The sequence below is a fragment of the Sorex fumeus genome, unplaced genomic scaffold, assembly GCF_029834395.1.
Source record: "Sorex fumeus unplaced genomic scaffold, SorFum_2.1 ptg000166l, whole genome shotgun sequence".
Taxonomy (NCBI): Eukaryota; Metazoa; Chordata; class Mammalia; order Eulipotyphla; family Soricidae; genus Sorex; species Sorex fumeus.
The window spans coordinates 4,783,279-4,902,839 of NW_026606223.1; the positions used below are offsets into that span (position 1 = coordinate 4,783,279).

Consider the following 119,561-nt stretch of genomic DNA (forward strand, 5'->3'; position numbering starts at 1 on the left):
AGAATTCACAGTGCTGGCCAGGAGGTAGGGGTACATTGAAGGTGGGAATGTTGGCTGGTCCCACACTGTGGAAGGCAAAATGGAGCTTTCTCCTAGAAATTAGAACTAGAATTACCAGGGGATCCAGTAGTCCCTCATCTGGTTACGTCTCTGAATGAATTCAAAGTCAGTCTCACATCTGCAATTGTTTGTTCATTGCAGCACTCTTTACAATAGCCAGAATCTGGAAAAAACCTGAGTGCACAAGAACAGATGACTGGTTAAAGAAACTCTGGTACATTTACACAATGGAGTACTATGTAGCTGTTAGAAAAGATGAAGTCATGAAATTTATATACAAATGGTACAACATGGAAAGTATCATGCTAAGCGAAATGAGTCAGAAAGAGCGGGATAGACACAGAAAGATTGCAGTCATCTGGGGAACATAAAGCAACAAAACGGGAGACTAACACCCAGGAATGGCTGAGATTAGTACCAGGAATTTTGCTCCATGATTTGAAGGCCAGCCACATGTGCTAGGTGAAAAGGAAGCTCAGATAGAGAAGAGAGCACCAAATAAAGGGTGTTGTGAAGACCCTCCCAGGGTGGGAGAGACATGCTAAAAGTAGTCTATAGACCAAACATGATTGCCACTCAATGCCTCTCTTGCAAAACACAGTACCCAAAAGAAGAGAGAGAGAACAAGGGGGAATGCCCTGCCACAGCAGCAGGGTGAGACGGGGGGTGGGGGGGGAGGATAGGGGGTGGGAGGGATGCTAGGACCCATGGTGGGGGAGAATGGGCACTGGTGGAGGGATGGGTACTTGATCATTGTATAACTGAAACCCAAGCACAAAAATTTATAAGTCTATAACTGTACCTCATGGTGTTTCACTAATAAAAAAAATGATTAAAAAAAAGCCAGTCTCAAAGTTTCTACAGCACTGTATTCATCGCAGCATAATACATAATAGTTGAGAGATAGGAGAAACCAAATATCCATCAATTGATGAGGAAATAACCAAAACCCACACCAAGAGTATAGACACAACATAGAATATTATGTGACCTTGAAAAAGAAGAAAATTCTGACAGCATGAGTGAACCTTATGGGTTAATCATGCTGAGCCAAATCAACCACCAAAGGACAAATACTTTACGCTGCCAACCAGGGTTCAATTCCTGGCACCCTCTATGTTCCCTGAGCACTACAGGAGTAATTCCTGAGTGCAGAGAGAGGAGCCAGCCCTGAGCACCATCAGGTGTGGCCCCAAAGCCAAAAAATACAAAAATGAAATTATAAAAAATTTTTCATCTTTTAATTTTTTTTAAATTAGCTAAGATGATCACTGTAAGAATTTTGGCACCCTCACAAAAAAAAAAAAAATGAACATACCATCAGGACTGCCTCTGAAATCTCTGTGAGCCTTCCAATAGAGACTCCCTTTGAAGAGACAGTGATGGTGTTTGCTTTTGTCTGGGAGGGCAAATTTTATCAATTTTTTAATGCAATGATACTGATCATACTTTCATATCAACTGATTTGAATCTAGATTAAGTGCCAATGGCTAATAAGAAGGTGGTGTGTCTTCCTGTGCCTCCCTGGGCGATGATGCTAGTTCTTTGATGTCTAGCTTCAGTGATTTCTTTGTGCACACACCCTTGAGAAAATTACACACCCTTGTTGGTTGGATCTATTGGGCCACTGTCCTCTATTCCACCTATTGCAGTATGAAAAAGGAAGAACCATGAGACTCTATCCACAGTGAAATATTATTCAGCCAAGATCAAGAAAAAAAGGGGCCAGAGAGAAAGTACAGTGGGTAGGTTTCGTGCCTGTCCCGTGGCCAACCCAGGTTCAATCTCCAGCATCCATTGGTCCCCTTAGCCAAGGGGACCAATAGAAGTGATCCCTGAGCACGGAGCCAGGAGTAAACCCTGAACACTGCCAGGTATGACCCAAAAACAAGAGAAAGGGAGAAAAAGAAGGAAATCCTAACATTTGCAATATAATGGCTTAACCATCAATCAGATGGATTAATCCTTTTATTTGTGATAAGACATAAGACATACAATCACTGAGGGTAGCCAGGCAGAAAAAGTCATTTATATGTGCAATTGAAAAAAAGTCAGACTCTTTAAAAGAGCCCTATTGAATTATCATGCTATTACATGATAGAGGTATTTAATATCTCTACAGCAGTTATCATATTATATTATACTGTATATAAATGATCACAACACACTGCACACCTAAATATATATAAGATACATGCCAACTACATTTAATAAAACGCAAATGAGAAGTAAATTTTTTTATACTTCATCCAAATGATATAAGGAAATAAACCTAAAAGGTGAGCTTCCTGAATAAGCAAACAGTACAATTAATTCAGAAGACCCCCTATTTCAGTGGATTTGTTGGACAAGAAAGGAATAAAGTAGAGGGAGAAAAAACTAGGAGAGATGGAAAATGCAAAGAAAATAAAAAGAAACACAAATTTCTATTGCTAAAAAACAACTTCCTAACACAAAAATTTTTAACAACTTCCTAACACAAAAAGTTTTATTTAATTAGGTTGCAAATATTTAACCCCAACTGTAGTAAAGATTTTTTTTTCTGGTGTATGATTGACACTGTTTGAATAACCCATTTAAACACCAGGTGAATTTCAAATGCAGCATTGCTGAGACAACCATGAAAGATGGACTTGGAATTTTAAATGATGTGATATGTTACTATCAGTATAAGTGTATCCAACATGTGTCTAATTTCGCCTACACAGCCTGAAAATAATAGGTAACAAAAGCTTTTAAGAAATACACATTTGTATAAGTTCCATTTTCTTTCCTCATTATCTATTGATACCGTATCTCACATCCTAATACAATGGTTGTTTGGATGACACAAATTACACAGAAATGTACTGTTTTCCCTCAATCTTACCCATCACTCAAATTCCAAAGTAAAGAAAAAGTTCCTCTAAATGAATTTTAGAACCTCCTTTCCCATCTATTAATTTTAAAAAAATAAATTAGGGCCCTAAAAGAGAAAAATGCACTCAATCTATTCCATGGTTATTTGCAAATATTATATTCCTGGGGAAAAGCCGTACAGTACTGCTTTTTAACTCAAAATCAATAAACATCATCCAGCATAAACACACAAACACACCACACACACACACACACACACACACACACACACACACACATCCCACTGTGCTTTATCTGCAATGCTGGGACTTGAAGAACTAGAGCAAGATTTGTGGAGTAAAATCTTCACAAAGCATATTACTCTGGGTAAGATTTGGTGTCTATGAGTTAATAAATTTTTTTGTCTGGCTGGCCCTTAGGATTACTCTTCTGCCTGAATTTTGGTTTTGTTTTCTCTCTGTCCCTCCCTCGCGGTCTTGAACCTGGAAATGGCATCATTCTTGGGCTCGTTAGTTTGATAAACTGGCCTAAGACTGCAGCCACAATGGGTACCTCCAGCACAGAAGCATTTATGGGTACCCAGGGATTTCTGAAAAACACCAGAAAGTGTTTAGGTACTGAATCACAGCCAAGTATTCTGAATCTTTAATTTGTTTTTCCTACGAGGATGTCAGCATTAAAATATAGAGCGTGCTTCCCCCACTTGGTTTCTATTACTTGGAAAGAGCTTCTGGGCTAGAATTACCTGCATCCCAAGCAAAAGAACAGGCAAAAATTCCAAGGAACGTGAACAGTGTTTCTGTTGTTCTTCTGCTACCTGTTTGACTCGACATTAGAAGAAAAGTGACTAAATTCACAGCTTGAGCTCCAAGTTTCTAAAGTCATTTTCTTTTTTTGCTTTTTTTGGGGTCACACCCAGCGATGTACAGGGGTTACTCCTGGCTCATGCACCCAGAAATTACTCCTGGCGGTGCTAGGGGGACGATATGGGCTGCTGGGAATCGAACCCAGGTCGGCCGCATGCATGTAAGGCAAGCACCCTACCCGCTGTGCTATCACTCCAGCCCTAAAGTCATTTTCTTTCTTTCTCTTTCTTCCTTCCTTCCCTTCTTCCTTCCTTTTTAATGATATTGCTCCCTGCCATGATCTCATCTTGGGTGGTTTAGATAATGCTTCTTGAAATGTTTCCAAAGATAACGAGTTTCTTTTCTGGGGTGACATATCTACCCTCCAAATAATCAGGCAATTATGACATTGAGAACCTTTCCCATAAACGGTTTGCTTTGAAAAGGTGGTCTAGGTTACAGATACAAATTAGAGTTCGCAGCAGCGGCAGAAAAACAGACACAATCAATGTTTTGTAAATAAGAATTTACAATTGAATTTGGGCGGAGCGGCTGCCTTTGTTTGGTGAGTCTTTGTTTTTAATTAAACACATTTATTATTTATGTTGGGATTCTTCACACAAGCACTGGGGACAGAGAGATTACAACTCTATTGTCTGAAATCTCCCTCTGTTTTGTTTTCCGGCTGCACCAGTATATATTTTTTTTAACAAAATCACCCTCCAGTTTAAACACTGAGCCATGTATTAAATACAAATAAAGGAAAATGTAGGTACCAAGGTGTCAGGTGCACCGTTATAATATTAACTCATTGGAGACAGTTTCCCACGGCTGGGGAATGATGAGTAGATTTTGATTCCAGCCAGATAGCGAAAATATCAAGACTTTGCAACCATGGCTATGTCTTGGATGGGGGGGGGAGGGGGGGCGGGGGCTGGAGAGAGAGCTCAGTGGGTTTTGCATGTGGGAGGCCTGGATTTGATCCTCAGCACCACAGGATTCCCTAAGCAGCGCCAGAAATCACCCCCAAGCACTGAGCTGGGGTCAGCCTGAGGACTGCCAGGCGCCGCCCAAAAATAACAGTGAAAAGAGTTTTTTTGCACATGGGCTGCTGGAATTTTATCCAGGATCTAGAGGCACATTCAGACAGCTCCGGGCCTGCAGGATGTACTAGGAAGAGGCGCACAGGGACTGGGAAACACGGTTTGCATTTTGCACTGTTATCTGTAAATACGGTAGCAGGGCTGGGGGCAGGGGGGAGGGGCAAGCCAAGCGCCCAGGGCTATTTGCTGGCTCTACTCAAGAGTGACCCCTGGTGGTGCTCAGGGACACCAGCATCACAACCAGAGCTTCCACCTGCGAAGAAAGTGCCTTCCTTCCTGTACGATTTGTGTGGTTTTTTTTAAATTATTAGTGAAACACCATGAGGTACAGCTGTAGACTTACAAATTTTTGTGCTTGGGTTTCAGTTATACAATGATCCAGTACCCATCCCTCCACCAGTGCCCATTCTCCATCATTTACATTTTTTTTTTAATTTTTGTTAGTGAAACACCATGAGATACAGTTGTAAATTTACAAAATTTTGTGCTTGGGTTTCATGATCAAACACCCATCCCTCCACCAGTGCCCATTTATATTTTTTAAATAATTTTTTTTTTAAATTTAGGGGTTGGGGGCTGGAGCAATAGCACAGCAGGTAGGGCGTTTGCCTTGCACGCAGCCAACATGGCCAACACAGGTTCGATTCCCAGCATCCCACATGGTCCCCCGAGCACCACCAGGAGCAATTCCTGAGTGCGTGAGCCAGGAGTAACCCCTGAGCATCGCCGGGTGTGACCCAAAAAGCAAAAAAAAAAAAAAAAATTTAGGGGCTGGAGCGATAGCACAGTGGGTACGGCATCTCCCTTGCACGCAGCAGACCTGGGTTCGATTCCCAGCATCCCATATGGTCCCGTCCTCCACGCCCCCACCCCACCCCACCCCTGTGTCCTTCCCCCCCAACCCCTACCCCGCACCCCAGAACTGCCAGGAGTAATTCCTGAGTGCATGAGCCAGGAGTAACCCCTGTACATCACTGGGTGTGACCCAAAAATCACTGTCACTGTCACTGTTCTCCTGTTGTTCATCGATTTGCTTGAGCGGGCCCAGTAACACTGTGTCTCCATTGTGACACTTGTTACCGTGTTCAACATATCGAATACGTCACAGGGAGCTTGCCAGGCTTTGCTGTGCAGGCAAGTTTCTCTCCGTAGCAATAAAAAAAAAAATTAAAGAATCATAGTGTGTGTGTGTGTGTGTGTGTGTGTGTGTGTGTGTGTGTGCTTTCGGGCTCCAAAAGATTCTCAGGGCCTACTCCTGGCTCTGTGCTCAGGGATCACTCCTGGCAGCTTCCAAGGATGTATGTGGTACCAGGAATCCAACCTGGGTCAGCCACCGTGCAAGAAACAACCCTACCCACTGTTTTATATCTCTGGCCCCTCAAATTGTTTTTTCTAATGATTTTCTAAAGCGTTCAGAAGGTTCCAGATGAGCCTGGCTATGGTGCGGCCTGAAAGTGCTCTCAGTGCCGGGAACATACAGACAGTAAGGATGTCAGCATCTTGCTCGGCATATGTGAGACCCTGGGGGTTAGAACTCACAATGGTGACTTGCAAAGCAGGTGCTTGAAACCTCTGTATTTTTCCTCCATTATTTATATGTTGGTTGTTTGGTTTGTTTTTTTGGTGGTTTTTTTTTTTTAATGGAGGTGATTTTTTTTTTTCTTTTCGGGTCACATCTAGCAATGCTCAGGGTTACTCCTGGCTCTGCACTCAGGAATTACTCCTGGTGGTGTTCAGGGGACCATGTGGGATGCCAGCGATCGAACCCAGGTTGGCCGTGTGCAAGGCAAACGCCCTACCCGCTGTGCTATTGCTCCAGACAAAAAAAAAAAGAGTTTTTGTTTTTGTTTGTTTTGGGTTCACTAGGGACAGGGTCACCTAGTGGTGCTCAGGGGCAGGCTGTTTGCTGTGCTCAGAAATCATTTCCAGCCACTCTCGGGGAATCCCCTGATGCCAGGGATCCAGCCAGGAGCTCCCACATGCAAAGCCTGTGCGCCAGCCCTGTGAAGCATCTCCCCGGCCCCATTATTAAGAGAATTATTAAGAGAATTCTTAATAACAGCTCCGGAGTAACTATGGAGAACTAGAGAGAGCCCAGCGGAAAGAAGCCACAGAGTGAGGGAGCGTCGACAGACAGGAACAAGCTGGAAGGGGGTCCCCTCTCAAACAGGGGGGGAGACTGTGGAGGGACCGAAGCAAAGAAGGGACCATTGCAGTCCACTGAGTGCTGAAGAAATTGGCTGGTTTCCTAGACCAGCTCTGCGCCCTGTCCTGGGACCAGCAGGACACAGGAGAGGTCAAGCTGGCAGCTTGGGCAGTGAGAGGAGGTGGTGAGGGGTGGGAAGGCCTGTGTGAGTCAGGAGAGCTGCCTGTGGGCCTGGCAGCTATTCTCTGGTGTGGAGCAAGAGGCGCAACCCCCCCACCCCGCAGTTCGACCCCCGCCTCCCTTGGTCTGGCTGGAGAAAGAAGCAAAATCAAGAGTCAAACTCATCCCAATAAAAATATCAAATGCGGGGCTGGAGCAATAGCACAGCGGGGAGGGCGTTTGCCTTGCACGCGGCTGACCTGAGTTCAATTCCCAGAATCCCATATGGCCCCCTGAGCACCGCCAGGAGTAATTCCTGAGTGCATGAGCCAGGAGGAACCCCTGTGCATCGCTGGGTGTGATCCGAAAAGAAAAAAAAAAAAAACGAATGCCCTGAACAAACAGCATGACCTCTTAGCATCTGTATTGCAAATCATGATGCATAAAAGAAAAAGGAGAGAGAGAGAGAGAGAGAGAGAGAGAGAGAGAGAGAGAGAGAGAGCAAGAAGGAAAGTGTCTCCCATAGAGGGAGTCTGGGGGTAGGGTTGGGGGTTGGAGGATGGTGGTGGAGAAACGGCAGACACTGGTGGTGGGAAATGCGCACTGGTGGAGGGATGGGTGCTAGATCATTGTACGACTGAAACCCAATCATAAGCAGCTTTGTAAGGGTCTATCTCATAGATATTCGATTCAAAAAATTAAAAAAGTCATGTGGAGTTCATGCTCAATTCAATCAGTTTAATCAATGGCTGAATAAATAGTACTCCTACATTTAAAAAAAAAAAGACCCACAGGGAGAAGCATTTCCTGGCCCTCTCTTACACTCTAACGACGAGTCCTTTTGATAAACACAGTGCCAGCTGCCCCAGCAGTCTGTCCTGCGGGGCCCGTTAGCTGCTGACTTTGATCACTGCCAACATCAAGAACTGCTCCTCTAGGCTTTCCCAAGCTCCCCTGATTTTGAGCCGGCCGCAGAACGTCAATTTCTCGATATTTCCCAGTAAGTTTCCTCCCACCTAAGTTGTCCGGACCTCGTTTCCATTCCCTATCCCCAAAAGCAGCCCTTGAACAGTTCAGCAGGGACAGCATATCAGCTGCATGAATTGTTCTGTCGAGTTTTCTGGAGGGGACCTCCGAGCACACATATATCAGTCTCTAGATGGAGCACTACTGCAGGGGGTAAAACTAAATGTATAATCCAAGTGATAAACTGGTTTCCGTGGCTGTGCTTCATTTTTGTGAAAATAGAGCCACTAGAGATTAGAACAACAGGGGAGAGGGCGCAGAGAGATAGTACAGGGGGTAGGACGTTGGTCTTGCATATGGCAGACCCCAGTTCCATCCCCACCACCACATACGGTCCCACAAGCACCGCCAAGAGTCATCCCTGAGCACAACTGGGTGTGGCCCACAAACAAGCCAAAACCTACAATAAAATTTCAATAAAACAAGATAGGGAAAGGACATTAACTCTCCACCAGCCTCAGTTGCATCATACCTTTGCTTCTATCAGTTGAGGCATTTCTAGTTCTGCAGGACAGATGGGGTCACCGTGCCACGTGGCCACAGCAGCTTTCGGTGAAGAAAGAACAGCAGGTGTTGGAGAAAGAGGACGCCTGGGTCCTTGTGGGGGATCGTGGGATGGGCGTTCTGAGGGTGGGGGGACCCAGTGTCACCTGCGTCATCTGAGTAATACTCTTTGCATGATTTGGTTTTGTTTTTATTTATAAGAACAAAGTCTTATACATATGTATGCATTTGGGGGACACACCCAACAAGGTTCAGGGCTTACGCCAAGGCTCTGCACTCAGGGGTCACTCCTGGGGGCCTCAGGGACCATTTGAGGTGCCCAGGATAGAACCTGGGTTGGCCGTATGTAAGGCAAGCTTCCTACTGTGCTATCTCTCTGGCCCCGACAAACTCTTTGTTTTGTTTTTCATTTTTGGGCCACACCGGCCAGGCTGAGAGATTACTCCTGACTCTGCACTCAGAAATTACTCCTGGCAGTGCTCAAGACCCCATATAGGATGCCGGAAGTCGAACCCAGGTCAGTCTCATGCAAGGCAAATACCCTCTTCTCTGTATTACCGCTCCCCCATGCCCCCTACAAAGTCTTTTATTTGAAGAACAAATTTTATTATTAAGAAAACGTCTAAGGCTTGATGTGCTGGTGGGTGGTGTTTCTAAGATGCATAATGATAACCCAAGAGATCTCATTTTCTTCCTGGCCCATCAGGGGTGCACGTTCTGGAACATTCTGGCAAAAGGTTGGTTACTGCTCAGCAAAGACATTTTTCATGTGACTAGCTCGTCTTTCGAAGAGTGATTATGATTTCCTTCTCTCCGATTTGATGAAGCCATTTGAAGTCCTCCAATGCGTTACTTTGACACTTCCTGCGATGTTTATGCAACAATCATAAAAATTAATTGTCTTCCTTCCCGAAACTATTTAAAACCCCCATCTCCAGCCTGCCTATTGGCATGTGCACGTTAAAGTATGGCTGTGTGACAATAATAATTTTACCACAATGAGTAAATGTCAAATTAATTATATTAAAATAGCAATTTGTCTACTTCCTTTCTCCGATGTGTAATTATTAATTGGGGGGACATGTGCAGAAAATATTAAGCATTTTGTCAGAAACGAGGTCCCACCTCTGAAGAGAGATTCACTTTTCACTTCTGGAATGTATTGTTTGGGAGTTTCCTTCTTGTCGGGATCTACACCGACAGTAAGTATCGGGGAAACTCCAGGCCATGGTGAAGATTTCAAACCAGACCCAGTGCCCACCTCCCCCACCACTCTGACTCACCCACGGGCTGTGTTCTACCGACTCAGGAGATGCAAGCTAAACAGCTAACAGTCACAAAAACGCCAGTGCCCACCCCCCACCCCTGCTGAAAATTCTGGAGCATCCTTGGGAGGAGGCAGGCTCTGCCATACCCACACCTCACCATTGCAGCCATGCCAAGAACTCAACTACAGTTTCACTAACATTCTCTGCAGAGACACCAAACTGCGAACAATTCCAGGTACCCCGGTGCTCTGGCTGAGAACGCTTGGGTCTTCTTGGAGTCAAGGTGGGTAGTCTCCTCCCCAGCCCCCTGGACTTCTGAAAGCCCCAGCAAGCACACTCACCTGTTACAACCATGCCCATGTTAACCCATTGGCCCAGACCAGAGATCCTAAAGTCTGCAGACCACAAAGCCTATCACTGAGCTGTGAGACACCTCTAAAGTCATCGATACTGAAATGCCAGTAGGAGCACACCAAATTAGATCACTGTCACTGTCCTCCTGTTGTTCATCGATTTGCTCGAGCAGACCCAGTAATGTCTCCATTGGAGACTTTGTTGTTACTATGTTTGGCATATCGAATACGTCACGGGGAGCTTGCCAGGCTCTGCCCTGCGGGCGAGATCCTCTCGGTAGCTTGCCGGGCTCTCCGAGAGGGGCGGAGGAATCGAACTCGGGTCGGCCATGTTGGCTGCGTGCAAGGCAAACGCCCTACCACTGTGCTATTGCTCCAGCCCACCAAATTAGATGGGAAAGTAATAAAGAAGCCAACGAAACTCAACAAACAAAAACAATAACACAGAAGGCTTATCTAGCAACAAACTGCTTAGTAAATTCTTAGACAAGGACTGAATAACTCTGTGGTGAGATATAACAGCTTTTATATTTAGAAAATTGATTTTTAAACTCATCAATTTTAATATTGGAGCTCTGTTATCTAATCAGTTTCAACTCTAGAATTGTATCAATGGTTGTGGATTTTATCTACATTTTAAAAAAATAATAAAATAGAATTCTAAGCCAGTGACTAGGAGATTCCACTGACTATATTAACAGGACTTTCTGTTCATGAAAACTTTGAAGTTTTGTTTGAAGGGAAAATCTTTCTTTTCTCATGGTGCAAATAGTCTACCTTGAACATCTTTTGTTTGCCCAAAGAGGATAGTCTTGACCAAATTCTGAGTAATGGATAGATGGACATCATATTTTCTGTGCATGCTCGAATTTTTCTAGAAAAAAAAATTATGTCACTTAGAGAGTTTTGCTCTATTATTTTTATATGTGCATATATGGAGATATATATACTATCCTCCCCATTCATTTTTTTAATTTTTAATTGATTTTTCTTCATCACTGATTTTTCTATTTTCTACATAGTACAAGATCGCTGCAATAATAATGCATTTTCTAAGGCTGTCTCTAGACAATTCGTTCATATTTTATTCCAGCTTTCTATTTAACTTTTGCATAAAATTATCTTATGTTATTTTTATCACTTCTGTTTCCATTTATTACATTGTGGCATTATTATTTCTACTATAATTATTACTTCTACTACCATTTTTCCCACCAGAGTTTTCTTTCCCTCCCAAGTCCATAGGATTCATTCTTCACCATATGGCCCCCAGATCCATTCCAGGAATAACCCCTGAGCTCTGCGTGTGCGTGATTGGGTTTCAGTCCTGCAATGTTGCAACACTCGTCCCTTCAATAGTGTACATTTCCCACTACCAATGTCGCAGTTCTGCACCCCCATCCCACCACCCACCCCCAGCCTGCCTCTATGGCAGGTACTATTTTTCTTCTCCCTCTCTTTGCCTCTCTCCCTCTCTCTGTGTGTGTGTCTCTCTGTCTCTCTCTGTCTCTCTGTCTCTCTGTCTCTTTCTCTCTCTCTCTCTCTCTCCTCTCTCTCCCCACACCCTCTCCTTCTGGGAATTATGGTTTGCAACACAGGTACCAAGAGGCTATCATAGGGGCTGGAGCAATAGCACAGCGGGTAGGGCATTTGCCTTGCACGCAGCCGACCCGGTTTCGATTCCCAGCATCCCATATGGTCCCCTGAGCACCGCCAGGGGTAATTCCTGAGTGCAGAGCCAGGAGTAACCCCTGTGCATCGCCAGGTGTGACCCAAAAATAAAAAAAAAGGCTATCTCATATATATATATATATTCCTTTACCTGTTTTCTGCATGCAGTTCTTGTCCAGAGTGATCATTTAAGTAAGATTGTCATTGTCTTACTGGTCCCTTCTCTATCTTAACTGCCCTCCCCTCACCCTTGCACTCATGGTGAGCTTCCATCAGTAGACCAGTCCTTCTAGCCCTTGTATTTACTGCTGTACTAGTCTCATATTACCTATTGCAAACCATGTATGATTTCACTTATTTATTTGGGTTTGGGGCCACACCCAGTGGTGCTCCAATGTTACTCCCAGCTCTGCACTCAGGGCTCAGAAGACCAAATGGGGTGCCAAGGATTAACCCTGGGGCAAAGTAAACATCTGATCAACTGTACTATCTTTATGGCCCAACACTTCTGTGTTATTTATTTTTGAGCAAGCACAATCAAAATATAGAAACATCTTTATCATCTCCCTCATTTCCCAAACATTGCCCTTGGTAGTCAGACCTTCCCCTGCCCCATGAAGGATGGCTTCCCCTGATCTGTGCTCTGTCATTCTCATTTTGCCCTGTAGAGAATCCCCTACATATGGCATCCATACAGAAGGTCGCCTTTGGAGATGGGCATCCCTCATTGCACAACCTTTGGGAATCATCCACATTTTTGTATCCACAATTTTTATGAGTCGATCATTTATTAGTGAGCAACAACCTATCAGTTTAGAATTGAAAACTTGGGGCTAAAGTCATAGTATAGTAGGTAGGGAGTTTGCTTTCACCCGGGCAACCCAGGTTCTATCCCAGGACTCCATCAGGTCCCCTGAGCCCACCAGGAGTGATCCCTGAGCCAGGAGCCATCCCTAAGCACAACCAGGTGTGGTCCCAAAACAAATAAAAGACTAGAATTTTAAACTTAATTTATCAGATCCCCCATCTTCCAGTAGCTAGGCGTTACACCCAACTGCCCCCAGCGCCGTGTTATCCCATCAACAGCCAAGACCCAGGAACTATAAAACCCAGCTCCCAGAAGAGAATAGCACAGAGTCTCCTGCCCCCGCGCCTGGCTGTCCTCCAGGGCCCCTTGAAGGGGGGGGGGGGGGGGCGGGTTGAGTTTCCCTCCCCACCACGAGCAGAGCCCCAGCAGCTGAAGACCTCCAGAACCAACCACAGCCATGCTAAAGACCACTCTCCACACGTTCGACGAGCCTCACGTATGAAGGAATCAATAGAGGGACCCAGTGTGAGGGACCCAGGGCTGAGATCTCCAAGCCTGCTCAGATTGGGACTGGGCCTCCTCCATCCAGATCCCCCATCTTCCAGTACCTAGGCATTACACCTACCAATTGCCCCAGCGCCATGTTAGCCCATCAACAGCCAAGACCCAGGGACTATAAAACCCAGCTCCCGGAAGCAGGCAGCCGCATTCGCAGCCATGCAATCTCTTACTGTCTAATTCTCACTCTTGGAGAACCTGACAGGCTACCAAGAGTATCCTGCCTGTACAGCAGAGTCTGGCAAGCTCCCCGTGGCATATTCGATATGCCAAAACCCAGTAACAATGATGGGTCTCATTCCCCTGACCCTGAAGGAGCCTCCAATGTGGCACTGGCTAAAATCTCAGGGCTAGGCCGAATGGAGACATTATTGGCACCTGCTGGAGGAAATTGATGAACAATGGGATGACAGTGATACAGTGATTATCAATAAAATATAAGGATACATGAATTAAGTAGTCAAAGTTACCTTACTGTCCTTAGTTACAGTAATGTAATACACACACACACACACACACACACACATGTAAGCCAGGGGTCAGAGAGCTACTATAGAGGATATGGCAAACTGGCTTGTACATGCTAACCCCAGTTCAATCCCTGCACCCCATATGGTCACCCCACCAGGAGTAATCCCTGAACACAGAGCCAGGAGTAAACCCTAAACACCACTGGTGATCGACACCCCTTTTTAAAAAAAAATAAGCCAATAGGGGGCTGGAGCAATAGCACAGCGGATAGGGCATCTGCCTTGCATGCGGCCGACCCGGGTTCGATTCCCAGCATCCCATATGGTTCCTTGAGCGCCGCCAGGAGTTATTCCTGACTGCAGAGCCAGGAGTAGCCTCTGTGCATCTCCAGGTGTGACCCAAAAAGAATAAAAAAAGAATAAGCCAAGAAGATAAAGATAGGAGAGCCATTGAATGAGAGGCAAAGGTCCTCTACCATGAGGATGTAAGATCATAAACCCCGGAGGACAGGAAGGGAAATATCCTAAGACAATAGGTGCTGGCTGCCCCAGGCCAGATTGAAGTATCTTCTTCCTAAGATGAAATCAATAGAATCTGTAATGTGTTGGAATACTGTGAGGAAAGATTTATACAACTGGTAGTTGACCAATTCAGATGAATTAGTACACCGAAAAAGTCTGCAGACAAACCGGAAAGGACATTTTTTAAGTCTAATGAAAACAAAAAGTTGTGCAGAACAGAAAAAGTCATCAGAAAATACAACAGCTCAGCTGGGACTGGTATTTACATAATGTAAACATTGCATATTCGTCTAAACATAATTATGCTATAATTCCTTTGGGGCCCGAGAAATAGGCATGGGGAGATCATTCTTTTTCATAACAAGCCTTGGAAGATGATTTAACTCTTTAAACTAGGTGCCTCAATAATGTAGATCAAAGTCAAAATGCGACTTCAAAATTTAAGATGCTAAAAATCCTCCTTCCTCGGTTGGCGCTAAGAGACAGAGAGACCGTTGCTGATGACACACGAAGACACAGTCCCAGATCTCTTCTTGGAGGAAAGCCAGTTCCAGCTGGGATGTCTGTCATTCACAAAAAGACACAATGGGTAAATGCCAGAGAGGTGGACCTCGGTGTTCCCTTGGGTGCTCTACTTGCCTGCCTCTGTGGAGTCTGTCAGGTAGAACATAGCCAAGAAGTCATGGCCGAAGCTGCTGGAGGATTTCTCTTCCAGATGTTTGAAAAACATGACACCAAAACACACCAGCATGTGAAATAGTTGGGACCTGAAACTTCTGATTATTCCTGTTTTTTTTTTAATTTAGCTTTTTGGGTCACACCTGGCAATGCTCAGGGGTTACTCCTGGCTCTGCACTCAGGAATTACTCCTGGCGGTGCTCAGGGAATTGAATGGGATGTCAGAGATCAAACCTGGTCGGCCACATGCAAGGCAAACACCCTCCCTGCTAGACTGTCATTCTGGTCCCTAGTAATAATGTTTGGCCTGACATGATTGGGTCCCCTTTATGCTTTCTCAAGGTCTGCCTCTTTCATTCATTCAGGTGAGCTGCTGGGGTTGCCGGCACCCATGTCTAAATGTTCTGTAAACAGGAACCACACCGTTTGTGCAAAATACTGCTAGCCTTCATTTTAGGGTCCTTCGCTTTATAACATCTTCCACCAGACTCTCCACCAGTAAAAACAATTTGGACGACGGTTTGTATATTGTATTTTGAAATAAAGTGCCATTTTGTTTTGCTCTGTTTTTTTTTTTAAGGAAGCTATGTCCATTTTTTTTAAGACACGCTATTATGGCCACAGCAGAGAGGAAACACAATTTGTACGAGCACCAGGAAACCGAGATACACACGGGACTCCTGTTGTTGCAATATTTGCTTTGTTGTGTTTTTCTGGAACAGGATGGGCAATATCTCTGGGGTAAACCTGCTTATAGTATTTCATCTGTAAATCTGATTGGATTAGAGAGCATCTGCATTATCAGGAGAAAGTCCGACATCTGTCAAGGAGATGAGGCAGGCAGCAGCTAAGGGACCCCAGCGATGACTTTCAGGGAGAAATAAAACCAAGTTGTGATGGGAAGAAGAGCATTTCCGCCAGCCTGAGATTAGTAGTGCTTTGGAGATGCAGGATTGGGAGCTGATGAAACCCTAAATGAAGCCTGCGCCAGCCCAGAGAAGGCTGCCCGCCCCCCAAGAGAAGGCAAAATCCAGAAGGACCACTGTTATGTGAGCATGAGGGCAGACCACCAAAAGTTCAGTCGTTCCTGTTTAGTGCACCCTAGCACCAGACTCTTACCTACACAGAATGGCGAAAAATGGAGCAATTGGGGGAAAATCTATAAACCAACTTCAAAAGACAAGAGGTGCCCGTTCCCTTTCTGGGTTCCGCAGCATCCTCATTTAGGATACGTAACTCCTTTTAGTTTATAAGGTTCTCTGTCTTCCTCTCCTTTCTCTCCCTCTCCCTCTCCCGTTCCCTCTCCCTCTCCTCCCTCTCCCTCTCTCTCCTCTCTCTCCCTCTCCCCATCCACTTCTTCCCCCTCGCTCCCCCACTGCTCTTATTTCCTAACAAAAGCAGCAACAGTATTTTTGCTTCTTTCTTTGTCTCCTGAAATTCTTTCCTAGCAGGATAGAGGACAGACCAGCCAGAGTTCAGGACTGAGCTTCCTGCAAAGAGCAATCCCTCACCCCACTCTGAGCCCCGAGAAGTTGGGTATTGGGGATCCTGTTCCATGCCAGGCAGGTTGAATAACCCTCGGATGCAGGGGCTGCAGAGCTAGGACAGTGGGTAGAGTGCTTGCCTTGTATGTAGCCAGCTGCCCCGGGTTTGATTCCCAGTATCGTCCCCCAAGCACTGCCAGGAGCAGTTCCTGAGGGCAGAGCCAGGAGTAACCCCTGAGCATCATCAGGTGTGGCCCAAATAAATAAATTAAAAAAAAAACTTAGGTGCAGCTGAGAAATAGAGCATAGAGCTCTGAGCACTGCCTGGTATAGGAAGGAAGGAAGGAAGGAAGGAAGGAAGGAAGGAAGGAAGGAAGGAAGGAAGGAAGGAAGGAAGGAAGGAAGGAAGGAAGGAAGGAAGGGAGGGAGGGAGGGAGGGAGGGAGGGAGGGAGGGAGGGAGGGAGGGAAGGAAGGGGGGAAGGAGGGAAGGAGTGATTATGAATTTGAATGGCCACAGAGCATTTAAAAGTTTTCCACATTTCCAGACTTTTTGTAAATCAAAAAATGTATAAGTCAACTTTGAGGGAGCTCCATGAAGGAAAGGCATATGAGGATTTTCTTTCCTTCCTTTTTCTTGGATGGGGGCAACTTTCTGAGTCTTAATTATTTCCCTCCCCCCAAAAAATACAAATATTTTATTTTTTATTTCACAAAGAGGATGGGCTTTGAATTCCACAGAAGGGATGGCCTCAGTTTCCCCGCTGTGAAATGAGAACAAGATCGGTTTATCAAACCGCAGAGTGACTGTGAGTGTTCCCAAAAACAAATGTGTCCCGTCCACTAAGGGTCAACATTAACCCACGAGTGGAAAAGGCTGCAAACGCACGACGATTACCTTCCAGCCCCAAACACCTGGGGAACCCCAGCCAGCTGAGGGCAACACTTTTAGATGAGCTCATTCAGATCCTGAGCCTTTGCCACCTGGGAATTATATTTGAGCCTCTTCGAGTCAATAATTACAAAGATGGTGACGATCTCGTTCGGTTTGGTTGGAGATCACTGAGTGTTGTTGTTTGCTGCAATTCAGACCTGTGTCCTAATTAGAGGAATAATCTGCTGACATATCATGCCCCCGCCCGCCCCCAGGAGTTTGACAAAGAGCAGAACATTTTTTTTAATTTTTATTAGTGAAATACCGTGAGATACAGTTGTAGACTTACAAATTTTTGTGCTTGGGTTTCAGTTATACAATGATCAAGTACCTATCCCTCCACCAGTGCCCATTTCCCACCACCACAGGTCCCAGTATCCCTCCCACTACCCATCCCCCCCATCCCACCCTGCCTCTGTGGCAGGGCATTCCCTTTTGTTCTCTCTCTCCTTTTGGGTGTTGTGGTTTGCAAAAGAGGCATTGAGTGGCAACCATGTTTGGTCTATATGCACACTTTCAGCATGCATCTCCCATCCTGGGAGGATCCTCCCAACACTGTTTACTTGGTGCTCCCTTCTCTATCTGAGCTGCCTTTCCCCCTAATATGTGTGGCTGGCCTCCAAGCCATGGAGCAAAATTTCTCGTACTAAATCTCGGCCACTCTTGGGTGTTAGTCAAAGAGCAGAACTTTAATGCTACAAGATGAAGACATATGGCATAGGGTTTGAGCCGGAGTTCTGAGTGGCAGAACTAGTGCTCACTTAATGTGGGCTTCCAGGACCCCAAAAACTATGACATTAAGAAAAACAGTAACAAAAGCAGAGCTTCAAGTTACGCAAAAAAGCATGATCTGAGGACACCTTCTGTAAAACTCTATTGGATAGTTTTAAAATTGTAAATGCCTTTATCTGAAAAAATTTTGAGGTGGGGGGCCTTGGGTTTTGGGACCAAACCCGGTAATTCTTAGCAGTCACTTCTGGCCATGTTCCAGGGACCAAACTAGGTTTGGGGGATCAAATAGGGCTCCACTGCATGTCAATCAAGTGCTTTAACCCCTGGACTAGCTCTCGGGCACCTTCCCAGATATTCCACTTTAGCTAATTATTTTACCAATGCATTCTCTCGTGTACAGATCTAGATACAACTTGCAGATTTCACTGCAATAGCTACACACCGTAAGCAGGCTGACCATCCATAAACATGGATGGCTTTGTCCAGTAGACGTGTACATACAATGGAAAACAAAACTCTTTTCAAGAAGCTACAAGGCCAGCGTGCATCCACGTATTTCCCAAGGTGACATGCCAAACCATAGCCGAAAGGTAAAATGTAAAATTAAAAATGTAAAATGTAAAATTAAAAACCAGCTCCCGGAAGAAGAACAGTGCAGTCTCCTGCCCCCGTGCCTGGCTGTTCCTCGCCGGGGTCCCTTGGAGGGGAGCGGGTTGAGCTTTCCTCCCCGCCCCGACCAGGGCTCCAGCAGCCGAAGACCTCCAGGACCAGCCACCACCATGCTGAGACCACTCTCCGCACACATGAAGGTACTGGCAGAGGGACAAAGTCATGCGGGTTCCGGGGCCGAGACCTCCAAGCCTACTCGAATTGGAGTCGAGCATCTTCCACCCAGATCCTCCAAATTCCAGTAGGCGGGGGTCACACCCACCACCTGGCCCCCTGGCGCCGTGTAATCCCATCAGCGGCCAAGACTCAAGAGACTATAAAATCCAGATCCCGGACGAGAACAGTGCAGTCTCTGCCCCCGCGCCTGGGTGTTCCTTCCCGGAGTCCCTTGGAGGGGAGCGGGTTGAGCTTTCCTCCCCGCCCCGACCAGGGCTACGGCAGCCGAAGACCTCCAGGACCAGCCACCACCATGCTGAGACCACTCTCCGCACACATGAAGGTACTGGCAGAGGGACAAAGCCACGCGGGTTCCGGGGCCGAGACCTCCAAGCCTACTCGGATTGGAGTCCAGCATCTTCCACCCAGATCCTCCAAATTCCAGTAGGCGGGGGTCACACCCACCACCTGGCCCCCTGGCGCCGTGTAATCCCATCAGCGGCCAAGACTCAAGAGACTATAAAATCCAGATCCTGGACGAGAACAGTGCAGTCTCTGCCCCCGCGCCTGGGTGTTCCTTCCCGGAGTCCCTTGGAGGGGAGCGGGTTGAGCTTTCCTCCCCACCCCGACCAGGGCTCCGGCAGCCGAAGACCTCCAGGACCAGCCACCACCATGCTGAGACCACTCTCCGCACACATGAAGGTACTGGCAGAGGGACAAAGTCATGCGGGTTCCGGGGCCGAGATCTCCAAGCCTACTTTGGACAACCTGGCAGGCTACCGAATGTAGCCTGCCCACACGGCAGAGTCTGGCAAACTCCCCGTGGCGTACCCAATATGCCAAATACCAGTAACAATGATGGGTCTCATTCTCCTACAGAGCCTTGAATATAATCTCAGGACTAGGGTGAAGGAGACGTTACTGGGGCCTGCTCGAGGCAATCGATGATTAACAGGATGATTTGTGATTGTGTGATTTGTAGGATGTAGAATGCAGTCTACAATAAGATAGCAACATGGACAAAGAGAAAGGAGGGAACATACACAGACCGTTTTTTTCTCGAAGCATTCTAAAGAACACTCAGTAGATCAGCCGTGGTAATGACATCTTGGAAGGGAAATGGGGAGAGAATTTGAAGGGCACCCATTTTTTCACTGTTGACCCTTTCATACTGTTGGAGTATTTTCGTGTTCTTTCATTAATTATATAAAAGAGTGAGAAAAACAGGCCTGTGCGTGCTTGCTCATTTGAAATGATCTAAGTGAAAACTCCATTAAACACAGGTGTGCCACCCTCAGTTGGATGCCAGGCGAACCTCCAAGCCAGTGCTCATCAAAATAATTGGTTGTGTAATCAACACTTAATGCCGGGACAGGTTGAGTCTTGATGGTCTCCCATTACACAGGGTTCTCAGACTTATTTTAACTTGCAGTGTTTCTTCATTGACTTTTATGTTTATGTAAGGATTGCAGGCAATTGTTAAATATTGTCAACAAATCCACTCTGTGATAAATTTGCCCCTAAACGCTTGCCAAGATTTTGGATCCGATTTCAGTGATGATGTCAGGGGGCACGGGTTCAAGTCATCTGAGGTGTGTCTCCATGTGAGGGCCTGGACCACACGTCAGCCTGAGATTCTATTCCAGTGCAGGGAGTGGTGCCCGAACCTGTGTGTCCCCAGCGAGTTGCCCTGGAGAGGAAGAGGCACGCTCTAGCTATAAATCACCTACATGTTCCAGAAAGGTAAGGATAAAAGTATAGGTCCCATGGATCTTAATCTAGCCATGTCACTCAGGGTCCAACCAGAAAAATAGATTTAGGAAAATTCATGGCATGTGTCAGTGATAAAAGAGGCCAGAAGTCAAGTAGGAATGGATGAATGGATGGTGGATGAGTGGATGGGTGGGTGGATGGACGGATAGATGAATGGGTGGATGGGTGGGTGGATGGATATGTGGATGGGTGGTGGATTGGTGGGTATATGGATAAATGGATAAGTAGATGGGTGGATGGATGGATGGATGGATGGATTGGTAGGTATATGGATGGATGATGGATGGATGGATGGATGGATGAATGAGTAGGTAGATAGGCGGATTGATGGATGGATGGGTAGGTGGAGTGGTGGGTATATGTATGGATAGATGAGTGGATGGATGGATGGATGATGGATGGATGGATGGATGGATGAATGGATGGATGGTTGAATGGATGAGTGGATGTGTTGATAGGTGTCCATCATCAAGGTTTGTGTATGTTCTCCCTGACATTTACCCAATGACAAAATTGCTAAAAAAAACTTCCCAGAATGTATCACATTGTTAAGTGAAACAGTTGACACTTTAAGTCACAATGTCTTAGTACTTTCCAGAAAAGTGGGGAATTTGCTGCTACAATGGCATTGTTGTCCCTGCTGTGCTTGGTGGGACTTTGAGGGCCACTGAGCGCTGGGGATCAGAGCCTCCCAGGGGCGAGGAAGGTGCTCCACCACCAAGGCTGCAATCCAAGCCCACAAATACTTTTGAGGATGTGACACCCTACATTTGTCATTCTTGGTAACCTTTCTTTAGAAAATGAAGGAAGGTTTGAGATAGTGCAAGGGTGAAGGCCCGCACCCATCCCACCCAGATTCCATCTCCAGCACTAAGCCCCTTCAAGAGTGATCCCTGAGCACAAAGCTATAAGTAAGCCCTAAGCACTGCTGAGTGTGACCCCAAAACAAAAAAGAACGAGAGGGGCTGGAGTGATACTACAGCGGGTAGGGCACATGCCTTGATTGCGGCCAACCTGGGTTCAATCCCCAGTACCACATATGGTCCCCTAAGCCCCACCAGAAATAATTCCTGAGCACAGATCCAGGAGTCATCCCTGAACATCACTGGGTGTGGCCCAAACACCAAAAAAAAATAGGGGAGAGGAAACAAAATGAAAGGGTTCACTCTTCAAGCCTATGTTCTCCCTCAAGTGCGTATCTCACTGTGGGTCATCACTATGCCTCTGCTTTTTTGGGGGGGAAGGGGGCGGGGAGTCACACCCAGCGATGCTCAGGGGTTACTCCTGGTTTTGCACTCATGAATTACTCCTGGTGGTGCTTGGGGGACCCTATGGGATGCTGGGAATCGAACCCGGGTTGGCTGAGTGCAAGGCAAACACCCTCCCCGCTGTACTATTGCTCCAGGCCCTAGGCCTCTGCTTAATCCCTCCAGAGAAGCCTGTTATTCTTTCGTGAACACACGCTCCCTCTCTTCCCCTCTATTCACATCTTTCCAAATAGGTTTCATACAGTAAAAACTATCTTACCCTTTGGCCTCGCTGCCTCCGGAAAGCAAGATGGGTCACCAGCAGTTCTATTAGAGCCATCCAAGAAAATCTGGCCAAGAATGGCGCTCTTGCAGTGTCTCCTCCAACCAGCAGGGCCTGATCTGGAAATTCGACCTCAATATATGCCACCACGGTTTCCGCCAGCACGCAAAGAACACTGGCTTCATCAAGCTGGACCAAGTGAACTTCTATGGTTGGTCATCAGAGACATCTACCCGGCAGCAGAAACAATAGCTCTTTGTACATCAAAATAAAGTGACTTCAGGGACTGGAGCGATAGTAGAGCTGGTAGGGCATTCGCCTTGCACGCAGCCAACCCAGGTTCAATTCCCAGGATCCCATATGGTCCCCCGAGTACTTCCAGGAGTAATTCCTGAGTGCATGGGCCAGGAGTAACCCCTGTGCAATGCCAGATGTGACCCAATAAGCAAAAAAAAAAAGTGACTTCAATTATAAAAAAAAAAACTATCTTGTTTCACTTTTTTTTAATTAAAAAAAAACTATGGAAGATTTGAAAAGATGTGCATAGCAGTCACCTTAGAATTTAAACAGAACTTACCGTTTTTTTCTAGCTCTATCTCACCAGGTGTGTATGTTGACTAAAAGTGTGGAAACATTTTCCTGTAATGACCGAAGTTTGGGCTAGAGCGATAGTACAGCAGTAGGGCGTTTGCCTTGCAAGTGGCCAACATGGCTAACCCGACCAACCTGAGTTCAATTCCTCCACCTCTCTTGGAGAGCCCAGCAAGCTACCAAGAGTATCTTGCCCGCACGGCAAAGCCACGAGCAAATTGATGAACAACGGGAGGACAGTGACAGTTATAGTGGCTGAAGGTTTGCTTTAATAGTTATCTTTCAAAATAAACTTGTACCTTCATTCAACCATCCACTCACCTACATGCGCCCACACATCCATCATTGCTACCCTCAAATCTGCCCATCCATCCATTTCTCCATCCATCAATCCCTTCTTATATCCTAGGCCCTGCATATACACAAAGGTACACCAAGAAGGAAAGTAAACAAGAGTTCCTATCCTGAGAACTAACCCTTAATTGAACTATAAGTGATTACTAGAAGAAATCACATTTGTTAAAATTCTCACTGTGGGGAAATTTTTGATCACTAAAAATTAGGTACTATTCTGTTCAAAGGCAGATATCTTTGCTTACAACCTATAACAATGACTAACATCGTCCAGTGACTATGACTTTATTAATCTTGCAATAATTAATATTACAAAAAAATTTCTTTAAAGAGTGTATCAGGGGGACTGGAGTGATAGCACAGCAGGTAGGGCATTTGCCTTGCACGCAGCCAGCCAGGGTTCAATTCCCAGCATCCCATATGGTCCCCTGAGCACCACCAGGAGTAACTCCTGAGTGCAGAGCCAGGAGGAACCCCTGAGCATCACCGGGTGTGACCCAAAAAGAAAAAAAATGTATCAGGGGCCAAAGAGATAGAAGTTAAGAGACTTGATTTGCAAATAGTCAGTGTCTGTTCGATCCCCCAGCACTGCATATGGTCCCCAGAGCACCATCAGGAGTGATTCATGAGCAAAGAGCCAGAGTAAGCTCTGAGCACCGCTAGATGTGGTCCAACCTTCCAGACCCCCAAAACAGAAAGCATCTAAGAAATTCCTGCCAGAAATGATTTAAGCAAGGAAAATCATTCTAACAGATTGGTTCTGAAACCTATGCAAATCTCTGTTCTCCAACTTCTGTCTTTTTTTCTCTATTTTTGTTAAGGATCTTCGGTTAAGAGTCTTCAAACATTCTTGATGGAAATAGACTTCAACTCCCTTTTGTGAAACTTGGTTTCTACATCCATACATGCTCCAATGACATAGTCTTGGCAATATAGGTAAGTTTAGGGATATTTAATTCTTAAAAAAATATTTATAGGGGGCCAGAATGATAGTACAGTGGATAGGGCATTTGCCTTGCACGTGGCCAAGCTGGGTTCGATCCCCGGCATCCCGTGTGGTCCCCCAAGCACCGCCAGAAATAATTCCTGAGTGCAGAGCCAGTAATAGCCCCTGAGCATCGCTTGGTGTGACCCAAAAAGAAAAAAACAAGAAATATTTATAGGGGCCAGAGAGGTAGTATAGAGGGGTGCACCCTTGTCCTGCACACAGCCAACCCAGGTTCAGTCCCCAGCATCCCATATGGTCCCTGAGCACTGCCAGGATTGATTTCTGAGTGAAAAACTAGGAGTAACCCCTGAGCATTGCTGGGTATGGCCACAAAGCAAAACCAAAAAAGAGAGATTAATGTCAGAGGAAGGGATAAACTCCTCTCAGAAACATCACGGAAATGTGGGGAAAATTCAAAGGTGTGCAGTATAAGGGCAGTGACCTTGGGGAGTGACACCCAATCTTGATATCAGGAAGTCATGGGCAGAGTGAGAACTGGGGTAACCTGGAGAGGCCAAACTCCATCCACACAGGCCCAGAGTTGCCACTAAGGTATAACCCAGACTCATCAAAGAGGGACAGACATAGAAGGACTGCACTCATTTGTGGAATATAAAATAACAGAATGGGAGACTGACACCCAAGGACAATAGAGACAAAGGCCAGGAACATTGCCCCGTAGTTGGAAGCCTGCCTCATGAACTGGGGGAGAAGGCAGCTGGAATAGAGAAGGGATCACTAAGTCAGTGATGTTGGAGGGATCGCTCAGGATGGGAGATATGTGCTGAAAGTAGATATAGGACCAAACATATCGATAGCCTCTCAGTATCTGTATTGCAAACCATAATGCCCAAAAGTAGAGAGAGAGTATTGTCTGCCACAGAGGCAGGGGAAGGGCTGGGATGGGGGAGATACTGGGGACATTGGTGGTGAATGTGCTCTGGTGGAGGGAGGGGTGTTCGATCATTGTATGACTGAAACTCAAACAGGAAATCTTTGTAACGGTATCTCATGGCAATTCAATTTAAAAAAATTTTAATAAATAAATAAATAATCCACACTCATTTTCGCCAGATCTTTTCATTTCCTTCCCCTCCCCCACCCCCGCAAATGCTCTCCATACAATTTTTTACAAGAAATCTACCATGTTTCAAACATTTTTGTCAACAGCTGCAAACTTCCTTGAGAATCTAGATTTAGGATTTGGAGTAGAATGACCAATCTGTACCCATAGCAAGTTTGCAATTTCTGTTATATTGAATCTCTTCCATCACAAATGGGCTAAAACTTAAGAACAGGAGAGACTGTGGGCTTGATGTCAAACAACCATGAGTAATTTTTTTTTTTTTAAGAAATGGCATCCTTTAAAAAGCTACTCTAGCCTTACCTTCCCGATAAAAATACTGAACACCTGTATTGCAAACCATAATGCACAAAAGGAGATAGATAAAGAAGGAAAATGCCCGCCATAGAGGCAGGCTGGAGACCAGGGGATGGTGGAAGGGAAACTGGAGACATTGGTGGCGGGACATGTACACTGATGGAAGGATGGGTGTTGTATCATTGTATGACAGAAACTCAATTATGAACAGCTTTGTAATGGTCTATCTCATGGTGGGTCACTCTAGCACCGTAGCACTGTCCTCCCGTTGTTCATCGATTTGCTCGAGCGGGCCCAGTAATGTCTCCATTGTGAGACTTGTTGTTACTGTGTTTGGCATATCGAATTCGCCACAAGGAGCTTGACAGGTTCTGCCATGCAGTTGGGATACTCTCGGTAGCTTGCCAGGCTCTCCGAGAGGGACAGAGGAATCGAACCTGGGTCGGCCGAGTTGGCCACGTGCAAGGCAAACGCCCTACCGCTGGAGCTATCACTCCAGCCCAGTTTTATTTATTTATTTATTTATTTATTTATTTATTTTGCTTTTTGGGTCACACCGGGAAATGCACAGAGGTTACTCCTGGCGCTGTGCTCAGGAATTACCCCTGGCGGTGCTCAGGGGACCATATGGGATGCTGGGAATCGAACTCGGGTCGGCCGCGTGCAAGGCAAACGCCCTTCCCGCTGTGCTATTGCTCCAGCCCCACCAGCCCAGTTTTTAAAAAAAAATTTTTTTTTAATAAGAAGAAATGTCATCCTCACTGAAATATTCACCTGAAAAAACTCTACTGAGAAAACAGTTTTGAAAGGGAAGGTGCGGGGGAGGGGCAGGGGGATGCTAAGGGGATGGTACAGCAAGGCGGGCACTTGCTTCTCCAATCCGGCATCCCATATGGGCCCCCGAATCCCACCAGGAGTGATCCCTGAGCACTGCTGGCGGTGGCTCACAAACCTAAAACAATAAACTTTTAAAAAATAAAAAACAAAAAGGAAGGCAAGGGGGAAAAAATCTTTTCGTGGGACTGAAATCAGTGATCTCAGGGGTTCTGTCAGGACAGCCACCAAAGAATGTATTGCATGGTCCATTTTTATTTATTTATTTCTTATTGCTTTTTGGGTCACACCCAGCGATGCTCAGGGGTTACTCCTGGTTCTGCACTCAGGAATTATTCCTGGCAGTGTTTGGGGGACCCTATGGGATGCTGGGAATCGAACCCGGGTTGGCTGAGTGCAAGGCAAATGCCCTACCCGCTGTGCCCTGTATTGCATGGTCTAATTTAAAAAAAAAAAGTCACTGCAGGCTGGAGCAATAGCACAAAGGTAGGGTGTTTGCGTTGTGCGCAGCCAGCCGGACCGAGTCAGGTTCGATTCCTCCACCCCTCTTGGAGAGCCCAGCAATCTACTGAGAGTATCTCGCCCCCACAGCAAAGCCTGGCAAGCTACACGTGACAGATTCAATATGCCAAACACAGTAACAAGAAGTCTCAAAATGGAGACGTTACTGGGCCCGCTTGATCAAATCGATGAACAACGGGAGGACAGTGACAGTGACAAAATTTATATACTAATTATCACTGATTGCTGGAATCTCAGATAGCCATGCATTATTTGTACATATTTTGTTGATGATCATTATAAGGACTGCGAGTGAGTACAGGGGTCAAGGTGCTTGACTTACATGTTCCAACCTCAGTGCAATCCCTGGCATCACACATATGGTCCCCCAAGGTGACCCCTGAGCAGAGTCAGACAGAGCCAACGAGCACTGGTGGTAGCCCCTAAACCCACAAAAAAATCATGATAATAGTAAGCCAAAAGTAACTTAAAATAGCATATCAATTGTAATCCGTTTCCTAAAATATTTTTATAACACTGTGATTTACCAAGTTAGTCATCTAACAGTTGTTTCCGGCATTCAGTGTTCCAACACCAATCCCACCACCTTCCCTTGTGACCTTCCTCCATCAATATTCCCAGTTTCCCACCCACCACCCCAGCCTACCCCTTGCAGGCACAAACAAATTGACTTCATATTCAACACAAAGACAAATGAAATGATCAAAATGTAGATTAGTAATAGTCCACTTGTGGTAAGTGTTCTATCTCACAATGGTGACACTAACGTCACTGAGGGTCTGCCGTGTTGGCTCATGCTAGTTCAGCCTTCAGTGTGAAAACAATAGTTTTCACTCGCTGGTGGGCTTCTCTGCGACTTTCCCATCCGATTGCCTGTGATCCTACTGGGCTGACAGCACTAGGGAACTTAGTGGACCGCCACAAAGTCCAGGCGCTGTTGATTTGGAACGATTCGGCAACTTGGCCATTTGATAAGGTTCAGTGGTGTAACTGGGCTGTTGCTAAGTCAGAGGGTTTCAGGTGTGGCTGCAGGCCACTGGGCCTTTGGGTAGAAGGGGAAATCCATCACCCCCATCCCAAGAAAGCCCCAAAGTTGTCAGCTGCTACCTAGGAAGGTTCAACGGCATCACATTCTGTTGGAGATTAGCTGAGGTTGTAATCATTTTTATAAAATATTCGAGCCCTATGTGTGGGCTCTATGCATCTCTCCTGACACAGTTCCACAAAAAAAGAAACTTAGGTATATTAGCCAATCAAACTTTCTTTTGGAGTCGTTGATTATAAATAAGTTCTATATTTTCCTTATGTTTTTCTGTAATACATTTTACAATTTCTAAAAACTCCTGATATAATAAGTATTCTTTTTTAATACATTTTTTTGTTTGTTTTGTTTGAAGGGCCTCACCTGACAGTGCTCTGGGATGACTCCTGGCTCTGTGTTCAGGTGGTGCCCAGGGGACCATGCATTGCTGGGGATCAAACCTGCCAAACCTGCACTCAGCCCATTGAGCAATCTCTCCAATCCTTAAAAAAAACATTTACAGGGGCCAGAGAGATAGTACAACGGGTAGGGTGTTTACCTTGCATGTGGCTGACCTGAGACAGGAGTAAGCTTCTGGATCACCAGAAGTGCCCCCCCAAAAAAAGAAACTAAAAATTTACCATTTTCAAAAGAGAGGACTTTTTTTCATTGATTTTTTTTTTCATTGAGAAGCAACAGAGACACACAAAGACACATTCCCCCATACCAGTTCATTAAACAACAGCAAAAGGTACAGAAAGCCCCTGGGTGCCAGACCCCCCTCCCGGGTCCTGGAGGCACCCAGGTCAGCTCTCCCTGGATTTTGAGTTTGGCTTGGCCTATTTATTGCATGAATAAAACTGCTCAAGCCAGCTGTTCTGGGGCTTCCAGTTTGGTTTAGAAGCAGACACTAACCAAGAATAAATTTACAAAAAATAAAAATAAGAGTTTTGAGTGATTCAAAAATAATAGCACGAAATTTTTTTAAAATAATAGCACAAATCCATTACCCGGGTATATCAATCAGACACGGTTCTCAGCATTTGGTCCAAATGGATGGATTTTCTTTGCCAAACTCTATGAGCAGATACCAGGTACCTAATCTGAATGAACAGATACTGGGGTACCTAATCTGTAGGAATAGACACTAGGGTACCTAATCTGTATTAATAGACACTAGGGTACCTAATCTGTAGGAACAGAGACTAGAGTACTTAATCTGTAGAGACAGAGACTAGGGTACCTAATCTGTATTAATAGACACGAGGGTACCTAGGGTACCTACCTAATCTGTAGGAACAGATACTAGGGTACCTAATTTGTATTAATAGACACTAGGGTATCTAATCTATAGAAACAGAGACTAGAGTACCTAATCTGTAGGAACAGATACTAGAGTACCTAACCTGTAGGAACAGATACTAGAGTACCTAATCTGTAGGAAGATACCAGAGTACCTAATCTGCAGGAAAGAGAGGCCAAGATTGTGGGGGGCAGAGCTGCCTGGCTCCAGCAGTGGGGCACTTCACCCCCATTTGACCAGGCCCAGATTGATAGCAGGACATGAATGTCAAAGGCCCTTGGGAAACAGCTGCAAATCAGGCCTAGGCCTAGAAAATTCTTTTTTTTTTTAGTTGAAGTTTTTTTTTTTATTTTTATTAGTGAAACACAATGAGGTACAGTTGTAGACTTACAAATTTTTGTGCTTGGGTTTCAGTTATACAATGATCCAGTACCCATCCCTCCACCAGTACCCATTCTCCATCAGTTACATTTTTTTTTAAATTTTTTGTTAGTGAAACACCTAGGAAATTCTGATGCAGTGGATTCAGACTCAGGCATTTCTTCTTCAACAAAGCCTCTCGGGCTGCCTCTCTTGGAGGAAAGAGGATAAAAACTGCTCTATTGACCAGAGGTCTCTGGGCCAATAGACTTCAGAAGATGATCCATTCTCTGGGCCGCGGCAGCCTTGAGGGAGGGGCTGAACTTGAAGGGTCTCTTGATTCAAGGAAACACAGAGAAGCACTTCACAAAAAATACTACCTGAAAAAAGAGTCTCTGTCTCTCTGTCTCTGTCTCTGTCTCTGTCTGTCTGTCTGCTGTCTGTCTGCCTGTCTGCCCCTCTCTCTCTCTCTCTCTCTCTCTCTCTCTCTCTCTCTCTCTCTCTCTCTCTCTCTCTCTCTCTCTCCAGGTTGAAAAGGATGTACTCTAGAGGATGATGTACTCTGTAGACCAAAGGAAGGGACATGCTCTAGGCAAGAGACAGGAAAAGTTCTTTTGGCCCTTTAGCCCTGGATGTTAGCAACCAGTACAACAAAGATGAGGGGAAAGCAATCCAGGAGGCCCAGGGAAGCACAAGTGCAAAGGACCTGGGGCAGGAAGAGTTGGGCTGCTTTGCACAACAGTAATGATACATCTAAGGCACAGGGAGAGCCTAGAGGTAGCTCAAGAGACTACAGCACTTGGTCTGCATGCAGGAAGTTCAGGTTCAATGCCAGCGCCACATTGGGTCACCCAGGCAAGAGTAACCCCCTAGCAACAAGCAAGGAATAGCCCTAAATAGCACCTGCAGCACCAACCCCAAATAAAGGCCGGCACTGGGGCCTGGGGGCCGTGACAAGTCCCACCCAGCTCTTTCTGCCTCAGGTTTCTCTCCCACACCTTCCACACATCACAATTTCGGTTTACGATCTTCCAAGATCTGCTCAGTACCAAGAAATCCTACCGTGAGGTGGATAGGCCCTGGACCATTTTTCTAGCTACTGAGCATGTTTCTTGAGAGCAGATACTGTACCTTGGGATGCCATCCTTCCATCGGAAGGCAGCCCGCGGCCTGGCACCTTGCAAGGCCTAGATGTAAATAGCGCTGGAGGAATGAGCCCTGAAAGGGGGCAGGAGGGAGACACTAGTACCAGCCCCGTTTCCTGAGAGCCTGCTTTGGGCCACCACGAAGCCTGGTTGACTGGGAAGATTCATCAGTGAAGCAAAGAGATTTCCAAAAACACGACGCTCTCTGGGACGCTTCTAATTTGAGGGAAGACCAACTTCTTTCTGTGTGTGTGTGTGTGTGTGTGTGTGTGTGTGTGTGTGTTGGGGGAGTGGGGGGGGGGGGGGTACCGTTTCAGCTAGAGGGAAAGAAAGACATGTGCTCAAGAGAGAACAGGAGTTTCTCCAGAGCAGACCCCAAGTCCCCATCCCAAGCAAGGGAACGTGTGGACCATCTCCCCAGGATGGGGAAGCCACGCTCAAAAAAAAAGAAAGCTTGCGTCTTAGTGAGAGGAAGGTCCTGAGGGAAAGAAACTCCTCCTCTCCTCAGGGGGATCTATGTGAAGGGCGGCCTTTTCCTCAGCCAAGTTTCTTTCCAGAGTTTTCCCAAACAACTGCCCCCCACCATCTCCGTTGCTAGGGTGGTTGCCAAGAGGGAGAACTTGGGGTAATGGGTGGTCTTTTGATATTCTTAGTGTGGGCTTTGTCTCTGCCTCCGGGAGCTGCCCACCCTAGGGGGTCCAGCCCCCCTGCAGGGTCTTTTGCATCTCAATGGGATCCTTCCTGGGCTCCCCACCCGCTCTGAGGCCTTCATACCTTTGGGGTGATTAAGGTTACAGAGTTTTTCTCCCAATATGTATTCTGGGCCCCCCAATCTATCTGCCTGCAGTAGATGATGGCTGGAAGGATGGATGGTGGGTGGGTGGGTAGGTGGGTGGGTAGGTGGGATGGATGGATGGATGGATGGATGGATGGATGGATGGAGCGGAAGACGGACAGACAGATATGGGTAGATGAACGCGCAGAGATATGCCAAAGTTAGAGCAGTAAGTTCTGAGAAGTAAAGGCCAGCTGACCGACCAGGGAGGGATCCGGCGCGGTGGGACGAGGAAGCCGCGGTGCTAGATCAGATAAGCCGGGACTGGCCTGGAGGGTGTCAGGTGGCCTGGAGGGAAGCGCCAACACTAACGCCTCGGGACAGCTGGGATGAAGAGGAGGAAAAAGAGGAGAGGAGCGAGGAAGAGGAGAGGAGCGAGGAAGAGGAGAGGAGAGAGGAAGAGAGCGGAGTAGGAAAGGCCGGGACGGTGAAGAGCGCCCGGCGCCCGGCTTCCTCTCGCCCGGGGAACTTGCCCTGCAGCGCCCTCCGGGCCGCCAGAAACGGGTCAGAAACCGAGAGGGGCTTCGGGGGAGAAGAGAGTGGGTCGAGATCGTGGGACCAGGCGGCCACCGTGATGCGACGATCCAGCCGGCCTGCAGCAGCGGGGCCCAGCGAGCGCCCCCCGCCCCGCCACCGCCTCCCTCCCCTGCTGGCTGCGCGGTGGCCCCCCGGGGCTCCAGCGAGGCCCCGGGGACCCGATGCCCCAGGGAGGCGGCGGCGGCAGGTGCAGGGGTGCAGGGGTGCCGGGGCCCGGCGAGGAGCGCGCGCCCCGGGGACCCGACGCCCCAGGGCGGCGGCGGCAGGTGCAGGGGTGCGGGCGGGGTGCGCGCGCGCGCGCGGCTCGGCCCAGGCCGCCGCGATCCCGGGGCGGGGGGGCTGCGTGGGCGCCCCGGGGTGCCCCGGGGTGCGGGCGCGGGGCGCGGGCGCGGGCCCCGGGGAGCCGGGTCGCGGCGTGCGGGCCCGGGCAGCGCCCTCTAGGCAGCGGAAGTGGCGCGGGCCCGACATCCGTCGTCCCCGGCGCGCGGAGTCGGGGGAAGGCCGGCCGGGGTGGGGGGGCGGTGCGCAGGATCCCGGGGCCGGCGCGGGGACCATGTAGCCCCCCGCCCCGCGCCCCCCGCGGACATGAACGCCGCCGGCGACGCCGAGAGCTTCCCGGGCTCGGTGCAGAGTAAGTGCGCGCGGCGCGGGGTGCGGGGTGCGGGGTGCAGGGTGCGCGCTCCGGGGCCCGGGCCCGAGCACGTCTGCGACGCAGCCCGCAGGCCCGGGACCGGCGATCGGGGTGACGCCAGCGACGCGGCGGCCGGGGCGGGGGACCCGGCGGCCGGGGAGGGGGCTCGCTCGGGGGGCGCCCGGGCACCCGGGCCCGGTGCAGGGGAGCGGCGGGAGGCGCTGACGGCGCAGGCGATCGCCCGCCTATACCCCCCCCAACGCGCGCACACACACACACACACACACACACACACACACACACACCACCTCCACCGGCGGAGTTTGGGGGAGCGGGGCCTTGGGGGGGTCACCCGGGCAACGGCACCCGGAAAACTTCGGCTCGGGGGGTCTGGGGGTCCCGCGGGAGCGGTTTCCAGCCGCACGGGGCCCGCCCGCCTAGGCTTGGGGGCTCCCCGGAATGCGGGGGGCTTGGGTAAGGGGAGGAGCCACGGGCTTTCCCAAGCGCCCCCCTCCCCCACCGCTCCCGGCGTGGTCCCGGGGGGCCCCCGCCCGCGCGCACCCCGGCCGGAGCGAGGGCGCCCGAGGAGTTTGAAAGGAAAAGGCGCTCGCGGCCCCACCCCGCAGGGGCGGCATCTGCAGCCGCGCCCCCCACCCCCGTTACGTCCCGAGCGGTCCTGGAGGCGTCACCCCCCCCCCCCCCCGCCACTCTGCCCCGGGCAGAGCACGGATTAACCCCCCCACTGAGCCCTGGGACCCCAGCCCCGCCGTCTGGAGCTTGGGGGTGGGGTCGTCTCGGCTGTGGGCGTGGCTAACCACTGCACACACGCACACCCCCCTTTCCTGATGCTGGGGGGCTTTGGAGAACTTTGCAAAGATAAAGGGATTCTTTGGGGGCTTCGCACAGGGTCCCTGGACCCGCTCTCCACCCCCCCACCCCCCGTCCCCACCCAGTGGGTTTCATTGGGTCACAGTTTCTTCTCACTGCGTGTCCGTTTTTCATTTCAAACTTGGGCGGGGGTGGCGGGGTGATTTTTTTTTTCTTTTTTCTTTTTTTTTTACTTTTTGGGGTCACACCCGGGGATGCACAGGGGTTACTCCTGGCGGTGCTCGGGGGACCATAGGGGATGCTGGGAATCGAACCCGGGTCGGTCGCGTGCAAAGCAAACGCCCTACCCGCTGTGCTATTGCTCCAGCCCCGTGGCGGGGTGATTTAAATAGGGTCTCTCGAGGCTCAGCCCAGTACCACAATTGGGACCCCGCTCTGTGCTGGCGGTTGCTTTTTATTTGGGGGGCGGGGAGCGTTTGGGGCCACACCTGGTGGTGCCAAGGGGCTATTTCTGACTCTGCTGATGCAGGGACCAGGTGTGGTGCCCGGGATTCAAACAGGGGTGGATTGGGGGACCCTATGGCATGTTGGGGGTCTAACTGGAGTGGGCGGTGTGAAAGGCGAACGTGCTGTGGCTCACTGGGGGACCCCCCCCCCACACCCTGTGCTGGACTTTTAATCCCAAGCCCCGCTCACTGCTGCGGGGTGGTGAGGAGACTAAGAGAACCTGCACCCATGACATTCCTTGTTATTAAAGTCCTTGGGACCCGGAGAGGTTTTTTTTTTTAAGTGTGTGGATTTTTTTTTCTTTTTGGGTCACACCTGGTGATGCACAGGGGTTCCTCCTGGCTCTGCACTCAGGAGTTACTCCTGGCGGTGCTCAGGGGACCATATGGGATGCTGGGAATCGAACCCGGGTCGGCTGCGTGCAAGGCAAACACCCTACCCGCTGTGCTATCTCTCCAGCCCCTAATTTGATTTTTTTTTTTATTGAAGAACTGTGATTTACAAAGTTATTGATAGTTGAGTTTTAGGCATATAAGATTTCGACACCAATGCCACCACCGTGTCAACCTCCCTCCATCAGATTCCCCCACCCCCCACCCTATCCCCACCTGCCCATCTGACAGGCACATTACAAAGTTTCAATGATGGCAGCACAGATCGGATGTGTTTCAGTTTTATTGAGTCTGTGTTTTCGATACATGGCTGTACCACTCACTCATATCACTAGTAGAACTTGCCCATTTCACCGGTCTGACTTGCTGGCTGTACCTGGAGACATGTGCCACAGGACTGGGAACTATAGGACCATGAACCTAAAATAAAAATTAAGATAGTCGCACTAGAGACATATGCGTTATATTTACTTTTTTTTTAAGAAATTCTAATCTGAATGCAAATGTGATATCATAGTCTCTTGCAGCCCTGTTGTAAAGGCCCTCCCGTTGATCATCGATTTGCTCGAGCGGGCCCAGTAACGTCTCCATTGGAGACTTCGTTGTTACTGTGTCTGGCATCTCGAATACGTCATGGGGAGCTTGCCAGGCTCTGCGGTGCGGGCGAGATACTCTTGGTAGCTTGCCGGACTCTCCGAGATGGGCGGAGGAATCGAACTCGGGTTGTCCATGTTGGCTGCGTGCAAGGCAAATGCCCTACCGCTGTGCTGTCGCTCCAGCCGTCAGGATGGCCGAGTGGTCTAAGGCGCTGCGTTCAGCCCTGTTGTAACTATGAGGAAAATACTAGGTCCCGTATTTTAATAAGAGGATTTATTTAAATATTATTATTTAAATAAGAGGATTTGGCCTCTTTATGTGGCTTGGAATCAACCAGCTCTAGATTTCTGCTTGTTCAGTTTTTGCTGTTCATTTTAGTTTGGGGGCCACACCTAGTGTTTGGGGCCACACTTAGGGATTACTCCTGACTGTACTCAGGGATCACTCCTGGTAGGACTCGAGGGGCCGTCTGGGGTGCCAGGGATCTAACCCACGTCCACCATGAGCAAGGCAAGTGCCTTCCCCGCTGTACTATCTCTTCAGCCCCCAGTGCAGCTGCATTCAAAACCAGAAAAAGAGGCGGGGGGGATGGGGGGGATGGGGGGTGGGAGGAATACTGGGATCCGTGGCGGTGGGAAATGGGCACTGGTGGAGGGATGGGTATTTGATCATTGCATAATTGAAACCCAAGCACAAAAATTTGTAAGTCTACAACTGGACCTCATGGTGTCTCACTAATAAAAATGAAAGAAAGAAAGAAAGGAAGAAAGAAAGAAAAAAGAAAGAAAGAAAGAAAGAAAGGGACCAGGCCAGTCACCGCTGTTTTCTTTTCAGCACAAAAGCCAGACTTTTTCCATGAGCAACTCCAGCTTCATTCTGGAAACGTTTCAAGATATATGGGGGTCCCAGCTCATTCCAACCCTTGGTTCTTAGATTTGGCCAGGCCTCGTGGAAATCTGTCCTGGGGAAGGAAGCGGCTTGTCTTAGTAACTGGGAAGCACAGCTCTCTTTAGGTTGGGGGGAGAGATCCAGGCAGCCCGCCAGCCGCCTCCTATCAAAGGACTTCAGGATCCTGAGAGGTAGTCCGGTGGGTAGGGCAATTGCCTTGCCCACCCCGGGTTCAATCCCTGGCACTAGGCATACTGAGCACAGAGCCAGGAGTAGTCTCTGAGCACTGCTGGGTGTGGTTAAAAAAATAGGTCTGTAGTGCCACAGAATTGGGTCCAGGTCACAGAACTGGGTCCAGTGACATTGCTGCTAGGACAACCGGAAGTGGGGTCTTCCTGAAGGAAGACAGGAGTGGACAGGAGCCCCTGAGTACCCCCCTCCGCCACCCCATCTGCCACCCCACCCTCCTTCCCTCCCTCCCTTGCGCTGTCCTTTCCCAGTGTTGAGAATTAACCGGTGACTTTCCCTTGGCCCGTGGAGTTCCAGGGGGCACGACGGTGCTGGTGGAGCTGACCCCCGACATCCACATCTGCGGCATCTGCAAGCAGCAGTTTAACAACCTGGACGCCTTCGTGTCGCACAAGCAGAGCGGCTGTCAGCTGGGCAGTGCCACGGGCGCGGCCGCCAGCACCGTGCACTTCGTGTCGGAGGAAACGGTGCCAGCCGCGCAGGCCCAGACCCCCAGCAGGACCATCACCTCGGAGACGCAGACCATCACAGGTGCGGTGGGGCGGAGTGGGGGCTGGGCTGGGCTGGGCTGGGCTGGGTCTGTCCTTTTACACACACACACATACACACACACACACTTAAAAATAGCGAGTCTTGGGGCTGGAGCGATAGCACAGCGGGTAGGGCCTTTGCCTTGCACACGGCGGACCCAAGTTCGATTCCCAGCATCATCCCATATGGTCCCCTGAGTACCGACAGGAGTAATTCCTGAGTGCTGAGTCAGCAGTAAGCCTTGTGCATTGCCAGGTGTGACCCAAAAAGCAAATAAATAAATAAATAAAAATTAAAATAGCGAGTCTGGCCTGGAGCGCTAGTACAGTAGGCAGGGCGTTCGACTTGCACGCGGCCGACCAGGGTTCAATTCCCAGCATCCCATTGGGTCCCCCAAGCACCGCCAGGAGTAATTCCTGAGTGCAGAGCCTGGAGTAACTTCTGAGCATCACGGAAGTGGGGCTCTTCCTGAAGAAAGGAAGAATGGAGTGGAGTACTCAGGTGTGACCCCCCCCCCCAAAAAATAGTGAGTCCCTCGGTCCAGCTTCTACCATCGCTAATTCATCATTTTTTAACAAGCTCCCTTGGGACAGCTGCCAGCCAGACTTGGGATCTGCCGGGTTCTAACCAGAAGTCTTAGCAGACTTCATTGTCATCATGCGCTAAACAAAACAGGCAAAAAAAAAAAAAAAAAACAGGATTCTAGAACAAAATTCTAGACACATCGGTCTGTATAGATTTTGCTTCCTGCAAGTTTTTTTTTCTTGCTATATATGTGTACGTGTAATTTTTTTCCTTAAGAGAGATGTAGATAGAGTATTGGGAAAGACAGTGGATATCCCCGAATTGGCATTATTTAGGTAAAGGAACAAAGAACGGGGCCGGAGCGATAGCACAGAGGGTAGGGCGTTTGCCTTGCACACGGTCGAACTGGGTTTGATCCCCGGCATCCCATATGGTTCCCCGAGCACTGCTAGGATTTATTCCTGAGTGCAGAGCCAGGAGTAACCCCTGACATCACTGGGTGTGACCCAAAAAACAAAAACAAAAGCACATGGGGCTTTGTTTTAAATCTAAATAGACAGTCCCTCCCCTCCACTACCTGGGCGGGTCTGCTCACTCTGCCAACAGGACATTTCAATAAAACCATCCAATAAAACCATCAAAAATTCCAGGAGGTCAGGGCTGGAGAGAGAGTACAGCAGGGAGGGCGCTTGCCTTGCCCGTGGCCAGCCTAGGTTCGATTCCCAGCATCGCAGATGGTCCCCTGAGGAATAATCCCTGAGTACAGAGCCAAGAGTAACCCTAAGTGTGTACAGGGGTTCACACAGGAAGGAAAGCACTTGCTTTGAAGGTAACCCCAGTTGAATCCTAGTGCCACATCGGGTTCCCTGAGCACTTCTGGGGTCACCCCGAGCACAGAGCCAGGAGTAGCCCCTGAGCACTGCTGACTGAGCCCAAACCCATAATAACTGAAGGAAATATGATATATCTATAAGTACATACCTGCACATGCATGCTCACCTGTGTGCACATAATTACACTATATGTTGTCAGTCTAATTTGACTTAGGGACGCAGATAGCTGATTTTTTTTAGTAGATTTTTTTAATGATACTTTTAATTTTCATTTTATTTATTTATTTATTTTGCTTTTTGGGTCACACCCGGCGATGCTCAGGGGTTACTCCTGGCTCTGCACTCAGGAATCACTCCTGGCGGTGCTCAGGGGACCACATGGGATGCTGGGAATCGAACCCAGTTTGGCTGCGTTCAAGGCAACTGCCCTACCCACTGTGCTATCGCTCCAGCCCCCAGGCAGTTGATTTTAAAAATATGAAGTAACTCATTTATCAGGTCCCTCAGCTCCTCCAGAGACCCCGGGGGAAATGGAGAGGTCCTTAAATGAAGGCATTCAAATAACTTCCTAATTTGAAAACTCTCTGTTACTCCTGCAATGACCAGGGGAGACTGTGACATGCCCTTCCCCCCCAAAAAAAAAGGTGGGGGGGCATTTACCTTGCAGCTTACCCGGGTTCGATCCCCTGCATCCCATAGTGTCCCCTGAGCACCGCCAGGAGTGATTCCTGAGTGCAGAGCCAGGAGGAACCCCTGTGCATCGCTGGGTGTGACCCAAAAAGAATAAATAAATAAATACATAAATAAATAGATATTTTCAAAAAGGGGTGAAGAAAGAATCAGGTTTGTGGATGCAAGAGGAAGTTACAGGTTTTCCCCCAAGTAAAAACAATAATTATTTTAAAAGTATGAAGATCTGAGTCCAGTCTGGTCCCTGTGGGAAAAAAATATTTTAAATATAAAAATATTTTAAAGCATAAAAACAAATGAGAGGTCCGAGTCCCAGCATCCTCACTGTGGCACTGCCCCTCCGCGGTCAGGGGCTCTGCCTGCCAGCAGGTTCGGGAGTCTCGTGGCAGGGCACAGCCTCACCTGCTAGACTCTGAATTCCATCCCGAGCACGTGTCCACTTGCTAGCTGCATTGACTGTCACACCTGTTGTTCATCGATTGCCCCAAGCAGGCACCAGTAACGTCTCCTTCGTCCTAGCCCTGAAATTCTAAAAAGTGCCACATTCAAGGCTCTTTCAGGGTTAGGAGAATGAGACCCATCATTGTTACTGGTATTTGGCATATTGGGTACACCACGGGGAGTTTGCCAGACTCTGCCAGGTGGGAAGGTTACTTTCGGTAGCTTGCCAGATTGTCCAAAAGTAAGAATGAGAGCTTCCGGGAGCCGGGTTTTATAGTCTCTAGGTCTTGGCTGTTGATGGGATTACACAGCACCAGGGGATCAGGTGGTGGGTGTGACCCCTGCCTACTGGAAGATGGAGGATCTGGGTGGAGGATGCTCAGCCCCGATCTGAGCAGGCTTGGAGATCTCAGCCCCGGGACTCGCATGCCTTTATTCCTCTCCCGGTACCTTCATGCATGTGTAGAGTGGTCTCGGCACTCTCTCGGTTGTGGCTGGTTCTGGAGGTCTTCGGCTGCCAGAGCTCTGCTGGTGCACCTATTTTTAAAAAAGAGAGCCAGAACTATAGTACAGCTTGACTTGCATGCCGCTGACCCCAGCATCCCATAGGGTCCCCCAAGCACTGCACAGGAGTGATTCCTGACAGCAGAGCCAGGAGTAATCCCTGAGCATCACTGGGTGTGGCTGGAGCAATAGTAGAGGGTGGGGTGTTTGCCTTGCACGTGACTGACCCGGGTTTGATCCCCAGCATCTTATTGGGTCCCCTGAGCTCACGAACCCAGAGTAAGCCCTCCAGCTGTGACCCCCCCCCCCAAACTAACAAACAGAAAGAATGATTGCCCTGCCATCAACCTGTTAGGATGGCCCACTGCAGGTGAACAAAAGGACGACCTGGAAAACATGTTAAGAATATAGCTGTAGGGACTGGAATGATAGCACAGAGGGTAGGGCGTTTGCCTTGCATGTGGCTGACCTGGGTTCGAGTCCCAGCATCCCATATGGTCCCCTGAGCACCGCCAAGAGTAATCCTGAGTGCATGAGCCAGGAGTGACCCCTGTGCATTGCTGGGTGTGACCCAAAAAACAACCAAACAAAAATAAAGAATATAGCTGTAGGAGGGCCGGAGTGATAGGACAGCGGGGAGGGCGTTTGCCTTGCACGCAGCTGACCCTGGTTCGATACCCGGCATCCCATAGGGTCCCCCGAGCACTGCCAGGAGAAGGGGAAGCAGGAAGCCACAAGCTACGTGTGTGGCTCCTTCTCGGTGCTCACAATGCTGAAGGAAGCATCGTACCCCAGGGCTTTGGGGCTCCTTTCTGTGTGTGAATTCCCAGAGGGTGCTGGTTGGTTTCCTTCGACTCAGAACTCTGATTCACTTTAACTGGCTTCTCTGAGGCAGTAAGTTTTTATTTTTAGTTTGTTTGTTTGTTTCTTTGTTTGCTTTTGGCTTTTGGGTCATACCTGGCAATGCTCAGGGGTTACTCTTAGCTCTGCACTCAGGAATCACTCCTGGCTGTGCTCGGGGGACCCTGTGGGATGCCGGAGATTGAACCTGGTTCAGCTGCGTCCTGGGCAAACATCCTCCCCGCTGTACTAGGGCTCCGGCCTCGTGATTTTTGTCTTAATTGAATCACCATGAGATAGAGCATTACAAAGCAGCTCCAACTTGGGTTTCAGTCGTACAATGTTCCAACAACCATCCCTCCACCAGTGTACATTTCCCAGCACCAGTGTCCCCAGGTCCCCTCCCACCAACCCCCAAATTCCCCCGCACCAGCCTGCCTTTATGTAGGTACCTCCCCAGCCCCCCTCGCCTGTTGGGCATTATGGTTTGCGGTACAGATACTGAAAGGCTATCACGTAGCTCCCTTGCCGATTTTCAACAGTTCTTGTCCAGAGTGATCATTTCCACCCATTATCATCATCCTGGGGCTGGAGCAATAGCACAGCGGGTAGGGCGTTTGCCTTGCAGCCGGCCGACCCGGGTTCGATTCCTCCATCCCTCTCGGAGAGCCCAGCAAGCTACAGAGAGTATCTCGCCCACACAGCAGACCCTGGCAAGCTACCCATGATGTATTCGATATGCCAAACACAGTAACAAGTTTCACAGTGGAGACGTTACTGGATCCACTCGAGCAAATGGATGAACAACGGGAGGACAGTGCTACCGTGCTGTTATCATCCCGACCCTTTCTCTATCCTAACTGTCCTCTGCCCCATACACACTTGCGGTAACTTCCGATCACTGACCAGTCCTCCTGGCTCCAGGGCTGTAATTTAAGCCGAGCGGGAGATGGATAATTCGAAAGAGATGGGAAATAACGGAATTGAGGGCCGGTTGCCACTGGAGCTAAGATCTACCCAGAAACTACACATACCTGAGGGAGCTCTAGCTTCTCCCCGCTCGAGGTGTGGCTCCAGGGATCAGCCCCAGGCATGGGCACGCTGCCCTCAGGCCCTGCGGGGTTGGCAATTCCCTGGGCCGCCTCAGCAGTGCTGGGAAGGCTCCAGGACCATACTGGGTGACGCCGGGGGGACTTTGTGGTGTTCCAGATTGAACTGGGGAACCCGAGAGATAGGACAGCAGGGAGGGCGCTTGCCTTGCAGGCAGCCAAATTGGGTTCGATCCTCAGCATCCCATATGGTGCCCCAAGCATCACCAGGAGTGATTCCTGAGTGCAGAGCCAGGAGTAATCCCTGAGTGTATCCAAGTGTAGCCCCCCCCAAAACAAACAAAAACCAAACTGAACTGCGTTGGCCGCATTCAAGGCTTGACCTCTCGCTCTGATTGCATCAACTTTATGTTGTAGCACTGCAGTACAGTCCTCCCATTGTTCATCAACTTGCTCGCGCGGGCACCAGTAACGTCTCCATGGTGAGACTTGTGACTGTGTTTAGCATATCGAATACGCCACAGGGAGCTTGCCAGGCTCTGCCGTGCGGGCAGATACTCTCAGTAGCTTGCCAGGCTCTCTGAGAGGGACAGAAGAATCGAACCTGGGTCAGCTGCGTGCAAGGCAAACGCCCTACCCGCTGTGCTATTGCTCCAGCCCCAACTTAATGTTAACAGGACAAATGTTTGTAATTGGAAGAACGGCTGCAGTTCTTGCAAAGTCCTAACCCAGAAGAGAGTCTCAGTCGCACACTCAGGAACGGGCTGACACTGGCGGGATGTGAGCTTTGTCCTGGGTGGCACCGTAGACCAGCCTGCAGGGGCCAGAGATGGCAGAGCAGGGGTGAAGGCCCTTGCACTGCATGCTACAGAGTCCAGCTGGCTCCCGAGCACTGCCAAGTGAGAGCCCTTGGCACCACTGGGCCTGGCCCCAAGCCCTCCCTTCCTCCAAAATTAAAATAAGCTGTGGCCAGATACAATCAGTATCTTCATAATCTTTACCACAAAGGTCTCACTATTGAAAATAGAGGAATTCTGGAGAAAACCAAAAAAAAGTACTCTCTGAAAACTCAAATCATCTTCAACATAGCACTCTGAACAAAACATGTTCTTGAACTCTTACTGAAGTTTTGAGGAAAAAAGAAAAAAATAGGCCATTGTCGTTTTGGTTACCATTGACGTTATCCAAGATCAAATAGGCAGATTCACTATTTCAGATTCGCTCCATTGAGTTTATTAAAGTTTGGGGGGCCAAGAGGGAGTATAGCAGTTAGGGTTCATGACTAATACGTGCCTGACACGGGTCCGATTCCCAGAACCACATGGTTCCCTGATTGAGCTGGGTGCAGCCCTAGGGGTAGGGGTGGGAGTGGGGGGTCCTTTCACTGAACCAAAGGCCTGATTGCCTGAGACTGGCCAAGTGGGGCCCATGGACCTCATGAGCACACTTAGGAAATGCCACCCACCATCACCACCACAAAAACTTTTGATTAGAATTTCATGATGACTGTGTGTGTTATGTGTTTGGGGGTCTCACCTGCAGTACTCAGGACTCTGTGTTCAGGGGTGATTTCTGGCCTGGGGGTAAAAAGGAATATGGAAATCCACTTGATATAAATGATAAGGACATTTCTTACTTGTTTGATGAGTCTAAATTTGGATGGTTTCAGAGCTCTAGTTTAGCGTCTGATTTTTGGGTTTTTTTCTTTTCTTTTATTTTTTTTTTTAATTTTTTTGCTTTTTGGGTCACACCCAGCGATTCACAGGGGTTACTCCTGGCTCTGCACTCGGGAGTTACTCCTGGCGGTGCTCGGGGGACCATATGGGATGCTGGGAATCGAACCCGGGTCGGCCGCGTGTAAGGCAAACGCCCTACCTGCTGTGCTATCTCTCCAGACCCCTAGCGTCTGATTTTTGCCTTATGATTATAAAAAAGCTCCCAGGGCTCCAGGCCTCACATCCTCATCCCAGTATGTCCAGGAACCCCAGTACCATAAAACCTTGGCTGCTTCCTGCCCTCTAAAGCCCTGTCCCCAGTATAGAATAACTGCATTTATATGTGGGATCACGATCACAATCACGACCATCCTGTTGTTCGTCGATTGCCTCGAGCAGGCCCCAGTGACATCTCCTTCATCATAGCCCTGAGATTTTTTAAAAAGTGCCATATTCAAGGCTCTTTCAGGGTTAGGAGAATATGTGGGATGTTAAAAAAAAAAGTATGAAACTAAAATCCAAGGCCCGGGGAAACGGGCCAGGAGGACTGGTCAATGGCTGGTCACTGGTGTGAGGGATGGAGGGTGGTTGAGATAGAGGAGGGTCCATTATGACAATATTAGTTGGCAATGATCACTTTGGACAGGAAGTGAGTGTTGAAAGCAGGTCAAGGGATCTACTTGATAACCTTTCAGCGCCTGTATCACAAGGCATAATGCCTAAAATGAGAGAGAGAAAGAGAAAGAGAGAAAGGGAGGGGGAAGAGAGGCGCCTGCCATAAAGGCAGGCTGGGGTGGAGTAGCTTGAAGGGGTGGGAGGGAATCTGGGGACACTGGTGCTGGGAGATTACACTGAAGGGGTGAGTGTTATCACAGTGTATGACTGAAACGCAATCATGAACAACTTTTTAATGCTCTATCTCATTGTGAGTCAATAGAAAAAGAGAGAAAGAAAAAAAGAAAGAGAGAGAAGGGAGGAAGAAGGGAGGGAAGAAAGAAAGAAAGAAAGAAAGAAAGAAAGAAAGAAAGAAAGAAAGGGAGAAGGGAGGGAAGAAAGGAAAAAGGAAGGAAGGAAGGAAGGAAGGAAGGAAGGAAGGAAGGAAGGAAGGAAGAGAAAGAAGGAAGGAAGAGAAGGAAGGAAGGAGAAGGGAAGAAAGAGAAGGGAGGGAGGGAAGAAAGAAAGAGAGAAGGGAGGGAGGAAGGAAGAGAAAGAAGGGAGGGAGGGAGGAGGGAAGGAAATCAGTCCTATCCCCAACCCCCTCCTCATCCCCCCCACATTCTCTCTGTTAGAAGGGGGGGGTCGTGTGGCCATTCCTGAGCTCAGTGGGAGCTGGAACATTCTGCCGTGTCTTTCCTCAAAAAGCAAGGGCGGCCTGTGGGAGGTGGGTTGAGTTTTTCATGAAATGACGGTGAGGAAACCTCCCTCGCAGTCTCAGCCCCCGAGTTCGTGTTCGAGCATGGCTATCAGACCTACCTGCCGGCCGAGACCAGCGAGAGCCCCGCGGCCACCGTGATCTCGCCGCCCGCCAAGTCCCGGGCCAAGAAGCCCGCGGCCCCGCCCGCCCAGAAGAAGCTCAACTGCTGCTATCCAGGTAAAGTCCACCGCTGTCCGTCTGTCCTTCTGTCCTGCCAGGGAGGGGCTGATACTTGCAGGTTTGGGGACTTTGACCCAAGTCTTTTTTGGGGGGGTCACACCCAGCGATGCTCAGGGGTTCCTCCTGGCTCTGCACTCAGGAATTACTCCTGACAGTGCTCGGGGGACCCTATGGGATGCTGGGGATCGAACCCGGGTCAGCCACGTGCAAGGCAAGCCCCCTTCCCACTGTACTATTGCTCCAGTCCCCTCCCCAAGTACTTTTTTTTAAATTTTTTATTAGTGAATCACCATGGGGTACAGTGACAAATTTACTTTCGTGTTTGCATTACGGTCATACAATGATCACTTACCCATCCCTCCCACCACCCCCACCCCATTCCCCACCACCCCTCCCCACCTCATCGGCAGGGCATTCCCTTTAATTCTCTCTCCTTTTGGCTGTTGCGGTTTGCAATAGAGGTATTGAGCGACCATCGTGTTCGGTCTATAGTCGACTTCCGGCACGCATCTTTCAACCCAAGTGGGTCCTCCCAACATCCTTTACCTGCTGTTCCCTTCTCTGTCTGAGCTGCGTTTTCCCCCAGCATGTGAGGCCAGTCTCCAAGCTATGGAGCAGACCTCCTGGTCCTTATCTCTACTACTCTCCCCAGGTACTTCTGACCCTGGCCAAAAGCTGGCTTCCAACCCGGGGCCCATCCCCGGCACTCCATAGGATCCCCCAACAGTGCCAGGAGGTTTCCCCAAGTGCAGAGCCAGGAGGAAGCCCTGAGCAGTGCTGGGTGTGGCCCCCCAACAAGATTTTTTAAATTTTTTTTCAAAACAACCTGTCGTATGGGGCCAGAGAGATAGTACAGCGGTAGAACACTTGCCTTGCTTGTGGCCGACCCGGGTTCGATCTTTAGCACCCCATATGGTCCCCCAAGCATGGCCAGGAGTAATTCCTAAGCACAGAGGCAAGAATGAGCCCTGAGCACTGCCGGGTGTAGCCCCAAAACCAAAGAAAAGTAAATTCAATTAAAACTGCCTGAATTGGGGCTGGAGCAATAGCACATCGGGGAGGGCGTTTGCCTTGCACGTGGCCAACCCAGGTTCGATTCCCAGCGTCCCATATGGTCCCCTGAGCACCGCCAGGGTTAATTCCCGAGTGCAGAGCCAGGAGTAACCCCTGTGTATCGCCAGGTGTGACCCCCCCAAAAAAACACTGCCTGAATTAGAGCCCCTCTAAGGGCTAGAGGGGAAGCCCTGGGTTCAAACATTGGCAACACATGTTCCCACTGCCAGGCGTGGCCCCCAAACAGCCACCACCGCAAAAATCGAAGTGTCACACATTTGCACCATCAAGTCCGAGACTATAAGGCACAAGTTCAAGTGGTTGCGAATTTTCCTCCTTGTACTCAAGTTTAGAAGCATCTGGAAAGGTTTCCTCTCCTTCCTTTTTAAAAACACTCTTTACTTTCTGGCTGGGGTGTGGCCCTGTGGTTGAATGCTTGCCTTACGTGTGTGTTCAGTTGCTAGCAACACCAAAACTAATAATGATTTTTTTTGTTGCGTTGGCTTTGGGGACACACGTGGCAATGCTCAGGGGTCACTCCTGGCTCTGCACTCAGGAATGACTCCTGGCAGTGTGCCCAGGGGACCATGTGGGGTGCCAGGGATTAAACCCAGGTCTGCCACATGCAAGGCAAATGCCCTACCCACTATACTATCCCTCTAGCCTCTTTTTTTTGGGGGGGGGGTTGGGGGCTTTTGGGGTCACACCCGGTGATGCTCACATCCTGGCTCATGCACTCAGGAATTACTCCTGATGGTGCTTGGGGGACCCTATGGGATGCTGGGGATTGAACCTGGGTCGACCACGTGCAAGGCAAACACCCTACCCACTGTGCTATTGCTCCAGCCTCATTTTAAATATATATTATTATATTAAAATAATATATATTATATATATTAAATAATAATATATATTATTTTATTTGAAACTAATTGTGATGTTATTGAAAAGTTACAGCCAGCATACGTGAAACCTCTGGCTTTCATGTAGCTTCCCCGAAGGCTGTATATTGCCACACTTACTATTCTCTCTGTAGATATGTGACATTTGGGGGGAGGACCACACCTGGCGGTGCTTAGAGCTTCCTCCTGGCTCTGCACTGAAGGGCTCAGGGGACCATTCGGGGTGCCGGGGTTTGAACCCAGGTCGGCTGTGTGCAAGGCAAGAGCCCTACCTACTTCACCATCTCTCTGGCCGGCCCCCATATACATAGACCATTTTTTTCCAGGCTAGATTTTCCAGCTACTTGCTTGACCCTTGACCCCATCTCCATATTTTCTGGAAACAAGGAATTCCGTTTAGAGAAGCACGGCACAGTAGCCAAAGTCAGGCCGTCAGCATCCGCGCTCTCTGACACCAGGTCCCCGCCCTTAGAACGGTCTGGCTGAATGGCCTGCAGAGGCCGGGGCTGGCTGAAGAGCTTTTTTCCTGTCCGAGGAGCAGAGTCCCTTGACCACATTCCGCACTTCCTTTTCAGGTGCCCTCCATTCCCTCTCATCCTCAGTTTTCCTCCTTTCTGAGCTCCATGTCGTAGAAAAGCAGCAACGGTTCTGTAGGAAACGGGCCCCTGTGTGCGTTGGCTGGCCTCTTTCCCAGGGCTCCACTTAACCGTGGATGGGTTGGACGAGAAACAGGCGTCATGTTTGTCCATCTTGGTGCTGATGCCAGCCAGCCTGAGCTACGGGGGAAACGATTCCCCGGGGAACGCACTTCCCCAGAGCACAGACCCTGTTTCCCTTCCTAATCCATCTCAATCCTTGCATGCTCAAGGTTGCCAGTTCAAGACCGCCTACGGCATGAAGGACATGGAACGTCACCTGAAGATCCACACAGGTGAGTCGCCTCCCCCGCAAGTCCTAGACCTGATGTCCCAACCACCAGTTGTCCACATAATGTCCCTATGACCTCTATCTCCATATTTTCTGGAAACAGGAATTTTTTTTTCCTTTTTGGGTCACACCTGGCCGATGCACAGGGGTTACTGCTGGCTCATGCACTCAGGAATTCCTCCTGGCAGTGCTCAGGAGACCGTATGGTATGCTGGGAATTGAACCCAGGTCAGCCGCGTACAAGGCAAACACCCTAGCTGCTGTGCTATTGCTCCAGCCCCAAGGAATTTCTTTTACAGAAGCATGATGTATTCATTCATAGCACCAGATCTAGATGAAGACCAAACAGATTGCATGATGTATGATTACTGTAACTTTTCAATAAATCCAAAATTAATTTCAAATAAAATCTTTGGAAAACTTGGGGCTGGAGAGATAGTACAGTGGGTCGGGCACTTGACTGGCACTTGGTTGACCCAGGGGCCACTGAACTCAGCTGGTTGTCATGGAAACACAAAGGCCAACCAAAGGGAAGTCAGGTGTGACCGCTGTCCATGATTTTGGTGGAGAAGGTTGAAAGCAAAGAAAAGCAGTGTGGCCATACAGGAGAGCAAGTTTCGCTGGTGGAAATTGGGAGCTTCTATGGTCAGTTGGAATGTTAGTCTACAAAGATTAAGAGTGAGTTGAGGGGCCGGAGCGATAGTGCAGTGGGGAGGGTGTTTGCCTTGCACGCGGTCAACTTGGGTTCGAGCCCCAGCATCCCATATGGTCCCCTGAGCACCTCCAGGAGTGATTCCTGAGTGCAGAGCCAGGAGTAACCCTTGAGCATCGCCAGGTGTGACCCAAAAAGAATAATAATAATAATAAAAAGAGTGAATTGAGCCTGTTGTCATTTTGAGGTGAGATCCTATAGCCTGTGTGTGTGTGTGTGTGTGTGTGTGTAAAATCAGGGGAGGAAGAAATCTTTGTATCTTTACATGTACTCTGGATGTGGTGACTCTTGGCTATTCTGAAGAAAGAATTGTAAATATACTTTGTGTGTGTGTGTGTGCTTTTTGGGTCATAACTGGCGATTCTCAGGGGTTACTCCTGGCTCATGCGCTCAGAAATTACTCCTAGCGGTGCTCGGGGGATCATATGGGATGCTGGGAATTGAACCCGGGTGGGCCGCGTGCAAGGCAAACGTCCTACCTGCTGTGCTATTGTCCCAGCCCAAATATGCATATTTTAAAAGGAGAAGTGATGCATGGAAAGATAAAACATGACTACTATAATTTGTATGCTTCCCAGCTTTTCTGCTTGGAGAAGGAGTTGCTTTTAGACAGTTTTCAGGGACCTGTGAGAGCCAGTGTTTTAAAAGTGGCCAGTAGCGCCCCCTACCGTGAGGTGGTGGGATAACAGGCCAGTCTTCTACCCACTGTCCCCCAGAGCTCAGATCCAGGTGACTCTGGCCCCTTCTGTGTCATGCCCAGGCGTCTTTTCCCTGGCCACTTTCAGAAGGATTCCGGGTCCCGGTCTCAGGTCAGTGTTCCAGCAGGACCGTTCACCAGCAAAACTGGCCAAAACCCACCATGTCCCCTCCACCCCCGTCTGCTCCTAGTGGAAAAGTCACAGATTGGCGACCACACGCGCTATTGAGCAGTGACAGTACTGAGAAGTGGTTGGTCCTGGCTGGGGACATCTCAGGCTGGACGGATGGAGGGCCATACCCCGGGTGCTCAGGGGCCCAGCTGCCAGGGATCAAACCCACGCCTCCTGCGTGCAGAGCACATGCCTGGCCCTTTGAGTCATCTCACAGGCCCCAAATAGTTTCCATTATAAAATCAGCATCAGGAGCTGGAGCAGTAGCACAGAGGGTAGGGCCTTGCATGCGGCCGACCAGAGTTCGATTCCCAGCATCCCATTGGGTCCCCTCAGCATCGCCAGGTGTCCTGTCACTGTCACTGTTCTCCCGTTGTTTATCGATTTGCTCGAGCAGGCCCAGTAACGTCTCCATTGGAGACTTTTGTTGTTACTGTGTTTTGCATATCGAATACATCACAGGGAGCTTGCCAGGCTCTGCCATGCGGGCGAGATACTCTCAGTAGGATCTCCGAGAGGGACGGAGGAATCGAACTCGGGTCGGCCACGTTGGCTGAGTGCAAGGCAAACGCCCTACCGCTGTGCTATCGCTCCAGCCCATCGCCGGGTGTGACCCAAAAAAAAGCAAAAGAAATAATAATAAATAAATAAATAAAATCAGCATCATCAAAACGCTTTCTGGGGCCTTCTTAAACCTCAGCTATTCAGGCTGGTGGCAGGCACGCTGCTTGGATGAATCAATTGACAGCAGTCAGTCTCACCTGGGCCAAGTATGTCTTTGATAAATAAAATTAGAAGTGAAAATCCTGGGCCAGGGAGCTGGGTCAGTGGGATCTCAGCCCTGAGCATGGTTGGGTGTGACCACAAACCTGACCCTGACCTCCCAAAACACACAGCGTCTGTGGAGCCGGAGAGATTGGACAGTGGGGAGGGCGCTTGCCATACACATGGGTTTGGTTCCTTGAGTGTCAGAAGGTGTGATTCCTAAATGCAGAGCCAGGAGTAACCCCTGAGCATCACTGGGTGTGATCCAAAAAGTAAAAAAAAAAAAAAAAAACTCCCAAATAAACAGAGGTACATTGGGCAGAGAGATAAGATGGTGTGTGTGTGTGTGTGGGGGGGGGGGGGTGGTGGTGGTGGTGGGCTGGAGCGATAGCACAGCGGTAGGGCGTTTGTCTTGCGCGTAGCCAGCCCGGCTGAGCCGGGTTCGATTCCTCCACCCTTCTCGAGAGCCTGGCAAGCTACCCGTGACGTATTCGAGATGCCAGACACAGTAACAACAAGTCTCACAATGGAGACGTTACTGGGCCCGCTCGAGCAAATGGATGAACAACGGGAGGACAGTGCAGTGCAGTGTGCGGTGGTAGTGGTAGTGATGGGCAACGGTATTACTTTCTTCATAGATCAGGAGGAAAGAGACTATTTTTTTTTCCTGGTTGCAATCGTGTTTTGTTTTGTTTCGGGGCCACTCCCGGCGATGCTCAGGGCTTAACTCCTGGCTCTGCACTCAGGAATGATTCCTATTGATGCTCAGGGAACCTTCTGTGATGCCGAGGATCGAACCTGGGTTGGCAAGTGCCTTCCCCGCGATACTAGGGCTCCGGGCACTCTGATTGAATCTTGCCTTTTAATCTGTACGCGTGCGTGTGTGTGTGTGTGTGTGTGTGTTCGAAGGAGACAAACCCCACAAGTGCGAAATCTGCGGCAAGTGCTTCAGCCGGAAGGACAAGCTGAAGACGCACATGCGCTGCCACACGGGCCTGAAGCCGTACAAGTGCAAGGAGTGCGCTTACGCCGCGGCCGACAGCAGCAGCCTCAACAAGCACCTCCGAATCCACTCGGACGAGCGGCCCTTCAAGTGCCAGCTGTGCCCCTACGCCAGCCGCAACTCCAGCCAGCTCACCGTGCACCTGCGCTCCCACACAGGTGAGCCCGCGCCCGCCTCCCAGGTAGCCCTCGGCCCCCGAGCCAGGGCACTGAGGCCTCACACAGGGGGGTGCTGGCTGCCAGCCTCGGCGTCAGCTACCCGGGAGGGGACACAGGCTGCAACCTCCGTAGATGAACGTGATGCGTTTATACAGACCCCTGTGCGACAGGAGCACTGATGGGTGACATTTAGTGACTCAAGTAGATGTTGGGAAAAATAGATTCAGGGACCAGAGCCATAGTACTAGCTGGAGGGTATTTGCTTGCACACTGCAGATCTGAGTTTGATTCCCCGGCATCCCATATGGTCCCCCCGAACATCGTCAGGAGTGATCTCTGAGCACAGAAACCCTGAGCACAGCCCGGCCCCCCAAACAATCAAACAAAATAGAAAGTATACTCAAAGAAACGGGCTTGAGCTTGTTAGAAAAGTGTGTGCCATAGGGCTGGAGCGATAGCACGGTGGGTAGGGCGTTTGCCTTGCACGCGGCCGACCCGGGTTCAATCCCCAGCATCCCATAGGGTCCCCTGAGCACTGCCAGGAGTGATTCCTGAGTGCAGAGCCAGGAGGAACCCCTGAGCAACATCGTGGGTGGCCCCAAAACCAACAGAAAAAAAAGAAAGGAATGTCTGTACTGCGTGTGACTGGGCAGGGTGATTGGTCGGCTTCCTCCTCTGATCACTTTTATCAGCACAGGCTGGTACTGTGGGCTTTTCCCTGAGCCACAGTATCGGTTCCGAGTTGCTGCCTGGGTTAGACCGGGTACAGCTCCCCAGGGCTTGCTCTGGCCATGGAACTTCTCCCGTCCCACTCCATCAGCTCCTCCTGAGATGCCAAAGTGCCTTTGAGAGATGCTCCGGGCTGCTCTCCACGCTGATGATTGGGGCACTGCCCTACTTTTTCCCTATAGGCTAGTGATGGCTTTGCGTTAAAACGGTGTGCGTTTCCTGTCTCCGTATGCACCAACCCAGATGGGAGACTTGGGAGGCTCTCCTCAACCCACAGGAGCTCACGTGGTCCCCACCTGCTTCTTCTGAAGACTTTCACGACCATCATGATCACGACCATCCTGTTGTCCGTCGATTGCCTCAAGCAGGCCCCAGTAACATCTCCTTCGTCCTAGCCCTGAGATTTTTTTTAAAAGTGCCATATTCAAGGCTCTTTCAGGGTTAAGAGAATGAGACCCATCATTGTTACTAGTATTTGGCATATTGGGTACATCACGGGGAGTTTGCCAGACTCTGCCATGTGCGCAGGTTACATTCGGTAGCCTGCCAGTTCATCCAAAGTAGGAATGAGATAATAAGGTGTCTCTTGCGGCTGCGCGCGCTTCCAGGAGCTGGGTTATAGTCTCTGGATCTTGGCCATTGATGGGATTACACGGCGCCAGGGGGCCAGTTGGTGGGTGTGACCCCTGCCTCCTGGAATTTGGAGGATCTGAGTGGAGGATGCTCATCCCCAATCCGAGCAGGCTTGGAGATCTCAGCCCTGGGACCCGCATGCCTTTGTTCCTCTGCTGGTACCTTCATGCGTGTGGAGTGTGGTCTCAGCATGGTGGTGGCCGGTTCTGGAGGTCTTCGGCTGAAGACTTTAGGGGAGTCATTTCTCTTTTCCTCTTTCTGAGATCCCTTCCCGCCATCTGATCTTTGACCCCTGCTTTCTGTCTTTCTCCAAAAAACTTTTTACAACGCCGGCTCTGAGTCTTCCGCTGATCTAGCCCATCTTTGGTTGTTGCATCCTCTGTATAAATTCTGTTTCAAAAGTAGACCCTCCTTTCATTTTGGTTCTTACATTCTTCGAGTGCCTTATCGTAACTGTGCTGCTTCTAAAACGTTTTCACGCCTCTGCCTGGGAAGGATTTCTTTGCTCAAGTCCAAAACTGTATTTGATACATTTCCTATCTTCTAATTTCCTGCCAGTGACGGTTTTGCTAAGCGTTTGCTGTGAAATCGGGTGCGTTGCTGTGTTTCTGGTCTCTGGTCTCTGCCTGTTCCCAGTCCCCAAGCCAAGTTCCACCCTGCTTCAGATAACGTCTCTGTTTCAATTTCTATTCAATTTCTATTGTCATAATAATAATGTAGCTTAGCGCAAGTGACATCAATACAGGCCAGAAATAGTACAGCCGGTGAGGTGCTTGCCTTGCTTGTGGTCGATCCAGGTTTGATCCCTGACACTATGTGGTCTCCTGAGCACAGAGTCAGGAGTACGTCCTGACCACCACCGACTGAACTATCAAAGCTAATTAGGTTGGGCCAGAGCCATAGTACAGCAGGGAGGGTGCTTGCCTTACACATGGCCAACCCGGGTTCTATCTCCAGCACCCCGTAGGATTTCCCAAGTTCCGCCAGGAGTGTTTCCTGAGCACAGAGCCAGAAGTGAGCCCTGAGCACTGCTGGGTATGGTCCCAAAACCAAAACCCAGAAGATGCCACACAACCTTGGCAGATCCAATAAACCTTTTCACCTGCCGGGGATGAGTGAAGCCGTCTGGCGGCTTTGTCCGAATGTCAGCATTTCCTCCCACTTACAGACGGTGCGGGTGCAGGCTGCTGGTGCTCTGGCTTCAGCTGGAATCATCCAGCTCAGCTCCCACCCATCTGTCCTCTTCCTCCTCCTCCTCTGGGGACCAGCGGGCCAGGCTGGGCTTGTCCTCCTCTGGAAACGGGTGAGCAAAGCTCGAGCAAACCCCGGCACGTGAGCTCCTGTCAGACCCATACTGGCATCATTTTCCCTTCCCGTCCCTTGAGCCCGTCCGATGACAGGACTGAGCCTGCTGTGAGGTTCCAGGCAGGTCATTTTGCCCCTGTCAGGAGAGCGGGCGTAATTGCCAACACAGCAGACACCGCAGCTCCGGGGAAGGTGGGAGTCGAGAGATTCAGGGACGATTCTGTCAGCTGCTACGGTGAGGAAAGACACTGGTGGGCAGAGGCCCAGCTGATTTCCTGCAGAACTCTCGGGCCGCTGACTGAAGCATTGACGGAAGCGTTTTCAAATCACTTGGACATAAGGAAGAACTCGCGCTTTGAAATCAGCCTAAACAAGGCAGATTTTCTCGCCCTCCAAACGCGAGCCATACATGCTTTCTTCTCCCAGGCCCACTTTGATCCATCTGTGGTACATGTAGGTGTTTTTAATGAACAGGAATTGGCTGCCGCCTTTCCCTGCTGTTTGACACAGTTTCGTGTCATCCGTGTGGCTTCGTGGAACCAGAACTCAGGACGGTTTGTTAGCGGACGTATGCTGGTCGCTTTCCTCAACACAGAGTTTTCTCTCTGTCAGGACACCGGAATGAGACAGTGGGTGGGAACCTACAGGCCATTAGCTTAGGAAACTTTCCTTTCCCTGAAGCTGCTCCTGGCTCACATGTCACCTTTGAGAACAACCTGCCTAGTTAAAGAAAAATGATGCTTAGGGACTGAGATCCTTTACTTTCATCTCAAAATGGGGGTTCGGTTCAGCAACTGTAAGATTTGACAATCTTAGTGCATGTATATGGGCAGGACAGATAACAGGGTTGCCTTCTTAGGACAGGACAAAAAGAATCAGGATGTAACTGGAAAACGTCCGAGAACATTCTGGAACAATTTTTTTTTTCTTTTTGGGTCACACCTGCAGTGCTCAGGGGTTACTCCTGGCTCTGCACTCAGGAATTTACTCCTGGTGGTGCTCAGGGGACCACACGGGATGCCGGGGATTGGACCCAAGTCAGCTGTGTACATGGTAAATGCTATCCCCACTGTCCATCACTCTGACCCTAAGATTTATTATTCCTTTTGCACGATTCCTTCAACCAGGGGTCCATAAATATAACTCTGGACGTCCGGGCCTGAGTGATAGTACAGTGGGGAGGGCATTTGATTTTCACACAGCCAACCCAGGTTCAGTCCCCAGCACCCCATATAGTCCCTTGAGCACTGCTAGGAGTATTCCCTGAGCTCAGAACTAGAAGTCAGCCCTGCGCACTGCTGAGTGTGGCCCAAACACACACACACACACACACACACACACACAGAGGAAAAAAATGACATCTTCCTTTCCATTAACCTGCACTGGGACCTGGCGTGAGTCTCAGTGATGGAAAGAGGCCACCAGTCTGCTGACAGGGCGCGGGGACTTGTCACCAGTTCTCTATCTTCCTACAACAACCACTTCAGGGAGGTCCAAACACCCCCACACGTCTCCGCTTAGAAAAAAACAGAGATTCAGGTCTGTTGCTAGAATGTTCTGTAATGCTTTCATAAAACGGGCTGCTGGAACACACCACTTTTTTTTTCTTCTCATATTTTATTAAATGTTTAAATGAACATTTTAATAACTTTCAACATAATGGATTTCTTTCGTATTCCTTATAGATTTTCAGTTTCTTTTGTGCGTTTAAACATGATTCTAAAGAAGTGTATGTGGCTTTTGCTAACCTGTCCAAAGGGGTAAAAGGTTTTGGTTTTTTGTTTTTTTTTGTTTTTTTTTTTTTTGAAGCTGGAGCGATAGCACAGCGGTAGGGCGTTCGCCTTACGAGCGGCCAACATGGCCGACCCGAGTTCGATTCCTCCGTCCCTCTCGGAGAGCCCGGCAAGCTACCGAGAGTATTCGATATGCCAGACACAGTAACAACCAAGTCTCCAATGGAGACGTTACTGGGCCCGCTCGAGCAAATCGACGATCAACGGGAGGGCCTTTACCTTTACCTTTACCTTTTTTTTGAAGCTAAGAACCAGAGAAATAGTACAGGACTTAAGGCACTTGCCTTGCATGCGGCCCACCCAGGTCCAATCCGCACAGAACCGTCTGTGGTCCTCCAAGTGATTCCCTGGGCTCAGAACCAGGAGTCAGCCCTGAATGCCCCTGGGGGTGGCCCAAAATATAAAAATGACTGAGAAGAACATTCTAGGCAAGGGTCCACTTGTTCTGTAACAGACCAGATAACATTTTAAGCTTTGGGGACCATAGAGTGTCACCATCGTCACCTCAACTCTGTCATTGTTTCCATCGGTATCTGTTGTTTTTCGACATTTAACAAAACATTCGATAATTATTTTTCTGCTAGAACACCAGGCACTGCCGTGAGTGCTCAGCAAATGCTGACACCTTGTAGTTTGGGGTCCCGTTACTCCTGGGAACTAATGCCCCTATCAGCTAGGAATAGAACGGGACCGTAAGTAATCACATTGAAGTATCTAGGCCTGATGAGAAGTCTGGAGTAGGTGGGTTCCAGGGTTATGCAGAATATCAATAAATGTGTGAGCCTCTACTGGGCTCAGAGCACTTTCCTCATAGTTCCGAAAGGGCTGCAGCCACCTCTGGCATCACACCTGCATCCATCAACATAAACAAATGGGAGTGGCTGTGCCCCAAGAAAACCTTCTTAAGAAAATGAGAAGGTGGGCCAGGTTCTTCCCGTGACCCCTTACCGGTTTCAGCCTGCATGGTCTTGACAGTAGTCACCCAAAGTATTGTGTAAATTTGGGGCTCTCTGTTTTCTAGATGCTTGTGAAAACTTCCCCGGGTCATTTTCAATCGTATTATCAAACCGCTTCTTGGTGATGTTTAAGACCTGTTGCTAGAAAGTCCCATTCGTATGCGCACGTGGCCTAAAAATCTATCGCACATCAGTCACACGTGCAGATAATTTCAGAGCACCTGACGATAAGGCTTTGGAGACAGCCTGAACTGGAATCCCAGCCCGGCCAGGTACCTTTGGGCAAATAAACTGGGCCTAAGTCCATCTGCTCACTCGCACGGTCGTGCTGAGACCCCAGGGCCAGGGAGAGAGCGCCAAGGGCTGGAGCACGGGGCGCGCGTGCCTGCGGGCGGCCCCAGCGCCATCCTCAGCACCACACAGTTCCCCAAGCCCTGCCAGAAGCAACCCAGCCGCTTTGCTGGGAGTAGCCCTCCGAGCTCTGGCAGGTCTGGCCCCCAAAGGAAGGAGAATTAGTGCCACTCCTGGCGATGTCGGGAGCCCGAGAGGGAACAGGAGCCTTCACACCGATGCCGCCGGTGCTTCGCGCGTGGATGGGGTTCCATTAGCACAAATCGCCTCCCTGGCGCCAACGTGCTAGACCCTATTGAAACAGGAAGCTCAGCCGCGTGTGTAAACTTGGACTTGACTTTCCTTGAGGACATTCCCTTGGACTCTCCTTGTCTGTCTGTCCTGGGCCAGCTCACTCACCCCGCTCACCTTGCAGCAAATGCGATTTTTTTTTTTAAATTTTAAATCAAGCAGCTGGATCTTAAAACTTCACGAGTAAAGAACACAGCTGGTGCGCGGTGGGATAAGTCCATTTTGCACAACAAACACGTCTTTGTTAACCAGAATCTGCTTGACCCGTAAGCCCAGCAACCCCATCATTAGGGGGAAAAAAAAAAAAAAGAATATCCTGATGAGTTGACTAGCCTGGAGCAAATGGACTCACTCAGGTGCCCCCCGAATCCGTGGCAACATCACCACCAATGGATTGTACAAACGTGCCCAGCCGGGAACCGTTAACTAGTGGGTGCGTGGACTCCGAGAACGGGTGCAAGGATTTTGGCCAAGGATATCTGATACCTTGTCGGAGCTCTCGTTTCACTTGGGAAGATTCAGTAGCCCAGTGCTGTCTCCAGCTTGATTTCTGGCTAGAGAACCGGGGTGGGGGGGGGGGGGGAGATTCGGGAAAAGAAGCCCTCAATCAGGGCTGGAGCGATAGCACAACTGGTAGGACGTTTGGCTTGCACGCGGCCAATCCGGGTTCAATTCCCAGCATCCCATAGGGTCCCCCGAGCACCGCCAGGAGTAATTCCTGAGTGCAGAGCCAAGAGGAACCCCTGTGCATCGCCGGATGTGACCCAAAAAGCAAAAAAAAATAAAATAAAAAAAGAAGCCCTCGGGGCTGGAGAGATAGCACAGCAAGTAGGGCGTTTGCCTTGCACGCGGCCGACCCGGGTTCGATTCCCAGCATCCCATAGGATCCCCCGAGCACCGCCAGGGATAATTCCTGAGTGCAGAGCCAGGAGTAACCCCTGTGCATCACCGGATGTGACCCAAAAAGCAAAAAAAAATAAAATAAAATAAGAAGCCCTTAATCCCCCACCCCCCTTTTTTTTTCTCTCTCTCTCTCTCTCCCTCCCCCAGGGGCTCCTAGGAGCCCCGTTCCGAGGTCTCCACCCACCCGCGGCGGTCTTAGCGATTTTTCTGGTGTGGCTGCGGGGGGCTGCCGTGGGGTTGTTGCCTGTTCTTACGGAAAACTCCCCTTGTGTTGACAGGCGACGCCCCCTTCCAGTGCTGGCTCTGTAGCGCCAAGTTCAAAATCAGCTCGGACCTGAAGCGCCACATGCGCGTGCACTCGGGGGAGAAGCCGTTCAAGTGCGAGTTCTGCAACGTGCGCTGCACCATGAAGGGCAACCTCAAGTCGCACGTGCGCATCAAGCACAGCGGCAATAACTTCAAGTGCCCGCACTGTGACTTCCTGGGGGACAGCAAGGCCACGCTGCGCAAGCACAGCCGCACGCACCAGTCGGAGCACCCGGAGAAGTGCTCCGAGTGCAGCTACTCGTGCGCCAGCAAGGCGGCCCTGCGCGTGCACCAGCGCATCCACGGGCCCGAGCGCCCGTTCAAGTGCGCCTACTGCAGCTTCGACACCAAGCAGCCCAGCAACCTGAGCAAGCACGTCAAGAAGTTCCACGGGGACGCGGCCAAGGCCGAGGCGGCCGCCGAGCGCAAGGACGCGGGCCGCCAGGGCGGCCGGCAGCTGGCCAAGCTGGACGCCAAGAAGACGTTCCACTGCGACCTGTGCGACGCGTCCTTCATGCGGGAGGACTCGCTCCGCAGCCACAAGCGGCAGCACAGCGAGTACCAGGAGGGCAAGAACCCCGAGGTCACCGTGCTGCAGTTCCAGATCGACCCCGGCAAGCCACCGGCCGCCGCCGCCGCCGCCGCCGCTGCGCCCCTCGCCGTGGGCCACCTGCAGGTGCCCCTGCAGCCCGGCCAGGGACCCGCGTTCAGCGAGGGGAGGGTCAAGATCATCGTGGGCCACCAGGTCCCGCCGGCCGGCGGCCTCGTGCAGGCGGCGACGGCGGCGGCGGCGGCGGCCACCACGGTGAACATCGTGCCCCCCGCGTTGGTGACCCCCCGGCGCCGACGAGCTCCCCGGGAACGCGCGGCTGCAGATCCTGCGCCAGGTGAGCCTGATCGCGCCACCTCCTCCACCGCCGCCCCCCGCCGCCGCCGCCGCCACCGCCACCGTCCTCCGCGGGGTGCCCGGGCGAGCCTGGCACCCTGGCACCGCCCGCCGCAGTGCTCCTGAGCGCGCACGAGCCGCCGGACGCGGGCGCACTGCACCCCGCGCTCCTGCCCGCCGCGCCCGCCGCGCCCCCCGGGCAGCGCCGCCAACCAGACTTTCATCACCAGCTCGGGCATCACCTGCACGGACTTCGAGGGCCTCAACGCGCTGATCCAGGAGGAGGCGGCCGAAGTGACGGTAGTGAGCGACGGGGTCCAGAACATCACCGTGGCCAGCACGGCGCCCCCAATCTTCTCCTCCTCCTCCTCCTCCTCCTCTTCTTCCTCCGCCTCTTCCTCCCAGCAGGAGCTACCCAAGCAGACTTACTCCATCATTCAGGGTGCGACCCACCCAGCGCTGCTCTGCCCTGCGGATTCCATACCTGACTAGCTCTGCCATGGGCCAGGAGGTGGGGGGCGTACCTCTGCCCCCCCCCACACACACACATGAAAGCCCTAATTGGACACTTCTATGGGGTTTTTGCTAAAGGTAGTTTGTTTTTTTTTTCAGGCTTGTTTTGTGGGAAGCCGTCCCTCTCCATCCCCATAATAAATTGTAATTTTATACTCCTCAGATCCTTTTTTTAACACTGTAATGATTTTGAGAATACCTCCGACCTCTCTCCCTCCCCCCCACCCCCGTAATGTTGTAGAATCTTCTTGGGCATCAAGATGATGCTGATGGTGGGTTGGAATTACATGCATTAAGACGTGAAGGCGTTTGTTTGTTTCCAACGCGATTTCCCAACTCTAATAAAGGGTTTTTCCCGACTCATTAAATGTGTGTAGGAGATGGTACTTTCCAGCCCCTCTGAATTCCCCTTTCTGGAATAGGCCCCCGGAGGGGGCGTTCACATTCTAGAACGTGGGTACAGATTTGCAGGCATGGAGGAGCGTTTTCTACAGAATGATTTCCCCGGGTAATTCATTCATTCCATCACAAATGGTTAAAGCTGATGAGCAGACAAGGAATGGTTTTCTAATAAATTGATCCATGATTTAAAATATACTGAATGTTAATGATTCTTGAGGCTCATGGTCTTATGGGGGGATTAGCATGTAATTAAAGAGCATTTGTAATGAATCTTAGACAAACATCTTACCTCCTTCATAGTCCAATTAAATATGTGTGATTCCCCCAAATACTCCAACTATCTTTTTTTTTTTTTTGCTTTTCGGGTCACACCTGGCGATGCACAAGGGTTCCTCCTGGTTCTGCACTCAGGAGTTACTCCTGGCGGTGCTCAGGGGACCATATGGGATGCTGGGAATCGAACTCGGGTCGGCCGCGTGCAAGGCAAACGCCCTCCCCGCTGTGCTATCTCTCCAGCCCCCTTTTTTAAAATCTTTATTAGTGAAACACCATGAGGTACAGTTGTAGACTTAAAATTTTTTGTGCTTGGGTTTCAACTGTACAGTGATCAAACACCCATCCCTCCACCAGTGCCCATTTTCCACCACCACGGGTCCCAGTATCCCTCCCACCCCGCCTCTGTGCAGGGCATTCCCTTTTGTTCTCTCTCTCCTTTTGGGTGTTGTGGTTTGCAAAAGAGGGGTCCATTATCATTTTCATCCTGAAACTCATGGAACCTAATATTTCTCTTCAGAGGCAAAAAGGATGCAAGTGTTTTTAATCTTCCAGGGTTTTCTAAATACCTTATTTTATATATTAACATCTGCGCAGTCCTAGTTGGGGACAGCGCAGGGGGACAGCGGGATTGAAAAAGCTCCTTATTCCAAGGAGAGGCTCCTTGGAAAAGAGAAGTCAAATTTGTGTCGCTTTGAACTGCAATACTATGTGGACGGCAGGTGGCGCCAGAGAGCGCGCTAGAATGACCCTCGCTTCTACCCGTAGAGCTGGAGCAGGAGTTTGAATGCCTAGAAATGCTCTAAGTTTACTACCGGCATCAAGGACTGGACAGGTGCAAAGGTGAGAGGAGCAGATTGATGAGAGCAGGACAAAGCTTAGCTCCTCCTGTAATCCTGTTCACCCCAGATGCTCCATCAGAACTGGCATGCATACTCTCATCTTGCATGAAAGATACTCTAGCATCTCTTGGCCAGACTTAGCAAATGTTGGGGCTGGAGCAGTAGTACTGTGGGTTGGGTGTTTACTTTGCACGCGGCCGACCCGGATTCGATCTCTGGTATCCCATTGATGGTCAATGCCAGGAGTGATTCCTGAGTGCATAGCCAGGAGTAGCTCCTGAACGTCACAGGCTATGAGACAACCCCCCCAAAAAAAACCAAATATTTGCCTGTGGGCGGTGCATTGTTGGTGTCCCTTTAATTTAGCAAGTTTGAATTAGCCGGCTTAAATTGGCAAGTTTGAATTTGAATCTTCAAATCCTTGAAGATTTGAACACAATTCTCATCATTCACCTTTTTTTTTTCATTGCCAGAATGTGTCTTATTTTCATGTTAGCAATAATAATGAATTGATAAGAATGGTATGGCAAGAAAGAGAAAAGGCTGGCATGTGCAAGGATCATTTTAATAACTTGTTGAGTTTATATAAATGTCACATAGGATATATGGTGATTATTATAAAATTAAGGTAATGCTTTGAGACTTTTTTTTTAAATGTTCCCAGTGTTGATTGAATCTTAGCTGGGAAACTTCCAGTGTTATGATGTTCACAAAAGCCCTTTTTCCCCAAAGTGTCTCTGGTTTTGGTTTTTGGTTTGTTTGTTTTTTTTTAACTTTTAAAGGATTATCTCGGAGCCAGAGCAATAATACAGTGGGTAGGGTGTTTGCCTTGCATGTGACTGATCAGATTCAATCCCCGGCATTTCATATGGTTCCCCAAGCTCTGCCAAGAGTGATTCCTGAGTGCAGAGTCAGAAGTAACCCCTGAACCTCACTGGTATGACCCAAAAGGGAAAAAAAGAGGATTATCCCTCAATTATTATAAATGAAATGTGCATTTAAGGTAGAAAATAAGGAAAATGCATCAAATTAAGAAAAACAATGACTAAAAATCTTACTATCCAGAGGCAAATATTGTGAATATTTGAGGGGGGCTTTGTTTGTTTTGGTTTTGGGGTTTGGGGACACCCTTGCTGGTGCTAGGGGCTATTTCTGACTCTGTGATCAGGAGTGACCCTGGGTGGTACTTGGGACACCATATGTGGTGCTGGAGATTAAAACTAGTGTGGGGGTGGGCTGGAGCAAGAGCACAGCGGGTAGGGCATTTGCCTTGCCTGCGGCCAACCCAGGTTCGATTCCCAGCATCCCATATGGTCCCCTGAGCACTGCCAGGAGTAATTCCTGAGCGCAGAGCCAGGAGTAACCCCTGTGCATTGCCGGGTGTGACTCAAAAAGCAAAAAAAAAAAAAACCTAGTGCGGGGGGTTGTAGTGATAGTACAGCAGGTAGGCGCTGGCTTTGCATGCAGCAGACCCAGATTTGATTCCCTCGGCATCCTATATGGTCCTCCGAGCCCACCAGGCGTGATTCCTGAGTGCAGAGCCAGAAACATCACCAGATGTGGCCCAAAAACCAATAATAAAATCATAAAAGCAAAACAAATAGTCAATCCAGGGTCAGTCTCACTCAAGGCAAGAGTCTTATCTCCCTTACTCTCCCTCCAGCACAAAGTGTGATTATTTTGATGAACTTGCTTCTCGTCTTTTTTCTCGTGTGCTTCTGTATATAAGTATTTTGTCCCAGTGAGAGTTGGAATTGAGTCATGAAGACGATTTCATTGTTACTCTATTTCTTGGTTTTTTTTTTTTTTTTGCTTTTTGGGTCAACCCACCCAGCAATACTCAGGGGTTCCTCCTGACTCTGCACTCAGGAATCACATCTGGCGGTGCTCAGGGGACCCTATGGGATGCTGGGAATTGAACCCGGGATGGCCGTGTGCAAGGCAAACGCCCTCCCCGCTGTGCTATGGCTCCAGCCCCTACTCTATTTCTTTATCTTTCTGTCTCCGCCATCCTGCTGCCTTTTCTACATACAGAGACACACAGGTATCTGGATTTTTTGAAAACAAATTCCTAGAGCAATAGTGACTTGCTGAAAATGGAATTTTCTAGAGATTGTTCCAGAACCCCCAAGCCCAGACTCCTTGGCTCCAGTGCGCCCTCCCCTACCCCACTGCTCACAGGGTTACCTTTCCTCTCTTCCTACCAACAGACAAATTTGCAAAAGACCATCGAGGAAAACTGCTTCTGAAGCCTTAGTGCCACCTAGAACGTGTTTCCCAGCCGCTTGCTCTACCGTTCGCTTTATCAGCTAGACTCTGCAGCTGTTTCTAGCAGAAGCATCTCTGAAACTCTGAACTCTGGAAGGCAGTAGGGGATTTCTCCCCTGCTGGCTTGAATCCACTCCCAGGGCACTGCCAGGAGTGATACCTGAGAGCAAGCTAGGAGGAAGCCCAGAGCATCAACGGGTACGGCTATGGCCTCCGGCAAAGAGATGGTCCTGAGGTCTGGGGTGTGGGCACCCACCCCCATCACCCTACCCAGGGGCTCAGCGCTCTGAAGCTGAGATGTGATGCAGGAACCAACCCTCTGCTCCAGGGCAGGGGGACCCTTCTCCCAGCTCTGTTGTCCACCTCTCTGCACACATTTTTTTTCTTTTTGGGTCACACCTGGCGATGCACAGCGATTACTCCTAGCTCTGCACTCAGGAGTTACTCCTGGCGGTGCTCAGGGGACCCTATGGGATGCTGGGAATCGAACTCAGGTCGGCCGCGTGCAAGGCAAACTCCCTACCCGCTGTGCTATCTCTCCAGCCCCCTCTGCACACATTTTTTTAATTTTTTTTTCCTTTTGGGTCACACCCAGTGATGCTCAGGGGTTACTCCTGGCTCTGCACTCAGAAATTATTCCTGGCAGTGCTCGAGGGACCATATGGGACCATATGGACCATATGGACCATTGAACCCGAGTCGGCTGCGTGCAAGGCAAACTCCCTACCCGCTGTGCTATCGCTCTGGCCCTCTCTGCACAGATTTTCCGAGCATCGTTTGTCTTTTGTGCTGCTGTGAGCTTTCAGCGGACACACCCCCATGTTCTCCTTCAGCCGGTTGGGAGCTTGGGGTATCCGCCTGTTCCTGCGTTTTCTACCTGCTGTACTTTTGCTTTCAGCCTCTCTGGGGCTGCCAGAATGAAGAATCCTTCTTCGGTTCCACTTGAGTCATTTGTAGCTTCTAGTTTTACTTTTTTATTTATTTATTTATTTATTTTGCTTTCTGTTTTGTTTGGGGGCCATGCCTGGTGGTGCTGGGGGCTGCCTCCTGGCTCCGCACTCAGAGCTCACACCTGGTGGGGTTGCGGGACCATACATGGGTGCTGAGAATCACAAATAGGATTTTTTTCTGTTTTTGAATATTTGCTGCAAGTAAATAAAGATTATCTATATTATCTTTGGCTCTACTGACTAGCAAAAATCATTAACAGGCAGATTTTATTAGAAACTCTTAGTCTCTGTCACTGTCACTGTCCTCCCATTGTTCATCGATTTGCTCGAGCGGGCCCAGTAACGTCTCCGTTGTGACCCTTGTTACTGTGTTTGGCATATCAAATACGCCATGGGTAGCTTGCCAGGCTCTGCCGTGCAGGTGAGATACTCTCAGTAGCTTGACTGGGCTGAGAGGGGCAGAGGAATCGAACCTGGGTCGACCAGGTCAGCCGCATGCAAGGCAAACGCCTTACCCGCTGTGCTATCACTCCAGCCCCTTAGTCTCTTATAGAGCTGATTTATGATGATTATGGTAGACATCTCATTTATGGTTGTTTTATTTCTTTGCTCCTAATGCTATTTTCACTTACAAGAAAGTCCTAAACAGTCTTGATACAGCTGGCATCTCTTCTGTGTCTCTAATCGGTTTTCTTATTGAGTTTGTTTTTTGTTGTTGTTTTTTGTGTTTGGTTTTTCCTTTTTCTTTTTGGGTCACACCGGGAGATGCACAGGGGTCCCTCCTGGCTCTGCACTCAGGAATTACTCCTGGCAGTGCTTGGGGGACCCTATGGGATGCTGGGAATTGAACTCGGGTCCGTCTCATGCTAGGCAAACGCACTGTCCACAGTGCTATCACTCCACTGAGTTTTGAGGCCACACCTGGCAGTATTCTGGCTCCCCCTGGCTCTAGGATCTCAGGTCACTCCTGGTGAGCAGGAACCAGGCGGTGCTGGGTATTGAATCAGGCTGAGCCACATGTGAGCCAGATTTCTGTCACTGTCCTCCCATTGTTCATCAATTTGCTCGAGCGGGCCCAGTAACGTCTCCATTGTGAGACTTGTTACTGTGTTTGGCATATTGAATACGCCACAGGGAGCTTGCCAGGCTTGGCCGTCCGGGCAAGCACCAGTAGAAAAAATCCTGTTTGTGAGTATAATAAGATTGCAGTGCAGTAAAATACATAAGCCTCATATAATAATAAATCATTCTCTATAATGAAAGCTATATAATTTGGGGGTTCAGGGCCACACCCAGGGCTGACTCCGGGCTCTGTGCTCAGGGGTCACTCCTGGTCACTCCTGGTGGGTTCAGTGGTGCTGGGTATTGAACTGGGGCTGGCTGCATGAAAGGTAGCCCCTGGCCCTGGACTGGACCATCGCTCCGGACCTGTCTAATCTGGGGGCAGCCAGCAGGTCCAGGACTCCATTGGTGATTCTCAGCCCACTGGGCCCATGGTTCCATGTAAAGGCCATGGGATGTGGCCGACTCGGACCCCCCTGCAGCGCGGGGTCACCCACTGATTATCCCTCCAGCTGGCGCCTCTAGTCGTAATTTGCATGAGCGTAGGAGTCCCCAAGTTAGTGGAATGAAAACTCCGCCAAAGAGGTGATTTCTATAGCTAAGTGATTTTGTCTTATTCTATAGGGGCCAGAGGGTTGGGCCTCATGGGAAGTTGGGAGGTGCTCAGGGTTTACTCCTGGCTCTGTGCTCAGGCCTGACTCCTGGCGGTGCTCCGGAGACCCTGTGAGATAGATCAAATCTAAGGCAAGAGTCCTCCCCACTGTGAGCTCTCTCTCTCTCTCTCTCTCTCTCTCTCTCTCTCTCTCTCTCTCTCTCTCTCTCTCTCTCCCAGTCTTCTCTAATTTACTTAGAGTTTTTTTTTTTGTTTCTTTGTTTTTTTTGCTTTTTGGGGTTTTTTTTTTTTGTTTTTTTTTGTTTTTTTTGTTTTTGCTTTTTGGGTCACACCCGGCGATGCACAGGGGTTACTCCCAGCTCTGCACTCAGGAATTATTCCTGGTGGTGTTCCAGGGGACCGGATCGAAACTGCGTGCATAGCAAGTGCCCTACCTGCTGTGCTATTTCTCCAGCCCCTTCTTAGAGTTTTTCATCCACTGAGAGGCGGAAAAGTTTCTTTTGACAGGAGAGCTTGGGGGCTTTGTTCTTCGATTGGCGGGGTAGCTTCCTGAGGCCCCATCCTGACTCCTCTGCGCTTCTGAAATGAGTCCTCTTGGCCTTCTAAGATCATTCTTCTCCTGCGTGGCCTGGTTTCATTTCCTGATACCTCACCTGAAGTTTCAAACAGCTCTGTGTGGGCAGGCGGGAAGTGGTCTCTAGGTGGTCTTTGTTCTGACCTCATCCTTGAGTCTCTGTTTCTTTTAGGTTGCTGTTTTGAAAAAAATGGGTATTCTTCCCTTCTTGTTCAGTGGTTGGCAATCATTTGGCTGTGTATGAAACTGTCTGTTTATGATCAGGATGACGATCTATCTTTGTCCATCCTCACACTTCCCCTTTGGTTTTTTCTGTATTTACTGGTTTGTTAAGCTTTCACAGCTCATCCAAATCAGTTTTTTTAATTGTTATCAAGAATATCTTTAATCTATTCCTAGGCAGGAGATAGGGGAGTAGGAAGAGATAAGACCTTCACAAATAAAGCAATTTCTTTTTTGTTTTTAATTTTTTATGAGGTAATTCACAATATTTAATTACATTTAATGTTCAAATACCAATCCCCCCACCATTACACCTTCCCATCACCATATTTGGGATGTTTCCATCCCAAGCCCCAAGCCTGTCCCAAATCACTGTAGCACTGTAGCACTGGCCTGCCGTTGTTCATCAGTTTGCTCAAGCGGTCCCAGTCACATCTCCATTGTGAGACTTGTTGTTACTGCGTTTGGCATATCAAATACATCATGGGGAGCTTGCCAGGCTTTGCCGTGCAGACGAGATACTCTCGGTAGCTTGCTGGGCTCTCCAGGAGGGGCGGAGGAATCGAACCTGGGCCAACCAGGTCAGCCGTATGCAAGACAAATGCCCTACCCGCTGTGCTATCGCTCCAGCCCCATCCCAAATCACAACTGCAGTAATAAATTTAGTATTGTCTGTTATGAAAAACCGCTGAAAATGCTACAAAAGAAATATCCATAGAGGAAATAGCATGAAGATTGTTCTATTTTGGCAGGGGCCATTAAAACATTGTTTTTTTTTAAACATTTTAATAAAGCAATTTCTAAGTGGGAAGAGAGGCAGCTTTCTGCCCTGGAGTGGCTGCCAGGCCCTGACTGAGTTGCCTGTGAAAAATGTGAGAGACTCGTTTCACAGTGGAGTGGCTGAATCCTTTGCTGGTAGGTGCCGTAAACACTTACTAATCCGGCAGAAAGATAAAAAAAAAAACTATGTGTGATGAAGTCCTCACAGGAAAATCTGATTTCCCGCAATTCCTACCAAAGGCTATATCCCAGAATCAAATTATCCGGGACGAGGTGTAATGTTGAGGTAAATGGCCCAGGCTTCAGCTGACTACCACTTTATGAAATTATTTTATTCCCCACAGATGAGGAACCATGAGGGACGGAGGTAACCCTAAGTATGCCTGCACCCCCAAATCAATTTTGGTCATTTATATTTCAAATTAAAAGAAAGTATTCCCGGGACTGGAGCAATTGCACAGCGTGTAGGGCATTTGCCTTGCACGAAGCCAACCCGGGTTCGATTCCCAGCATCCCATAGGGTCCCTCAAGCACTTCCAGGAGTAATTCCTGAGTGCAGAGCCAGGAATAACCCCTGAGCATCGCCGGGTATGACCCAAAAAGTGCCAAAAAAAAAAAAGGTATTTTCTTTATTGTAAATGTCCAAACTGTGGCCCTATAATGCCTTTTCTCATGCTCCTAAAGTTAGGTTTTCAATGTTGTGATTTTCTTTTTCTTTTTTTTTTTTTTTTTTTGCTTTTTTGGGTCACACCCACCATTGCATAGGGGTTCCTCCTGGCTCTGCACTCAGGAATTACTCCTGGCAGTGCTGGGGTGACCATATGGGATGCTTGGAATCGAACCTGGGTTGGCCGTGTGCAAGGCAAACACCCTACCCACTGTGCTATAGCTCCAGCCCCAAATGTTGCAATTTTCTTGGCAGTTGGATTCCACCCCCATCACACCAAGCTTCCTGAGAACCACCTGAAGTGACCAAAAGAAAACCTTCACCAAGTTTTGGTCTTACTAGCAGTGGATTGTTGGTTTTTTTTGGGGGGGTGGTTGTTTGTTTTTTTGTTTTGTTTTTTTGTTTTTGTTTTTGCTTTTGTTTTTCAGTATTTTCAAAGTCTTAGTTTGCCAACAGTCGATCTATTTTGCCATTCATATTTGTAGGAGCTTGGGAGGAAATTCTCCCCATGCTTCTGGCTTCTTCTCCCCCTGGTGAAGCAAACAAATTAATTTCAGCAGATCAGTGGGAGGGAAAAGGCCAAATTTAATGACACACATACGTAGAATGAATGTACAGGCTACGGATTATAGCATAAATGAGATGGACTGAAGGTTCATTCTAGAGCTGAGGGTAACGACAGGCCTGGGGACCCAGGAGAGAGGAGCGGTGACATCAGATGGCGAGAGTAGAGACTCTGAACTTCCTGCATAATTAGTCTTTTTTTTTTCTTTCTCTCTTTTTCAGTTTTTGGTTTGGGGGCCCACCCAGAAATACTCAGGGGTTGCTCCTGGCTCTGCACTCAGGAATTACTCCTGGCAGCGCTAGGGGAGGCAAGGACCCATATGGGATGCCAGGGGTTGAACCTGAGTCGGCCACATGCAAGGCAAGTGCCTTACCAACCGCATTTTCTCTCCAACCCCAGCAAAATTCACCTGTCGGCTGGGGCCATGGTACACAGGTAGGGAGCTGGCCCTGCACACAGCCAACTCGGGTTCCGGCCCAAGCACCATCTGTGGTCCCCCGAGCCCCACCAGGAGTGATCCCTGAGCTCAAAGCCAGGAGTAAACTCTGATCACTGCTGGTGTAGCCCAAAGTTTGTTCGTTTGTTTGTTTTTTGTTTTTTGGGTTTGTTTTGTTTTGTTTTGCTTTTTGGGTCACACCCGACAATGTACAGGGATTACTCCTGGCTCATGCACTCAGGAATTACTCCTGGCGGTGCTCAGAGGACCATATGGGATGCTGGGAATCGAACCCGGGTCAGCTGCATGCAAGGCAAACGCCCTACCTGCTGTGCTATTGCTCCAGCCCCAGTTTGTTTTTTTTTTTAATTTAAGTCAAAATCAACTGCTTATTATTATTAATCAAGTGTTACAAATTGTGAAACCCCGTGCTGCTTTTCGGTTTCTGATATTAATGGGTTTTGGTCTGAGAATGTGACCTACAAACTATGTGCTTTTAGTAACTTATTAGTTTTTTTTAATGACCGTGTACTCGGCCAATCATTGGCCATAGCTGATGGCTATCTAGCCATAAATCAATCCTATTCATTGCCTTTCAGTTCTAAGCCTCTTGGAGTTTTTTGTCCATTTGATGAATTTTGAAAGAGGAATTTTTAAAACCCTCAATGTGGGTTTAAGTGTTTTGTTTTGTTTTTTAATCAAACTTCTCTTACATTATAGGTAAGAAACATTTCATCCGGGGCCGGAGCGATAGTACAGCGTGTAGGGTATTTGCCTTGCATGCAGCCAACCTGGGTTCGATCCTCAGCATCCCATGTGGTCCCCCAAGCACCGCCAGGAGTAATTCCTGAGTGCAGAGCCATGAGTAACCCCTGAGCATCACTGGGTGTGACCCAAAAAGAAAAAAAGAGAAGGAAGGAAGGAAGGAAGGAAGGAAGGAAGGAAGGAAGGAAGGAAGGAAGGGAGGAAAAAAAGAAATGTTTTATCCATCACAGATACTCTTTCACTATGGCCTCTTATTATTTACTAAGACACATTATTTACTTAGAAAGTAAATTATTTACTTAGAAAGTCTGTCTGCTCTGATCTGGTCTTCGTTAATTTCACCTTTTAGTCCTTCCCAGCCAGTCCTTTCACTTTCTCAGAAATATCTCCTACACCCACTTTCTACTCGCCTGGTCTGTCTTTGGCTTCTGCCTTTGGTTCCCCTGCTATGTGGTCCCTTTATCGGTTTATCTTTGGGAGAAGAATCCAAGCCTTTTGCATGTTTCATAGTTAACCATATACTTGGAATTATTTACTCAGACTGCTTCATACAATTTCCATTTTCTCTTCAAAGTTCATACGTACACAGCCATTCTGCCAATTTTTGCTCTCCAAATTTGACGATGATTTTGAAATTTCTTACTCTCTTCCTGGAAGACACCTCCAGCCTCTCTCTACACCCCACCTCTGAAATCCTGCGTTTTCCTGGACCAACTTTCTGAGTCGATATCCAAGATTTCGTTGATTTCTTCTGCCCATTCATATCTTTTATATTTTAATTCCCAAACTTGCATCATCCACTGGGGGGTAGCCAAGGGGATCACATCCACTGTTCGCCACCATTTCTTACTCTCCTCTTCCCGTCTTGTACATCGTTACTCAGATTTCGAGTTCGAGTCCTTCCTTGGGGTTTCCCTGAAGCAAGGGACCCCATTGGAAATAATGCTTTCCTTCCTCTCTGCCTAGCATTCTCTTCTTTTGTTTGTTTGTTTGTTTGTTTTGGGGGCCACACCTGGTGAGACTCAGGCTGACTCCTGACTGTGCTCAGGGATCACTTCTGGCGGTGTTTGGGATACCATATGGGATGCCTGGAATTAAACTCTGGTCAACTGCCTGCAAGGCAACCTCTATGCCCGCTGTGCCATCACGTTGGCCCCTGAGCTTTCAGTTCTGCAGATGAGGCCATGAAATGTTGATGCCCATTTGACAGTTCCCCAGATGTCCCCAAACCAACCAAGAGGAGATAAAAGGCCAACTTTTCCTAAGAAGACAGTGGGTGATGGGGATGTGGGGCCCTCTCTTTCCAGCCAGTATGGGAGAACCAGTCTCTGAAGCGTCCAGATTGGAGGGAGAGACTTGAAAGAGAGAAACAGGGTTTATCTGGACCTTTTTGTGTGGTCCCATTGTTTCAGCAACAAAATCATGATTCTTGGGGCTGGAGAGATGGGACAGCAGGTAGGGTACTTGCCTTGCACACGGCCGACCCAAGTTCAATCCCTGGCATCCCTTTGATTCCCGAGCCAACCAGGAGTGTGGAGCCAGGAATACCCCTGAGTTCCACCAGGTACAGACCTGCTCCAACCTGACCAAACAGGACTCGCTTGTAGGAATTTTCTCTCTGGAAGCATCTGTGGGGTCTCTGGGGAACACTCCGGGGGACCCAACAGGCCTCCCAGTGCCCACTGGGTGTGCCTAGATGCCAATGACAGGTCTCGTTTGTTCCACCTCGGTGGGCAGAGGCAGTTGTGGGAATTCCAAGATAACATCTTTGCTGGGAGCCTCGTCCACAGACCAAAATGCTTCCGTCTTTCTCCACATTCTTCAGCTTGCCTTGCTCCGAAGGAGGCGAGATAAGCCTGCCCGTGTCGGGGGCTTTTCGGGGGGGGGGCCCAGAATTCAAGGTTGCGTCTGGAATGTGGCATTGCAGCTACTTCTGCCTTGCTTCCCTTTTTTATGCGGCCTTTATGAGGCTTTTGCTCTGAGCCATGGACAACTGAATATTTGCAACTGGAATTTCTCTTGACTTCTCTATCCAGAAATGGATCTGAGGACAGAGTGTGAATTTCAAGTGATTCTCCCTGGCCCTTCGTGGTTTTGACTGCTGTGACCCCGTCCTGGCTTTGGGGGCTGGAGTGATCTGAGGTTGTCCCAGGAGCGGGGGGGAGTCTACCCAGGGGGTTTTCCACTCTGGAACTCCCTGACCTCAATCTGAAACAGCAAAAATTATAGAAGTCTGGGGACTGGAGCGATAGTCCAGCAGGTTGAGCATTTGCCTTGCACACGGCCCACCCGGGTTCAATCCCCAGCGCCCCAGATGATCCCCCAAACCTGCCAGGAGTGATCCCTGAGCATAGAACCTGGAGTAAACCCTGAGCATCACTGGTGTGGCCCAGAAACAAGACAAAAAAGCACTGTAGCACTGTCCTCCCATTGTTCACCAATTTGCTCAAGCGAGCCCAGTAACGTCTCCATTTTGAGACTTGTTGTTACCGTGTTTTGGCATATTGAATACATCACGGGTAGCTTGCCAGGCTTTGCCATGTGGGCGAGATACTCTCGGGGTCACAGCAGTAAAAACCGTGAAGGACTCTCCGAGAGGGGCGAAGGAATCGAACCTGGCTCGGCCGGGAGAGAGGGGAAGGTTCATGCTTAGGGCAGCCCACTCAGGCCAGAGAGATAGTCGATGGGTTAAGGCACTTGCCTTGCTCACAGCCAAGCCCAGTTGGATCCCTGGGCAATGCAGAATGTCCCCTATCACCATTAGGAGTGATCCCAGAGCACAGAGCCAGGAATAAACCCTGAGTGCCACCAGATGTGGCCTAACCCACTTCACCACCCCCTAAACATGGGTGGTCTGTTATCTTGGATTCTCTCTTTCCAGCATTCTCTCTCTTGTGCTGAATCTTGAAGCTGGAATTGGGGTGACTTAGTACTGGGAAACGAGACTGCAGGGTGGACACCACCAACTGTGAGGATCTCGAGGCTTCCTCAAGAGACCTCCAGGAACCTGGTGGAATTTGGAGCAGGACATGGGACCCACAAGGTCACATGAGCATAGAGCTCAGCGCTAGCCTGATGCAACTGGCCCTTCCTCAGTGTCGCTGCTTCTGGTCATTTCTCTGCAAAACCCTGGATCTTGAGGGACAGGACCACCCCATGAACTCCTCCCTCAGGAAAACGCTCAGGAAATGCTCCTGGAACTCCCCGTTCTCCTGTTCAAAGAGTTTCTTGTGCACCTACTTCGTTGCACGCGCCTTCCCGATCCGCGGCAGAATCGGGGCACAGAGTGGCCCGCAACTTGTGGGCAGGACCAATTTTGCGGGCGCCTTTCCTGGCCGTGCTTGTCCGCCTGTCTCTGCTGCCGGAGCTGGGGGAGATTCGGGGATAGTTGCCAATAGACGCGTCCACCCCGGCGCTGCATCAGAACCCTCTCCACCCAGCGCACAGGTATCCCGCAGTGAGCTGCCCTGCCCCGCCAACCCGCGGAAAGATGGGAGGTTTGCACAACTCAGGGGCCTGGGGTGGGCCTGCTGGGCACAGGAGGGCTTGCACTATGGCCCGTCATGTGACCTTCCTGTCCCCAGCAGGAGCAAGAGTGAACCCTGAGCACGCGCGGAACTGAGCTCACACCCCAGCACAATTCCCGGAAAGTCAGAGCCTGGTGCGCAGGCCAGAGAGATGGACCAGGCTGGGCGCTTGCCTCGCTCGGGGCCCACTCTGGTCTGATTCCTGCATGGGGTCCCCCAAGCACCACCAGGAGTGACTCCTGAGCACCCCCGCGGGTGCAGTCTCACAAGCCCAGACAAAACAAACAGCACACGTGTTTGGAATTGTGGATTTGTTTTTTTCTTCTTTTGGTTTTGGGCCACACCTGACTTAACTCCCGGTGGGGGCTGAGGGGACCATATGCAGGGCCAGGGGTCGAACCCAAGTCAGACACATGCAAGGCGAGCTCCCTACTTTCTGTACTATCTCACTCTGGCCCTGCCACTGAGATTTTGTGTTACACTGGGAAAACTGGCCAAATGGGGGTCACCACAGAGTGGCCAGACCTCACGCTCAGCATCGGTTGGAATAGATGAAGTCACATTTTTTTTTTTTGCTTTTTTTGTTGTTTTGTTGTTGTTTTATTGGATTACATCCGTCAATGCACAGGAGTTACTCCTGGCTCATGGACTCAGAAATTACTCCCAGAAGTGCTCAGGGGACCATATGGGATGCTGGGAATCAAACCCAGGTCGGCCGTGTGCAAGACAAACGCCCTACCCATTGCTCCAGCCCCTGAAGTCACATTTTTTTAACAACAATTTTCTCCTCTGCAAGCCGCAGAGATACCGGCCACTTGCAATTTCCCATGCTACAATTATTGATTTCATCACAGGGCTTTTAAAATAATAATAATAAAATGATCCTAGGGGGCTGGAGCGATAGTACAATGGATAAGGCACTAGCCTTGCATGATGCTGACCCGGGTTCAATCCCCGGCATCCCATATGGTCTCCCGAGCATGACCAGGAGGAACCCCTGAGCATAGTCGAGAGTGACCCCCCAAAAATGTCATGACTGGGTGGCAGCAAGACACACGCCTTGCTTGCAGAAGATGCAGGTCCATTCTCAATACGGCAAAAATAAGCAAAACAAAAAGAAATTGTAGTCGCTGAGGGGAACACAAGACAAAGCCTTCACCTCGGAGTTCATTGGCCTTTCCTAGAGCACTTGACTGTCATCCTATTTCTCCCCCGCGCTGCTGTCTCAGTCTTACCATGTGAGACAGCCGCCAGGGACCTTGTTAAATGCAGATTCTGAGCCCCGAGTGTCTCTGCGTTTCACCTAGATACAGATCACCCGGGACCTTGTTAAGGCGCAGAATCTGACTTCAGCTCTTTTCAGACCTGGGAACTCGTTAAATGCAGGTTCTGGGCGGAGGCCTGCCTGCAGGAGATCTACGGAGTCTGCTCTGGCTCCGTGGCTCATAATTACCAAGTGAGAGGCTACGGGGAAGGTGCGGATAAAACACGGCACATTCACGCCGTGGAATCGCAGGGGGTGGAAGGGAATGAATCGTAGCCACCTAAAGCCACAGGTTAAATCTCTCCGGGCAGAAACGCGCACAGGGAAATTGCTCCAGCAGCTCAAAACGCATCAGGTAGCAGCCACATAGTACTTAGTAATAATTGCGCAGAGTTAGAACTGATGGGAGCGGTTGGGATGCTGAGAGGTGAGGGGCGTTGGAAGACAGAGGCGTGACTGGGTTTCTTTAGTCCCAAGGATGTTCTCGGCCAGACCACAGTCACAGGGGTGTTGATTGTGGTACTAACCTTGCATGTATATAAGTCGTCTTTGGGCTCTGGGGGCGTTGGATAGTGCAGGGGACAGAATTCAGGGCCTCATGCTTGCAAGGTGAACTCTTTCCTGCCCAGAAACATCCCTAGGGCTATGTGTCTGTATGTTCTATATACTCTTTTTTTTTTCTTTTTGGGTTACATCCAGCGATGCACAGGGGTTACTCCTGGTTCATGCACTCAGGAATTACTCCTGGCGGTGCTCAGGGGACCCTATGGGATGCTGGGAATCGAACCCGAGTCAGGCCGCATGCAAGGTAAACGCCCTACCCGCTGTGCTGTCACTCCAGCCCCTCTTTTTTATTTTTTCTTTTTGAGTCACACCCAACGATGCACAGGGATTACTCCTGACTCTGTAGTCAAAAATTACTCCTGGCGGTGCTCAGGGGACTATATGGGATGCTGGGAATCGAACCCAGGTCAGCCGTGTGCAAGGCAAACACCCTACCCGCTAGGCTATCACTCCAGCCCCTGTTCTTTCATCCATGTGCCAGATTTTTAAGATTTCAAAAGCTTCAACTTAGGGGCTGGAGAAATAATACAGCAGGCAGGCTATGGGCTCAAAACCAAAACAAAATGTAAAAAAAAAAAAAAGTAATCAAACATTACCACCTGGCAGATTCATCCTCCTGTTGTTCATTGATTTGCTCAAGCAGGCCCAGTAACATCTCCATTTTGAGACTTGTTGTTACTGTGTTTGGCATATTGAATACTTCACGGGTAGCTTGCCAGGCTTTGCCGTGCAGGCGAGATACTCTCAGTAGCTTGCCAGGCTCTCTGAGAGGGGCGGAGGATTCAAATCCGGCTCAGCTGGGCTGGCTGCATGCAAGGCAAATGCCCTACCGCGAGAAAAAAAAGATCTAATTTAATTACATCCTCAAGAAGAATTTCTGTGGCTGTTGATCACAGAGCAGATGAAACTAAGCAGGCTTTATACCTTGAGCTCAGGACCTGGGCCAGGAAAGATGAGGGTACTCACATGGAGAGGAGGGGTGACTTCTGGGCCCAGACCCTGCCTCTGGGGTTGGCCCTACCTGGTTTTGTTTTTCGTTTGGGGCCACACCTGGCTATGCTCAGGCTTCCTCCTGGCTCTGCACTCAGGGGCATTCCTGGCAGGGCTCTGGGGACCATTTGGGATGCCAGGGTAGGTCCGTTGCATGCAAAGCAAGTGCCCTACTCACTGTACTATCGCTCTAGCCTCTGAAGGCAGAGTTACCTTTACATAATGTTCTCTGGATCAAGGTTCTTTCTGTTTGTCTTTGGGTCACACCTGGCAATGCTCAGGGGTTCCTCCTGGCTCTGTACTCAGTAATTACTCCTGGCGGTGCGTGGGGGGACCATATGGGATGCCGGGGCTTGAACCTGGGTCAGCCACATGCAAGGCAAATGCTCTCCCCGCTGGACTATTGCTCTGGCCCTTCAAGGTTCTTTCTGGGCTGGCCGGGATCACTCTTCTGTGCAGCTCTGATAACATTTCTCCCAGGGTCAGCTCATAGCTTCGCCTCAATGCTCCCAGCCCCTAGACTGAATTCTAGTCACTCTCAGCACTGGGGGGAGGCCGATGAAGAAGTGGTTCCACTGAGGAACGGCCCCGCTATCTAATTGGTAGGAATTGGGGTTTTGAGCCATGCTTAGAAATACTCAGCGCTTGCTCCTGGCTCTGTGTTCAGGGCTTCACTCCTGGCGGTGCTCATTGTCTCTTTGGGGTGCTGGGGACCAAACTGGGGTCAGTCTCATGCAAGGCCAGTGTCTTATTTGACCCCTATATTACCTCATGAATGATCTAATTTATTTTTTTTTTTTATTATTATATATTTTTTTAATTTATTTATTGAATCACTGTGGGAAAGGTTACAAAGCTTTCAGGTTTATGTCTCAGTCATGCAAATATCAAACACATTTCCCTTTACCAATACTTATTTTTTACCATGAAGAACCCCAATAAAACCCCACCCCCCACCCCTCCCCGTCCCTGTGAAGCAGATGAATTCTAGTTAACACTCTATCTGCTTTGATTAGATTCATTGTTTCAATAAAAGATTCACCACTATTATTTAGAGTTTACCCCCCCCCCCAAATCAGACATGCTGAAAAAGCATTGTGAAGTGATTTGCTTTCTACGGCTGGGTTCAAGAATTAAATGTTGGTTTTGGATTTCTGCTCTTTTACCTATTGACCCTGGAAGTATTTCTACTGAAAGTCAGATAGTTAAGATATTGGTTTCTGTGTTCGGAGTCCTGGCCATGCTGGAGAGCCGCTCGCGGGGGGCAACCGGTGGCCTCGGTAGGGCGTGAAGGGCGGACCGAAACGCCCCCCTTCCCATGAGGTTTTAGTCGCCCCCACACTCCCGGCTCATACCTGCTGTCCACAAGGCTCCCATGTGGCCGCCATCTTTCTTTCCAGAGAGGAGAGGGCGAATGGGGCAACACCCTTTCCCCTCCGGCAGACTTGATGGCCTGGATCAATGCAGAGTCTGTTCACTTTTCTGCTCCAAGCTGCTGGGTTCTGCATTAAGTCCTTGTGCTTCTGGGGCTGTGGCCGTGCTGGAGAGCCGCTCGTGGGGGGCAACTGGTGACCTCGGTAGGGCGTGAAGGACGGACCAGAACGCCCCCCTTCCCATGAGGTTTTAGTCGCCCCCACACCCCCGGCTCATACCTGCTGTCCACAAGGCTCCCATGTGGCCGCCATCTTTCTTTCCAGAGGGAGGAGGGCGGAAGGGAGCAACACCCTTTCCCCTCTGGGCAGAAATGATTGCCTGGATTAACGCATAGTCCTTTCACTTTTCTGCTCCAAGCTGCTGGGTTCTGCATTAGGTCATTGTGCTTCTGGGGCTGTGGCCGTGCTGGAGAGCCGCTCGTGGGGGCAACTGGTGGCCTCGGTAGGGCGTGAAGGGCGGACCGAAACCCCCCCTTCCCATGAGGTTTTAGTTGCCCCCACACTCCCGGCTCATACCTGCTGTCCACAAGGCTCCCATGTGGCCGCCATCTTTCTTTCCAGAGAGGAGAGGGCGAATGGGGCAACACCCTTTCCCCTCCGGCAGACTTGATGGCCTGGATCAATGCATAGTCCTTTCACTTTTCTGCTCCAAGCTGCTGGGTTCTGCATTAAGCCCTTGTGCTTCTGGGGCTGTGGCCGTGCTGGAGAGCCGCTCGTGGGGGGCAACTGGTGACCTCGGTAGGGCGTGAAGGACGGACCGGAACGCCCCCCTTCCCATGAGGTTTTAGTCGCCCCCACACTCCCGGCTCATACCTGCTGTCCACAAGGCTCCCATGTGGCCGCCATCTTTCTTTCCAGAGAGGAGAGGGCGAATGGGGCAACACCCTTTCCCCTCCGGCAGACTTGATGGCCTGGATCAATGCATAGTCCGTTCACTTTTCTGCTCCAAGCTGCTGGGTTCTGCATTAAGTCCTTGTGCTTCTGGGGCCGTGGCTGTGCTGGAGAGCCGCTCGTGGGGGGCAACTGGTGACCTCGGTAGGGCGTGAAGGACGGACCAGAACGCCTCCCTTCCCATGAGGTTTTAGTCGCCCCCACACCCCCGGCTCATACCTGCTGTCCACAAGGCCCCCATGTGGCCGCCATCTTTCTTTCCAGAGGGAGGAGTGCGGAAGGGAGCAACACCCTTTCCCCTCTGGGCAGAAATGATTGCCTGGATTAACGCATAGTCCTTTCACTTTTCTGCTCCAAGCTGCTGGGTTCTGCATTAAGCCCTTGTGCTTCTGGGGCTGTGGCCGTGCTGGAGAGCCGCTCGTGGGGGGCAACTGGTGACCTCGGTAGGGCGTGAAGGACGGACCGGAACGCCCCCCTTCCCATGAGGTTCTAGTCGCCCCCACACCCCCGGCTCATACCTGCTGTCCACAAGGCTCCCATGCGGCCGCCATCCTTCTTTCCAGAGAAGAGAGGGCGAATGGGGCAACACCCTTTCCCCTCTGGGCAGAAATGATGGCCTGGGTTAACTCATCGTCCGTTCACTTTTCCGCTCTAAGCTGCTGGTTTCTGCATTAAGTCCTTGTGTTTCTGGGGCTGTGGCCATGCTCCAAACTTAACTCTGATTTTCAGGGAGAAAGATTGGGTGGTTTACTTCTCATTGATCACTTTGTATATAGAGAGATGTCGCGCGGCCGCGTAAGCGGCCGCGCGGTTTTGAGAAAAAGTCCTCGTTCCCGCATACTCGAGCTGTGTTTGTAGAGGCTTCTGGTCACCAGGGTTCCATCTGGGGGAGGCGGGATGCGGCGCCTACTCCATCTGGAACTTGCCGGTGCTCTCGGCTCTTTTTCGAACCTGTTTTTTCTTTTTTCTTTTCCTCCGGGATCCCGCACCCTCCATGTGTTCCTTCTCTTATTCTGGGATCTAATTTAATTACGTCCTCAAGAAGAATTTCTGTGGCTGTTGATCACAGAGCAGATGAAACTAAGCAGGCTTTATACCTTGAGCTCAGGACCTGGGCCAGGAAAGATGAGGATACTCACATGGAGAGGAGGGGTGACTTCTGGGCTTGAGGCTCTTCGTGTTCCTAGAACGAACAGACGCCATGGGGCTACACTAGCACGCGACAGGGACAAATGGAGACGTTACTGGTGCTCGCTCGAGCAAATTGACAATTAACAGGAAGTCAAGTGATCAAGTGATTACCTCTCCAGCCTAATCATTACTTTTTAATTAAAAGCCGGTAATGAAATACATATGAAATACATTCCCTAGCCATTTTTTTTTGCTGGGGGGTAACACCCAGTGATGCTTAGGGGTTACTCCTGGCTCTGCACTCAGGACAGTGCTCAGGGGACCCTATGGGATACCAGGGATCGAACCTGGGCCAGCCTTGTGTAAGGCAAACGCCCTCCTGCTGTGCTATCACTCTGACCCCATTCCTTATCTTTAAAAAAGAACATCTTACTAAAACTACTTTCTCTTTCACACTCGTGGAAACTTGGGCTCGTCTAATCCTGCCTCCAAGGCCTCCCACCTTGCTTTAACATAGAAGCAAGTGAGTGACCCCAGGACCACATGCTCATTTGGCTATGTGGACCGTGTCTCGCTCACTGCTGCCACCATCCACATATCCAAATGAGCATGAAACTCCGAGTCTCCACGGAACTGACTGCTTCTCTGTGCAGTGTGCTGCCGTAGCGGCTTTACTTCTGCAGAGAAAACTGGATTCTTCCTTTCCTTTGTTCCTCCAGCGTTTCAGACTGTGTTAAACTTCAGAGCCATTGAACCCCTTCCCTACTTTAAAGTGTTGGGCCTTGACACTTTAAAAAAAAAAATTTTTTTTTTTCTTTCCTGCAACAACTGGTATTACCATAACCAGCCATGGGCAAGCCTTGCCCGGCTGTCTCTGGAGAACAGATGAAATCAATCAGGTCATTGGCAGAGCACGTTAAACTATTTTCGCCGGATTGCCCTCCAAAGTGGCTACTAACAGATCACCTGCACGCTTGTCCCCAGGGATGGGTTCAGTGGCTCGGGTGCAAGAGGGGAATTTGTGAGGATTTCAATACTCATTCCTTACGAGGAGCCAGGCCAAATGCTTCTTTGAGGTGATTGTTGCCCAGAACCTGCATTTAATGAGCTCCCAGGTCGTTTGCGGGCACGGGAAGGGCTGAGAAGTGCTGAAGTCAGATTCTGCGCCTTAACAAGGTCCCAGGTGATCTGTATCCAGGTGAACCACGGAGACACTCGGGGCTCAGAATCTGCATTTAACAAGGTCCCCGGTGACTCTCACGCCCGGTGACTCTGAGACACTGATACAGGAAGCATAACTGGGTCATGCAATGCTCGCCTTTAATCACTCAAGTCAGATGGGAGACACAGACAGGGCCCCAATTTCTTTTAACTTCCACATAGTTAAGCTTGGATTTTTTTTTTTAGAGAAGGGGACACACCTGGCAGTGCGGAGGGCTTACTTCCGGCTCTGTGCACAGGGATTACTCCTGGTGCAGCTTCAGGGGGACCGGATGGGGTACTGGGGATCAAACCCGGTCAGCCTCATGCAAATCAAGGGCTCTACCCACTGTACTATCTCTCCAGCCCCAGCTTGGACTCTTTGGAGGGGTTTTGGTTCCCAGATTTTTTGTGGGTTTTGGTTTTGTTTACACATTCAACTACACAAAGGGCACTAGCTTTCCGTTCTGCTGAATTAAATGGTCTGCATCTCAACACCACCTGGATGTTCTTGCCCTTCTCATCCTTCTTCTTGGCCGAGGAATTGAGCTGGGACGCCATGACGGTGCCTCCGGGAGGCTGAGGCCCAGGAGGGCGCGGGGGGCTCGGCGGGGGCCGGCGGGCGGCGGCGGCGGCGCCCGAGCAAGCCTTCGGGGCAGTACCCGGCCTGGGCTTTTGTCCGACACCGGCCCGAGACCCGAGTCCCCTCCCCGCCGCTGTTCCTGCTTCCACGCCTAGCGCCTGAGAAGAAATCCCATCAACGGCCAAGACTCAGAGACTATAAAATCCAGCCCCCCGACGAGACCAGTGCAGTCTCCTGCCCCCGCGCCTGGCTGTTCCTCGCCGGGGTCCCTTGGAGGGGAGCGGGTTGAGCTTTCCTCCCCGCCCCGACCAGGACTACGGCAGCCGAAGACCTCCAGGACCAGCCACCACCATGCTGAGACCACTCTCCGCACACATGAAGGTACTGGCAGAGGGACAAAGCCACGCGGGTCCCGGGGCCGAGATCTCCAAGCCTACTCGGATTGGAGTCGAGCATCCTCCACCCAGATCCTCCAAATTCCAGTAGGCGGGGGTCACACCCACCACTTGGCCCCCTGGCGTCGTGTAATCCCATCAGCGGCCAAGACTCAGAGACTATAAAATCCAGCTCCCGGACGAGACCAGTGCAGTCTCCTGCCCCCGCGCCTGGCTGTTCCTCACCGGGGCCCCTTGGAGGGGAGCGGGTTGAGCTTTCCTCCCCACCCCGACCAGGGCTCCGGCAGCCGAAGACCTCCAGGACCAGCCACCACCATGCTGAGACCACTCTCCGCACACATGAAGGTACTGGCAGAGGGACAAAGCCACGCGGGTTCCGGGGCCGCGACCTCCAAGCCTACTCGAATCGGAGTCGAGCATCTTCCACCCAGATCCTTCAAATTCCAGTAGGCGGGGGTCACACCCACCACCTGGCCCCCTGGCGCCATGTAATCCCATCAGCGGCCAAGACTCAGAGACTATAAAATCCAGCCCCCGGACGAGACCAGTGCAGTCTCCTGCCCCCGCGCCTGGCTATTCCTCACCGGGCCCCTTGGAGGGGAGCGGGTTGAGCTTTCCTCCCCACCCCGACCAGGGCTCCGGCAGCTGTGCTATCGCTCCAGCCCCCCTTTTTTTTTAAGTTGTTAAATGCACTCTTTTATTTACTCCCACCACTCCTTATTTTATCTTGATTCCAAATAAATGCGTTTGTTCATTTTTCCTTTCCTGTGGAAACACCTCTGTCATTCTGTATCTCACGTAGAACAAAGCCAGGCAATGGTGTGTACTCAGAAATGCTTCATCAAGGGGTCAGAGAGAGAGAGAGAGAGAGGTGAGTAGGGCGTTTGCCTTGCATGCAGCCAACCTAAGTTTGATCTCCGGCACATATAGGAGCCTGCCAGGAATGAGCTTGAGTGCAGAACCAGGAGTAAGCCCTGCGTGTCGCCAGGTGTGATCCCCCTCCCCCAACACACACACACACACACACACACACACACACACACACACACACACACACAGGAGAAAGGTGGTAAATCAGGGCCTAAGAGGCACGACCCAAGCGAGATGCTCCATTGCCATGAGGCCCCGGATCATCGGGGCTAATTAGGACGCGGTTTCATCTCTCTCAAAAAAAAAAAAAAAAAAAAAAACAAGACAATTTACTCAGGTACTACTGAGTGAGTAATATTAAATTATAGGGGGAAATGGGTCTGCCGGCCTGAGAAGCTGAGTAACGTCAGCCTCTGCTTGTTGATTCCACCCTGTTTTCACGCAAAGCACAACAGCGGGGCCGCCGCCCCCGGGAGTCCGATCCTCCGTGTGCTGTGATTAAGATGGTCGGGACTCTGACCCTGTTATTATAAATAATGATCACTCGCCCTTGGAGAGGCCGGCCCGTGTGGGGGCCCGAAAAGTCATTCCTTCTCTGTCAGCTCTGCCAGTGTGTGGCTGGGAAAACCGGGCTGCAGGGCAGTTTCCTTGGTGGGGAGAGGGTCCCACTGGCATACAGGCAGGATTTTACTCTAGCTGTGCTCTTTTTTTTTTTTCCTTTCTTTTGGGTCACACCCGGTGATGCTCAGGGGTTCCTCCTGGCTCTGCACTCAGGAATCACTCCTGGTGGTGCTTCGGGGACCCTATGGGATGATGGGAATCGAACCCGGATTGGCCGCATGCAAAGCAAACGCCCTACCCGCTGTGCTATTGCTCCAGCCCTGCTCTTAATTATTACAGTTGGGGGGGGGGGGGCTTGCTTGTTTTTGAGCTACACCTGGCGATGCTCTGGGTTTACTCCTGGACCATATGAAGTGCCGGGGGTTGGCTGCGTGCAAAGCAAGTGCCCTTCCCTCTTAATTATTATATTGTACCGACTCTTTGTGGTTTTGTCTTTTTGAATGGTGATGTGCAAGGCTACACCTGGCTCGGTGCGGGGGGTCACTCCGGGTGATGTTGGGCCAGCAGGGCTGGCTGCATTCAAGACAAACCCCTGAATGCCTATCATATCTCTCGGGCCCTGAGCTCTTTTTTTTTAATAGTTAAATACACTCTTTTACCTCACTTTCCCTTCCATGTTGCTGCAGTTGTTGTAACCAGGCTCGTCTGTGTTTGCCCACGGATACTCAGCATAGTGAACACGTCCCGAGGTGTTTGCACACACTGGACACAGCAATCACACACTTCTTTGCAGCCAAGCTACCGGGACCGTGCTCAGAACACAAACTCACGGCCTCACATCTGCCAGGCAGATGCTTCTAGCCACTGAACCGGCCCTGGGCCCTCCCCTGGAATCTTGACATTGTTTCATAAAGAAAAGTGACCACGGGGCTGGAGCGATAGCACAGCGGGGAGGGTGTTTGCCATGCATGTAGCCAACCTGGGTTCAATCACCGGCATCCCATAAGGTCCCCAGAGCACCCGCCAGGAGTAATTCCTGAGTTCATGAGCCAGGAGTAATCCCTGAGTATCGCCGGGTGTGACCCAAAAAGCAAAAAAAAAAAAAAAAAGTGACTAGGGGCTGGAGCAATAGTCCAAGTGGGTAGAGTGCTAGCCTTGTATGCAGCTGACCTAGGTTCAAACTCTGGCATCCCATAAGGCCCCCAGAGCACCTGCCAGGAGTGATTCCTGAGGGCAGAGCCAGAAGTAGACCCTGAGCATCACCAGGTGTGACCCAGTAACAAAAAAGAAAAAGTGACCAGAAAGTCTATTGTGCAATTCAGGGCTGAGCTACATTTTTTTTCTTTTTGGGTCACACCTGGCGGTGCTCAGGGGACCCTATGGGATGCTGGGAATCAAACCTGGGTCGGCCGCGTAAAAGACAAATGCCCTACCGGCTATGCTATCGCTCCAGCCTCAGGGCTACTCGTTTCTTGACAAGCATTTACGACTATGAAGTGGTACCTAATACGACTATTATTCACGATCACGACCACGACCATCCTGTTGTTCGTCGATTGCCTCGAGCAGGCCCCAGTAACGTCTCCTTCATCCTAGCCCTGAGATTTTTTTTAAAAAGTGCCATATTCAAGGCTCTTTCAGGGTTAGGAGAAGGAGACCCATCATTGTTACTGGTGTTTGGCATGTTGAGTACACCACGGGGAGTTTGCCAGACTCTGCCGTGCGGGCAGGTTACATTCGGTAGCCTATTATTGAAATGTGTTATTTGGGCCAGAGAGAGAGAGCACAGGTGGTAAGACACTTGCCTTGCATGCGGCCAGTCCAATTCCATCCCTGGCACCACCAGGAGCGATCCTAGAGCAAAGTCAGGAGCCAGCTCTGAGCACTGGCGGGTGTGGGCCCCGAAACCAACCCAAACAAAATAACAAAAAGCAATGTTTGGAATGAAGGCGATAGGTGTGCAGTGAGCGAGGTCACTGCCCATCCAGTGAACAGCCTGCATGCATGACCAGGAGCGGACATGAGTCCATGACGCCCTTGCTGTGTGATTCAGTTGCTGAAAACAGTGACAAGCTGTCATCTACAAATTCCTCTATGGAGCCAGAGCAGTGTCACAGCAAGTAAGGCGTTCGCCTTGCAGGTCGCCAATCCAGGTTCAACCGCCGGCATCCCATATGGTCCAGCCAAGCCCCACCAGGAATGATCCCTGAGCACTGCTGAGGCTGAGTGTGGCCCCAGAACAGCAACAACCCCCCCCACCAATCCTGTGCATTCAGACACACCACCCAGATCTTCCACACAGACGTCTTGGGAATCAGAACCCCTAGGTTGAAGATACTCATTTGCAGGCACCCTCCCTGGTGGATGAAAATTTGCAAACAGTCTCAAAAAAGATGAAGAGGCAACGCGTCTTGTGGGTGAGTGGACGGTTTCAGGGGAACCGAGCCTGCAGGAGCAGCCCAGGAGGGAATCCTGTTCCCCTGGAAGTTCGCGTCACCCGGCGAGGCTTCATTTCTTCACTGAAATCAAATGATTGCAACCCTGCTTGTTCTTAAGCTTTATTTCAACTTATAGCTTGGGGTGCGTGTTTGGGGGTGGAGTGCAGAGAATATTCCCCCAAGGCCTCTGCACCCATCTTGGACTGGATGAGCAAAAAATATTTTTGGAGGGGATGGCGCTCAAGCAGTTCTTGGGGGCCCAGAAACCCCTCCCTCTGACACTCAGTCCACTCATGCGGGCCCGACGGCTCAGCGGAGATGCACCGCTCCGGCCATGCAATGCTGGAGGCCAGAAGGGGCACACAGACCATGCCTGAGCGGGAGTCCAACTCGGGGCCTGGGGCGTGGAAGGCATGGCTCCCCCCTGAGAGTTCCCACTTCAGCCCAAGAGCAGGTAGATGCATTAACCATCAGGCAGATTGGTAGGAGAAAAAAGGAAGATAAAATTTTATAACATGCATAAGAGAATTTACATGAATTCTAGAGTAAATGAGATAAATCACAAGGGAGTTGTTTTTTGTTTTTTTTAGTTGTTGTGGTTTTGTGTCACAACTCAGATCCTGTGCTCAGCAATCATTCCTGCAGGCGCTCAGAGAACCATAGGGGATGTCAGGGCTCAAACCCAGGTCAGCTGCATGCAAAGCAAGCGCCCTCCCACTGTGCTATCACTCCAGCCCCCAAACTACATGTTGGTTTTTGTTTTTTCAATTTTTGGGTCACCCAGGCTGGAGCAATAGCACAGCAGGTAGGGCATTTGCCTTGCATGCAGCCGATCTGGGTTCAATTCCTCCAACTCTCTCAGAGAGCTTGGCAAGCTACCGAGAGTATCTCGCCCGCACGGCAAAGCCTGGCAAGCTACCCGTGATGTATTTGATATGCCAAAAATAGTAATGAGTCTCACAATTTGTTGTGAGACATTACTGGTGCCCACTCGAGCAAATTGATGACCCACGGGAAGACAGTGCTACAGTGGGTCACACCCAGCAATGCTCAGGGGTTACTCCTGGACCTACACTCAGGAATCACTCCTGGTGGTGCTTGGGGGACCATATGGGATGCTGGGTATCGAACCCAGCTCGGCCATGTGCAAGGCAAACGCCCTCCCCGCTGTGCTATCACTCCATCCCCAAAACCACATGTTTTTGACCCTGGGCGGAGACACTGGGCCGAGGCTGAGGGCCCGGAGGAGGAGGAAGGACTGACTTCACAGGACAAAACCTTCCCTTTAGACACTTGTCCTGCTGTCGGATGGGTTTTGCCCATAAAAAGGTTCTTTCCCGGGAGCTGGGTAATCTGCATTCTTTCAGGTACTGGTAACTTTCTCCTGAGGCTCACGGGGCCTCCGCTGACCTTAGTTCCACATTCCAAAGGGACATGGATTGGAAAAGACTTGCTCAGAACCTCTTGGGAAAAAAGCTCCCTGAACATTTGGAAAGAGGCTGGGCTACAATTGCAAAATATTCAAATAATGCCGTGGCCTAAATGAGACGAGTTTAAACAGCCGCTGTCGTTATACTTAGGGAAAGTATGAGTAGTTTTCTCTTTGTTGGTTTCTGTTGAAATAATGCATGCAGGAAAAAAATGCAAATGTGGGGGGGGGGTAGATCAGTGTGATTGGCAGAAAGGAAGGCACTGGGGAATTCCGAGGGGGGAACAGATGGGGCTCCGTGCTGTCTCGTTGACCTCGTGGGAGCACGTGGAACAGGGCCACTCTGACCCAGGTGCCTGCATCCACGCCCTCATCACCCTTCCAACGGCGTTTAGCCAAGCACCTGCCGTGTGGGCCCGGATATCCACCCACTTAAGAAGCCTGGCCTCCAAAACCTGATTGCTGGTTTGGAGTCCTACTGGGATGTGCTCAGGAATCTCTCCTAGCGGGGCTTCAAGACCCGTATGCAGTGCCGGGGATTGAACCTGTGTCTGCCCCGTGCAAGCAAGGCCAGCGCCTTACCCACCAAACTGGCCCACCAGCCCAGGTGGGCACTTTATAGAAAGATCACAGAAGGGCTGGAGCGATAGCACAGCGGGGAGGGCTTTTGCCTTGCACGCGGCCGACCCGGGTTCAATTCCCAGCATCCCCTAGGGTCTCCTGAGCACCGCCAGGAGTAACTCATACACTCAGGGGGTACAGGAGTAACCCCTGTGCATCGCTGGGTGTGACCCAAAAAGAAAAAAATCACAGAAAAGCATCAGATGGCAGAAACCAGGAAATAGCCCAAGCGTCCACCATAGAGCAGAACATAAATCAGGACATTTCCACCCCCTGGGGTGCAGCTCGGTGAAAAGGGCCCCTCACCCCAATAGGAATGGCAATTTGGAACGGCTTTGCACTGAATGTAGAGAGAAGGGCTTCTTGGAAGACAGGAAGTTCTTTAGAAGTTAAAAATATTTGGGTTTTTTGTTTGTTTGTTTTATTGTTGTTGTTGTTCATCTGGGGGCTTACTCCCAGCTTTGCACTCAGGGATTGCCCTTGGTGGTACACAGGTGATGATAGGTGGTGCCAGGGATCGAACCTGGGTCAGCTGCATGCAAGGCAAGCATTCTGCCCACTGTACTATCACCCTGACCCCCAATTTGTACCTTTTTGGGTTTTGCCACACACCCAGGAGTGCTTGAGGGACCAGGCAGGGCTGATCCCCTGGGTCCTCTCCAACCCACCCTGTGTGTGGTTTGATTTCCAAAGCTTCGTGCCGGAGGTGGGCAGGTGACCCCACCCACGGCAGCTCCTGGTTTGCAAGCAGGAGTCCCCAGGCCCCTGAGCCCCACCAGGTGTATCTAGGGCCAGGGAGATGGTTCCGTGGTTAAAGTTCGGCTTGTGGAGCTCTGGGTCTCCACTCCCAGCCCTGCCAAAACTACTTATATAATACAGGTGCAAAAAAATCTCTCTTAAAAAGGAAAAGGGGCTGGAGCCATAGCACAGCAGGTAGGGCATTTGCCTCGCACGCAGCCAAGCAGGGTTCGATTCCCAGTATCCCATATGGTCCCCTGAGCACCGCCAGGAGTAACTCCTGTGCATCGCTGGGTGTGACCCAAAAAGCAAAAAAAGAAAAAAAAAAGGAAAAGAGAAGGATTGAAATGGGTTCCATTTAGTTTGTTTTTTGCCCGCATCCTGACAGAATTCAGGAGACACCAGGGATAGAACCGGGGTCGGCCAGATACAAGGCAACCACCCTCACCGCTGTGCTCCTGCTCCAGCTCTAGAGGTTGAGTTTAGTTTGACGGTTATGAAACGGATGGTATCCAGTTAGTGGAGTTATAGGTGATCACTGACGGTGTAGTTTTGGGGGAGAGGGCATCACCAAAAGATCTAGGCCAATCACGGGTCAGTCATTCGCCAAGGACCAAGGGGGACACCGGCCATTAAATCCACCTTCCTGATCGTGTGATCAGGGCATCCCATGCAGCTGTGCTGGGGGATGGAGGGATGGGGGTGGGGTGGGGGTAATCCAGCTCCTGAGACATTCCAGAAGAAGGCTGGGCCCAGCTCAGTGTGTCCGCTGGGAGATGCGCAGGGTCCGGGGAACACTTGCCAAGTTCTTTACAAAGTGCTCGCTGGTGTCCCCCTGGTCACCTCTGCCTCTCCGGCCTCGCAAACATCCGCAGCAACTGCAGCTGGGAAGGCGGGCGGCCGCGGAGAGCAAGTCCCTGCTAGAGAACTGTGTTTTTTTTAAAAGCGCTTTTGGTAGCGTGGCAGCCCGTCCCATCACCATCCCCAACCCCCACCGACCTCTGGGGTCATGCTCAATCCCGGGCGCCGGCCAACAAGACCTTCAAAGCCACCCGCGGCCGCGAGGAGACAAATGCAGGTTTCCAGGCCCGGAATTGCAGCTTGTGCCGGGGCCTTTTTGAACCCGAGGCGCGTGGTCCTCAGGTTCGGGCAGGCTCGGGGCGCAGCCCTGCCCTGACACCCCAATTTGGAGAAAGTAAACACCGGGGGGAGGGGCTTCCTGCTCCCCGGGGGACATCGTTCACCTGGGGCGAGGCGGGGTCCCCCCGCTCCCCGCGGGTCTCACCCCGGTCCCAGCCAGTCTGAGCACGAACGCCAATTAGCGCCCGCCCGGCCCGGGGCGCGCCTCCCTCCGTCACCTGCCGGGCGGGGCCGCGCCCCCGGGGGCCCCGAGGCCGCTCCTGGGTGGTCCCGGGCCCCCCGGCGCCTGCGTCGTGGTGCTGGGAGTCGGGGTGCTGCACCGAAAAGCCCGACCGAACCCCAAACTTCAAACCCTCCTGTTTTCCCTGGTTCCCAGCGGGGTGCGCCCCTGACCTCCTCCTTTCCAACGTTACATTCGCAGTCGCAGTCCGGGTCGGGGGCGCTCGCCAGGGGTCGCGCCACAGAATAATACTCCGGGGGGATGGGAGTAGGTGGTGGAGGTGAGGTATGGGGGGTGGGGGGGCGGCCGCTTTTACAACAAAAAGTGCCCGGATGCAACCCCGCGCGGTCCGAGTCGCCGCCTCGCCTGGGAGCTCGTTAGAAATACCGGGGCTCGGGCCTCTCCGAGTGAGAATCTGCATTTTAACGAGCTCCCCCGCGACTCGGAGGTGGCGGGCAGCGGAGCGCCTGCAATTTTAATGGGCAAACGGATCACCCGGGGAGCTCGTTAGGCGGCGGGCGCGGGGCCTCCGGCTCGCACGTGCGCGCGCGTCACCTGGGGAGCGGCTCCGAATGCAGATTCCCGGCCGGCGGGGCCGGGGCGGGGCCCGGGGCGGCGGGGTGCGGGCGGGCGGCGGGGAGGGGGCGCGGGCGGCACCTCCCGCGGGCCCCGGGCCTTGGCTCGGGGCCAATCAGCCTTCAGGGCTCGGGATAAAGCGACGGCCGCGGCCCCGGCGTGCAAACGGCCGCTGCAGGCGCGCTCGGGTCGGGCGCGGCGCGGCCGAGTTCCCAGTCCCGGGCCGGGCGACCCCCCGATCCGCACGACATGTCGCGGCGCAAGCAGGCCAGACCCCAGCACCTCAACTCCCGGGAGCCGCAGCCTGCACCCCCGGAGGGGGCGGCGGAGCGAGGTGAGGGGCGCCGCCGCGGCCACCCCGGGGCTGGCGTTGGCTTCGCAGCTGTGCTGGGGGTCGCCGTCGGGCACCGCGCGGGACCCCCGAGCGTGGCGGGGGGCTGCGAAGCGCCGCCGCTTCTGGCTGGAGAGCGGGGTCCCCGGGTGCCACCCCCTGGGTGCAGCCGCAGCTCGCTCCGTCCCTTGCAAGTTGCGCGCTTCGGGGCTGAGCGGCTTCCCCGGGGCGCGGGTGACGGGGGATCCCGAGACGGAGCGTCTTTGGGGGGCGCGGGGCCGTTTCTGAGAGCGGCGTCCTAGCTGGACCGTGCGGAGCGTCTGGGTGTGTGTGTGTGTGTTTTGGGGGGACAAAGGGGCTTTGGAAAATGCCTGAGGTCTTGCTGGTGCCAGACCCGGGACCAACCTCGGGGAGACGCAACGGGAACGGGGTCCGGGAAAGATGAGCGGCGGCGCGTGAAGCGAGTTAGGGGTGAGGGCTGGGGGGTAACGGGGTGCTGGGGTCCCCGGGAGGGTGAGGCGAGTCTGGGGCACCAGGTGAGGTCCGAGAGAGGTAATGGGGGGGTCTCAGGTAATGGGGGAGTACTGTGTGTTACTCGGGAGGGGGCGGCCAGGGCCGAGCCGCAGGTGAATTTTGCGGGTTCACCCCCCACCCCTCGCTGTGCGGTGTGGGGTCAGGAGCTTGGGCACGGACTCGGGTGGGGACGAGCCAAGGAACCTGCATTTCCAAGGCGCTTCGCTTTCTACCCCGGGCGCTAAGAAGGAGGTTTGTTCTTGCTGGTGGCCAGCCGCGCGGTTCCACCTGGGCACCCCGAGGGGTCCCCAAGCCCTGCCAGGCGTGACCCCTGGGCACTGCCCCTCCCAAAGGAAAGAATAAGGTTCCCCTCTGCCTCCGAGGGGACCTTCCGAGCTCTGAGAGAGGCGGGAGCCTCGCTTAGCACCCGAAAAGACCCTGCGGGCTGCAGTGCCCACAGCAGCGGGTATTGTGCGGACAGGTCAGAAATCGGGGTGTCAGGTGCCCCTGGTTTGGGGGGACCCGCTATCAAAGACGTTTTCCGCGTGGGCTCAGGCTGCTGTTGTCATTTTGCGCCACTTTTTATACCAGTAACCGACGGTCCTGGCATATCCTGGCATGGGAGTTGGGGGAAGGGGGCCGCCGCATGGGGTCCTGGGGGAGCCCTCCCAGGCACTTCAGAGGAACAGCCTCCCTCCCCCACCCAGCTGGCCTTTGCCAGGCCTGCATCTCAGGCCCCCCTCAGAGCCCCCAGGAACCCCCTCTTTCTCTCTGCCTTTTCAGTTTGGGCCACTCATTTGCAAATGGCATTGAGGCTTCCGGGTCACTGGGGCCTCACCGGGGCTGGAAAACCACCTTACAAAGGAATCCCCCAAGTTTCTATGAGCGGACACCCCCCCCCCCATCACACTCTCCCCTGAGGGGATCCTGTGGACTTCTGCATTTGCAGAGGTGAAGACACTGTCCTTGGGGTCCCTCCCACCTGCCCACCCCCTGGGTGCCCTGAGAGCCTTGGACCCATCCTGAGGTGCCCCTCCCCCATCTTCCTTTGTCTGACGTTGGCTTTGCCAAATGCATCTCCCCTCCTGGTGATTGGGGCTGGCCCAGGCTTGGGGTTTCTCTCCCCGTTTCTACTCAGCTCTGCTGGACCTCAGAAGGGAGGACTCTGGGGTCTGGGGAAACAGCCCAGCACCTCTGGGTTCTTTCGCCCAAGCAAATGGACCCATTGGTGGGGGAAAGACCAAACTGAATTACACGCATTCTCCAGGATGGTGGGACTCCGTGCCTGAGCACATACCCGCATGTATCAACCCCTGGGTTCAATCCCTGATATGGCAACACTTAAAAATACAGTTAAAAGGGGCTGGAGCAATAGCACTGCGGGTAGGGCACTTGCCTTGCAAGCAGCCAATCCAGGTTCGATTCCCAGCATCCCATAGGGTCCCCTGAACACCGCCAGGGGTAATTCCTGAGTGCAGAGCCAAGAGGAACCCTTGTGCATCTCCAGGTCTGACTCCCCCCCCAAAAAAATACAGTCAATAAATAATGGGCATCTTCTAGGTGAGGGAGCAGCTAAGGCCTGGGATGCAGAGAGAAGAGGAGGGGTGACTTCAAAGGCTGTGTTTCTGCAGTGTAGACGTTTGCCCTGCCTTCACCCATAGGAAGTTTATTTCTAGGACAAGATAAATAGCGCAGAGTATGCTGCACCAATGGTCAAAAATCCCTGCACTGGGGCTGGAGCAATAGTACAGGGGGTAGGGCATTTGCCTTGCACGCAGCCGACCCAGGTTCAATTTCCAGCATCCCATATGGTCCGCTGAGCACTGCCAGGAGTAATTCCTGAGTGCCGAGCCAGGAGTAACCCCTGTGCATCGCCGGGTGTGACCCAAAAAGAAAAAAATAATAATCCCTGCACTGCATCTGGTATTGCTAGATGTGACAAAAATACATTTAAGGGTATGTATAAAAGGTAAAGGCCCTCCCGTTGATCGTCGATTTGCTCGAGCGGGCCCAGTAACGTCTCCATTGGAGACTTTGTTGTTACTGTGTTTGGCATATCGAATACTCTCGGTAGCTTGCCGGGCTCTCCGAGAGGGGCGGAGGAATCGAACTCGGGTTGGCCATGTTGGCCGCTTGTAAGGCGAACGCCCTACCGCTGTGCTATCACTCCAGGGTATGTATATATGCACATATAATTTATATTAATATATAATATTGAATATGTATTTGCTATGTTATTAAATAATATACTATAAAGGTAAAGGTAAAGGCCCTCCCGTTGATCGTCAATTTGCTCGAGCGGGCCCAGTAACGTCTCCATTGGAGACTTTGTTGTTATATGTTGTTGATATATTTATTATATGTTTATATATTTCTAGGGCAAGAGAGTACAGCAGGTAGGGCACTTGCCTTGCACATAGTTGACCCAAGTTTGATTCCCAACATCCCGTATGGTCCCCCAAGCACAGCCAGGAGCAAACCCTGAGAATCGCCTGGTTGGGCCCCATACACACACACACACACACACACACACACACAAGATTTCTGGAGATGTCTCAAAATCTAGGTAATCTGCATTCTTTCAAGAGCGGCCAGTTTCTCCTGAGGCTGACCAGGGCCCCAGCTGACCTTAGTTCTACATACCAAGTGACTCATGCTGGAAGCAGCAGCCCTGGTCCTTGGGGAAGTCCATGTGTCCAGGGGAGTTTGGTGTGCCCAGACCATGGTACAGATGTGAACACAGAGGTGGGAGGGGGGCACTGAGTGCCTTCCTGGGGGTCTCGGCATCAGAATTAGGGACTTCCCAGCCTCCCCAGTCTGAGGGAGCCCAGTCCCCAAGGCTTGGCCCGTTTTCTCCCTTTCCGGGTGAACCATAAGGCCATGCAAGGTGGCACTCTTCAGACTGTCTACACAGCGGACCAGCAGGGGAAGACCACCAGTCATGGCTTGGAAGCTGGCTTTGGAGCTGGGCTTTCTTGTGGACTGAAAGTTTCCAGCCACACAGCCACGGGCAGCTCCAGAGTCAGCTGGTCCTGGGGCCAGCTCAGCAATGGGCAGAGAGCGTGTTGGGAAGGTGACTCATCCACAGCCCTGCCCAGGGCCGGAGCGAGAGTACAGGGGTGACCCCGTCCAACCCCAGCACCTCGTGGGATCCCCAAGCTCCACCAGGAGTGATCCCTAACACAGAGCCAGGATTCAACCCCTGAGTACTGCTGCTGAGTGCCACCCCAAAGCAGAACCAAAGCATCGCAGACACAAGCCTTCCCAGAGATCTGGTGCCTGGGCGGTCAGGTGGAGAAGGCCCGTGTGGAGCCGTTTTTCCACTGGTTCATAGTTGTCGGCTGGGGTCTGGTTCAGGGGCCAGATCTGGAGTGGTGACAGAGCTGCCTGGGGTCTCAGACTCAAAGGCACTCAGTGCCTGCCCCTCTGTATCAGACACTTATAATCACTTAACTTCCCGTTAGTCGTCGATTTGCTCGAGCGGGCACCAGTAACGTCTCGTTTTCACACCCCTGACATGTGTTGAGGTGGGAAAGATTCTCTCTTTTTTCCAATCTTTCTTTTTGGGTCATACCAGGAGATGCACAGGGGTTACGCCTGGTTCTGCACTCAGGAATCACTCCTGGCGGTGCTTGGGGGACCCTATGGGATGCTGGGAATCGAACCCGGGTTGGCCACATGCAAGGCAAACGACCTCCCTGCTGTGTTATCACTGCAGCCCAAGGTGGGAGAGCTTCTCCAAACTGGGCCTCCAAGGCTGAGCCGGGGGGACCCTTCATTGCCCCCTTTAGTGGCCTGTGGGGCCTCTGTATCTGGGTCTCGGGCTGGGGGAGTGGGGGGGGTGGGGGAGACCACGCTAGCTGGGGCAGGCCTGTGGCCTCTCTGTAGTTAGGGGCTGTGGGAGGCCTGGTGTGGGAAACGGGGAAGGGCACCTGGGGGAAGAGTCCAACATCCTGATAGTCACGCTGTGTGTCTCCTCGGTTTCAGCGTCAGAACTCAGTAGTGATGTTCTGAAAGCAGCCGGGCCATCCACGGACAGCCTCGAACCCCCGAAAGGCCCTGTCGTGTCCGTTCCCTCGGAATCCAGGGAGCAGGCTTCGACCCTCGGCGAGAGGACGTTCAACTGCTGCTACCCAGGTCAGGAGGCCGCTGGCTGCCCCTGCCCCAGTGGGGGGGTGGGGCTCCTGGCTTCCAGGGTACTGTTAACTCAAGAGTGATGTTTTTCCTCCCTCCTAGGGTGCCACTTCAAAACGGTGCACGGCATGAAGGACCTAGATCGCCACCTCAGGATCCACACGGGTAGGTGTCGCTCTTCTTCCCACACGGGCTGGGTGAAGGGCTGGATACAGTGTTTGAGGGGGTGGCGTGGAAATGGTCCCTCTGCTGACACGGCCTGGAAGGGATACGGGGACACGGGGACAGGACGTCACACTGACGCTCCCCACGTCACACAGTGAAAGCACAGAATGGAGCAGGGGCCAGGATGGAGGACCCCAAACCTATTGTACCCTTTACCCGTTTTCAGAAGAAAAAAGAAAGCACTTAGCACCTCCACCAAAAAAAAAAAAAAAGGAGGGTGGGGACTGGAGTGATAGCACAGCAGGGAGAGCATGCGGCCGACCCGGGTTCGATTCCCAGCATCCCATAGGGTCCCCTGAGCACTGCCAGGAGTAATTCCTGAATGCATGAGCCAGGAGTAACCCCATCACCGGGTATGACCCCCCCAAAAAAAAGCAAAAAAAATGTATGTTGGGGATTACTCCCAGCAGGGCTTGGGGGGACTTAGGCGGTGCTGGGGATAGAACCCAGGTCAGCTGCATGCAGGACAAACCCCCCCCCCCCATCTGCTGTGCTTTCTCTCCAGCCTCTTTAACCTTCATTAAGCAAACACAGCACCCCCTAATTCCACTGAGCTTTTTGCCCCCCCATCATTCTAATACTCTACCCTCTGGGTCCGGTAGCACCCCACTTTGGGAAATACAGGTCTAAGAGCCAGGAGTAGGGGAGCTTGTCCCGAAAGGACCCCACAGGTAGGATGAGAAGCAGGGTTGGCTGAGAAGGAATCGGGCTGCAGGGTCAGGGCCAGGCAGAGCTGGGGGGATGGAGAAGAATGGTTTTGGGGCCCCTTAGCTGGAATGCCTGGAGGCTCGTCTGCTTGGATCAGGGCAAGGTCCCAGCTCCTGCCTGGCCTCCCCAGAGAGGCTGCCACCTGCCAGGCCCACACCGCAGCACAGATGCACTGGAGGTAGCTTTGCTCCCGCACGCTGGGTCTCGGCGCCGTGTTAAAGGCTCTGGGCCAGGGACAACAATGCTTGTGTCCTTCCGCGGGAAGCACATACCCTGCATTTGCAAGGCCCGGCTCAGTGGCCGACACCGCTCGCTGCAGCTGGCCAGGTTCGATCCCTGGTCTCCCATATGGTGACCCTGAGAATGGCCAGGAGTGAGCCCTGAGCAAAAACAAATCTTTGTATTGACCCCAAAACAGTGGAGCAATACCAGCAGTGTCCAGAGTTTTCTTGCTGTTCGAGCCCCAAAGCAAAGAATAAACAAACAAGTGAACCGGGGGCAGGGGCAGGAGTTCATGCCTTGCAGGTGGGTGGCACTTGTGCAGGCCCTGGTACCCGCCCTAGCACATCATCCCCCGAACACCGCCAGAAGCAATCCCGCATCCGGACGTGGACCCCAGCAGTTCCGGGTGTGGCCAGGGAGCCTCCCCTCCAAAAGAAAGAGCAGACTGCAGGAGGCTGTCAGTGAGAGCGTGCAGCGTGCAAGACCCCGGAAACAGAAGTGGGGAGGACCTACCGCCCACTGCAAGTGTATTAAGCAAACCTCCAGGGGCACCTGGCCCAGCACTGGAGCCCAGTTCTCAAATGGGGGCTGCTACTGCCACCTAGTGGGCGGAGGCCATGGGTGGTTCTGCAGTCCTGCCATGCCCGGGACCACTCGGCATCAATCAAAGAATGATTGATGCATGTTCGGAGCACAGGAAGGATGACAAGGCCTCAGACCAGACAGCTAGTGCAGGGGTTAAGGCTCCCAGCTTTCACGGGGTGGACCCCAGTTCTATCCCCAGCATTGCAGATGGCCTCTGAGCACCACCAGGAGCCCTGAGCATCGCTGGTGTGACCCAAAAGCAAAAGCCTCCAAGAGCCCCAGGTCTATTCTTTGCTGAGTCAAACGCAGGTGTTTGACTTTACTGAGTCAAACGCTGCGCCTCACCCCAGGGGGATTTCAGCTGCTTTTCCGGATTCAAGGCCCCTGTTCTCTGAATCATTCTCACCCCCATGGAAATAGGCCCTGGGGACACACAGCACCCGTCCCTCCACCCCAAACATGCCCAGAAGATGCAGCTCTTGTGATGAATTGAAGAGCGAGACTCCCAGCTTCCCTGGGAGCTAAAGCCTGTTGGCGTGATACTACAGAGGCTGTCTTGCATGTGACCGACCCAGGTTCAATCCCCGGCACCATCTGGTCCCCCGAGTCCTCCAGGAGTGACCCCTGAGCATCGCTGCATGTGGCCCCCAAACACCACCCTCAAAAATGAGTACTGTTGGCCTGGGGCTGGAGCAATAATAGCACAGCGGGTAGGGAGTTTGCCTTGCACATAGCTGACCCGGGTTCGATTTCTTCTCCGCCCCTCTCGGAGAGCCCAGCAAGCTACCGAGAGTATCCCGCCCGCACGGCAGAGCCTGGCAAGCTTCCCATGGCGTATTCGATATGCCAAAAAACAGTAACAAGTCTCACAATGGAGACGTTACTGGTGCCCACTCGAACAAATCGATGAACAACAGGAGGACAGTGCTACAGTGCACTGCTGCTGTTGGCCTGTGGTAGATGAGGGGTCCCTGGTTCCGGGGCCTCGGGCTTGCGGTTCCAGGCTGTCGCTTGGTCTGAGATGGTTTGCCGCCTCCTGAAAGGCAAAGAGAAGTCGGGTGTGTCACTGTGGTTGATGTCCACACGGCCAGAATCTGGCCACTCTGCCAAAGAAACGAAGGCTGGGAAAATGAAGTCCTGAAGCTGGCGTGGGTGCCACTAGGAAGAGAAGGTTCTAGCCCCAGGAAAAGGGAAAAGCTAATCCACATACCTACAGGGTCCTGACCCAAATGGCCCAGGGGAACAGTCCGAGGGACCCCAGAAGGCTGGAACCGAGGTCCTCAAACCAGCCCCCTCCCTGCCGTGCCATGCTCTTCTCCTTCAAAACTATTGACCTCGCGGGCCAGAGGGACCATATAGGATGACAGCGTTCGTTTGCCTTGAGTGCAGCCAACCGTGGTTCAATCCCTGGCACTGCACATGGTCCTGGGCACTGCCATCTATGGTGTCATCCCCGTTCTGTCTCTCCCCACTCACATACAAAAACCACTGAAGACCCTCGGGACCAAAGCTCCAGGCGTAAAGTGTTGCCGCCGCCCACATATGGCCCCTGAGGACCACCAGAAGTGACCCCTGGATGCTGCCAGGTGTGGTGCAACCCCCACCCCAGAAAATTTTACATATATACAAACAAAAACTGTCCTCCTGTTGTTCATCGATTTGCTCGAGCGGGCCCAGTAACGTCTCCATTTTGAGGCTTGTTGTTACTGTGTTTTGGCATATCGAGTATGTCATGGGTAGCTTGCCAGGCTTTGCCGTGCAGGCGAGATACTCTCGGTAGCTTGCCGAGCTCTCAGAAAGGGGCGGAGGAATCGAACCCGGCTCAGCCGGGCTGGCTGCGTGCAAGGCAAACACCCTACTGCTGTGCTATCGCTCCAGCCCTACATATACATTTTGCCTTTTGGGTCACACTCAGCAATGCACAGGGGTTACTCCTGGCTCTGCACTCAGGAATTACTCCTGGCGGTGCTCAGGAGACTGGGATGCTGGGAATCGAACCCAGGTCGGCCACATGCAAGGCAAACACCCTACCCGCTGTACTATAGATTCAGCCCCTAAAAAAAAAATTTTTTTTTTTTAATCTTAAAACCAACTGAAGGGGCCAGAGCGATAGTACAGTGTGGAGGGGATTTACTTTGCATGTGGCTGAGCTGGTTCACCCTCTAACACAACACACCTGAGTACCACCAGGAGTTAGCCCTGAGCACCTTTGGGTGTGGCCTCCACCTCCCCCCACCGCCCCCCCCCCGCTCCAAAAAAAAAAAAAAAAACAGAAGCAAACAAACAAAAAAAACCTGAAGACCCAAAGTGTTTTGTTTTTGTGTGCAGTTAAATAATGTCTTAAAGGTGCTGGGTTCCGGATGTAGCTCAGTGGAGAAATGCGTGCACGGGGCCTATAGAGATTTAGATTTTTTTTCTCCAGCGCGAGGAAGTATTCATTTACATATCAACATTTTTGTGGACACAGTTTTTCCAAAATGAAGGTGATCCGTGGCATCATTTGCTTTGCGTGTCTCGTCTAATAGAAGCTGGATTCTCTCACGTGCACGTGTGTGCGTTGTGTTTGGTGGAATTTCAAGCTTCGCCTCTTTGAAAAGGAGAAGCTTGATGAGCCTTTCCAGGTGTTTGTAGTTTTGTACTGTCTCATTTGGGGCCGACACCTGGCTACGCTCCGGGCTTCTCCTGGCTCTGCACTCAGGAATCCTGGCAGGGCTTTTGGAGGGACCAACCCAGGATCGAACCTGGGTTGGCCACGTGCAAGGTAAGAGTCCTTCCTGCTGTGCTGTCTCGGATGTTTTGGGTTTTTTTTTTTTTTTTTTTTGCCTTTTGGGTCACACCCAGCAATGCTGGGCTACTCGTGGCTCATGCACTCAGGAATTACTCCTGGAAGTGCTCGGGGGACCATATGGGATGCTGAGAATTGAACCCTGGTCAGTCGCATGCAAGGCAAACGCCCTCCCCGCTGTGCTACTGTCCCACGAACCCCCTTTCAAGCAGCTCCATCTCCATCACTCCCCGCCCGCCTTTGTTTCTCCTTTGTGGCTCTTGGAGCCGCGTGTGCCCCACCCGTTTTTAGCCCCTGCTTGAAGGAACACCTGGAAAGGTTCATCAAGCATCTCCTTTTCAGAGGTGAAGCCGAGTTCTTGAAATTCCACTGATCTGCGGCTGGCCACACTCCGTGTGCTGGACGCTTGGTTCACCCAGTCAGGCCCCCTGGCCCTGTGTACAGTCAGAGGTGGATTCTTTCTTTGGGGGGGGGGGTTTCACACTGGCACTGCTCAGGGCTGACTCCTGGCTCTGTGCTCGGGGCTGACTCCTGGCTCTGTGCTCAGGGCTCACCCCCGACTCTGTGTCCAGGGCTTGTTCCTGACTCTGTGCTCAGGGTTCACTTCCGGCTCTGTGCTCAGGCCTCACTCCTGGCCACGCACAGGGTGCCAGGCAGCCAACCTAAGTTGGCCGTGTGCCAGACCAGTGCTTTCCCTCTGCTAAATCTCTGGCCACTCACTGGGGCCCCTGCGCTCCCACACAGGTGAGCCCAGACCTGGCCGCCCGTCCCCTGGGGTCTCGAATCCTCCATCGTCACGCCTGTCTCCCCAGCTGGACATGGCCCTGGTCTCCTTCCATCTGACTGTGTGGGTCCCTGTCGATGCCCCCTTGGGGACCCGCAGCCTTCTTCCTCCCCAGACATCCCCCCCCTTGGGATCTGGGCCAGCAGTAGTGGGGGAGGGGGCTGGGAGGGCACCAGCTGCCATCCGGGCCACGTGTCCTGGCGCGTCCTGCCACCGACGCCGTGTCCTCCCGCCCTCTGTGTTTGAAGGGGACAAACCGCACAAGTGCGAGTTCTGTGACAAGTGCTTCAGCCGCAAGGACAACCTGACGATGCACATGCGTTGCCACACCAGCGTCAAGCCCCACAAGTGCCACCTGTGCGACTACGCCGCCGTGGACAGCAGCAGCCTCAAGAAGCACCTGCGCATCCACTCGGACGAGCGGCCCTACAAGTGCCAGCTGTGCCCCTACGCCAGCCGCAACTCCAGCCAGCTCACCGTGCACCTGCGCTCCCACACAGGTGAGCCCGCGCCCGCCGCCTGCCCCCCACCGAACCCTCTGGCCGCCGCTGCCCTGCCTCGGGGCGGTGGTGGTGAAGTGTGCGGCTGTCCATGGGGTCGGACAGCAGCAGCCGTCGGTAGCACCCGCAGGTCCGCTAGCTGGGCGTTCTCGCTTGGTGCCCTGGGTGACAGCTGGGCATGATGCCAGGCTGAGGCTCAAATACTGTCCGGGGACCGGAGCGATAGCACAGCGGGGAGGGAGCTTGCCTTGCATGTGGCCGACCTGGGTTCAATCCCTGGCATCTCCTATGGTTCCCCCAGAGCCCTGCCAGGAGTGATCCCTGAGCACAGAGCCAGGAGGAAGCCCTGAGCACTGCCAGGTGTGGCCCAAAAACCATTTCTTTTTTTAAACACCATCCAGTAGGCTGGAGCGATAGCACAGCAGGTAGGGCGTTTGCCTTGGAAGCGGCCAACACGGCCGACCCGAGTTCAATTCCTCCGCCCCTCTCGGAGAGCCCGGCAAGTTACCGAGAGTATCTCGCCCTCACAGCAAAGCCTGGCAAGCTCCCCGTGACGTATTCGAGATGCCAAACGCAGTAACAAGGGCCCGCTTGAGCAAATCGATGAACAACAAGAGGACAGTGACAATGACCACCCAGAAATGCCAGGGATTGCTCCTGGCTCTGCACTCAGGAATCACTCCCGGTTGTGCTTGGAAGAACCCTATGGGATGCCAGGGATTGAACCCGGGTCAAGCGTGTGCAAGGCAAGCACTCAAAAAAAACAATTTAAAAAATCAATTGGGGCTGGAGCGATAGCACAGCGGGTAGGGTAGTTGCCTTGCATGCAGCCAACCCGGTTCTATTCCCAGCATCCCTCTGTACATCATCGGGTGTGACCCCAAAAAAGCAAAAAATTAATTAATTAAAACGACGCTCCCCAGCCCAGTCTCTAGGCTGCCTGAGGGACTGACGCTTGTTGGGGGCTGGGCGTCGGGGCTGGGTCCCCCCCCCCCGCCCGCCTCTAACGGGACCGCCCTCCCTTGCCAGGGGACACCCCGTTCCAGTGCTGGCTCTGCAGCGCCAAGTTCAAGATCAGCTCGGACCTGAAGCGCCACATGATCGTGCACTCGGGGGAGAAGCCGTTCAAGTGCGAGTTCTGCGACGTGCGCTGCACCATGAAGGCCAACCTCAAGTCGCACGTGCGCATCAAGCACACCTTCAAGTGCCTGCACTGCGCCTTCCAGGGCCGCGACCGCGCCGACCTGCTGGCGCACAGCCGGCTGCACCAGGCCGACCACCCCGAGAAGTGCCCCCAGTGCAGCTACTCGTGCTCCAGCGCCGCCGCCCTGCGCGTGCACAGCCGCGTGCACTGCCAGGACCGCCCCTTCAAGTGCGACTTCTGCAGCTTCGACAGCAAGCGGCCCAGCAGCCTGGCCAAGCACCTGGACAAGGTGCACCGGGACGAGGCGCGCACGGAGAACCGCGCGCCGCCGCCGCCGCCGCCGTCGTCGGGCCCCGACGCGCCCCGGGAGGGCAACGGGCAGCCCGTGACCAGGGTCCTGACGCACCGGGCCTTCCGCTGCGACATCTGCGGGGCCGCCTTCGTCAGGAGCGACTCTCTGCGCTGCCACAAGAAGCAGCACAGCGACCAGAGCGAGGCCAAGAGCCTGGAGCTGGTCACCTTCCCGCCCGAGGGCGGCGTCTCGGGGCAGCTGGGCGCCCTGGTCACTGTGGGTCAGCTGGAGGGCACGCTGGAGCCCAGCCAGTGCCTCTAGAACCTCCTGGTTCCTGCAGAACCCGGCTGCCGGGACGAGCTCGGAAGCAGTTCCCCCACCCCTGCACTGAGGGTCTTCCCTGCGAGAACCCAGTTCCAGTGCGGGATTTGGGTGGGGGGGAGAGGGGACCCACCGCGGCCTTGCTGGTCTAGGCTGGGCCAGAGGGCAGGAGGTGAGTCCGCCCGCCTCCAAGGAGGCCCCGTCTGACCCCGGAATGCCTCCATATCCGGACCAAGGCCAAGCTGGCTGGACTGCGTTGTGGGAAAGGTGAAGAGGAGGAGGAAGGGACCCCCAGGGGGGTTGGGGGGTGGCCAGGGTAGCTGGCCAGTCCCCTCTCTGGTCACTCTGCCTGGTGGCAGTTGTTCGCCTTACGCATTTTTTGTGTTTCACCTTTATCATCGTCTTGTAATAAAAAGGCAAACTCCTCTCTAGAGGGATGGCAGAAGCAAGCTAGTTTCTCTTTATGGCTTCCAAGCACAGGTGACTGGTGGGGAAGGGCCCCAGGCTTCCATCCCCCCCCCTCCCCTCCCCAGCCCCTCCCCCAGCCCCTCCCCCAACCCACCTGCATCTTGGTTACCTGTTACCTGTTCTCGAGCAATGAGGCTATGCGCCGTGAAGCCTGTAGGGGGCGTCGAAGATCCAGCGAGTGCTGCTCCCCGCCACCCCTGGGGTCCCCAGGCCCCAGGAAGCCATGCTGCACGTGTGTTTATGGTCACTGAGGGAGGGGCAGCCGCTGGCCTGGGTTGGAAGCTGGGCTGGTGAGTTGGGCCACGGTCCTGCAGGTCAGATCTGTGCCCTGAACCAGCCGAGGGGCACCCAACGCCCTTCTGAACAGGCGTCACTGCAGCTCTGACGAGGTTTCAGGTGGGTATGTGACTCCAGTGAGTCACAGGAGGAACCAAGTCATAGTTGGTACCGCGGAGCTGGGGACCGGAGAGACACACAGGTTAAGGTGCTCGCCCCCATGCGTGGCTGACTCCATGCCAGTCCCATGGGCACACAGTCCTCTGAACACTGTGGTCCAAAACACGAAACGAAACACGGTGAACGCAAACTTTTGTGGGCCGCAGAGCTGGAGAGAGTGATTTGCTCGAGACAGATAGCCAGGGAAGCATAGAAATGACTTCCTGTGAATGCAGTATGAGAAAGCCCTGCACTGCCTCAGTTTACCTTCTGGGGAAGGATATGCACCTCTGAGTCTCTTTGCTGTAAAGAAAAAAAAAAGGGGAAGATGATGGCAGGATCTGGGAGCCAAAGCACATGTTTTCCATCCCTGACCTCCCATGAACCCCCAGACAGGACTGGGAGCAACCCCTGAGCACTGCCGGTTGTGACCCCTAAACCAAAAAGTGATGGTCAGTTCCTGTGATTGGGCTGATCCTGGATTTTCCTTTGGGGGAGCCTGTGTCCCCTCACAACCCCCTCTGGCCCCGCCAGGAAGCTGCACGTTCATCTAGGAATAGAGGAGTCAGTGTCCAGGGGCGTGGGAGAGGGGACCCAGAGGCACAAATCAGGTCAACGTTTCTTGTGGTGCCTTTCAGAGGAGCAGGAAACTTGGCCCAAGTGGACGGTGTCAGGGCCAGTCTGTGCCCTCAAGGGTCACCTGACAAATCTGGGCTCCCAGTAAAGCACAGGGCTCTGCCACGACTTGGTTCCACCTATGACATGTGGACATTGTGGGGCCATGAGCTGCCTTTTGTGACTTGGCAACTCTGGGATGTTTGTTTTGGTGGCATGGGTCTTCGGGTCACACCCAGAAACACTCAAGTCCTCCTCTCGGCTCCGTGCTCAGGGCTCCTGGCAGTGCTCAGAGGACCATGTGGCCATGGGGACTGGCATGGAGTCAGCCACGCATGGGGGCAAGCACCTTACCCTGTGTGTCTCTCCGGTCCCCAGCTCCGCGGTCCAAGAACGGAAGCAGAGACCGACGTGAGAACCAACAGGTAAGTTCCAATACGACCCTGGACGCTCCCCTCCTTCATGAGTTCCTTGATGAGCTGCTGGGATGAGAGTGAAGATACCCAGTGAACCCCTGCCCCCACCGCACCCCCTTCTAAATAGCCCCCGTGGGGAAGGGGCTGCAGAGATGGTGCAGAGATCTCGGGTGGGGCACGGCCTGTCTGCAGGGAAGCACATCTGGAGAGGTTAGATGGATGATGGTTCACCGTTCAGCTTCTCTTGGACCAGACGGGCTTTTTCAGTCAAGGGCCAGATATGGAATATCTGAGCTTCAACTGACCCCTCATTTGTGCTGGCCCCATGGGCATGTCACGCACCTGAGTGACGTGACCCGGGACCAGCCCCCGCGGACTGACAGAGGAAACGTCTGCTCTTTTGATGCTTTGAAGTCGGTCCTGTTTCAAGATGATGTGGAGCCGCCCAAGACTAGCATGGATGCATCGGACGGCTGCCCTCGCATCCGATGGGTGCAGCAGCCATTAAAAATATGCTCACTTTTGGGGGCTGGAGTGATAGCACAGTGGGTAGGGTGTTTGCCTTGCACGCAGCCGACCAGGGTTTGATTCCCAGCATCCCACAGGGTCCCCTGAGCACCACCAGGAGTAATTCCTGAGTGTGCAGAGCCGGGAGTAAGTAACCCCTGTGCATCACCCGATGTGACCCAAAACAAACAAAAAAAAAAGCTCACTCCCATTTCTTAGTCTCTGGGGGCAACCAGCATCCTCACCTGGAGGGTGATGCAGCTTGACGCTGGCCTGGTCCTCCCTTAGGCTGGAAAATCAGGTGCTGGTGACTGTGGGCTCTGACGGTCAGTCCGGGTGCTGCCCTTGCATGATGAGACATTTGGGTGTCTGCTTGTTTGTTTGTTTGGGCATCACATCAGCAGTGCTCAGCACTTACTCCAGGCTCTGCTCAGGGATCACACCTGGCAGTGCTCAAGGGACCTGATGTGAGGTGGTCACTCGTGCCCTCTGACCTGCTCTTCCTGGATCCTAGGTGGCTGGTAACTGTAAGCATTTGGGGGCCACCTGAGAAGTTTTTTTTTTCTTTTTTTGCTTTTTGAGTCACACCCGGCGATGCACAGGGGTTCCTCCTGGCTCTGCACTCAGGAATCACTCCTGGCGGTGCTCGGGGGACCCTATGGGATGCTGGGAATCGAACCTGGGTCAGCAGCGTGCAAGGCAAATGCCCTCCCCGCTGTGCTATCATTCCAGCCCCTCCTGAACAGTTTCTAACTAGGTTCCTTGCATTTTTGGCGACTCGTGCAAGTGCTTTACATATTTTGGATATCAATTTCTTGTCAGGTGTACAGTGTGCAAATATCTTCTCCCACGGTTTGGCTTTCTCGTTTCTGTGATCATTTCCTTTGCTTGGTGAAATTTTGTTTGGAGGAAGGGATGTGGTTTTGGCTTTGGTTTGGGGGTATTTTTGGAGAGAAGTGGGCTCAGGGCTTAGTCCTGGCTCTCCCTCAGGCTTCACTCCCAGTGGTGCTCAGGAGACTGGATGGGGTGTCAGCTGTGGAACACAGGTTGGCCGTATGCAAGGCCAGCGCCTTCCCCCACTGTGCTATCTCTCCAATCCCTTGCTGGGTGGAAGTTTTATTTGATGCGGTCCCATTTGTTCCTGCATTTGGTTCCCTTGACATTAGAGTTGAGTCTGCACCTGTCTCTGAGGCTGACGTCCTAGAGAGAATAACCAGTGTTTTCTTCAGTAGATGTTATGCTTTGGGGCATCTCAAGATATAAGCTTTTAACCCACGTTGTCATTTTTTTTGTTTGTTTTTCTGGGCCGTTTGGAGTAGTGCTCAGGGCTTACTCTCGGCTCTGCACTCATGGATCAATATTGGGGGCCTCAGGAGACCATCTGGGGTGCTAGGGATCGAATCCAGTTCAGCTGCATACAAGGCAAGCACCCTAACCATTGTACTATCTTTCTGGCCCCTGTTGTTGTAACTTTTGTGTTGTGCCTCAATTTTCCGCCTGAAAAATGGAGATAGTCTTAGGGCCTACCTCCCAGAGCCATCATGAGGATTAAACAAAAGAATCCAGATGAAGAACTTGGACAGGGCCCAAGCAATAGGACAGGAGGTAGGGCGCTTGCCTTGCATGCAGCTGACCCAAGTTTGATCCCCAGCATCCGGGTCTCCGGAGCCCACCAGGAGTAAGCCCTGAGCATAGGTGGGTGTAACCCAAAATAAGGAACTTGGACAGTTCCTGGCACAGAAGACCCAGCTGGTGAGCTGCCTAATTATCATTTAAACTTTTTTTTTTTTGCTTTTTGGGTCACACCCGGAGATGCTTAGGGGTTACTCCTGGCTCTGCACTCAGGAGTTACTCCTGGAAGTGCTCAGGGGACCATATGGGATGCTGAGAATCGAACCCGGGTTGGCCTCATGCAAGGCAAATGCCCTACCCACTGTGCTGTCTCTCCAGCCCCTCATTTAAACTTTTTAATGGTACTTATAAGTACCACACACTAACCAATTGTGCCACTGGAGCCACTTACTACTGGAGCGATAGCACAGCGGTAGGGCGTCTGCCTTACACGTAGCCAACATGGCCGACCCGAGTTCGATTCCTCCGCCCCTCTCGGAGAGCCCGGCAAGCTACCGAGAGGATCTCGCCCACACGGCAGAGCCTGGCAAGCTCCCCGGGACCTATACGATATGCCAGACACAGTAACAACAAAGCCTCCAATGGAGATGTTACTGGGCCCGCTCGAGCAAATCGATGAACAACGGGAGGACAGTGACAGTGACAATGGTACTTACTTTCTGTCATTGCCAGTTTCCCAGGTCTTACTGTGATTCAGGAGTTTCCCTACTCCTCAACTCATTTTTACGTGACTTTGAAACTGTAATTATACAACTTCTATGTTGGATGGACTTTGTTAGAAAAATTGCTGATGAAGACCAAATCAGAGGCTAGAGAGCTCATCCTTTCTCCTCTCTCTCTCTCTCCTCTCTCTTCTCTATCTCTCTCCTTGTTCTCCTCCTCCTCTTCCTCTTCCTCCTCCCTCCCTCCTCTTTCTTCCCCTCCCCTTCCCCCATGCCATCTCCCCCCTCCCACCCCGTCTTGTGCAAAGGGCCTTTGAGCTTTGAAAATCAGTGGACATCTGAGCCAGAGACATAGCACAGCAGGTAGGGTACTTGCACACGGCCAACCCAGATTCAATTCCTGGCATCCCATATGTTCCCCCAAGCCCTGCCAGGAGTGATCCCTGAGTACAGAGCCTGAGCACCACAGTTGAGAACCAAAAACAAAGAAAATCAGTAGCTGTCCTTGAAGGAAGCAGACACAGAGACTAGGAACCATCTCTTCATGATAGACAAAATTTTATCCCACCACTGAGATGGAAAAAATAATTCTTTTTTGAAACTTGAGCTAGGGCTGGAGCCATAGCACAGTAGGTAGGGCATTTGCACGCGGCCAACCCGGGTTCGATTCCCAGCATCCCATAGGGTCCCCTGAGCACTGCCAGGAGCAATTCCTGAGTGCATGAGCCAGGAGTAACCCCTGTGCATTGCCGGGTGTGACCCAAAAAGCAAACAAATAAATAAATAATAAAAATTGAGCTATACTTTATCATAAATCACTGGCTTAACTATACACTTATATGAGTTATATGAGCTTTGACAAATTTATATAATAATGTAACCACCACTAGAATTCCGACACCATCTTTCAATCATTCACCTTCACCAAGTCCTAGGGAATCACTGATTTTGTTTCATCACTGTCTACTTTTTTCTGGAATTTTATAGAACAGAACAGAATCTATTCTATGAGAAGAGTTATCGAAATATGATAGAAGTATGCTGTTGGTGCTAATTTATATTTGCTGTCATTGGTGTTATAGGAAATAGGAACAGGAAAAAAAAATTCTTATGTTCCGCTAGGGGGAGACACAGTGATGAACAATTTCGTGTTATCTACCTTACAGGAAATGCCAATACCTAGGCCAGCCATTGGCTTACAGGAATGGCAGCTGTGGAATGAAGTGGACTAATTACTAAACAAATGAAATGTGTGGACATTGTCCCCAAGGAGATAAGCTATTTTACTGGTGGCCCTCTGGAGACAGGAATGACACTTATATTTCCTTTTATGTTCTCTTAGACCTTTTATCACAAGCTAGAAATGAACAAAAAATAAAAGTAGCCTAAAGATGCATCTGTCAGGGCTGGAGAGACAGCACAGCAGGTAGGACCCCGCGCACACAGCCAACCTAGTTTCCATCCCCAGCATCCCATACGATTCCACAAGCCTGGCCAGGAGTAATCCCTGAGCACAGAGTCAGGAGTAAGACCCAAGCACAGCTGGGTGTGACCTCCAAACCAAAACAAATGTATCTGCCAACTCCTCAACCTATTAGATGTGTGTTACCTCCACAGCCCCAGGTACCTGCATAAAATCCATTGACTTAAAATTCTGTGGGGGGCTGGAGAGATAGCACAGTGGGTAGGGCATTTGCCTTGCATGCGGCCGACCCAGGTTCGATTCCCAGCATCTCATATGGTCCCCTGAGCACCGCCTGGAGTAACTCCTGAGTGCAGAGCCAGGAGGAACCCCTGTGCATCGCCGGGTGTGACCCAAAAAGCAAAAAAGAAAAAAAAAACTGTGAACATCATCTTTCTCCTCGCGACCCTTGGACGCTATTTTCTGCCAGTTTCTGAAAAATGCTTGAAAAGCAAACAGAGTTCTTCAGAACATCATTTGTAACGTGCATAGAACTACCTTTTTGATTGTCTGGTTGGGTATTTTGCCACATGGGCAATGCTCAGGAATTACTCCTGGCAGTGCTCGGGGGACCATATGGGATGCCAGAGATTGAACCTGACCGTTCCAGCCCCTACATAGAACCTCTTTTTCGCACATATAATGTGTATGTAGGGAAAGGGGGTAACCCAAGGGTCTGGCATGCACAGAGCCCCCCAAAACCACAGGGTGGTCCCCCTGGTGTCCCCCAGCAAAGAAGGCCAAACACTAAAGAACAAAAAGAAAGCACCTCGAACCAGGGCTGGAATATTCCTGGGCTGCCTTTTTATTCTCTGGAATTCCAGCTTGCGGCTCAATTAAGAATTTGCACAGTGAGTACAGAAGGTGATTTAGCCGCCGAGCTCAGCTGGGAATGAAAAAGAACTCGCATGCAGATGTAATCCCTGACTTTTCACGCCCACATCACCTCCCTTCTCTCTTTTCTCAAACATTCCCAGGGCCAGAGACACAGGACAGAGCTGAAGGCATTTGCCTTGCATGCGGCCCACCCCGGTTCAATCCCCAGCACACACACGGTTCCTTGAGCACGGAGCCGGGAGTGTCCCAGACTGTTTTCTGAGTCTTTGGTTCTACTTTGGGTGTCTCAACATCAGTGTCGGGGCATGTCAAAGAATCCACACCTTTTCCTTCTTTGAATCCTACCGTGGCATGTCCCGGGTGACCGTAGGCAGTCGACCCTCGGCGACCGTCTGACTCCGCATGGTTTCGTGACAACATTGAGGGGGAAGGACATGTCTCAGCTGACGGTGAGCGGGGGACTGCTATTCTGGGACCTGCTTTTCTGAATGTGTCATTTCCCCAGTGTCACAGGTGCCAAAAAATGCACCCACGATGCTGAGAATGTTCTATGCAGTTTGTACCTAAGGAGTTGTTGATAACCACCTCCTTACTGCTATTTGACTGTTCTTTTTTTTGGGGGGAGGGGGGTGTCACACTTGACGATGCTCAGGAATTACGCCTGGCTCTGAACTCAGGAATTAGTCCCGGCAGTGCCTAGGAAACCCTATAGAATGTCGGGAATTGAACCCGGGTCAGCTGCATGCAAGGCAACTGCCTTCTCCACTGTGCTATCACTCCAGCCCCTGTTCTCATCTTTTTATAACTCAAGATAACAACCCACTGATCATCTTAATCCGTAAAGCTTATTTCATATACAGGATTATTTATAGATTCCCAGACAGGGAATTATTCAGTCAAAGGTTACGTTCCCTTTTATTATTCAGGCTCTTATGAAACGTTGCCCAATTTCCTCTCACCAGAAATGCTGAGAAGCTCTTCGCCAAAACTGGGTATTTATTTTGCTATGCTATGCCGATTTGGCGCTTGCCTTGCACGCAGTCAACATGACCGACCCAAGTTCGATTCCTCTGCCCCTCTCGGAGAGCCCAGCAAGCTACCGAGAGTATCTCGCCCGCACGGCAAAGCCTGGCAAGCTCCCCGTGACGTATTCAATATGCCAGACACAGTAACAACAAAGTCTCCAATGGAGACGTTACTGGGCCCACTCGAGCAAATCGATGAACAATGGGAGGACAGTGACAGTGACAGTGATGCTGATTTGGATTAGCTGGTTATCAGTCTTGCAGAGGAACTTGAAGTATTTGATTGGGGGCTGCACCTGGCAGTGCGTAGCGGCTACTCCTGACCTCTGTGCTCTGGAGTCATTCCTGGCAGTGCTCAGTGGCTACTCCTGGCTTCTGTGCTCAGGGGACCGGCGCTGCTGAGGAACTGAGTCCCAAGCCCTGCACACAGAAGCTGCTCTCTTTCACTCTTTCACTGCATTGTGACTTTTAATGGCAGCAGTAGAGAAGTGGGTTTTTTTAATTATTTTTTTTATTGAATCACCATGAGACACAGTTACAAGCATTCATGTTTGAGTTTCAGTCATACAATGATCGAACACCCATCCCTCCACCAGTGCACATTCTCCACCACCAATGTCCCCAGTATTACCACCCCCCTTTCCAACCCTCCCCCTGCCTCTATGGCAGACAATTTCCCTCATACTCTCTCCTTTTGGGCATTATGGTTTGCAGTACAGATACTGAGAGGCCATCGTGTTTGGTCCTTTACCTACTTTCCGCACACATCTCCCATCCCGAACGATCCCTCCAACCATCATTGACTTAGTGACCCCTTCTCTATCCCAGCTGCCTTCTCCCCAGCTCATGAGGCAGGCTTCCAACTATGGAGCAATCTTCCTGGCCCTTGTATCTACTGTATCTTCCTGGTCCTTGGGAGTAGAGGAGTTTTTAAAAGTCCCTACAAGACCATCTGTTTGCAGGGTCTGGATGATTAAATGAAAGAATGGCAAAAGAATTTTAAGGATCTACGGCAGGGCCAGAAAGATAGTCTAGGGGTTAAGGCATTTGACTCGCATGTGTCTGACCCAGTTTGATACTTAGCATGACTGTGATCCCCCAAGCACTGCCAGGCGTGATCCTGGAGCTCAGAGCCAGGAGTAAGCTCTCTGAGTGCCAACTGGGTGTAGCCCCCAAAATTGCAACCACGACCCCCCCACACACACAAAGAATATCAAGGATCATGAGGGTCAGGGGTGGTGTGATAGCACAGCAGGGAGGACATTTGCCTTGCATGGGGCGGATCCAGATTCAATCCCCAGCATCCCATAGGGTCCCCCAAGCACCGCCAGGAGTAATTCCTGAGTGCAGAGCCAGGAGTCACCCCTGAGCATCACTGGATGTGACCTAGAAAGGGAAAAAGAAAGAAAGAAAGAAAGAAAGAAAGAAAGAAAGAAAGAAAGAAAGGTAAAAAAGGATCCTGAGTGTCCAGATATCAATATGCAAATAGACTATGTGCCATTAATCCGACTGCAAACTTAGCACTGTGAGACATCATAGCCTTTGAAATTCACTACTCAGCACCTAATTATTACAGTCACAGCCAAAAGGGAAATCATTTAAAACCTGGGCTTTTTGCTCTGGGAACGCTGGGGGCTTGTCACACGCGCCTTGCTGTGCTGAGTCTGAGACTCCCTGTCTGTGAATCACAGTGGCGAGGGTTGTCACTTCCCGGTGTCCGGCTCTGCTGCCCCGCCAGAGAGCCGTTTCCCATCGATTATCTCTCATTGCTAATAGCCTCTGACGTCCCTATTCCTGTGTTTTAATGTAAATCTTGATAACTGGACAAAGCTTTGTCGACACCATAAATATCCAACTCTGCCGGATGTTCAGTAACTCTGGGGCAGCCTAAGCCCTGGAAATGTGCAACAGTGAACAAAGCTCTTGGTAGTTTTTTTTTTCTTTTTGGGTCACACCCGGTGATGCACAGGGGTTACTCCTGGCTTTGCACTCAGGAATTACTCCTGGAGGTGCTTGGAGGACCCTATGGGATGTCGAGGCTCGAACCCAGGTCAGCCGCGTGCAGGGCAAACGCTGTGCTATGGCTCCAGCCCCAAGGACAGAGCTCTTTAGGAAACGCTCAGAGAGCCAGACAGATAGTACAAAATTGGGCGTTATTTACTAAACTGCATTAATTTAGATAAGCAGGTCATCAGTCTTGCAGAGGAACTTGAAGTATTTCATTTGGGGGTCTCATCCGGCAGTGCTCAGGGACTACTCATGGCTTCTGTGCTCTGGGGTCTTTCCTGACAGTGCTCAGGAGACCAGTACAGGAGGAAAACGCTTGTTTTGCCCGCAGACTGTGTCAGCTAGATCTCCAACCCCATCAGGTGTTTCCCCAAACCCCCAAAAAAGAAAATTCAGAGATAGCCGCCAGGACAGGGGTGGCATTTAGGGGAGCCGCGTTGCACTGTCCGGTCCCCAGAAACCACACCCACTTCTCCTGTGTGGGTGTGTGGGTTGACTCTTAAGGCTCAGTCCGGGCCTCCCTTTTCCAAACCCTCTATTATTCGGGAAAAGACTCAGACTGGCAACAAAGTAGCCAAGGATGTATTAAATGAATGATTGAAAGGTAACAGTAGCCAGAGGCGTGAAGATTGGCAAGGACTGCTTATAATTTGTATTGCTTCTGTTTGGACCCACACAGCAGTGCTTAGGGATCACTTCCTGCAGGGCCGGGAATTCTGTGGGGTGTGGGGATGGAGCCCCAAGTGGGCCCATGCCAGCCTCGGCCCCCGTGCCATGTCCACATCCCCGCTGTCCTCTGTCCACTCGGGGTGCGACTTCTCTTTACAGCGCGCAGAGGGGGCTGGGCTCTCGTGGGTAGCCCCCACTCCCGCCCTGGAGGCTCTCAGCCTCACCTCAAGACGGCACTGAGGGGCTGGAGCAATAGCACAGCCGGGAGGGCGTTTGCCTTGCATGCGGCTGACCCGGGTTCGATTCCCAGCATCCCATAGGGTCCCCCGAGCACCGCCAGGAGTGATTCCTGAGTGCAGAGCCAGGAGTAACCCCTGTGCATCCCCAGGAGTGACCCAAAAAGCAAAAAAAAAAAAAAAAAAAAAAGATGTCACTGAGTGACTCTGCAGCCGCGGGCACTGATTGAAGGCCGAGTCCGGGACAGGAAGACGGAAATGACCTGGTGTTAGGACAAACCTCCCACTTCCTCCACGCCTGGCCAACCAAGAAGGTGAGGAGGGCCTCCCCGTCTAGTCCGCACATCCGTCCACCAGGATGGGGCAGATCCGGAAGTCATAGCAAGTCCGTGACGTCATGTTACATCACTCACATCTCCCACGTTACATCACGCATGTCATGCCATGCACCAAGGTAGCTGCTTGTTGGGGGTCCAGCACTCCGAGTTACCTCTTCGTTTTGTTTTTTGTTTGTTTGTTTGTTGTACTCAGCGATGCTCAGGGGTTACTCTGCACTCAGGAATTACTCCTGGCGGTGTTTGGGAGACCATACGGGATGCTGGGGATCGAACCCGAGTCAGCCGGCCCCATGCAAGGCAAATGCCCTACCCGCTGGACTATTGCTCTGTCCCCCGTTTTGTGTTTTTTTGTTTGTTTTGCTTTTTGGGTCACACCCGGCAATGCACAGGGGTTACTCCTGGCTCTGCCCTCAGGAATTACTCCTGGTGGTGCTCAGGGGACCCTATGGGATGCTGGGAATCAAACCCAGGTCAGCCGTGTGCAAGGCAAATGCCCTACCCACTATGCTATCGCTCCAGCCCCCCATTTTTGTTTTTTGAGGTCCGCACCTGGCCATGCTCAGGGATGATTCCGGGCTCTGTACTCAGGGATCATTCCTGGCAGTGCTCCAGAGGACCATATGGGATGCTGAGGATCGAACCCGGGTCCGCCACGTGCAAGGCAAACGCCCTCCCCACTGTGCTATCACCCCACCCCAGCCATTCTCCTCCCCTGAGGTCGGGAAGCAGCCAACACACAGGGAAAGCAGCAGTGGAAAGGGACAGACCATCCTACCGACCTTGGGATGCTCTGGACACAGGCAGGAAAGCAGGAGACGCAGCCCAGCAACAACGGGCCCAGAGGGGGAGACCAAGGCAGCCAACTCGCGGCAGGAAGAGTCTGGAGCCGGGTCTGTGCCATCGGGGCACCATCTCCCCGAACCCGAAAGCCCTTTCCAAGATGCAAGCGTTAGTGTTGGCTTTGCTGCCAGGCTCCAGACTGCAGCAGTGACCCCTCGCCCAAGGCTCAGGTCTGCAGTGACCTCTAGGAAGGTGGAGTGACACCCCAGGAGATAACTCCCCCCAGCATCGCCTCCTGGTCTGGAGCTGCACTCCGGAAGTTCTCATGAACTTCTGCCTTTCCTGCCTCTGGCTTCTGGAAAAGGCGTCCCCCTCTATTCGCCTGTGACCATAATTTAGGGGAAGTTCCGTGGAAACCTCTAACTGCTCTGAACCCCCTGCAGTAGGTAGAGTCAGACCCAGACAGACAAGATTCAGGGATGGCGGCCACTCTGCCTGTAAACAGGCTGAAGTGGAGGAAGCGGCAATGCCTACAGCCCATCCTCCTGTCACAGGGGGTCAACCCTCTCACTTCCTGGGACTGGACCAATAGCACAACAGGGAGGGCATTTGCCTTGCATGCGGCCAACCCGGGTTCGATCCCCAGCATCCCATATGGTCCCCCAAGCACTGCCAGGAGTAATTCCTGAGTACCTGAGCCAGGAGTAACCCCTGTGCATTGCCGGATGTGACCCCCCCCCAAAAAAAAGACCTCTCACTTCTTTTTCGACCTAACCCACCTCTCTCCTACCTCCGAACTTTATTTTTTATTTTTTATAATTTTATTTACTGAATCACTATGAGAGCAGTTACAAAGCTTTTGGGTTTAAGTCTTGGTCATACAATGAAACACCTGTACCTTCACCAGTGCCCATTCTCCACCCCCAAAAACCCCGGTATACCCCCATCCCACACCCTCCCCCTACCTGTGGAGCAGATGATTTCCACATTACTCTCTCTCTACTTTTTTTTTTTTACTCTCTACTCCTGCCCCCGCGCCTGGCTATTCCTTGCTGGGGCCCCTTGGAGGGGAGCGGGTTGAACTTTCCTCCCCGCCCTGACCAGGGCCCCGGCAGCCGAAGACCTCCATGACCAGCCACCACCATGCTGAGACCACTCTCCGCACACCTGAAGGTACCGGAAGAGGGACAAAGTCACGTGGGTTCCGGGGCCAAGATCTCCAAGCCTACTCGGATTGGAGTCGAGCATCCTCCACCCAGATCCTCCAAATTCCAGTGGGGGGGGGGTCACTGGCCACATTCGCGGCCGCGCGACATCTTATTATGACATCTCATTCCTACTTTGACAAACTGGCAGGCTACCGAATGTAGCCTGCCCACACGGCAGAGTCTGGCAAACTCCCCGTGGCGTATCCAATATGCCAAATACCAGTAACAATGATGGGTCTCATTCTCCTAAAGAGCCTTGAATATAATCTCAGGGCTAGGATGAAGGAGACGTTACTGGGGCCTGCTCAAGACAATCGATGAATAACACGATGATCTGTGATCTGTGATCTACTTTGATTACATTCAATATTTTGACACCAGACCCACCATTATTATTTGGGATTTTACCCCAACACTCAGATCTGTTGAAAAGGCAACAGTAGGCAATTTGTTTTCTATTGCTGGTTATGAATAACATATGATGTCGTGTGGCTGCAGTAGTGGCTGTGTAATTTTGAAATTCCGAAATTTTAACAATTAAATCTGGTACCTCCGAACTTTCAACCCTCCCGCTGCTTCTCATGTCCACCCCAAATGACACTGATACCATCAATGCGCCAGAAGTGTCCACAGAGTGCTGGAGATGTGGAGACAGACGCTGACCACTTCAGAGACCATGCAGAGGACACTGCATTCCCCCCCCAAACAGAATTTTTCTGCTTTTACCTTAGATCACTGCATCCGTTTTTCACATGAACAACACCTTGTTGGCAGGCTTTTGACAAAGCACTTGGAACAGCATCACCAGATTGTACTTTAACCTACATGGCCCAGAGAATGAGCCCAGGGGCCCAGAACCTCTGTCTCACAAGCGTTTGGTCATGAGTTCAAATCCTTGGTGTCCCACGTGTGCTGGGCAGCGCTGCTCTCTAAGCCCAGAAACTACCATGGTGGTGTCTGGTGTTCTGGCAATTTCCAGCTGCCTTGCAGCCGCCATCCGTGGTGCTGTCTGTGCTCAGACACCACCAAATGGGGTGTGAGAACTCTGGTTGTCAGCGTCTCCCATATTTCTCTCCCGCACCCTGGGATTGAGTCAACCTGGAAAATGTGCAGTGGGGGGAGCAGTGTTTATCGCCCTCTGCTGGTGGTGGACAGAGTTGCATGCTTCTCCCTCTTGGACAAAGTTTTGTTTCCATTTGGGAAAAGGGCCAGAGAGAGAGCACAGTGGGTAGGGTGCTTTGTGGTTCTGATTTGCTTTTCCCCGCTGGTAAGTGATGCTGAGCACTGTTCTCGAGCCTTTCGGCCATCTGCCTGTCTTCATTGATGAAGTTTCTTGTTCATCCCTTTCCCCCATTTTTGATGGGTTGTTTGTTTGGTTTTGTTTTGTTTTATAAAGTTCTACCAGTGTTTTATAGTTCTTGGATATAAACCTCTTTTCAGATGAGTGGTGAGCAAGTACTTCCCCCCACAGTCTGCGGGTGTCTTTTTATTCTCTTGTTTCTTTTGCAGAAGCATCTTAGGTTGATGGAGTCCCATTTGTTGCGTCTTAGTTTGGTGGAATCCCATTTGTTTTTTCTTCGCTTTCCTTTTCTTGGCCAGTGGCACCGGTTCTTTGGAGATACTGCTAACTTTAATGCTGGGGCGTGTTCTATTTTTTTTATTTATTTATTTTTTATTTATTGAATCTGGAGCTGGAGCGATAGCACAGCGGTAGGGCGTTTGCCTTGCTTTTTTTTTTTTTTTTTTTTATTGAATCTGGGCGCGGGGGCAGGAGGCTGCACTGTTCTCGTCCGGGAGCTGGATTTTATAGTCTCTGAGTCTTGGCCGTTGATGGGATTACACGACGCCAGGGGGCCAGTTGGTGGGCGTGACCCCCACCTACTGGAATTTGGAGGATCTGGGTGGAGGATGCCCAGCCCCAATCCGAGTAGGCTTGGAGATCTCGGCCCCGGAACCCGCGTGGCTTTGTCCCTCTGCCAGTACCTTCATGTGTGCGGAGAGTGGTCTCAGCATGGTGGTGGCTGGTCCTGGAGGTCTTCGGCTGCCGGAGCCCTGGTCGGGGCGGGGAGGAAAGCTTAACCCGCTCCCCTCCAAGGGGCCCTGGCGAGGAACAGCCAGGCACGGGGGCAGGAGACTGTGCAGGAGACATCTTATCAGGACATCTTTTTATGACATCTTATTATCTCATTCCTACTTTGGACAAACTTGCAGGCTATCGAATGTAGCCTGCCCACAGGGCAGAGTCTGGCAAACTCCCCGTGGCGTACCCAATATGCCAAATACCAGTAACAATGATGGGTCTCATTCTCCTAAAGAGCCTTGAATATAATCTCAGGGTTAGGATGAAAGAGACGTTACTGGGGCCTGCTCGAGGCAATCGACGAATAACAGGATGATGAATGAATGAATGAATGAAATTGAATCTGGGCTGGAGCGATAGCACAGCGGTAGGGCGTTTGCCTTGCACGCAGCCAACATGGCCGACCCGAGTTCGATTCCTCCGCCCCTCTCGGAGAGCCCGGCAAGCTACCGAGAGTATCTCGCCCGCTGGCAGAGCCTGGCAAGCTCCCCGTGACGTATTCGATATGCCAGACACAGTAACAACAAAGTCTCCAATGGAGACGTTACTGGGCCCGCTCGAGCAAATCGATGATCAACGGGAGGGCCTTTACTTACTTACTTTT

The 119,561-nt window shown here is 51.3% G+C and overlaps 1 protein-coding gene and 1 pseudogene across 3 annotated transcripts; both read left to right on the plus strand.

The window, feature by feature from the left end:
• Positions 1 to 22,333: 22,333 nt before the first annotated feature.
• Positions 22,334 to 22,558, plus strand: LOC130016743 (40S ribosomal protein S29-like; annotated as a pseudogene).
• Positions 22,559 to 32,643: 10,085 nt separating this feature from the next.
• ZFP64 (ZFP64 zinc finger protein) lies at positions 32,644 to 103,580 on the plus strand. 3 transcript variants are annotated; one of them, XM_056107475.1, is made up of 9 exons: positions 32,644 to 32,808; positions 36,561 to 36,800; positions 44,827 to 44,988; positions 47,815 to 47,877; positions 51,129 to 51,380; positions 95,868 to 96,017; positions 96,117 to 96,179; positions 101,572 to 101,823; positions 102,853 to 103,580. In XM_056107475.1, the coding sequence occupies exons 1-9, from the start codon at positions 32,763 to 32,765 to the stop codon at positions 103,578 to 103,580; spliced, it is 1,956 nt and encodes a 651-aa protein (XP_055963450.1). In that variant the 5' UTR covers positions 32,644 to 32,762. The 3 variants fall into 3 exon arrangements, with proteins under 3 accessions (XP_055963450.1, XP_055963451.1, XP_055963452.1); XM_056107476.1 differs by lacking the exons at positions 95,868 to 96,017; positions 96,117 to 96,179; positions 101,572 to 101,823; positions 102,853 to 103,580 and adding an exon at positions 58,620 to 59,859 and having other exon boundaries at positions 32,658 to 32,808; XM_056107477.1 differs by lacking the exons at positions 32,644 to 32,808; positions 36,561 to 36,800; positions 44,827 to 44,988; positions 47,815 to 47,877; positions 51,129 to 51,380 and adding an exon at positions 91,112 to 91,370.
• Positions 103,581 to 119,561: the final 15,981 nt, after the last annotated feature.

What these genes read in the sequence shown, in the direction of transcription:
- ZFP64 (XM_056107475.1), top strand. Translation starts at nt 32,763, where the DNA reads ATGAACGCCGCCGGCGACGCCGAGAGCTTCCCGGGCTCGGTGCAGA. An exon ending in GCACCTGCGCTCCCACACAG is followed by an intron (nt 51,381 to 95,867) that starts GTGAGCCCGCGC and finishes CCTCGGTTTCAG; the next exon opens with CGTCAGAACTCAGTAGTGAT. An exon ending in GCACCTGCGCTCCCACACAG is followed by an intron (nt 101,824 to 102,852) that starts GTGAGCCCGCGC and finishes CTCCCTTGCCAG; the next exon opens with GGGACACCCCGTTCCAGTGC.